The sequence below is a fragment of the Drosophila subobscura genome, chromosome O (assembly GCF_008121235.1).
Source record: "Drosophila subobscura isolate 14011-0131.10 chromosome O, UCBerk_Dsub_1.0, whole genome shotgun sequence".
NCBI classification, from domain to species: domain Eukaryota; kingdom Metazoa; phylum Arthropoda; class Insecta; order Diptera; family Drosophilidae; genus Drosophila; species Drosophila subobscura.
This window is the reverse complement of record NC_048533.1, coordinates 28,166,369-28,279,091: the sequence shown is the minus strand read 5'-3', so window position 1 is coordinate 28,279,091 and position 112,723 is coordinate 28,166,369. Positions and strand designations below refer to the sequence as shown.

Below are 112,723 nucleotides of genomic sequence, written 5' to 3'. Positions count from 1 at the left end.
TAAACATACAAAAATGTAACCGTATAGAAACAATTCTCAAGAATGCTAAACAGCGTTTAATACCCTGTAAATATTTGAATGAATAACTGATCAAATTGTATTAATTAATGAGTGGAAAGTATGTCAAGTTGTGAACAAGGAACAAAAAAAGTAACCATATTCATGTGTGTGTAAATGTGGAGAAGCGGAAGAAATACCAAAAGAAATATAAATAAAAATTCATAAAAATTATACAAAAATTACCCAAAGGACTGCTGTTATTTTTGGGTGTGGGGCAGAACCATCTGCATGCTTTCAGCAAATCTGTTGCTGTAAGTAAGACTCCCACTTCAACAAGCCATCACACTTCACTTCAGACTTCAGAGTTTCCGCATTGTCTGGCGTTTGGTTCTCATTGTGTTGATTGCACTCGACACACACTCACTTGTGGCACACATCCTGGGTACTGAGTACTTCCTTCTCCCCCCGCAGCACTCTTATCTGTCTGGCACAGGAATGGCTTGTCAATTTGTTTGGTAAAAGTAAAAGGATTTGCGGTTGGCGGCTGGCGGTCTGCTTATCGCAGCGCTTTTTAGTACACCCCCTAAAACCAGAGCGGATAAAACTTTTGCCCGTGTTGGCCAATGTAATTTATGGCCAGTGAAAAATCATGAAATTTATCTCATTTTGGGTGCGAAGGTCAAGCGTTTGCTCAACCCAAAAACCACATGACTCAAATGCTCCTAAAACTTGCAAATATAATTCACATTTTGTTGGTGGCTGCCACTGAGCCACGCTGCGAGCATAAAAAACTATGCATCAAACGAGAATGGAAAACGGAATGTATGTTTTACATAAAATTTCAATTAAATGAAATAAAGTTTTGGGTTTGGCGAGATTCGTCCTTGCCAGTAGTAGTAAATGGCAGCCGAGGCAGCCCTGGGGCGGGCTGGAACGTGCGTCCGTCCCGCTTAAATCATTTCGCTGGCAGCTGAAATGAAACTGGCAGCGGCAACAACTTTTGCTAAACATTTGTTACCAGCAGCAGCAGCAGCAGCAGCTACAGCTACAGCACCAACAGCCATCACTTACCAGCTTCGAGCACTAATAAAAGTAATAAAAATCGAGCACGACCAAATCGAAGCGATGCGAAACGAAACGAAACGAGATGAGAGCCAGCGAAAGCCATTTGAAAAATCGAGCTGCTTGGTTGCCTTTCCAAATGGCAAAACATTTTTGTGAAAAACTGCAATGGTACCGGGAAAATATTTCCGAACATATTTGACTCAAATTTTGGCAGGTAAGATATTTTTAGCTACCAAAGAAAGTTTTCATCTTTGCAGCTTTACTTTTTCTTTATTATTTTTCAATTTTTCTAGGCCCTCTCCTGGGTTTTATCATCAATTAAATTATGCTCAAATGCTCTATTCGTGGCTAAAACTTTGATATGACAAGGAAAAGCACTCAAAAGAAAGTTTGGTTCTTCGTCCCTGAAGAGCTGCAATCATTTAAAACTTTAAAATAGAAAATAAAGAAGGGATTTAATAAGTTTAGCAAGAAAAATATAAATAGAATTTATAAATATCTAATAAACGATTTTTATGCGGACTTTAACACACTTCCCTGACACTTCCAAATATATTCTTGGCTATAAGCTTCTCCCTGACACCGCTTTGATCAAAACAATCCACTCTTTGCGTGATTCCACTCCAAACACCCCTCTTGAAATCTCTCCAGCTGCGTGCAGCAGGCAGCCCAGCCCTGGCAGCTCAGAAAATACGAGGAAAAACGCCAAACCTCAGCAATAATAAATAAATATAAAAAATCGAGCGAGTAAGAAGAAAAAACAAAAAGCAAACCAAAAACTGAAATATAAAAAATCACACTAAACATTTTCGTTTAGTTTCCAATGACGATTTGCTGGCCCCCGAAGAGAAACCCCTCCAGCCACACCGCAAACAATGTTGCCGCCTTATCCACTCGTTGGTCCGTGTTCATGCTCGACTTTTGGTGCCTCTTGTGTCCCCAGCCCAACCCAAGCCCCCGCCCCCCCTTGGCTCGAGAAGTGCCACCAAAAAGGATTGCTCTACGCCATAAATTGTTGTATTTTATTGTCCAATTTCTTTTTATTATTTTTCTGCGTTTTCCTCGCCTTTCTTGTTGTTTCTTCTGCCGCGCTGTGCGGCTTATGCTTCATCTAGTGTTTCGGGCGGGCTCATGCCGTTGTGTCCTAGGCAACTGGACCCCTAACTCGGGAGCACCAACTTGGCCGTCATTCTCATTGTCGTTTTGCTTGGGAAATTGTTTTAAAAAAATAAAATATAAGCACACACGCGTTGGAGCACACACACAGACATACATATAGGAGATTTTTGTTGAATTATTAAATGGACACAAAAATGGACACAACAATGGCAGAGTGAGAGAGAGAGAGAGAGAGACTGGCCATGGGAAGAGTTTCTTTTCTTTTCTTTTCTTTTCCGTGCCATTACTTTTGCTTTTGTTTGGCTGGGCTGTCCGTTAAGCAATTAAGAAATTCCTGAAATGTTCAGCATGTCAGTCGCCGGTGCAGAGCAACAACTCAACTCGGCCTGGCCTTGTGGGTGTGCGGCAGGTGAAAATGTCTGTGGGGAGCGCAGCGGAAACAAAGGAAAATCAAAATGAAAATCACACAAATCGAATGGAATTCCAGTGGGTTGATAACAGAGAGAGAGAGAGAGAGCAGAGCAGTGTAAACTGTTTTCATTTTCGGCCTACAATGCGTATGCGTAACGCTGCCAACATTTTAATGAGCGTTTGCATAACAAATGCGGTTCTTTTCCACCCACACGCACTCAGCCACAAGAGCCACAATGCCGCACCAACCAACCAACCAACCAACCACCCACTGCCCGCTCCTGCTCTGTGTCTCTGTGTCTTTCTGTCTCTGAAACTGAGTAACTGTTACATGCAATTATATTTAATGATGATGTTTATTACACAGCAACATCCAGCACACACACACACACACACACACACACACACACCTGCCATGCCATGATTTTTTATACCCCAATCATTGCCAGCCATTCCAAGGCACCAAACCAAGCCCATTCCAGTTGATCAGAATTGATTTTGTATTAAGTAAATTGAATAATTTATAATTCAGTCGTCAGGCAGGGATGGCATTATAAAGTCCTCGCCCGCTCACCCAAATCTCACACTCAATCCTCCCGTGCTGCCAGCTGTGGTTCCCATATGGTTGTGATTGTGTGGAAATTTTCATATTTTACACAATCAATTGGGTATTCTTTGCGTTAAGCCGTGCCTAAGCCACGCAGCTGTCCCTGGCCCACTGCCCCGCCGCCGCGCTGACCGCTGAACGAGCACCGTATGAGGCTTTTTGTTCAGCTTGATTTTATCCCGCTGCTCTGCTCGCTCAGGGTCAGCGCGTACGTACACTGCGGCAATTTATTTGAAACCAAAAGAATTAATCAAGAAATAGCGCAAAGAATTCAGGGCAAAAGTATGCAAAATTCGTGCTTATTTTAGCTACAAATAAACACACAAAAATCCACAATGAGAGGTGGAAATTAAGCAGCAAAAAAATCAACAAATTGAGAGGTAAAACTCCACAATTGAGAGCTAAAATCTAAGCCCAAATATCAATGATATTATTTACACTTTTCTTTCACTCAAATTTCTACCCCCTCACAGCTATAAATTGTGCAGAATTTGGAGACTTTTGTAGTCCCTGCTGCCTCTAAGCCAGCATATGATGCTGACAGCCGCAAGGCAATTAATGCTTAGCACCACAAATCCTTTCCCGCAGCAACATAAAACATATCCTCGAAAGTTTTTCAAGACACCCAGTGGCTGGGGGATTGTAAGCGGTTGCCTGAGATGGGTTCTACGCCGGAATGAATCCAATTATGTGCTTAATCACTAAGATGCTCGAGACACACAGGGGGGAGAGAGCGAGCGAGAGGAGCAGCAGCAGCAGCTGAATCAGAAGGAAAAGCGAACTCTCTCTCTCTCTCTCCCTCGTTGACAACGTGGATGATGTGACGACACTGGCGACGTGTTGTCAAAGTGACAAGTGCCCACACCCAAGCCACACACTCACTCACAGCACACACACACTGACACACACACACACACACGAGACTCCGAATCAGTGACAGTCCTCAGGGCGAGCCGCATGTGCGTAGCGCAACGTAACGTGGAGCGGCGGCTCATTCCTTCCAGGCACTTGCCTCAACATGTGGCATGGCTTAAGGCGCACGGCCGGACGGGCCCTGAGCCTTTAAGCATTAAATACTTTAACACACAAGCGCTGTTAAAATTTATTCATGGTCGTTTTTAATGCAGTCGCAAGGAGAGAGGAGAGATGAGTGCGGGGGCAGACCAAGCCCCGGCCCAGAGCGACCCGCAGCAGGACGAGGACTTGACATGCAAATGTCTGAGTGTTTGTGTTTGTCGGTTGATGGTTGAACCTCTCTCTCCCACTCACTCACTCACTCACTCACTCACTCACTCTCTGATGAATCTTTTTCCCCTTCTGTTATTTTTTTTGCCTCTTGCCTCTTGCTCTCTGGCATTATTGTTGCTGCTGCTGCCGTCTGTTAAGCATGCTTTTGAAAAGCTATTGAATATGTTACCCAGCCCTTGAAACGTCCCCACATGGATGCCAACCCACAGCCCATGCCCCTGCCCCTGCCCCTGCCCCTGCTCTCATGCTCTTATGCTCTCTCTTCGCCCATGCCTCATATAATGGCGATTTTTTACACTCATTTGGCAGATGCCACTGACGAAAGGGTATAAGAACTAAGGCAAAGGGTTTGTGCTTTGCAATGAGCAGGAAAACTAAGACAATTTTTAGCTGGGAAACCCTTAGAGGTGGTGTTTAATGGGATAAATAAAATAGTAAAAATTATAATAATTAAAATAATAAAAACAAAAAAGAACACCGGAGCAATAAAGTAAATTTATATCTTTAGCTAATAGCTAAAAAAAAAAATTAAATGAAAAATTGAAAAATAAAAATAAAATAATTCTAATAATAATTTTTTTTTTGTTTTTTCAATCGCTGCAACGAAATTGGTTGGTCGCAGACGATGAGTCCGCATTGACCAGGAAACTACAGAAATGATCCTGTGAGGAAATTGAAAAAAAAAAAAACAATATTTAATAAAAAAGTAATAATAATTAATAAAATGAATAACATTTACATTAAATATCCCACTTAATTCCCAGTGTATTTCCCCTGTCGACATTTTCTTCCAAACGTAAAAAATAAATCCCGTTCCCCTGCCATTTTTTTTGTAGCGTTCCACTGCGGCCCGCTGTGCCATTTCACATGAATTTCATATTGTCCTGAGGGTCCAGGCCCCACCCGATTGGAGCCGCTGTGATCCAATCACCGGTTAAATGGCGAGTAAACTGGTTGAGTGAGGCACTGGGTCTGGGACAGCGACTGGGACCCAATTGGGTCCATGGGCCGCTTTCATTAGTAGTGCCAACAGCGGGAATCAATGCCACCCCAACCCCAACCCCACCCCTCGTGTCGTATCGTATCAATCGACACTCTGCTGAAAGCGGCAATTTAACACTTTTTCCCAGCGCCACGCCTGCGAGCTGATAAGGCGGGGAGGGACGGAGGCAGCACGTTCAGGCAAATATTTGAACATTTAATTTTAATTTTCAACTTTTGCCACACACACAAACACACACACACGAGCACATTTATGGAGGGGAGCTGTGGGCCCCGAGGCCCGACACATGCGCAAATTATTTGTCACTCTTGTGCCTGGGGGGCCATGGCCTTCTGATGCCTCTCCAGCTCCGGCTGCTCCTCCAGCTCTGAGCAATTTCCACTGGCTCTTATTTGATTTGCTTAAAGGTTAAGCGTCTGTGACATTTTGGCCCAGATTTGACAGTACACAACGCTGTTTGCACTCTGCCATTTGACATAATTAAAAGCCGCCCAAAAATATTATTCATAGAGCACAAAATTAGTTGGGCAAATAGAATGGGATTGTCGGGATTTTCATTTCACTTTCAGCACTGCCACTTGAGGCAGCAGAAGCTGCAGATGCAGCCGAAGCTGGGTTGGGTCTTTGGGTCTTTGCGTCTTTGGGGTCTGCCCGACAGCAACCGACAACTTCTTCAGACATCAGTTGCTGCCATTTCCGCATCCGTTTTGCTTTGTTAGTCCGCTTCCTGTTTCGGTTCCTGTTTCAGCTGCTACTTCTGCGCATCTCCTTCGCTCTCTCCCTGCCTAGCCTTTGATTGCATTTGGTTTCTTTGTGTGAGATTTCAGTTTCATTGCACCCATTGCCGTGGTTTCCCATTGTTCCTGGCTCCATCTGCACTTAAAATGTTTATAAAGTTTTTCCTTTGAATACACTGCCAAGGGGCAGCAAAGCGATGAGCAGAAAGAGAACAGCAATAAGTGAAAATAGAAGCTAAAATTGTTACAATAGAAGCTGCAATTATCGTAAAAATAATTGTCTAAAAATGTATAAAAATTCGAATAAATTATTAAATAAGTTTTCAGCTCTTCTTCCACCAATCTTTACACTCCTTGCCTCTGGTTAGTGTATTAAAAAGTTGCCACATGCCTCAGCTTTTCCCCTGACTTGTGTTTTTTACTTTTATTTACTTTATTTGCTTCCTGAGCTGCGCTGCAACTTGCCACTGCAACTGTTTTTTGTTGCCTGGTTGCCTGGTTGCCTGTCGCTTGTCGGTGTGGCGTCTTCAATTCTATTTTCGTTGTGGCAGCATCAAAGTTACTTACAACATTGTTGCCGTCTGCCGTTTGCCGTTTGCCGTTGGTATTTCCATGAGGGGTTTCTCCTTGCCGCCTTTAAGCGATACAAATTTGCAATCTTTCAGCTTTGTCACCATACATTTTTGATAGATGAAAGCAAGACACATTTACATCTACTTTTAAGCTCTTTCCATTTGCAATCCATGAAGCATTTTTGCTGCTCTTCCTGTCCCGAAACTGTGGCCCCACTCTTCCTGTGTGCTTCAAGTATCTGAGTATCTATTGCTATTGGCATTAACATTTTAATGTGGCCACTGCCCTCTCCCCACACTCCCTTCTCTCTTCCTGGGGGTCTCCTTTTGTTCTTTTGCCATTTCATTTGCTTTTACTCTCGCATTTGGCTCGTTTTTCCGTTCATTTTCTCATGCCATTTGCTTTTGGTTTCCTTTTGGCTGCTCTCTTTCTCCTCTTTCTATTTTTTGTGCTCGTATTTTGTTTGTGTACATTCCTTGTTATTTTTTGTTTTGCTGTTTAAATATGCCGCAGTATTTAGCATGACAACGACTTTGACAACGACAACAAACTCAGAGGATGAAGCACAAATGCACGGTCTGCCGATGGCCCTGTCCCTAGCCCTGTCCAGGTTCAACAGTCTCTTCCGACTGCCAATATTTCAGCTGCTTTTCATGTTTGTCGAGGCCACTTTTCAGTGCCCCCCCACCTGCCGCATGCCTCTCCTCCTAATTGCATGTTTCTTGTCTCTTTCTACAACTCGTGTGTCTCCTGTTTGCCCTGCGGCCTTTGCTTGTTTTTTTAAAGGAATTAATTAAAAACTTTGCTGGGACAAAACCAAAAAATTACAATTAAAATAAAAAGCCAACAAACAGCAGCCAAAAGGCACCCAAAAGACAGTGTTTAATGTGGTTTTTGAGAACCCCTAAAAACTTAACTCAAATAATGGACGAAAACTGTAGCCAAATAATGCACAAAAATGGCGAGCAATCAGTGAAGGATAATTAATGGGACAAACACACAGAAAGGAGGGAAAAACACACAAAAAGGAAGCAAATTTTAGCTAGACTTAATTAGGATTGTTATGGCAATAATAGATGGAAATGCCACAGGCCCGAAGCGGAGCAGTTGCTGAATTTTATGCCCGAAATGCCCGAAGAGTGGCCCCAGCTCTACCCCATTTCACACCCCTCCAGAATGCAGCTAATTGCCTAGCTTCACATATTTATAAATTATTTACGCATTGCTCTCAAGCTGCAGCTAATTTCATGGCTTTATTTAAGCCACGGCTGATTTGCTGCCACTCTGCCAGCCAGCCACACACTCGACACTCGTTAGACATTCGAAATTTGTGAGTTTTTCGGGTGCTAACTCGCATCCGTTTAATGACAAATTCCAAACAAACCGCCTCAGCGCTTTGGCAACTAACAAAAACAACAACCCAACGAGCCCCAGACAAAGGACAATCCTCGACAATCCTCTCCTCTCTCACTCTGTGGCTCCCTTTTGGGTTCATTTCACGTGTCTGCGCTCGTGTTTGGGCGGGCCCCGCCGTCGCTGGCAGCGGGTACTCTGATTTTATGCATTTTATTATCTGCCTTAGTCACGTTTCAATTTACGGCCCATTGGCGGTTACAATTTGCAATCACGTTTCGCTCCGGCCCGGCCCGGCCCAAACACAGACACAACGCTTGGACCCACACTCAACAGACGCGCCACCCCAACCGTCGTGGAACTTTCTCCGGGCTGACACCTTTATTAGGGTCTGGCACCAGCCACTCCAACTCCAACACCAACACCAACTGCTGCTCGAAGTCTGCTCCAACTCGGTTCATCATATGGCTAAAGAAGTTGGCCTCGTTTGGTGGCCTCTGCCTCTGCCTCTGCTGCTGCCTCTGCTGCTGCCTCTGCTGCTGCCTCTGCTGCGTCTTGTTTTAGTTTTTGAATTTATTGCCATTTCTTTTTGCTACCTTCACTCCTCCTCCACGCATTCCCCTCTTGCCATTTGCCTTTGTCTTACATTTATAACTTATTTTCCCTGGCAGGTGCAAATGTTCTTGGGCTGCTCCCACCTCCTGCCTCCTGCCTCCTCCTGCTCCCCTCTTTTGCCTGTCCTTCTGCTGGTCTGACCCGCACGTCTGCCCCTGGCCTGCTCATTGTTATGCCTTTTATCTATGACGGTTCATTGTACGAAGAGAGAACCAAAGACCCGACCCGACCCTCCTTCCTATCGGCAGACAAGAGACTCAATTTCATTCCTTTGGCGTTGCCGTGTTGCACCTGTAGCTCTGTGTGTGTGCCTTTGGCTGGGTCACGTGGCGGGGCACCACAAGCAGGAGCCGCTCCGGCTGCAATCGTAAATTGTAACTTTTTATTACATAATTTCTGTCATTACCCTGCGAATGGCCGGCCACCTTTTAAGCCACGTCTTGTGGCCTGGCCCATATACGTAATGACTTCAATACATTTCGACTGTCAACGGACGCCACAGACAGACTGTCAGTCGGTGCTGGCTGCTCCTCCTCCTGCTCCTGCTGCCAGGTCCCTGCTGCGTGCTGTGCATACTCGAGCAACTCCTTTGCCAGCTCCTTTATGAGGCTCCACTTAAAATGTAATTAGTTTAAGTAATGAACACACTTCTGGGGCGCCCCAGCACTTTTTTAGCTAACAATTTTCCAAATCATTAACGCAAAGGAAAGGGTCTCCTGGCCGACACTTGAGTGTGGCAAAATCTCAGCTCTTTCCCAGTCATTTAATCAATATTTTGTCCACTCAATCGTTGGTTCACATTTTTTACTGCATTTACCTTCTTGTGTAACAATTCCTGGCGGCAATCTGAATGAGTTTTCCTGCCCCTTCCCACCCAGCTGCTGTGCATAATTTTCGCATTTACGACAAACTTTTAATGCCACATTTTTATTTTTTTTCTTGCATTTTCTTTACTAATTTCTTGGGCTGCCAACATAAATCAAAGAGCCTTTTGATCAGCAGCAAAAGAGGAAGGGCAGCAGCAGCAGCAGCAGGAAAAGGAAAAGGAGCAGCAGATGGACCCACAGCTGAGTCCGGGGCATCAGCAAAGGAGTCGCAGGACTGCAAGGAGTGTCAGTCATCTGACATCCAATCTGTTCGCCTCTCTAATTAGCGTGGCGCCGTGGCTCTCTCTCCATCCCTTTCGGGCGCTTGTTAGCTTTGTCAGCTGTTCGGCTTCCCGTTTTCTTCTTTTTTTGTTATATTTCTATTTTTGCTTCATTAAACCAATTTCCGTGTCGCGCTGTCAAAACAACAATTGATTTCCGCACCAATCGGCCATCCGGCCAGCTGAGGCCTTTGAGCAGTTTGCCTGGATCCTGGGTCCTGGGTCCTTGGCCCTTCCTTCATGCTCTTTCACTGTGTTTTTTCTCTGCTCAGTTCGTTCTGCAGCTGCTGCTCCTTCTGCTGCTGCTGCTTCCCGCTTCTCTCTTCTCTCTTCTCTCACTTTCATTTCTTTTGCTGCACTTTTTGCGGCTGGCCACTTGCCTGTTTACATTGGCAGCTGCTGACAGTAACGAGTTGTTCTACACACGTCCACGTCCACGTCCACGTCCATGGCCACTTGGACGTTCAACATCCTCATCCAGGGCTCAGGTTCTAGCAGCTCATCGTCGCTTGTCCTTTGTCAGCACATCGCTTGTTTGTCCATCACTCCTTTTGCCCCACAAAATGGCAAACGGCAAACGGCAGTATTCGCACTTGCAAATATTATAACAACAAATTTGTCAGTCTTTTGCCCCTGCTCCAGCCATGTGTTCCATGTAATCGATTCTGTTATCGCTGATGTTTGCAATAATACTTACAGCCAGCCATGTATCCTTGGAATACACCAACCAAGGAGCACTTTCCTTTGCCAACTTTGCAACGAAACTTGAGCTTGAAAGTGCAGCTAAAAGTCGCGCCTGGCTGGCAGGGACTTTCGGATTTTGGTTTGCGTTTAATGCAGCAGAAATTTATTTGCATTCTGCTCTTGGCTGCCATTTTTCTCACAAGGCACGATGCAATATGATTGAGCAGCCGAGCAGCAGCAGCAGCAGCACCACACGTGCTGTCTGACTGTTCGGCTTTCTGGCTGTCTCTCGGCCTGACTATCTCTCTGTCTGCATGTTTGCCCTGCGGAAATGGCGAGGCATTTTGCAAAGAAAAGAGAGAAATGGCAAACGCTCTGCGTGCAATGCAATTTAAATATAAATAAATATATTTCTCCTGCTGCCGCTGCTCGCAAAAGTTAAAGGCGGCACTAGGGCTTGGCCGGCGCAAGCTAAAATAAAATAAAAAGGGGGAACTATCAGCTGCAGCGATATGAGCAGCCGAGGTGCAGGGACACGCATAATTTACAAATGGGAATGAGAGTGCTGCAGCAGCAGCAGCAGCAGCTCCTGCTGATGGTTCCTGCTGCTCCCTTCAATGCTCAAAATTATTGTATGCTTTTGCCGTGCGATTTACTTTTGCCGATTTGCAATGAGATATCATGGCAGGGCAGGGCAGGGCAGGGCAGGGCGTGCCATTCACGTTGCTCACTGCGTATACGTAACGTGCCCCGTTCCACGTGCTCACTGATGCATGGCTGGCAAATACATCTCGCAGCTCACATCTACACTATACAAATGCCGCACTCCTGCCACTCCTGCCATATGCCATTTTTGGCTGCACATTTTCGTGTACCCAGCAGCCCCCGTTCCAGCGCTGGCTCTTATTTGTGCCTCCATCCGAGTAGCGTATACCTTTGCAGGTGCCTTTCCCATTCGTTGGCAACGTTGCGCCGCTGCGTTTGACAGTCATTGAGCCTGGGCTTATGCTTGTTGGCAGGAGCTGCAGGAGCTGCTGCTGCTGCTGCTGCAGAACCAATGTCTGATTTTGGCAGCACACACGGCGCAGCCAGAGCTCTGCATAAATATTTGTGCATTATTTTGACCCTAATAACTTTCAGTAAGCGTAACCCGAAAGCATCATTTAAATACTTAAACCCAAACCAATGCACGTCGCTGGAATTATGCACATTAATGATGATCAGAAGTGCGCAAACAAACATTTGAATTATGGCACCACAGCGTGTCGAGGGGGGGGGCGTGAACTTAATTTTATGAATTCATTTAAATTCATAGCTCAATATTCGCCAACTAATAATAACATAAGCCACATAATTAGGTGAGTGTCCCCACAGAGGACAGCGGCGGAGGTGGAGAGACCCGTGTCCGAGTAGCTGCTTCAACTCTCTGGTGTGTGTGCGGGTGTGTGTGTGTTGCCCCCCCCCAGCAAATATGTAATTTATTTTACTAATTTAGCACGTTCGCACCTCTTCAGCTTGATTGCACACGCAACACATATGCAAAGTGGATGGCAGCAGCAGGAGGACCTTCCCCTGCCAAATCTCACTCAAGGCTGTAACCGTCCGCACATCATCTCACCTCAGACTCACACTCACTGTCCGACCCCTGCGCCTAGCACACGCTGGGGAGCTGCGACATTAATGGACATCGACATAATCAAAAACTAAAGTTTCGGTCCGGGGTCCGGTGCGGGTTCTCTGGGGCACCGAGTGGAGCATCCCCCCGTTTCCCCACATATAAGCTGACGCTTTCAATTCGGCAAGGAGCAGGCCCAAGCTGGCACTTCACTTTGCTTGGACATTCATGAATTCATTCATAAATTATGGGTCCCAGTGCAGTCATAAAACCGAGCGAGGCAACCACCAAATATCAGGCGATTGCATATGGTCAGCATCGGTCCAAGGCTGTCGTTGGAGCTGTGGCTGGAGCCTGTGTGGGTTCAGCTGTGTGTGTGCTGAGTGTGTGCTGTGTGTGTGCTGTGTGTGTGTGTGTGGGTGGCCTGTGGTTTTGCCTGTGATGCAATCACCCTGCCCTGTCAGTTGATACCTTTGATGGTTACTTTCTGCCTGCCTAACATTCACATAAATAACTCAATCCGTAATCAGAAATTAATGATAAGCCCCTTTCCTTTTTGTGGCAAACATTTGCAGCATCCCATGCACATTTGCAGCAAAAATGTCAGCTGCACGTTCCCTTGCTTTGTGTCGTTCGCTGTCGGTTGCAGTGCACCAGCTACCATGACAAACGAATTGGTTAACAAACAGACAAATCGCTGCCTAACGCTGGCACCGGGTTGGGGTGCTCTGATATTGTCAGCGGCAGAGGGTGAGAGCAGCAGGCAGCCGTGGATCAATATTGCAGCAACTACATATTGCATATTGGCACAGGAAGGGAGAGAGAGCGGGGGAGAGCGATGCATAGTTAGAGTGAGAGGTGAGTGGTTTTGCTGCCTAATAAGCATCTAAGCAGACAGAGTGACCGAAAAACAAAACTGCAAAACAGCAAAACAGAGCGAGGAGCAGGAGCAGCAGCAGGAGGAGGCACATGCACAATTTTGTGCCTCGTGTTTGTTGGTTTTACCTATGAGCTAGTACAGGTGTGTGTGTGTGCGTGTGTGACTGAAAAAAACAAACAGAAAACATTTGAAGCACCGGGCAGTGAATGCATTTTGATTGCAGGCACACTGGCACGAAAATGAGCGAAATTTGAACTCAATTTTGAGGTGAAGCCTAAAAAAACTCCCCATGGAAAATGTGTTTAAATTAGCAACAAAAATTGTGGTCAACATATTTGAACTAATTTTCATAAATATTTTGCTGCACAAATGCGAAACCTTTTTCCCATTAAAATATTTCCTTGCTTCCACTTTGGTTTGCCTCTGCTGCTCCTCGTCTCTGGTTGCTGTTACTCCGGCCTGACTCTGTCCCTGCTGCTCCCTGTCTGTGTTGTTGTTTTAGGCCTCAGGACAAAGCATTGCATAAATTTGACTCGCTGCAACAAATATGCAAAAAGAGTTCAGTTTAGTGCTCAGTTCTCTGTCTCAGTTGAGTTTTAGCTCTCAGTTCAGTTGCGTTCAGCTTGGGTTGTGTTGTGGGGTTTGGGGTTTTACTTGTTGTTCAATTTGCCGTGCAACAGGGGGCGGGGGCGGGAGCGGGTAGGTAAACTGCAGAAAATCTTTTGCTGTTATGTGGGCAAAAATTCTGTACTGGCACTGCTGCCAATTACAGCGACACGCTGTCTGTTTGCCTGTCAACAGAATGTCGAAGGGAGAGTCCAGTCCAACCCAGAAGCCACTGTCCACAGTCCACAGTCCATAGTCCACTTCCCGTTTGCTGCCACCACCTCCCATTTGGCAGTTGCTCATTTATTGTCATTTCTAATTTATTTTACTTGACATTCATTGTCCATTTAGGATTTATATGCAACAAATACTCGTAATATCTACTACGTCGGTCAATAGACCGCTCCTCGTCGGCTTCCTTGTTGTTGCTGCTGCTGTCTGGTTGTGGTTTATTGGCTAAATGCTGTAAAATTGATAAAGTTGACTTTCAACATAATCAAATGTAATAAATATTGTAGCTGCTGTGCTTGAGTGCAATCAGAACAGCATGGCGTCACCATCTACGGGTAACCATCTCCACTCCCTCTCTCTCGCTCTCTTGTAAACGAATTTATTTGATTTCATTTCATTTGGCCCAATTTGTGGCGCCCCTTCGCTCTGGCAGTCTCTTGTCTTTCAATTCCTACGTGCGAAACGCATTCCAAATCGAATGTGTGGCGTCTGAGCCTCTCACCTTTTCACCTACCCCTCCCCCTCCCCCTCCCCGCTCACCACACAAAATGTGGTCTATAAATAAAGTCTATATCCACTTGTCTGGCTTCGGTTTTGATTGTAATTCTGATTAAGTTAACCTACACGAAAGTCAATGAACTTGGGTGAGGGAAATGTCAAGGCAAAAGCTGAAAAGTAATTATTTTTGCTGCACTTTTGGAGTGTCTAAAAATTTGAGCCTGGCCATAAAATAAAATATTTAAAAATAGATCAAATGTTGATGAATGTTTGAGGTGTCTAAAATTGTAAGTTTGGAATGGGATAAAATATTTGAAAATATATAAAATATTGCTGAACTTTTAGAATGCCTAAAAATGTAAGCCTTTAAAATAATAAAATATGTAAAAGTAAATTACATTTTGGGTGAAACTTTTAGTGCATTAAAATTTAAGCCGGGCATAAAATAAAATATTACAAAATGTATAGAATTTTGCTAAGAATTTAAAGTGGGTACAAATTTAATTTTAAAATAAAAAAATATATATTTTAAAATAAAAAAAAAATATTTAAAAATAAAAAAAAAATACTTTAAAATATATTAATTGAATGTTTATTTGTTGTTTAATTTCATTTAAATTTTTCAAATTTAAAAAGTAATTATTTTTGCATAAAATTTCAAGTTTTGTGTGAATTTTGAAGTGCCTAAAAATGTAAGTTAAAATCTCTTTATATATTTAAAAATTGTTTACGCTTTTTAGATGCCTCAAAATGTAGTCCAAAAACAAACTAAAATATTTTATAATAAAATTAATTGAATGTGGATTTGTTGTTTAATTTAATTTAAATTTTTCAAATTTTAAAAGTAATTATTTTTGCATAAAATTGCAAGTTTTGTGTGAATTTTGAAGTGCCTAAAAATGTAAGCGAAAATCTCTTTATATATTTAAAAATTGTTTACGCTTTTTAGATGCCTCAAAATGTAGTCCAAAAACAAACTAAAATATTTTATAATAAAATTAATTGAATGTGGATTTGTTGTCTGCAAATAGGCGAAATTTATTTTCACTGTTGCCAATTGAAAGCTATTAAAATTGAACCCCTAATTGAAATAATTCTGCAAAAATACTTGTATAAATGCTGCAAATAATAAATATGTGCATAAATCATAACAAGTTGAAGCCTTGAGAAAAATTCAATCAATTTCCAACCCGTAACAGTTTTGGATATTTTTCCGGCATTTGTTTTTTGGGTGGAGAGATTTTTCCGGCATTTGTTTTTGTGGTAGAGAGAGGGAGACACAGAGAGACATTGCCATAGTTTTTGCGGGGGCAAAAGCAAGGAAATTGGTAAATGTGTGTGGCAAGTGCCTCTCATGCCACATAACCATCACAACACAAATGTGTCTTTGCTTTTTCCTGGTGACTCTACTGACAATGTTGATTGTTCCTGTCTCCGTCTCCGTCTCCGCCTCTCTCTCTCTCTCTCTGTGTGTGTCTGTCTTATGTTTGCTTGATTTGCAGCACTCGTATCACGGAAAATATCAAATTTCAATAAATCAAATTCAATTTGGACACACAGACACACAGCCAAACATCCTGTGATAGTAATATGTCTTTGTTTCAGTCGCTGCTAAAATATTTGCTCACTCACTCTCGCTCTCACTTCCAGCTCCAGTCCTCCCCCCGCCGCCATAACTTGGGGCGCACACTATTTGCCCTCCTTATTTGTCTGCCTTTACCATGTGTGTGTGTGTGTGTTTTCCCATTTGTAATTGTATTTGTGTATTTGATTGTCATCACACACTCGCACACACACTCGGGCACGTGGCCAGCAGGCGGGCGGCTTTCTTCTCTCTCGGTTGACATCGAAGCTCGCTTTGGCCGCTCAAGGGCATAATTTATTTGTGGCTGAATTTTATTGTTTATTTTGTTTGATATCATACGAGGGTACGAGCTGCCTGTCTGTCTTCTACCCCATTCACTCTGTCTTTGCCCTCTTTGATTGTGTGTTACATGAAGCAAGTGCGCGAACAGCTTGCCAAATTATGTATGAGACCAAAAATATAATGATTTGGCTCCCTCTCTCTCTCTTTGCGTATTATGACAATTGTTATAATTATTATTATGAGCGGAAGCTGTTCCGTGAAGCGTTTTATGCTGCATTTAAGCAACGATTTTTTGGGGATTTTACGCTGTAACTTTCAGCATTTTCTTCACCTAAATTTCTGTTTGCTTTTTGCCCGTTTTGTGTTTCGGTTTCCTGGAACTCTCCCCCTGCCATTTGTTGCCCGTTTTCCATATCTAATTATAACGATAAGTTTGTCGGCAGTCTTTGCATCTGCAATGTGGCTTCTCATTGCCATTTTCCGCTCGGATTTGGTGCCCCACAACCGTCCCCTCCCTCACATATGCATGTGCTGCACGTGGGCGCTGCCATGGCCGTTGCCCCTGGGGCAAAACGGAAATTATGGGGTATAAAAAAAGCAGTTGGCTTGGAGAACTCACTCCCTCTCTCGCTGTGTGTTTGCGTTGACGTCAACGTTTGATGAATTCAATTTATTTTCGTCGGCATAGTTCTGCTCACAGATTCCCTCTCTCACTCGCATATATTTTCTTTCCATTTGATGCAGGCAAAAAGAAATTAGCCAAGCGGCTGCTCTAGGGCTTAGAGACGCACGGACGCCCAGCCCACACATGCAGCAAACGGAAAGCGTACAAATTAAATGTAGCATACTTTTATGGGCCAGCAGAAACCACCACAACGCAGCTTGCTGCTCAGTTTTTTATGCTTTAAAGCGGCGTTTTAATGGGGAAAAAACTATCAAAAAATAAGCAAAAATCCCAATCAATAGTGTGAGGCAACAACTGAAGATTCTGGCATAAATTTAAGCCATCACAAATGATTCATTATGGCACCCATTTCCGATTGTGTGGGTTGGGATTTCGTTTTTTGTGTTTAAAATAAATTTCATTTTACCCCCGACGACAAACAACATTCATTTCGCTTCCATACTTTTTTGCTGCTGCGATTTTATCATATTTATTTCCTGTGCTTATTTATGTAGCCACAGCTACAGCCACGCAGCTGGCAAATCAAATCCACTCAGGCATGGATACTTCCTGCTGCCTTTCTCTACTCAAACTAAATACATTTCCGATGCGCCATATTTATGAATGCCGAAGCGAGGCAATGAAGTGTGTGGAAAGGCAGCGCCTGGATTTGTGTGGGGGACGGACCTACTGTCTTGTAGTCCCTTTTCCTTATGCAATGAATGTCGCTGAAATGGCATTCGCTGTCGCTGTCGTTGTCGTTGTCACTTGATGCATAATTTTTCAAGCTGCCTCTATCGCTCTCTTTTTTGTCTTGTCTCTCTCCCTCCTGTCACCGTGCTGCTGTTGCACATTTATAACAGCGGGTCCGGGCTCTCTGCAGGTTAAAATGATTGCATTTAGACGCTACGGCGGCAGGGAGGACACAACAGCTACCTGGCAACACTCTGCTCCGTGACTATTTTAGTTGAATTAATGACGCTCTATTTGCCGTGCAAGTGCCGGCAGCCCCATCCCCATCCCCAGCCACAGCCACAGCAGCTGGAGGCTGTGATAAGTGCTGCCAGCATGACAAACGGGCAGCGCAGCACATAGAGAAAAGAGCTGCTGCCATATGGCACTGGAGCAGACACACCACTTGCTGCTCGCTCTATCGCTCTAATCACACGCTGCTGTGGCCATGTAGTTCTCCATCAATCTAATTATAAGCGTGTGCAACTATTTGACCAACAGATAGCCCAAGATAAATATTCACACACTCATTATGGCGGCCCCTTCCAGTGGGGATGGTTATCATGGAATTTACGACACCCAAAACGAACGTTGCTGGCTTTGCATCAACGCACGATTATCGGTTTTAATTATGAGCACTGAACCATGTACATGGCAGCCACCAGACAAGGGAGCGGAGAGAGCTGCAGATTGGCTCTGCGCATCGGCAAATAACCAACAATTTATTGAACATCCAGCCACAATCATTTGTGGTTAATGAATGCAACGCAAAAAAGAAGGAAAATGCAAATAAAAGAATACCAAAAATGTGGCTGATAAAAATAGGGCAAAAATTACAAAAATGTGCAGCCAAAATAAACTGTTCAACAATCAATCTCTAGTTGAAGTTCAGAATAAATTGCCAATTGTTGCAATTATTCTTTAAATAATAGAGACACCGAAACATGACCCACTTTGTATGTGTATATCCCAGCCATTAATAAATCCCACTGGAATGCCAACACGGACCCAAAGACAAAAATCGCCGAGCAGCTCGAGTAGCAAAATATTATAATGAATAATGCACTTGTGCCGGCTTGACCCACATTCAATTCCCCAGTTGACGCCCCGCCCCAGCCAAGGCAAGGCAAGACCATTCATTAAACATTTAAGGAATCAACTTAAACTTGAGTCAATTCGGGTCGAAATAAAATGAGAATTTCCTTTTGCAAAAATGCCTCACATGTGGCAAATGGAAATACGGATTTTAGTTTGGGGCCAGGGAAAATGGATTTCTGCATGGGGCAAGGACAGGGCGGGGCAGGGGCAGGGGCAGGGCAGGATCTCTGCTCACTTACGTATGTATCTACACTCTCCATCTCTGCCTCTTCATCTCCATCTTTATGCGTATGCAAATAAATACGAGCACGCTGCGAGAGTCATCGAAAATGCACAAGCTCGGAAGCACCCCGTTGCCCCCTCACACACACTCCACTCCGCTGGTGCCACAGCTCGTCCTCCTGCTGCTCATCTCTGCATAAAATTGCGCAACAAATTTTATTATTGAAATTGAAAATCAAAGAAACTTTTCTGATGGAAAAGAAATCAAATAAAATGCCAAAAAAGAGAAAAAAAATCACTCCTTCCTGTAACTAAAAAGCGTCTAAGAGGCGATAACTTTTGCTACATATTCGGATCATTTGTAGGCTGATCCCCACACTGTGCGAAGACAAAACCAAGTGACTGCTCGTTTGGGCAACTTTTTTGCCCAAAACATTGACAGGGCCCCCGGACCGAGTAAAATAATTTTGAATTTTCGTAATTCCGTAAAGGGTTTCGAAAGGGAAGCAGCATTCTGGCCATGGCATCTCAATTTGTATGTATGAGAAGTACGAGAAGGCAACGAGAGTCTGCCACTCTCTGCCTTTTCATGCTTAGAGAGAGAATTTCAATTATTTTATTAGCCACATGAGCGAGCCAAGGCTTGGGGTTTCTTTTGAGCTAAAAAAGGGATAACTTTCGGCAGAGTCTCAGGCATTCGCAGGCCCAGGTGAGAGCGGAGCGTGTGTGGAGTGTGGTGTGTGGTGTGTGGCAGGCATTGTGGCCCGAAGGCGATTATTATGAAATATGTTGCATACTTGCAGAAGGTACGAGCAGAAGCCGAAGCCGAAGCCGTAGCCGTAGCCGTAGCCGCTGCTGGAGTGTGTCCTTTGCATAAATCTTTCATGTTCTATATGAAAGCATATTTACTAATAACCCAATATCCCTTTTTGCCGGGGTGCGGGCAACCCCAAAAAAGGACACACAAAAGATGCCACAAGCGGGGGGGACGGGGGGGTAACGTCTATCGACGCTAGTTTTCGCATTTAGTTGAGTGCTTTGTTCTGGCCACCAAATTGGGACACTTTCGGCCTTGCCTGTGCATATTTTTAATTAAAGCACAAAAGGCCACAAAAAACACAGCAAGGAAAAAAAGAAAACAATGGAATGGAATGGCTGGGCTGGGCTGGGTTCTGGGGCCAGGGAAAATCCCTTTTATGCCGGCCCCAAATAAATGAAATATTTATTAACAACCATCCAACATTCTTGGCATTACGGCGAGCGTAAGTGAAAAGCCGAAAGAAAAATAAAAGCCAAACACACAAGCCATAAATGAATTCAATTACATTAAGTTTTTCGCTGGCTCTCACTCTCTTTTGTGTGTGTGGATGCGGAGAGGGGAGCACTGGACAGGGGGACAGGGGGCACGGCTGGTGGCTGCTGGACAGCTCGCTGCTGAACTCTGAGCTCGCGGCGCACACTAAAAGGGGTTCGCTGTACATCGAAATCGCTCGCGTATATAATGCTTTATTCAATTCCCCACACACACACCCACACCCACACCCGCACACCCACCTTGCTCGCTCTCTCTCCCTTTTGTAGCCATAAAAAACGCGCCAAAAATGAAAAGGAATGGCGAATCCAGAATCCGAAATAAAGCGCAAAATAAACAAGAGACGGAAAAATTCAACGTACGCGGAGTAACCGCAGCAATTTAAACAATGTCCAATGCAGTTCCAAGTGTTTTTATTCGCTTGCCCCCGCTCCGCACCACTCCCCCGCTCACCCCTGCATAGTAAAAGAAAATTGTGGAGCCCTAAAGGCCAACATCAAATAGTGATGAACGGTGCACCCTCCATCCAAACGGAGTCTCAACCGTGGCCTTTACGGGTCAGACAGCGTTGCGACGTGCCACACAATAGCAAATTGATTGCCGGACATGTTAAGCAGCTGCGAAAATCATGAAACTTACGCAAAATAGCAGAAAGGAACAGAGAACAGAGCAAGTCCAAGCAGAGAGCAAAGTAAATTGAGTTTGCTGGCAGCGCAAAACTTTTTCATTATTGATTAACACACCAACAAAAAAAGAAGAAAATGGGAAGACGTTGGACATTTGCTTTTTGATTTTTTTTGTATATTTAATGGAGATTGGTTAGTTTTACTTGCCAGTTGCACTTTCACTTTGACGTGGCAGTAATTTCACTTTTTCTTTGCCTTGCTTGAGATTTTTAAATATTTAAAAAATATATTAAATTACTGTGTTCTATTTGACTTTAATTTGGGTTAAAAGAGTGCAAGAAATATAAAATTTAAATTGATTAATGAATTTTAATGTTTGATAAATATTTTGTGCAGTTTTCTATGGTTTAAAATCGAATCTTTTTGATTATTTAATATTCGGAGACCTCAAACCAAATCCAATTGACAGAGCAACATTTCGGGAAACTCTTCGATATTATGATCATCATTTTTGCAGTGGATTCATGAGTGTTTTTCATACATTTTTTTATGATTTAAACCAGAATTCAAATTAAAATTTGCTTGTGGTTAAACTCATTTAATTTCATTAAAAATGGTTTGAGATTTCTAAGCTCAATCTCAATATCTAAGCTCAAGCTCAGTGGATTTTTATACACATGAAAACGGATGATCAATTCCCGGGAAATCTTTGGTTCATTTCTATACCAAGGCACACATAAAAACCCATCAAAATTGTACTTCCAATTAATTGAGCAATATTTCCAAATATCAAAAACGTATTCATCACTTTCTGCTAATAATTTGCACCTTTAAAACTTTAGGAATTTTGTTAACAATACAATTTACACCGCACACACTTTCTCCTCTCCCACATCTAGCCATAAGACCCACCTATCAATTTCCATTTAACTAAAACTTTGATTCCGCAGGGAAAGTTAGTTGCAATAACTTTGAATAGCTCCCCCCCAGAACACGCCCCTTTGTGTAAATCCGATTATAGCAGGGCAACACTTTTCGCAACTTGAAATAGTTGAAGCTTATTGATAACTGGAACTGGGAGCTGAAAGCTGGAAGCTGGAAGCTGGGACCACAAACTTACAAGTCGGCAGCTTAAGACACAGATATCCACTCGTAGTCCACACAGTCTTCCTCCACTCCTCTTCCCTCCTCTACTCCTGGAGCAAACCACAATCGATGCACTGCGGTTGCTGGATAATAAGTTTATTTACATGCGAGGAGGCACCGGAGGTCATTAAAATGTATTTATGCTGGTCGTGGGATGAACTGCCGTGTACACCTTGAGCTGCGGGGATTATCTCTGCCCTGGCTGACCGCCTGACCGCTTAACTGGGACTCGAGTATCGATACGATGGCTGGCCTGCCCGGCTGGCCTTAAATGCCAATATCTCGCATTAAAGGCAACCGCGTACACACAGGATGTCCTTCTAGGATGGCAACTTGTCCTGCGGCTGCTGTGGCTGTGCGACGGCTGGCTGAGGGCGTTAACCGAAAATCGATGGCCGTGCAAATGGAAGGGATGATGTATGCGGTGCCAGCCAGCGTCTGCCAAGTGGAAAAGTTGTGTACTTCGGCAACGATATCGCAGTTGTGGCCGAGCCGGAGAAGAAGAGAAGGAAGCAGGAAGAAGGGAGCAAAAGATACACCGCCAGGACTCCTGTTAGTCCGTAGTTGTAATTGGAATTTGCGGCATGGCCAATGTCCCGACCTGGCCCATTGTTTACCCACTCTCGCTCTCATCCACAATGATTAACTGCACCTGCACGGAGCGCGGAAAGGGTTGAACCGCACGCCCTGCCACCTGCGATTCCGCAGTCCGTAATGCGAGTCGTCAATCAACTCTCTCTCGCTCTCGCTCTCGCTCGCTGTCCAGCCCCGCCGTGCATCCATCCTGCAGCTGAGTGTTGCGTGGGTCAATGCTAATGAACCTTCATTAAACACTCGCCACGAGAGCTCACAGAGCTCACCGCTCCACTCTAAAGGTGAAACTCGCACCGGATGTGGGGGGGCGTCACCGACATGCAACGAGGCAGCCACTTAGGGCAACGTTTAAGCAAAAATCCAAATGAGGTCTAGCATTTTGAGTGGATTCCATGGGGTGAGAATACAATTTTGGGCACTCCCAAAGCGGCATCTTGTCAATTTTTGAGTATTTTTGCAGATTTTTGCTTTGTTTTGGGAACAAAAATGGGCTCCAAAATGCTCAAGGTAGCTGCCAATTTAGAACACTTTTTCCACTGCATTTAGGTCTCAAAAAAAACTCCCAAATGCAGGCTTAATCCATCGAAAAAACCGCCACTTCCGCACTCCATTTCCATCCTTTTCAGACTCCGCTACAGCTCTGCTTTATCTCTGAGCAAAACGTATCTGAAAATTCGTATCCATTTGGTCGCTACTGTCTGTCAATTGAGAACCCATAAGCTCAGCATTTTATGGCACACACACACACACACACGCACACACACAGAGAGAGACGAAGAGCCACTCACACAGCGACGACTTTGACTATAACTGGCATTGGGTTATGGCTGAGGAACGTCATCGCTGGGCTGCAACAATTTGCACTGCAATGCCATTTTTATTAGCCGTCATAAAAAGGATTTACAATCGCAGCTCGAGCTGAGGCAGCTCGAAAGGCTCATAAAAAATGCAGCCAAAGATGCTTCAAGATAGGGAAGTTTACTGGAAGGCAAGGCAACTGCCTCACGTTCCCCATTTCCCCTCTTGATGTGCAGCACAACTAATCGATGAAGTTATGCCAGAGAAGTGCTGAGCAAAGTGAGAGCGGAGCGGAGAGGAGCGACAGCTCCTTTGATCTGTCAGGCATATGGTTTTGCGTTTTGTGTACATTCTTAGACAAGCCTTCGACTTAATTTAACTTGGCAGCGAAGCCACTGAGTGAGCACTTGGCAAGCCGCCCACCTGCCCATTATCTCTGGCCATCTTGTGGGGCCGCCCAACTGCCACTGCCGCTGCCGCTGCCACTTACCTGCCCATCTTTTGGTCTAGGGCGCTGTGGGCGTGGCCGTATCATCGGCATAAAATAAACATGCATAATGGAGCATCTTAAATGCAACTTATTTTGCATAGTTAAGCATTTGAGTGGCATCAGTGGGGTGAGTGGGGAGCGGGGAGCGGGCAGCGGGGAGACTCTGCTGCTACTTCACTAACTTTGATACTTCCACTCGACGAGACTTGTTCCTCCCACAATGGCACACCCACACTCCCCCTGGCTCCATTTGGCCATAGTCTGGGGGCGGTAAACAGGAAACTAAATGAAAATATCTAACGTTGGCAGCGTCAGAGTCGGCGCCGGCGCCGCCACCACAAACCGCACAGTGGCTATGAAAAGTATGGCCCCGCTGTCTGTGTGCCCTGCCTTGCCTTCTTTTTTACAGCCTGATGGCCATGCAGCCAGCCACTTGCCATATTTACACCAATTCCCTTGCCAGTCCAGGCCCAGTCGCAGCCATTTTTGCCTTTGCCTTTGCCTTTGGTTTCTCCTTTCCGCGCTGCCATTTCCCATTTCCACTGTTGTTTTTTTTTCTCTTATTTTGCAGCACACAATAACAACAAAAACAACCAGCAGCAGCTGAAGATCTTTCATGCTTAAGTAAAAAATTTAATGTTCCTTGCGTGCCCTCCGTGATGAGCTAGACAAAAGCCTGACCAAGATTGTCTGCCAGTTGGTTGGCTTCCCAGCAGCCCCGTAAGTACACTGCCGAAGGGAGTTGCAGTGCAAATAAGCAGAAATGAGACTTCCGCATCTCTCTGCTTGGTCTGTTAGCAGAGCATCTGCTAGTCGCTGTTTTATTGTTGCTTTTCCTGTTGCACTTTTCACTTTTTTTCTTGGGTCTTGCAGGCACTTAGCCGGCTGTCTGCGCTGCGTCTTCAAAGGGCATTATATTCAATCATGGGGGTTAATCATTACGTAGACAGAGCACTGCCAGAACGATGGCGAAGCGAGCAGATAGACAGAGCGATGGAGCAGCAACAAGCAGATAGACAGGCTGCTGGACGGACTACCAAGTCTGGCCTGTCTGTTCCCTCTCTGTTCTGTCTGTCTATCTGTCAGTTAGTCCCTCTGTTAGTCAGTTAGTTAGCTCGTCAGTTAGTGAAGATTTTGCAGCATAAAAAATGATGCAGCCAAGAGCTGGAAGGCGCTTCAAGTGGCGTATGATTGAAGGGCTAACCTGAAGGGCACAGAGTGAGTGAGAGAGCGAGGCCTTGCATGGGGCTTAGGTTAACGGCTGCACGGCTAATTATACTGGCCTAATCCCACACACATTTGGGAGACTAAAAAACTCAGCTGGCTAATTATTTTGTTCAGTGAATTCACACACACACACACACACACACACACACACACACACACACACACACACACACACACACACAGCTGTGCCGCTTCCGTAATTAGTGCGACTTCATAAATAAAACACACAAAAATCAGAGGGCCAAGGCGTGGCTCGATTATCATGAAAATTTCTTTGATAGCAAGAGCAACCCACTGAGGCATGAAATTTGGCCACGCCCACAACATAATCAGTGAAGGGATAGAGCAAAAGTTGCGGGAAATAGCCACGAACTACTAGGAATTGGGGCAGACATCATTTAATCGGCAACAGAAGTACATTTTGGGCAAAACTTTAAGCATTTTGCTCTGTCTCCAGCTTAAATCAAAGTCTCCAAAATCATGAGATTTGGTTACAATATAATTAAAGTTCCTCCACCGCTTTGGTTATCTAAGATACTCGCTCTTAGTTGCTTTACCTTTTGGATCTCATTTCTTTCCGTTTAATTAAAGGCTCCAATGACAATGAGTCGGTCGCGGCTCCGCCCACTCAACCCTCAGACAGTGCTGGCGAAATTCACAACTGCCTCAACTTGTGCCAGTTAAAGTTTATATGGAAAAATATTTGCCACTTTTGTGCCCAGCAAAATAAATATGCAAGAGGGTTGCATGGGAAGCAGAAAAAGCAGAACCAAAGATCGGAAATAAAATGTGGAATTTTAAGGGCATATTTTGGTAGCTTAAATTACATTTATAATTGATTAAAAAGCATTAAAAAAATCACCCAAACTCAAAGCTGTTGGCAATAAAATGTTATATAAATATTTAGACAACTTTTTGCAGGGTATCCATCGATCCTTGCACTAAGTTTCATTGCTGCCCGGCTGATATGGTTATGCCAGGCCATTTCTTGCCATAGTTGGTATTTGTTGCTCATATAATTGTTGTTTTTTGTGCCATTTATGTGTGGCTTTCGACCACAAACACACACACAACACAGAGAGTGGAAAGAAAAAAAGAAAATGGAAGTGGATGTGGATGTGTATGTGGCACAAGGACTGATGGAGGATGCGACTGCTGGCTGCGACTGCTGATGATGCCACTGCCGAGCGCCGACTGCCGACTGCCGCTGCATTGCCTGAATGTGTGCGAGAATTTTCTGCTGGCATTTTATTTAAGCGGATTATTTTGGCACATTTGCGCTTAGTTTTTTTCGGCTTTTTTTCGAGCTCTTTTCCACTCACCATTATTTTCTTTTGGCCCGTTGTGTTGTCTTTCCGGTGGCATTGGCATGCCTAATGAAAGCCGAGCAGAGCGCCGAGTCGGAGTGTGTGTACACGTAAATGATGTGAGGTATGAGGCTTATTTGGCACTGTGACAAAAGTTATTTAATTATGATTATGCCCGGCCATAGAGCAGAGTCTCTCCAAATGGCTCGTATGTGCCACTTGCCACTCCAAAGGGGTAGTCAGTCGCTGTGACATCTGTGGCCCCCGGTCCCGACTGCTCATTTGCACTAAAATTTACTTAGTCCAAGCACTAAAGCTCCCACCAAGCACAGGCTCAGCCAATGTAGACATTAAACTGAAACACGCAGTGCCAGCAGGACGTACATGGGTCCGGGCTGTGGCAGCGTCCTTTCTGCTGTTTTGCTCTTTGGCGCTCACACAAGTACCATAATAATTCACAAAATAAACAACAACTAAAGGCAGTGCAAGGCAGATATCAGCAGCATGTTAATGAACCAAAAGCTAGTTCTGACCTCAGGTACAAAAGAGAATCTCAGCTAATCAAGTCCGGCTGTGATGGATGCAATGAGCATTCCATTTTCCACTATTTCCACTCGCACAGCTCGGGCCGTAAGTGTCCATTTCAATTAGACAACATTTCATTTCGTTTGCATTGCACTCCAGTGAGCTCCAGCCAGCCAATTGCCGCACAAATACCTAAGCAACATAAACATATATATTTTCTACATATTAATAACTCAAGACTGGAACGAGAGAGAGGTGGATTGTGTGTGCCTGCGGTGCTTTATTCATTCATTTGATTGTTTGTAGATTCATTTATAATTCAGTTGGACAGTTATTAAGCCCTCGGGCTGAGTTGCCGAATGCTTGGCATGGCCATTGCTGACATATTTTGATGCCACAAGCGGCTGCACGTGTGTGTGTGCCCATCTAATGAAAATTAATGTTTGATTTTCTTGCTCTCCTGCTCATGTGTGCACAATTCTCTTTTGCCATCATAATGGAGGAGCTCAACATTCGATAGCCTTGACAGGACTCAGAGATATTCCGAGCATTGGCATTCCAGCCTGCAGCATTGTCTGCACATTTGATTAATTTTTTTGTTCGTTAAGCCAAGAACTGTTAATTAAGAACATGATGGCCCAGGGTTGGGCTCAGGGATGGGCTCGCAGTGGGTGACATTTGCAAAGTCAAAAGTATTTTTGCACTCGAGCCAAACAATTGTAAATGCACTCGACAAAGTGAGTGTTAAGTGAGTGCTAAGCTCATTCAAGTATTCAATTAATTAGCTGACTGTAGCTCTGCCTCTCCCCCTCTTTAAGCGCCCTCTCTGCTCTCTTTGAGCCTCCACGCTGCCCCTCTCTGCCACTGCCTGTGGCCTGCACGCTCTGCCCAGAATTTTCGCACTTTCTGCGCGCTAAATTCATGGAATAAAAACCCAAAAAAAAATACTCCATATATCCAAGCAGCTCAGGAGATTTCCTCTACATTTGTTTTATTTTTTTGTGCAACTAATTTCTATGACAATCCAGCAGCTGCCGCTTGGTTTTAGTTCAATTATAACAACTTTTGCCCGGTCGCGCAGCCAAGAGGCAAAATGCAAATGGCAAAACGCGTAAACAAATTAAACTCTGACAAGATAGTGGATGGAGAGGGAGGGGAGGAGGAGGAGGGGGATAAGGCAATTGCAGCTCGCTGAACAAATTGCACTTTGACTGTAAAAGGCAAGTTTTAGTGCCTGCCCCGCCCAAACCAGGAGGATGTCGGTTGTCGGTTGTTGGATTACAAGCAGCACAAAAGTGCCCCTCCAATGCATTTGACGGTTTTCCTGGGAGACCAGCTCTCTCCCCCTCTGCGTCTCTCTCTCTTTTGCAGTCCAAAAAGCCAACGAAAATGCTAAACCAACCTGAAGACGAGAGATGGATGAGTGGTAGCCCATTTTATGTATGTGTGCAGCAGCAGCAGCAGCAGCAGCAGCAACGAAAACAACAAAAACCATAACAAAAGTCAAGACAGGAAAATGAAAACACAGCAGGGAAAAGCTGCAGCGGTAGAAATGAATTTTCCACAGTGAGAAGCGAAGCGAAATGCAATGAAACAAGCGAAATTACAAAGTTTTAATTCAAAACATTCGCTGGCAAATACTTAAGCTGCAGGCAAAAGATAGATGGAGCATGGCCAAGGCAAGATGGATAGAGAGGTTGAGAGAGACATTTATATGTAAAGAGAGGCGGAGAGGCAGAGAGAGCGGGAGAGAGAGAGAGAGAGCGAGCGTGAGGCGTGGCGTGGCGCTTTGGCTGCAGTGAGACTCAGCGGCAGCTTCGACTCTCCGCTGCCGTGACTTTCTCACACACACACCTGGCCCCCCCTTAAGTAATTCCTCCCCCCCGTCACAGCCTACAGCCCTGGCAAGGCAGCAGCCCAACTCCGTCCCCCGCCTGGTTACCATTTTGATGCAAAGCTGCTTGTGGGTTGCATTTAATTGCAAATTAAAATTCTGCGCACAAGACTTTGTATGTAAAGGACTGACAGACGCAAAGGACCCCCGACACTGGGCCCAGAACTTGGCCCCTACACAGATCCCGCACCCCGCAACCCGCACCAAGCCTCATCTCCCTTGGGCTTCTTCTGCAGCAAAATAAATAAATGTTGCCGGCTGTTCTTCGGTTTACGTTGGGGAAGGGACTGCCCGCCCGCCTCGCGCCCCCTGCTGCACTTTTGCCGCTTTTGTTTTTCTTTCTGCCGGAGCAGCTCGACACAAAAACTTAACACAACTTTACTCTTAACTCGTTTGCCCCGAATTAAATGTTTCAGCGTTAAAATTTGCCAAAACAAAAAAGAGGATGAAGAAAAAGGCCGAAAAGGAACATGTCAGCTGTGCGCCAGCGACAGCCGCAGGACGTATGTAGCTGGGATGGAGGACGTAGAGGTCCCACTTGCACATGAGAAAATTAAATGGTTTCCGACTTCCGGCAGACAACAACAACAACAACAACAACAACAACAAAAGCGGGAACAGCAGCGGCAGCGGCAGAAACAGCAGCAATAATAACCAGCGGAAGCGAAGCGCCTGCTTTTTTTTTTTCTTTTTTTTTTTCCTGAATATATGCAAGTTTATGCTTTTATGGTGCCGTCGCCAGGCAGCTGACGTTGGTATTTTCCGCACACAGAATTTGGATTTATAGCTGACAGAGCCATGCCCTGTCCATGCGCCCAAAAGTAACACAGAAGAAGCTGTCACCAAGTTATAAATTAGCTGCGGCATAGACAAATGCCTAGAGGAATGTCCTCCCTGACTTGACTGTGGAGTGGATTGTACGCATGTCCTGGGGAGTTCCTGGGTGTTCTTGGTGCAAAAGTTTGCCTTTTGCCTTTCACTCTTAAATAATTCAATTGTATGCGAAGCAGAGTTGACCGGATCTAAATTCGCTTTCAATGGAGTTAAAAGCAGCTGAAATTTGTAAAATGCAAATCTGAGTCTATAAATAATATGAATTTCGAATGGAAAATGAAGTGTTCACTTTCAAATAATGTTATAAAAATGTTTTGCTTAGAATCAGTGCTCGAATTTATAATATAAAACATAAAATATATGGAACATTCGATTTTTATAAAAAGGATCAAAATCCATGCTAAGATGTGTGAGGGAAATAATAATCAAACGAGGAGGAACGTTGTGAGACGCGTCTTAAGCCGCGTCACAACTCTTATACCCGGTACTCAGTACTGCATCTGCACCTTAGCGGTTATTTGTCAAATTTTACATTTTCTCTTCATCTGTCATCTACATCAACAACACTACTCACGCCAACACGCTCCTTTAGCTCGCCACCCTCCCCTAGAGACACACACTGCAGAGTCAGGGCAGAGGACCGGCAGAGTCGTGGCAGAGGATGAGTCAGAGACGTGTCAGGGGAAGAGGCCTCTGCCACTGCGCGAAGCAGAGTGTGAATGAGAGAATGTGTAAAAGCAACAAAAGCTGCTGGACAGGGTGGGTTTAGCCACTGCAACTTAATTTCTTCATTGTGGCCATAATAATGATCCAATCGGATCCCAATTTGGTGATCAGATAGATATGGTCATTCCCTACGGAATGGCGTTTTTAGTTTTCTTTTATCTTTAAAATTGTAGATTTGGGAGGTTTTCGCCCTTTTGCGGGGGCGGAAGAGGGCGTGGCTGATTTTTGAAATACACTTGTAACAGTGTGAGCATACAGAAGTCTGGATGCAAAATTTGGTGGCTCTAGCTTTTATGGTCTCTGAGATCCAGGCGCTCAACAAGACGGACGGACAGACGGACAGACGGACGGACAGACAGACATGGCTCAATCGACTCGGCTATTGATGCTGATCAAGAATATATATACTTTATGGGGTCGGAGACGTTTCCTTCTGTGCGTTACATACAACCGTTATGTGCACAAATACAATATACCCTATTTACTCTTCGAGTACCGGGTATAAAAAGGCTCAGAACATAAAATATCAATCCAAAAAAAATGTAAACTGTTTTAATATAAAAGAAAGATCGATTTGATTGAACTGCAAGTATTTTGTTATCTTTCAAAGGTTGTTTCATTACTTTAAAAAATAGTTTTAAGTTCAATTTATTGAATGAAAGGGTCTAAAAAATACACAACAAATTCTTGCACCTTTCTTAGACTGTACTTAGACAGTCCTCCCAGTATTCTTCACTTTATTTCCATCACGAACTCCCGCTACATGCATCAGCTCTAGGTTTCACTGCACTCCAGCACCGAGTACCTCCAAGAACTCCATTAAAACACCCCCCAAAATCTCAATATGTATCGAGGCAGCGTTGAAAATTTACCTACAAGCCAACAACCATCTTTTGATGGACAAATTGAATTAAATATTTCGTGGCAGGAGTATTGTATGTTTTCCATTAAAATGTTGCGTGCATCTCCAAACTAACTGAAACAGACTGAAGCGAGAAAAAATGTGATGGAAATCAACTCGAACTGCAAGGGACTAGGAGGAGCAGCAGCAGCAGCAGCAGGACGGACCACAGCCGTGAGGCAAACGGGCCACGTTTGCATATTGTGAAAAAACAAAAAACCCAAAAACAGAACCAGCCAAAAATCTAAAAAAAAAGAAGCGTAGGTTGAAACTAGCTTAGAACTGCATTTATGCGCTGACAAACTGACCGAAAGCTGCAGCTGCATGATGGCCAAAAATTGCTGTCACAACACAAAAATGGCTGCCACCGCAGCCCCACCAACAGGCCACCAACTCCCACTCCCCCTATGCCACCTGCGTGGTGGCGGGGTGGCTGCCCCTGCTATGGTGCACAAAAACCGCTTAAGTTTTCACTCAACGAACTGTAAAACTGCATTTGAATGCTGTGCACCCTGCACGAAAGAAAGGGCCACACACAAAAAAATGTCGCGCCTGAACTTGAGTTCTGGCTGGGAATTGTGAATGTGGCAGGAGATTGTGGCATGTATGGGTCGTTCCGCTGCTGCTGCCTGCTGCTGCCTTCAATGTTTATAATAAAAGTGTGCGACTTGTCACACATTTGGGCGGCAGGCAGCCTCGTTTAGATTTGCTCGCCTAGATTATATTTTGATGGAAGCCCACAGCTGCAGCCAGCCAGCCAGCCGCTTGATGATGATTTTAGTGGCTGCCAGATGTTGTTTGCGCCTCCACAAAAAAGGAAGAAATAAACGGAAAAATACCTTCCCCTACGAAAAAAAGAAAGAAGGAAAACATTAAATAGTCTGGCCGCGAATCTGCTGACGGCAGGACACGAACGTTAGTTGCGGCAATAAAAACCGCAAAATCCAAATAAAAATGCTGCCAGTGACGCTGTCACGTCACCGTCACCGTCACCGTCACCGTCAAACCCATTCACGTCGTCGTCGTCAACCCGCCGCAACTCTCAATTTTGAGGGTTTCTACACACCAGTCGAGAGTCGAGAACAACTAAAAAAACAAGAGGAAATCCTAGAGCCAGTCGTCGTCGCACTGCTAGTTAGTTAGTCGAATCGTTGGCCGGGCAAGAAAATTCTAAATCAAAATTCCAGCCAGGCAGCAGCCAGAAGGGTACCCATCCAGGTGGGTTAGTCGGTTGGTTAGTGGGCTGCTGGGTTGGGGTTGGCCAGAGCTGCTGGGCTGCTGCTAGTTTGTGGGTTGGCCAGCCATTCAGTTTGTAGACCGCCGCAGCGCGCGTATAAATAAATATTTACAACTCGTTTGCCGCAGCCAAAGGCAAACCCTGCGACGGCGACGGCGACGGCAATGGAGTGGGAGAAGGAGACGTGGCTTTGGCTGTAGCCCGTTTGCCTGTACCCTGAGCTGCGGCTATGGCTGGTGTTGAAGCGTTCAAGGACCTGCCCACCAGGTAAGCTGCGACTCGCTTGAACACCTTTCGCGGCTGCTGGCTTTGGCTGTTGCTTCGGCTCCTGCTCCTTGCTCCTTGCTGCTGCTGCCCGCGTTAACAATGCAAACTCATTGTCAGTTTTTGTTATCCTCTTTTCTGGTTGTCGCCGAATGAAAATGGTTTTCTTTGGCACTGGCTGCTGAATGAATATTTGGAGACTTGTTTAGCGGCTTAAGAAACAGCTTTCTGGCAAGAGAATTTCGTGCAAGAAATTTACCAATTAAATCGTTAAATTCAAGATAACTTTAATCGGTATAAAATGAGGCTTAAAACGGAAGAAAATAATGCCATAAAAGGTCAGCAAATGAAGCTATAAAATGGCAAAAAATGAATCAAGAAATCATCTGACTGATTCTTCGTATTATTATGATACAAATATCTCAAGCAAGAAGCAGCCAGACGCCAGGCTCCACACTGCCACTTTCATATCTACTTTTGAATCAGATAAAGAAGCAGCCACAAGATAAAAAACACACACACAGACACAGACTGAAGCAGTGTGCAGAATGTGCATGTGGCACAAAAACTTGCCTCATGAATTAAAGATGACTTTGCCACGCGTTTGGGCTGCTGCTGCCGCAGAAGCTGCCAAGCCGTGACAATGGGCGTGGCCGGGCAACAAGGCGACTACTGACAAGGACACTGACTACAATGCGAGGTGTAAGTGCAGAGTGTAGAACGGAGCAGCAGAGCAGCCCCTGTAGCAGCACTTCAAAGGGAAAAAGAGTCGAATGGCAGGGTGACTGGAATCTGGTGCCTGGGGGCATGGTAAGGTGCGGGACCCGAGGAATACCTAGCCATCCGAGCGTGTCCAAGACCAGACCCCGCCACCCACCGGTTTAATGTAAGGAAAAACGCAATCAAAATGCGACACTTTTTCAAACACTTGGGGCGCCAGAAACAATGAAAATTTCATTTCTTCATTTCAACGCATGCTGGATGCTACCTCAGTGGCCCCTCCCCCGAGCTCCTCCCTGCTGTGGGGCAGGGCAGGGCAGGGCAGTCATTCGTCACCAAAGAACAATCCTTAAATAAACTATTTATTGTGCTCTGCGCTTGGCCGGCTCTTGCGCAGCTCCTCTGCTGACTCCCGGGGGCAAGGACACAATGCCAAAGATAACGACGAGGGACTCGGCAAACGCAATTAAATGTTGTGTGTAGCGTATAAATACATGTTCAAGTGGCAGTTTAGGGACCTTACACAGATTGCATCAATATAAAAATAAACAACAACAAAAAGTAGCAAGAGAAAATCAAACAAAATCAATATTCCGCAGGGAGCGACCGACAAGCGAACGAAAAAATCCATTTAAATGGCAAAATGTTTATGCAATTTTTAATTTTTTACACAATTTCCCCGCCACCAATTTTTATCATTTGACATTTTAAATTATTTAACAGACGGCTGCAATAAATATTGCAATATTTGTGTGTATTTTGCGTGTTTGACTGCGTCGTGGCTGGCTGGCTGGCTGGACTTTTTGCTTAGATTTGAAGCGTGGCAGAAGCAGTTTAAATAGTTTATGGCCAGCATTTTGTGCACTTCTATTAGGTGAAATGCATAAATTCCACTTTTCATTGCGCACTTTGGCCGAACAAAAGCAACAAACGGCAGAACAATGGCGCAGGGTGGACAGGGCACAGGCATAAACGAGAAGAATAGCTGGGGAAATGCGAATACATAAGTCTGGGGCCATATGTAAATGTGACAGCCCGCATGTACCGAGACACAGCGCCATGCCCCGCCACAATATTTTCTGCCACGAGTGTGTACAAGTGGGCATGGGGTGGGTGTGGCTCTGGTTCAGGGTGTCTGCAAAATCAGTGCGTGATAAGGGGGAGCTGCATGCTCGAAGCTTGGGGCTGAGTTATAAGGCAAAAGTAGGCGCGCTGCTTTACGAGCCCATAAACAAGATGAGCCGCCGCAGTGGTGGGGCATGGGCATGGCTTGGCCCTGCCCCTGGGAGCCGTGTCATAGATTTTTTTTGGAAATGTTCCCGGTTTGGGTTTCGCCTAAGAAGAAAATGTTGGAAAATAATGGAAAAATGTTTAAGCTCAGCAATTAATAATTATTCATTATTAAAATTAATTATTATAATTAAATAATGCCACTAGAAATATTTTAAAAATTAATTAATACAATTTTTGGAACAATTTCCTGCAGCAAATTATAAGGAAAAGTCTTTAAAATTAATTATAATTTAATAAAAAAGAATAAAAAAAATACAATAAAATAAATTAATAAAAAAATAAACTAAAATACAATTTTTCTGCTTATTATTTTGTTTTTTTCTTTTCTTTTTATCATTTTTCAAAAGTATTTCTTAAAAAATGTCCTTTTTCCTACTTGTTCCAAATAATTCCAAAAACAAATAAAACTCCCTCAAATTTCCCGCTGAATCTGTATGCTGGAACACCCTTTTGCTGTATCGTCTTTCGCACTTGCGTTAAATTTATTAAAGTCACAGCAAAATGAAAGTCAAAGCCGCTGCTGCCTAAGGCCGAGGCTGATGCTGAACTAAAGCTGCAGCTAAAACTGAATTGCATGCATAAGTCAGGGGGGGCTGTTTGGCGCTAATCAAAAACATAAATTCACATAAAAATATCAAGAGCCTGGCACCGGCCAGCCTAACACATAGACGACACGTAAGGACACCTGCATAATGTCCTTGCCGAGGCTAAAGTTGAAGGTTTATGCGCTGCACACACACACACAAAAAAAAAAAAAAAAAAAAAAAAATGGAATGGAAATTGTCTCTGCTGTGGATGCGGCTGCGGCTGCTGCTGCTGTTGGTGTGCCTGCTCCCTGTTGTATCCACTCGTTGGTTGTTCGTTGTTGCGCCGACAGCAACGGCACTTAAGCAGACTGCTCAGAAAATGGGCCTAACCGGCAGGGAGGAGACCGACAGCTAACCGGAGGACCAGAGGAGATGACACCAGACGACAGGGTGGTAGAGCTGTGGATAGTTCTGTCTATGAGGTTGACTGTGTGCACATGTAATAAGCATAACAACACTAAATGGCTACTTATGCATGCAGAGGCAAAGGCACTCGGCCTAGTGACAAAAATTGAGTGCATACGAGGCACAAGCTCCAGTCCAGACCCAAGCGCAAGCCCCAGCCCAAGTGCAGTTCACAAAAGCCAATTTCCCCCAAGCAGAAGACACTACCGAGTATGTGTAATAGTGTCCCGGTTAGGGGCCTCGGCCCAACGGCACTTTATGGCTCATTTCCTAAATGCTCTGCAGCAGCAGTTAGTTCTTGTAGTTCTCATAGCTGTTGCTTTCGAGTGTTGTGTTTCGTTGTGTTCTCAACGAGGCCTACCTAGCAGCACATAAAAAGAGTGCAATAACAACAACAACAACAGTAAGTGAGAGACAAGCGATAGAGCCGGCGTGCTAGAGTTTTGCTGTTGTAAAATCTTTTATGGTCTGTAGTTCGCCGAAGAGAGAGAGAGAGAGGGAGCGTGAAAGCTGCATGAAGCTTTGGGTAAATAACTGTGCAAGGCTGCAGCTCTGGCAGTGCGACAGCGCTGTTAACAGCTAAGGTTAACCGTCCGTTACGGCTCGCCGTTAAGCAGCGTGTGGCTGATCTTCGTTAACAGCGTGCGGCCGCTCTTTGTTAACAGCGTGTGGCTCCTTCAAGTTAGTGTGGCTCTCCGTTAACAGTCTGTAACCGCTCGCAGCTTTAGCTCACTGTTAGCGCTCTCTGACAGCGCACTCACGATCTGCAGTTTGCTTATGGTTTTGGCCTTAGCTCTTATTACATACCCACCCCAACAAGCAAAGCCGCGCAAATTTACAGTAAATTATGAAGCCATATCTACTACGAAGTTTCACTCCTCGTTCACTAATTCAAATGCTTTACTTGCTTTACTTTAGTTCCATTGCCTTTCTGTTTATAAGGGCACACATATGTATAATGACAGTAACTACATATCTCGAAAACAAACCTCGTAATGGTGTCACTTTTCAGTGGGCTTATCTAGCAGCTGTAACTCCATGACATGGCAATTATAAGCGCATCTCTGTCTCGTTTCGCCGCCCCCCTTACGTTCACTCTGTTGTAATCGCCGCAAAAGATCTGCAACAGTTTTTGGCAACATTCCGACTGAATTGACCATGAAACCATGTAACAGAGAAGGAAAAGCCAGGACCAGGAAAGGACTAGGACCGGGGCAGGACCAGTTCCAGGCCATGACCAGTACCAGTCCGTGTCCCGGGTCCGTTTAGTTCGGTCACTGCGTGTGTAATTCCAACCCATTGGCTCTGCGGTCTGACATCTGTGCGATTATACGGTGGGTCTGTTCCAATCTCTCTCGCTCTCTCTTTTCCTCTCTCTCTCTCTCTCTCTTTGGGGTGTCATGCGAGGGCCCATTGTGCAATTGACAGTCAGTCAGACGTTTTGGCAGGGCTAATAGCCAGGGGGCCATGTCGCTGGCAATGGCCAGAAATTGCATTTCGGTCTAAACATTTTGCCATGAATTGGTGTCCTTGTTTTCGGATCGCGGACACACACATTGCGCATTTCAATTTGATTTCGATTTGCAGCGGCTCCTGGCGGCACTCTCCACTCACTCGCTGGCTGAGTGATAGCCCAAAAAGAAGGCGTGCCCGCAGTCGCAATCGCAATGCCTTTGTGGGACATACCCAACGTGCCACAAGGCGGCACTTTGATAGCGCAGTGGGGGGGAGTGGGATGCAAATATTGTATGGCATTCCACTTTGTTTGGTGCCCCATTCGCAGTTATCTCATTTGTGCGCTTAGCTTTTTGAGACACGCTCTCGAGGGCAGCACTTGGGTGTGTATCAGTTGACAGGTGAGGCTGGGGCTGGGGCTGCTGCTGCTGCTGCTCGACCCCAAACACTATCCCATGACATGTGCACGTCTCTTGAAGCTTCGAGGAATGCTGAAATGAATTGCCGCTTTTGTTAAGATTTCTTGCATGCTCCTTTGGCTCTCTGGAGTTCGTGTGTAACAAGTTTCACGTCGTGCATGTTGCCAACAATGTCGCCAGAGTCGTTGCGCGCTCTCCCACTGCCATTTCCGCTGCCGTTTCCTTGCAACGCCTGGAAGCGTTTCCATGGAGGGAGCCATGCAAAAACATTAATGTTGCTACCTTTCAACGTGCCACAGCAAGCTCTCCCTGCAAGCTGCAGAATGCTGTAGATAAATTGTTGCTCACACTCGCAGACATTTGGCATCGACATTTCTTCCCTCTTCTTTTCCACGTTCTGTGTGCATCGTATTAACCCAGATAAGTGGAAGTCGTGGAGCATTCTTGGGAGCTGCATCTAGAATACATAGCGAAGATGGCGGTAATGAAGGACTTGCTGCATGGGCTCGGAGCCCTGCCCCTTAGCCATGTCGCATGCCAATCGAACTGCTGTCAATAGCATTTTATTCGCTCCATTCTACGGGTATTTGCTGCTGCTGCCGCTGCTGCTCCTCCTCTTTCGAGTGCATTTTTAAAATAAATTTTACCCAACGGTGCAATTTTTCGGAGCTAACAAATTTATGTGCTCCATTCCACAATTGATTTTGTTGGCAAATGCAACCGCAAGGTAAAAGAAAAGGCGTCAGAATGCTGGCCGGGCCGGTCCGGGCCGGGCCTGTGGTCCTTTGCGGCACTTCATAAAATATGAAATTAGATTTGCAAGCAGCAGCAAGACTCCGTCCGGTTATCCACTGCTTCCGTGGCAAGTCCTTACAGCAACCAAAAAGAAAAAAAAAATAGCTTAATGTTCGCGCGCGGCGTTGAATGGCGAAGGACAAAGCGGAAGGCAACGCTGGGGCTGTGCTGCTTGATGCGGCGGAATGGTCATGGCGAAAGTCAACCAAGCGACCGACATTGACTTGAATGACTTGACATTCGATCAAAAGTTCGACGGGAAGCACCACGAAAAGCGGCGACTGCCACGACTCAAACGAGCAGCCAAATTACAAGGAATAGGCGAGATGGAATGCTGCAGTCACCCTGCAAATGGATGTGTTTTTTATACCAAAATAAGGCAGTACTTGGGTGGGAGTGAGATTAAGTTGAGGACAGATAAATGGGCAACATGACGGGCACAAATTAAAGTGGATTTTTAAGGTGAATTTAAAGGTAAAATATAAGTTTTTGAAGCTCTAAAAAGCTGAGAAAATCAAGTAAAAATTTGCAAATAAAATATGAAATAAAATAATGTTAAGTAAATATTTATGGGAATTACATCATTCTCTACTCCTTCTTCTATATCTAAAGCTCCTTTAACATCCCTTTATCCTTCCATATTCTTCCTTTAATGGCGTCAAACAATATGCCAACTGCCAAGCACTCGAATGTCGGACCCTCCTCCATTGCTGATTTGTAGCGCATTGCATTTGGTTCAGAGGACAGCAAAAAGGGTTTCGGTGAGGCATGGGGGATGGGGGGGTGAAAGTGAGTTTCAGTGGGGCAAGGGGCAGTGGCAAAAGTGGATTCGGAGTGGAAAATACAAAGCGCAACGCGCGGCTAATGCCGCTTAATAGTTTTTACATTTTTTTTCTACTTTTTTCTCTCTGTTGCCCTGCACCCTGCACCCTGGCTGGCTGGTCTTTGTTCGCTCGCTTGGCCAGCGACGCAGAGACATGCTGACTTAACTGGTTTTTCCCCACAGTCCCTCTCCCCTCACCCAGTCTGAGGTCCGCCCATCGATATGCTCTCGTCAATGCTTTAAGACCGTGCGGACTAGGGGCCAATGTTCAATAGCTGGAAAATGTAAATCCCATTGAGTTGGTCTTCGTTCTTCCTTTCCTTTTTTTTGTACTTTCTTTTGGGGTTTCTGCTGCCCCTCGCCCCTCGTCCTTCCAGCTTAAGCTGCAGCTAATGCAACAAAAGGGCGTGGCATTCAGGGGCCAGGGTCGATCCCCAGTTCGCCCACTTAGCGTTCGATTGTGGGCAAAATGTCTTCATCGGTTTGATTTTCAATTTGATTGCATTTAAGCGACAACCCCAAGGCATAAGCTGCTGTCCTCTGCTCTTTGGTGTTTCTATGTGTGTGTGTGTGTGTGTGTGCTGTTTGTGTGTGTGTGTGTGTCCCATTGTCGTTAAAAATTTATAGACAAAGCCCCCCTGGCTGGCATTGCTATTCTTATGCGATGATTGATGGTACGCTGAATGCAATTTGCACGACGCTTATCACTCGACATTGGCCATGTAGATGTAGATGTAGATGTCACAGCAGAGATCACAGCAAAGGTAGACAGCGATTAAGCAGTGCGACAGACAGACAGACAGACAGCTGAAAGAGACTTGTCCCAGCCAATAAACATAAATTTGCACGACCCAAAAGGGAAGGCCAATAACCAGAAGTCTGCCTGCCACTGCCACAGAGTGTTGACACCTTGGCAAGCCGCACACACAGACACACAGAGAGAGGAACAGGACAGAGGGACATCTCTAGTTTGACAACAATCAATCAATATTTATGTCCCTACAGCAGTTTACTTGCTGGGCTGTCAGAAACTTTTGCCTCGCGTATAGATTATGTAGCTGATGGATACACAGCCCAGGCAGCTGTGATTGTTGCTGCCTGCCTGCCTGCCTGCCACTCTAATGATAATGACAAGGGCAATAATAGTCAGTGCCGGAGCCAGACCCAACTGCTGTGGCGGAACTTTAGCCATTTACACTTTTTGCCAGATTTATGTTTATCCGCTCCACTGCCAGCTAAATCCTTTGATTGATGTCCAAACCAAGTTAATTACGTGACTCAAAAATGGTGAACAGTTTCGCTCAGGCACAGGGAGGAGCTCTGGCAGTGGCGCAATTAATTGATTATTTTTCGAGAGCACTCAACTTGAGTTTGTTATAACAATAGAAATAATAATAACAACAGGCTGAGGTGTCTGTCATCATAATGTTTCTCCCAGCTCTTCCCTTTCTCTCTCCTTCCCTTCGGACAATGGGCTGTGGAATGTCTTTCAGGCGTTGGCAGAGATTACGCATTAAATAAATCATCATGAGGCGGGCAAAGCCTTCGCTCCTGCTCTCCCCTCCGTGGAGGAGGCGTTGCCCAACACTTCCACTTGGGCCTGTGTAGTCTCGTGCCGAGATTTATTGTGAATAAGCATGATTATCGTGGCATCACGTATACGCCATGGCAGGCAGGCAGGCAGCCAGCACTCCAAACTGACAGACATAAAATTCGGTATGCCAGCGCGTCTCGCTCCAGCCAAGATTAATATTTGAAGTCTAATTAGCAGCTACGAAAAAAATACGTAGAAATATGCCAACATCTCTAGCTATGAATATGGGTTAAGGCTTTTTGTGTAGCTGAAGCAGTACTCCAGCCACAAGAGACAACTTGAGGCTTCCTTTTCCGCTTTCATCAGTATCCATCTTCCTTTTTTTTGTCCATCTGCAGAGGTGCATTCATTGTCTTTGATCATTTGCCTCAAGTGTGGCTATGAAAGGACTGCGTACCACTCAGGGTCTCATGTGAGCATTGCCGCATTGCCATAAACCCAATGCCATAACCTCATCTTGACGGAACATGGCTTTGCTTTGCGTTGCTTTGCTTTCTGCCTGAATCCAGGCAGCTCTTCCATCTCTGTCTGTCTGTGTGTCTCTGCTTTCGCTTCGCGTAACCTCAATGTGTTGCAAAACCCATCAGAGACAGCAGCAGCAGCAGCAGCAGCAGGAGCTACGGCAGCGTGTCCTTGGCATCCTGTGTGCTGTGTAGCTCTGTCCCATTTCAACCACTCCCTGGGCATGGATGGCGGCTTTAGTCGCATTACTCTGCCGCTTAAAAGGTTAAAACGTTTCTGACTTTGAGCGGCAGCCAGACACTGCAGACAAAATCGTCTAATGAAAGCAACTTTCTGCCTCATTTTTTTGTGCCCCATTTTTGTGTGTGTGCTTTTTGCGCTCTCTTTTGGGTCTGTGGGTGTGCCATTTCCATTGAGCCAGTTTTGTTTAATTAAGCATAAAAAATAGAATTAAAACCCCAGCACCCAAAGAATTGGAAAGTCAAATATTTCAAATGAAAGTCGGCTGAAGGCTGAAGGTGTGTTTGACATTCTAATGGAATTGGCTTTAAGATTGAAGCTGGCAGTCCTTGCGGAGACTTTACACTCGAGAAAAATGATTATCTGTGCCTTTACCTTTGTTGTAGCTCATCACACGCAAATTACGCACATTATAAGGCTCATCTGGCAACCAAATGACCTAGACAAGACCCCAAACTGGTCGTTAGGCGTGGGGGACCACCGCCACCACCCAAGGACCTAATTCTCCTGACCGCAGTGAACTTTTGTGGACGTGGAAACTCAAATGAACTCCACTCAAACTTGACCCAGTCCGAGCTTGGGTGCCAGCTAGGCGGTGTTACCTGTTGCCAAAGGGGGCGAGGGAGACGGGCTTCCTGCCATGTTCTGGCCTTGCCCCCCCTCGTTGTCGTGTTTCCACTGTGCAAACGACATTCATAATTTTTATTTACTTTACTTTCCTTTCCTTTCCCTTCCCTTCCCTTCGTTCTCTTCATTTTCATTTCGCTTTTCGGTTTTCCCTTTCTCCCTTTTCCTTTTTGCATTTTTATGCCCGCTCGTACCACATTTCGTATACTTAATGAGATTTTTCTTCTCGCAGACATTTTTGCAATTTGGAGACGCAAACGCCGACGCTGGCCAGAGTGTAAAAAAAAAAAAAAATTCAAACCGCAAAAATATTTTTGCAACAGAAAAAGTGAGAGAAAAAAGGGGCGTGGCTTCCGCTTGCAAGTTCAGTCGCCGTCTCGGCTTCGGTTCTCAATTTGAAAGTTTCCTTTCAGTTAAACCCAGCAGCAACAAAAACTAATTACAATCTCAAGTTGTTTTTTCAACACTCAAAGAGGAGGGACGGGACGGGAGGCATGGGAACTTGTAGCAAAATTCTGCGAGCTAAAGGGGTTGGGGTTGGGCTACAAAAATTATATTAAAAAGTGCACCCGAGCAGCGTCTGGGGGCGACTGCACGGCAGTGGGTTAGGGGCGCAAGTTTAATTTTAGTTTTTGCAACTAGTTTTGCCCCGCCCTTCGCGCGCTCTGCTCGTATTTCTTGTGCCCATTGTTGTTGTTGTTTTGTGTCTTTTATTTTTGTACTTTGCACTTTGTGCAAGAATTTATCATTGTTCTTGGCCCACTCGGGGTGCATTTTTGTGCAGCTCTGCTGCTCCTTTTTCGCTCTGCTCCTCTCGCAAATCGCACCGCTGTGATTCTGGCCACTTGGCATCGTCTTCGTCGCTGTCGTCGCAGCTTTGTTACTCCATTTAGCCATTTAAGTGCTGGGGAATAGCAGTGGCAGCGGGGCAGCAGGGCAGCAGGGCAGCTGGGGGGCCAGGGACTGGCTGCAAATGTTTTTTTGGCTAGCTCTAATGACATTCCTCTTGCAATCTAGTCTCCCAGGTAAAATGCACTTGACAACACCTTGACATTCTTCATTAGTGTTTCGCTTCCAAAGGAAATTGTTCAGCCAATTCACAATTGGAGCAAAACAGCAGCAGCAGGAGCAGCAGGGGGCAAGAGCAATCCAAGCAGCAAAACATCCTTCAAAATTTCGCATGCTAATCTCTGTCATCAGGCAGTAAGGGACCTGGCCCCAGTCCAATTGTGTGAGAGAGAGAGAGTTTCCCATGCAAATTTCTGTTGCGTCATTATTCAAAATGTCAATGTCATTTCATTTTTGCCACCCCCCCACAAGCCCACTCTGTCGCTGTCTTCCACTCTGACTCTGACTCTGACTCTGTCTGTGGCTCTTTTTGTGACACTCGCTTTTTTGGCAGCTGAAGTCTCAGCCGACTGCACTGACAGCTGATGACTGTTGGGGCTGCCTATAGAATGGCTTCCACACAATAGTGACAACAGTTCCCGTAATACCCAAAAGGAATACCAAGGCGTTTGTCACGCTTGGCCGCCCCCACGGCTGGCCCCACTGCTGTGACAGTTTTTTGAAGTTGAAAGTTTTTTTTTTATCAGGATTAGCCTTAAATGGTTGCATATTATTTTTGAGTATTGCCTAAATCATAAACCCAATATTGGCTTTGCGCCCGAAACACTTTTGAGACCACTTGGAACTGTGCGGGGCGTGTGCCCCATTTGGCCTGTTATTTGCCGAGCGGACACCGCCGCAATGGCCCTTCATTTATTTAACAAATGACAAGCGCTTTGCAAATCAAACAACAATAACTAATAGACAGTTTTGTTTGCTGGCGCCTCTTTGTTGTTGCTCCGAGTTATTTAGTACAAATGGTTCGCTTATCTTTTGGGCCAGGCCAACGGAACAAAAGGCCTGTGGGGGGGTTGGCTCTCCGTGCCTTTATCTGCACGGCCAGCGGCAGCCACCATAATGCACCATTACAAAAATATCAGCGATACAGTGGAGCATGTGTGGATCTATATAATACTTTGGATGTGTATGTGCATTATAGCTAATAACCGATTTGCGTGCCCAACGCACATAAGCCAGGCCGCAGTTTGCGGGTTGTTTTTGTTGTTACTACGGGGGGAATGGGGGTTCGGGCTTGAGTGGGTGGCACGTAGCAATACACAATATTATCGTCATTTATTAAGTTTTTGTTTTGTTTGGGGAATTTCGATGCATTAGCAGGGCAAACAAGATATGGAATAATAAAGCCTAAAAACTGCAATGAAAATGTGACAAAAAATTGTGAACGAATTAAAGCTGAAGATTTAAGGAGTAAAATAAATGCAGAGAAAATAATAAAAATTGCTGCTAAAAAATATTTAAACTTACAACTTGTTTTCCGGTTTAAATTGAAAGCCAAACGCTTACCTGAAATGAGACAGAAAAGCGAAAAATTAAATCAACTGCCAAAATATACGATCAAAATGTGGAAACTTAGAGCTATAAAAAACGATCAAAAGGCAGAAGCTTTTAGCTTGTTTTAAAACCTCCCCATGGCAGCGCAGCGTCACCAAGCGACTCTCTACCTGCCGCTCTCTCTCTCTCCCGCTGTCACACTAAGCTTAGCGCTCTCTCTCAGCGCGCCGCTCAGTTGATCGTTTCTTGAAGCTTAGCAGAGACAACAACCAACGAATGAGTGGCTCGCTGATGAAGCTGTTCCCATTAATCAAATCAAAGTCCAAACATAATTAATTAAAACTATTATAAAAGATACACATGCTAAAAATAAGAAAATGTGAGAAGATATTTGTGCATTCAAATTTGCATTCAATTACAATATATTGTAATTATTATTTAAAACATTCCTTTACAAGATTAAATATTTCTTTATTAGAAAATATTCTAGAAAGCGTTTAGCACTTCCAATTAATATTTTTATTTATTTTTTGTTGCTTTAGAAGTTATCAAAATGTGCTGCAAAAAACTTCCACCTGTTCCCACTGTGCGCCGGGCCGTTTAGACAACTTTAAAAAGACGTCGGAATGGGCTCTAGCGGCCCGGGACCGCGCGATCTGTCAGCACCGTCTCGATGACTGCGATCAGTTGAACTTACGTCGCCGAGTCGAGCAGCAGCAGCAGCAGCAGCAGCAGCAGCACTAACAGCAGTACGCGGAAACGGTCGAGCGAACGCGATACAATAATCGCAAGAACCTGAGCTGAATATACACGAATATCAGAAGTGTTTTCCACTGTAAATTAGCAACTGAAATTGTGAATGGGACAGCCAGCAGTATTGCTTGTTTGATCTGTCTGTCTTTTTGCATATCTCAATAGCGGTGTGGCAATTTCTGTGCCTTAGTTTGTTCGCTAATTGTGCAAGTAAAAGATACAGCGGCAGCAGCAGCAGACCACGCTTCATATTTCGCATGCGCGACGCTCGTTTTCGTCTAGTTTTGTTTGTGCAACTGTGTGTGTGTGTGTGTGTACCTGTGTGTGTGCGCTCAATCTTTGCTCAATCGCAATCTTTGGGCATTGCCCAAACTGGTTAACTAAAAGCAAACGTGTTCTTTACGCTTTTGTTGACTTTGCACAGCGCACGCAAAGCCAAAAGTTAGTCAGCAACAAAAAAACAACAAACAAATATTACAAAATAAACCAAAGGCAAAAAAAAAACGACAACAATTCCTGTGTTTACCCATCGATACGGTGACCTGTCTGCAGCAACCTTAAGAACACCGGCAAAACAGGTAAATTCAATCCACGCTGCTCCTTATAAATGTAAAGGGTTCAGTGCATGCAGCCACGCTGTTCCACTCGATATTTCAAGGATGCCAACGAAAACCGCAGAAAAAATAATAAAGATAATGCAGGGCAGGGCAGGGCCGGCACCATTCTCCCCGTCAGTCAGCATCAGGTCAGCGGCAGAAGCAGCAACAGCGGCAGAAGCAACAGCAGCGGCAGAAGCAGCAGCAGCGGCAGAAGCATCGTCAACGACCTGCTCCAATTCGATTTATGCAGCCCAAGGTCAGCGGCAGCTCAGCGGCTTTAAAATGCAAACTCGACTCGAACAGAAACTGAAACAGAAACTGAAGACGGAACCTGAAGTTGAAGCTTAAACTGAAAGCTGAATCTCCATATGAGTCTGATGTTGCTTCTTGCTGCCTTTGTTGTCGTTGAATTTGTTGCTGCTGCTGGCTCTGCCACTTTTTTATACCCTGCGAGTGGTTATTATAGCTCCACTGAGAGGATTGGTAACGCAGCAGCTTCGAAGCACATAAATTCCTCAAAAGAATTCGCTTTCAATGAACATTTTTTTAGCTGGGAGACATGAAAAAATATCAGAAATAATGTTCATACATCATAAATTTTTTTGTATATTTCTTTTGCATTTTCCATCAAAGTGTATAAAAACTGCAGCGTGCTTGAAATGATTATTTTATTCTCTTTTTTTCGCACTTTGTTTTTGGGTTTTTTGAACTTTTCTGCTTCGTCTGCTTGGCTTTTTGGTTTACTTTGTTAAAGAGCAGAAAAAACCTAGCATGTGGCAAGCAAGAGGAGCCGAAACCGAAGCATCCGTATCCGTTTAATGTGTGCTGGCGGCCCCAACTGAATTGAGATTGTTGTAGGTTAGTGTCTTCCGTGGCCTTCAGTTGAATTCATAAACCTGCAACCGGTTGCAGTGTGTCTTTTACTGTAGCTGGTAATTATTTAATTTTCTCTGCCTCCAACCGGGTACTTAACCTTTCCAATTCAACCACAAAAGCCGCAACAATGAGAGTAAGTGCCCCCAACAGCAGCAAAAGCAGACCACCACCAACGACTTGGCACAATTAAAACCGCAGAACTCAACCTCAGTCGTTAGTTAACTTTGACCTGCACAGGCAAAAGGCAAAAAGCAAACGCAAAAAGGGTTTCCACGCACACGCAAAGTTCAGACTTAAAGAGGTTAACAGTTGAACGCAAAAATTATGAGCGCACCATAAAGAGCGCACACTTAAAGTCTGACTAATTTGGTTATGGGAAAAAATAATAAAGAAAAAGTATAAAAAATGAATGTGGTCAAGGCGCCGCCGTCGCCTCTTCACGCGTTGGTTCCCGCTTAAGTTAATTATTTCACATGAATTGCAGAAAAACTTATACCCAAAGCATTAAATATTATTGCCTTTGTCATGAATTAATTTTCGCATCGATTTGAGTTCATTGAAGATCATAAAGATGTAGATCAAAGCTCTGCAGAGAACCTGCAAGTCAGAATGAGTAAGATAAATGTGGCATTTGGTCATAACAAGCCAGAGCCAGAGCCAGAGCCAGTTGGTTGTACAATTTTGAGTGGGCGTAAAATAATATTTGAGTGTTCAAATTATACGGTAATATTTATGTGTAAGATGGAGAATACTTTGAGCCGACTAATGCACTTGATATTTGTCATTAGTAACCCCTTCAGGCTATTAACACGTGCGAAAATTAATTCCCACAAATTTCAGCCACTGCATTTTTCCATTGTAACAACTAATTGAGTTTTTTGAGTGTGCATAAAAAACGTAATTTACCAAAAACTCGATCAATGTCAAATTAAATAAAAGTTCTCCAACAAATAGAACATAATTTCGCGGCAAATTTGATAATTGTTTCGACCAAAAATTCTAATTAGTGCCGCCCAAACCCACCGTGGCCCCGTGTTCTGCACCGAACCGACAATTGCATATGCAATAAATTACACTCAACATTTTGGCACTTGTTTGGGTGCTTTTTAAAGTGCAATTAACGCCGAGCTGCTGCACAATTATTTATTTTTATATTGCATTTACATGTATGTAATTTCCATTTGTAGTTGTTGTTTTTTTGCGCTGCTTTGACAACATTTCTGTCTGGTGGTGCCGCATCGCACTCGTAATTTTATTGAGTTTGTCAAGGCGCATCGACATTTTGGCCATTTGTTACATACGCGTACGGCGGATGCCGCCGATAAGTAATGGCAATTGATTTACATGCAAAAAAAAAAATATAATTCCAGCATGCAATATATATTTTTGTGTGTATATAATTATTCAATTAAACGACCGCACACACACACACACACAGAACACGAACCAAAGGTAACCGCCAATAAAAAGAGTCAACCAAATATACAAATAAATATATTTCCCCCATTTTACTGCTCCTTTTTTTTGTATTTCTTGTGCAATTTATTTCATTTTCCGACATGAGACACGGAGTGCCCGTGAATGCAATCAAAGTTAAACTTGATAAAAGTGCACACAGAAAAAAGGGCCGAAAGTGCGTGGGAAATTTAATTTATTTATTGGATTTCAGCCGGCAAAACAATAATTCAATTAAATTATAATTCTTTCTAAAATGTATCACAATCTGAGGAGAAATATTTGCTCAAATTGAATTAGGATTTCCGGCTTGCTTCCGAGCCCTCGTCAATGAAATCAAATCACCACAAGTCAGTCGAGTTTAATTATTGTAAATAGCAAAAATGAATTATGCAAAATACTCCCAACAAAGTTATGAAATACTCGCCAGTCTGTGGGAGCAAAAAAATAGCCCAATGACATTCGACTGCGATGCAAAAAATCAATACGAATATGAACAATTCAGTGGAGAGGCAAATAAATTTTCCAACTCAACGTCTTTGATGTCCATGGGAATATGCAAAGTTGCTCGACTTTATTTGGCCCACTTTCGGGCCAAACTGACAAACACTAAACGTAATAAGCCACTTGTAAGTCGGCAGCAGCGAATGATGTGGATCTATAATGGAGATACTTACTCTCCCCTCCAACTACCGTTGACACATTTACATAATCCGAGCCAAATCTTTGGTAACACGTAATCGAACATAAATTTGCATAACAAATGCCTGGAAAAAAAAGAAACATAATGTGGCAATAATCTAAAAGTGTCTACTGAAAGATTGAACATCAATCAATAAAATATATCTGCAAGTAGACTGCTGCCGAATCCCGCACGACTTTTGCCACTCAAGCGTATGGAAAATTTAATCACAATTTAAATTGAAAATCCCCCGAAAGCCAGAGGTTGCGCTGCTATCATTTTCCATATGTATTTTATCTAAAATTTATTTCGCGCATATATTCCGTATACATTGTACATCAGCAAATAGAACAAACATCAGCCTGCAGGCGCCAAAAAGAAAGAATAACAAAATGTAGGCCCGAGCCCCATGGTCGCAGATTCGGTCGCTTTTGCCTCCGAGTAATTGCCAAATGTTTACGCACATATGTACCCCATAATATTTGCATATAAACAGGCATATGTGGCCGCTTGCAACGCTTTTTTTTAGGGCTCTGTCTCCCCCCATTTGCATTTCATTTCCAAGTTTGTGTTTTTTCTCTTTTTTTAAAGGAAATCCTGGGGGCATTCTGGCAGTGATTTCATTTGACTGAAGCTGAATTCGTTGCTGATGGGGGGTTTTTCTCTTTCGCACTGTGATGACATGATTTTCAAGGGTTTACCCACAAAAAAAGGGAAGACCAGCCCGCTGACATTGAGTCGAGTCTTGTTTTATGAATTGAATTGCTACACTTTAATTAATTTCAGGTGTCTGAAGCATCCTCTTTGTCTGCCGCTTAATTGAAAAACGCTCTCGGAATGAATTTATTTGCACGAGACTGCAGACAGATTATTTCGGGTTAATGACTCCTTCAAGTGACACTCGAAGCAGCCATCCGCCAGGGACCAAGGTCCAACATTCGTTCTCGTCTTACAAACACACAAAAGCAGCTTACTGTCCGTCCGTCTGCTGTCCGTCCGTCCGTCCGTCCGTGCCAGACTTTGGCCTTTCGGTTTCGCTTGGTTTTACCCACCAAAAAGAGACAGGAACAAAAACAAAACCAAGCAAAACGGCAGTCAGTTTGCGATTACTCACCAAGTTGACTAAGCAACTAAGATGAGGAAAACCAAGCCGAGAAGCGCACTGAAGAGCGAGGCTTGAAATTGGATCACAATTTCAGTCAGGGACACTCTAATGGAGGGTGCCATGGAATGAGCTGGAGCTGCGAATGTCAAAATGGAAATATTTGCAATCAAATTTAATTTATTTATTCCTAATGGGGTAAAAAAAAGATGCACAGAGACATGTTTCGATGGGGAAAAGTACTCAGGCTTTTTAGCTAAATATTTGCCTTAATGCAGGCTTAAAAAAAGTTTGTTTTTCGGCGCAAAAATGTGAACATAATCATGGCAATAGAACACTGAACGAGCAACCAAAACCAAGGCAATAAAACACAGAAAATTTAACCAAAGAATTTGGAATTAGAGTACCCAAAAGCCTCACCAATAGAACCCTCTTAGAGTATCAACAGCCTCGACTTCGTTTTCTAACCTTCCCTCTTGCTTTTCTTTATATTTTTTCTCTCTTTTGTGTGTTTCTATTTTGGCCCCAAATGCGACCAACTGTAAAACTCGCATAAAATGCACTGAAAGCGCACTTTTAATTGTTATTGCTATTGTTGCTGCTTTGGCGTTGACTAAATTTAGCTGGAAAATGTAGCGTTAAACCTTGAGCGTTGGAAATCTGTGCATAATTGGTTGGAAAATGTTTGCACATCAAACCCAAACCCAAACCCCAGCCCAAACCGAAACCAAAAGCCCAACTCTAACTGCAAACCAAATACTGAAGTTCGTCCGTGTGTGTGTGTGTGTGTGGTGTGGGTTAATTATTGCTGGACAGTGTCTATAAGCAAATATAAATTAAATGCATTGCACGCTGAAGGGAGAGACTGAAAGGGGAGTCTGAGTTATGATCGGTTGCAGGCATATTAAAATCTCGTTTGACCTGCTTTTTCGTGTGTGTATTGTGCGATGCAACGTTAGCTAAATCATAGACCCAAACAATTGCAGGCGACAGTCAATTGCCGGTACACAAATAAATGCGACAAATATATGGCAGGCAGGCAGCGAGAGCGATGGCACATAAAAATGCAATCAAATAAATTTATATTTATATATATTTTCATTTTTATTGGTCAACAAAATGGCCCTTTTGACTTGTGCATTTGACTCTCTCGCTTCTCGCTTCTCTCTCTCGCATTTTATTTTATTTTATTTCCTTATTTCTGTGCACATATTCCAGTGCGTCCCTTTTGTACTGTGGGCCACTGTGGCTCTTGAAGCGTGAATATTTATTTTAGCCAATTAATTGCCATGTCTCTGCTGGCTTCACTCCCCATTGGAGCACTTGCAGAAGTCTTTAAATCTTCCCTTTTCGCCACTCACGAATATGAAGGAAAATTTTGCCTGTGAGCCTGCCCCAAAAAACGCAATAAAAGCCTCTAAATATTTACATGGCAGAAGAAGCCCAAGAACCCAAGAAAAGAGCAAACAAGCGTGGAGCAAGCAGCGCCGCAATCTCATCCGTCTCATATGCAAATAAAATGCTAAACAGCTGAGGGGCCTTCCCCCTTTTCCACCCCCTCCTTGCGCTCTGCAGTCTCCGCCAAGATTTTCGACTAACTGACAGAAGCACTTCAGACGCGCAGCGCAGAGCCCAGACCCTAGACTTGATCGATTTACCCAAACAAAAAGAAATGTTCAATGTATGCCAAGCAGCCGGTGGGCTGTTTGTTTGTTTGTGTGTGCCTCGAAAGTGATTGTCGGGTGTCACAGAGATTTGTTCTAGGTTCACGCTCATTCCCTCTGCCCCCACTGGTTGCGTGTCACAGCCTGGCTTGGCTGTGTCTTGCGTTTTGTCACGCAAATATCTGTCTGCGTGTGCTCGGAGCTGTATCTGTATCTGTTACTGCATCTACAAACTGTGGGGTTGTTTGTTGTCTACAAGTGAGACCCTCCAAGCATTCCTATGCCCAGGCCACACCCTCTAACAAGCCAACGCCCCAGACGCAATGCACTTTATGTGCCGTTGCGGCGACAGGCTGCTGCTGCTGCTGCTGCTGCTGCTGCTCCTGCCTGTGATTGTCAGCAGCAGCAATGCTACTTCTCATACCAATCATTCCCATCATCATCAGCATCAGCATCAGCATGTGGGCTGCTTCCTCCCTCTGCGCTAATCCTCGTCTTGCTGCAACGACCTCCAGCGACTGCTGCGCTTGTTCCTTCCCATGTTGTTATTGTCAAGTGCAAATGTGCCTGTGAAATATGCATAGACATAAATACTTCACTAGCGTGGCGCTGGGCACAGCCATGGGGGAATATCATCGAATAATAACCAGTTGGAGGAGTCACCTCAAAGGCACAGAAAATGTCTCCTTTTGGTCATAACCCCAGCACTGACCTTAGACAATTTCCACAACATTGTGCACAGCATTTATGTCAGCTCATAAATAGGAATCTCAGTCGCCTTTCCCTTTGAAAATAAAACGCTTGCTGTTTAGAATTTTGTTCGTAATTTGCTGTCTATAAATTACAGACATTTTGTGTCATTTGCATGCAGGCGGAGAACAGCCGGCGGCAGAGAATTTTCATTGTCAAGTGCCGGTCCAAGATGCGGGCAAAAGTGTCTACTCGTTTCGATACTCTCAACGATCTCTGCCAGACAATCAAAGTATGACCTTAGCTTTTATGTCTGTTGATTAACAACCGGTTTTGGTTTTTCGCACTCAAATGTGACTAAGTGCACAGCCAACGCCTCCGCCTTCGTCTCCGCCTCCTCCTGCTCTATGGCTGAGGGGATGCACATTCCTTGCATTGCGCACCCTTGACTCAAGAGGGCTCAGGGTGCAAAGTTTGGTCCGAGCCCGACTGTTGTGTAAGTTGTTTCTGAACACATCGGATGGATAATTACCCACCCGGCGCAGTTGCTAATTCGCTGCGGACCAAAGTGCACCTCCCCGAGTGAAAGTTGAGCGCCAAAAGGTTGCACACAGAAAAGGTAACAATTATTTAATAATATTCACTCAAAGCCAAAGCAATTAAACAGCGTCTAGCTGCCGACTGATTGTCAGATCTAAATGGGTATTTGTGGGGTTTACTGGCGGCCGATTACATTGAACAAAGTTTAAAGTTTGCCATGGCTGACACTTAGTTACTTGTACTAGTAGCAGCTCAGAAATATGTGTTTGCCGTTTGCAAAATTGCATTTTGTGGCAGTGAAAACATTTTTTAATTACATTCAGTGAAGCATTTTCTGGGACTCTGCTGCCACTCTGCTGCAGTTCAGTTGGTTTCGCGTTTCGCTTGCCTGATCAGTTATTTTTCAAAGTGCAGGACTCCCAGCGGCAGCAGCAGCAGTGGCAGTGGCAGTGGCAGTGGCAACCCGTAGCCATTGATTTTGCAACGCATTCAGCATTCAGCATTCAGCGATTTCGTTTTCGCATGTGGCATGCCAATAGCGTTTGCTTATGCAGCTGTAAACTAGAATTTTGAATTCACAAATTTCAATTAACAACGATTCGGAATTGCCGCTGACTCAGTGGCAGTGCAGACAGGAGGCAGCTCCTCCTCTCCTCCCCGGCAAACTAAAACCACTGACAAATACCCCACACATGACTGCTGCTGCAACACAAATTGTGACAGCTTAATTGGCTCCTGTGTGCTCACTCTCACTCTCCCTCTCGCTCTTGCTCTTGCTCCATGCTAGAACCACAGCCTTGAGCCCTGCCGAGGCACTCGATTCACTCAGCAGCTCCATACAATACATTATTATCTGTGGGCACAGACCCTTGCCCAAGCCCCTGCCTATGCCCATGCCTAGGCCTTTCATTATGCATTAGTTTCGACGCTGCGCTCCTGCTCTCGATGGGCCGAGCTGCTAACTAATGACTCGTAATAATTGCGGTTCATGTTCGGTAAGAAAAATAGGCTTCATTAAATACAAATGCGCTTACCAGAGCACAGAAGCTACAGCAGCAAGCACACACCAGCAGAGGTCCAGGTCCAACCCACAGCCACAGGCTTAGCCCTAGTTCCAGCTCTAACCCACAGGCCCAAAATCCCCCCGTTCTGTTCCGATCTATGAGTATCTATGAGTATTGCCTGCTGCCATCTGCCATATCTCTGTATCTCTGTATGCCGGGCTCGGGCTTCGAACATTTTGTGGTTACACCCAGGAAATTGTTTGTTGAATTTCAGAATTATATTTTGCTACAACCCAAGCAGCAGCATCAGTGCCAGCCCCACCAGCCCCAAATTGAAACCAGCAAACAAATATGCACAAAATGTCTGCTCGTGTGTGTGTGTGTTCCGTGTGTGTGTGTGTGTGCTTCTGATTAAGTTGTGTGCGAGGATTTTCAATTTTTGGGCTACATGAAATTTATATGAAAATCAAAATTTAAATGCAAACAATTTGTTCTTAGCCAGAGGCCAAGTCTGCGTCTCGGCCTCAGTCTCTGTCTGTTCCTCTGCCCAAAAAATAAGAATAAAATTAGCCAAACATTGAAAGAAATCCTCCCCCTGACTTGTGTGCCAAATTATTTGCTAACTATTTTGCAAATTGTTTCGCTTGTGTGTGTGTGTGTTGTCCCCCGTGTCCGTGAATTACCCACACATGAGCGCACTTTTCGCCACTGACCAGGCTACACTTTTTTTTTGCTGCCTTTTTTTTTTGTTGCTATACAAATTTATTGAGCGTAAAATTTTGTGGAAATTTGTTATTATATTCCTCGTTTTTTTCCACTCTCTCTCTCTCTCTCTCTTTTGTTGTTGTTAAAAGTGTTTGAGGGCGGCGCATAAAAGCGACAAAGCGGCGGAGTGGAGTGGCGGCGGGAGGGGGCCTTGTGTGCAAAACTGCAAATAAATATAAATATTTATTAGTCTGCAAAAGAGTTGTCGCTGTCGTTGTCGCTGTCGCTGTGTGTATGCAAATGACTTTGGCCAGGCTGCCATTGACCCATTTCGAGAGAGTTTGCCTCGAACTTGGCGCTGAGGCTCGTCATGTGACGGCAATCAAATGATTCACTCAAGCAGATGAATGAAAGTGCGGCCAAAATTATTGCAAGCAAATTGCTGCGGCAACAACACTCGATGGGAAATGATGCGTAAAAAGAACTTTGCAGGAAGAGGCTTTGAAAGACTTTGAAACTGCTAAAAAAAAATGTTTGGGAGTGAAGATCTGTCCTTAAATTGCTTAGCAGCAAAATCATTTTGAATTCATTATTTAAATGCACCAAAATGTATTCTTTCTGGCATAGCCTTAACCTAATTCTCGCACTAAATGTTGCCCTTCATGCTGGCAGCTAGATCCGATCCTAATCCAGCTGTAAACATGCATCATAAATGCCACAAAAGTGTCGAATCGAGTCAGTCGAACGCAAACTTATGCCGCACAATAAAAGCGCCATAAATTCCCCTCCCACCACTTGGGATGTGACTGGCATTTCTGTGTGTGTGTGTGTGGTGTGTGTGGTGTGTGTTTGGGGTTAAACATTCGTTTATTTACCTGCCTAAAAACAAATCCCAAAGCGCTGAGACGTGTGTTTATCTATGGCTAGACAAGTGTCAGGCACCAGATAATCATTTGAGTTTACAACTTTTTTCCTTGTTTGCCGCAAAACTTTTGCGGCCCACAAGTTCCACTCATTGTCGCGCCTGTTTTCTGGGCGTGGCCATTGCTTGTTCCTTTTTTTATTGCGCCGTTTATATTTGTTGGCAGGAAATAGCTTTCGTGTGCTCACATTCGATAGATACAATCGCAGCACGCAACAATTTGCACTTCTTTATGCTTTGGCCCGAACTTGAAACTTTTTCTCGAGGGGGGTTCCTCTCTCTCACCCTCTGCCATCCTGCCCGGCTGTCTTTGTATTTGTATAAACATATTTTACCTTTCATGCATGTGTGCCTCCGGCAATTCCTTGGGCTTATCCTCAGGGGCTGCCTGGCTGGCGGGCTGTGTGTGATTTTATTTATTTCCGAGTGGCTGCCAAGACGGCACCTGTTTCCGACCACCAACGAGAGAGTCTGACACAAGCGACCATAAAGATTGCACAGCAAGCGTATAGAAAAATCTGTGCAGCCGATAGGCACCTCATGGCCCAGAGAGGGGCAGAGAGAGGGAGACACAAGTTTAAAGATTTTTTGGCAAAGGTTTTGGGAGAAGAGTTTTCCCTTTCGGTTCCCAAATTTTGATTACATTTAAAGCTGGAATGGCTGCACCTTTTATTTATTTATTTGTTGTTTGTTCTGCTGCAAAGATCTATCTTCTGCTGGACTTAGTTTTGAGCATTTCTTTGATTAGATTGTTGCGGCTGCTACCGCATAAAGTTTTAATCAGTGGCCAAGATTCATTCCTCTGGGTCAGCGCCGTGCTGTGCATATTAATTGCCTTCAAAATAAGTTAATTAACAACAAAATTGAGTCAACGCTTGACCCAAGGTCGTCGTATAGGGATGCCATAAGTGAGAGAGAGAGAGAGAGAGTCCTTGCCTTTTGTTGCCACTCAATTGCAGTGCTTTTGCCTGACACTAATTCAGTTATAATCTGCCGAGGCACATGGCCAGCTGACAGCCATTGTTGGCTGGCTGGGGAAAGTGCAATGAAGATTGCTCTGCTGGCTGCTTACATCTTCGAACAATAATTCTTAATTGAAATACTGGGGGCAGGACATTAGCAATGACAGCATTTGCCGCTGCCAAGACATAGCTCATGAGCTGCCTGCCACAGAACAGCAGCAGAAGCAAACCGAAACACCAATCCGTGCCCCAAGCCAACCCAACCCAACCCCGTACCAGTAGCAGGACTCGTGCCCCGTGCCAGGGCCATTGTCTGGGGCCTGAACTGAGCAGAAATTAATTACATTGAAGTCATTTATCAAGAAAGTTTACTTCTTGCAGCCCGGAGTCGCTCCAAAAACGAACCAAAAAACTAAACACAACAGCAGCAGCAGCAACACAAACCCAAACCGAAACTGAAACCAAAAACACCAAAACCCAAACCCAAACTCAAACCCGAAACCCATTCTCAATGCCCAAAGAGAACTCTGGAAGCCACATCCCGCCCGTCTCCCGTCGCCCGTCGCCCGTCTCCCGTCAGTTGTTGTTTCCGTTACTTAGTTTGTTGTGTTTTTACATGCTTATTTTTATTTATTTGTTACGGGGAACCGGGCCCATTGTTAGTGCGAAGTAAATCAATAAATCGGGGCTGGATTTTTGTTTCAGTTTCTCCTTTTTCTCCTTTTTTTTTTGTTGCGGCATCCAAAATAATTGCAAAACTTTTGCTTCTATTCCCCCCCTCGAAATTGTTTGCTGCATTTTCGATTAGCAAAATGTCAATTTCAAATGAAAACGAAAATGAAAACGAAAATAAAAAGCAACTACCAAAGCACTTGGCCAAATTGTCGTTAACTGGCAAATGCCACTGAAGCACAGGGGCCAAATGGCAGTTAGTGCAGAGAGGATACTGGACACAGGACCCTTTATGCATGGGGTTATCGATAGCGAGAGAGAGAGAGAGAGAGATAGCATCGTGCGGGGTCTCTGGCGACAAGCGAAGCCATTTTCAAAATTTGATTTCGTTCGAGCCAAAAATTGGCAACAGCCAGCAGGAGGAGGAACAGCAGCAGCAGCAGCAGCAGGACCAACAACAACATCGAGGCGTGGCCCGAAATCTACATGACAGCAATATCCATCACGAGGCTAAAGCTAAAGCTAAAGCTGACCGGTACGGATCGGGTCCTGCCTTGACGATATACAAAAATTGGTTTAATCAACTGTGAAACAACTGCAGCAGCAGCAGCAACAACGACGACACTGGCTAAAATAGCCAGCAACAACGAAGGGGCGACAAAGGTTAAAAGCGGAGCGGGATTGGGGTGGACAAAGGTTAGAAGTGCAGCGGGCATTGGAGGCGATAGACAGACAGGCAGCAATAAACAAGCATTGGGCAAGACAGACAGCTGGAAAATATGCATGGAGTGCAGCAGAAATTTACACACTAAATTGTGTTGGAGAAGCTGCGAAAATCAAGCTTCAAAAATTATATATTTAGGAGACTTTCTCTGCCGCTTTTCTTGCTGAATTTATCAGCTCAATCAATTAGCAGCTCAGCTGCAACTATTTCGAACCCCCGACAACCTCTATGAGGAACTGCAAGTACCCCTTAAATAAACTATAAAATGTAGAGCTGCACACATGCCACGCTAGTTGCCATCACCATCGATATGCACATTCCTTGTCAATGCACAACAGCAACGCCAAATACAATGACTAACAATGACACAGCCAGCGTCAGCGACAGCGCCAAAGCCAGTGCCAGTGCCAGAGCCAGAGCCAGCGCATTGTGTGCCAATTTGAGATTCTTTTATTTCAATTTTGCGCCATGTCCAAACCCCATATACAATACTAATATCGATTTATGCACTATGATATTTTTTGCAGACTGCCACTACGACATGGATGCAGCAGCCGATGGTGTGCCGCCAGCGGCGCCAACAGCAGCAGCGACAACGGCCAACAGTGATCTGGATTTGGCGGCCCGTCGCCGGCTCTTCATGTCTCAGCCCTCGACACTGGCGACGCGACGCCAGCAGGCGGTGTGTGTGAGGCGTGCCCATAAAATGTACGGCAGCACCAAGAATCCCAATGTCGTGCTGGATGGCCTGAACATGACAGTGCCCAAGGGCTCCATGTGAGTACACAAATTCATACAAATTAGAGAGAAAAGCATTCCAACGTTAAGTGTGTGTTTAGGAGTTTTGGAAGTATTTTTTGAAACAGAAAGTTCCTCAATTAAAAATCAATTTATTTTCCCAATTTTCAACCCATTTGATAATAATATAAAAAAAATGTCAACAAATTTAAAAATACTGAAATTTATGTCAGTTTTCTTGTGGAGTTTTCTGTCTTCGAATAACCATTTTAACTTCTTTATTCCAAACCTTTGCTGACAAATTAAAAAGCAATTTATTTTCACTTTATCAAAAATATTTGAATATTATTAAAAATGAATGAAAAATATTTGTATAATATTTGAATTATATTAAAAAGGTTATAAATTATGAAAATTTAGTTTCGGAGTTTCAGTCTTCGAATTTCCCTCTTTATTTCTATGTTCGAAATTGTATAAAAGATCTACCCCATCTACCAATCAAATATATTTTTGAAATATGCAAATGAATACGCTACGAATTAGTGGAAAAAGCTAGATATAAACCACACAATATTCAGAAATTAAAAAGAATTGATCAAAAATATTAGTAAACTTAAAAATCGGATTTAAAAAACGCATTTTCCGATTGTCTGTTGTTGAATTTCCATATTAATTTTTAATTTTTATCCACTCTTGGATATGCCCCAACTACAAATCAAATTCCATTTGTCTCCATAATAATGACTTGGCTCCGAATTGGAGATAACAACAAGACACATAAATATGCACAAATATCCAGAAATAATAGAAAAAATACCATTTCAGGCACAACTCATCTACATTTAGCAGAAAATAGTTTGTCAAAATTGTTAATAAATTCTCAGTTCATAGCCAAAACTCGTAGCACCAAATAATCCAGTGCCAAAACATTTTTGTTCTCTTATTTTCCACCAGTGAAAATACTTCCTAAGCTTCGACTAAAATTGTTTCCATATCCGCAGAGCTTCCATAATGAACCAAAAAAAAATTATAGTTAGCCTTGGCATATGAGTTGAGTTGTGGAATATGCAGGAGTAGCTGCTGTGATATGCACACATTTCGTCTAATTAGAGATGAGTTGCACTTTCTACGCATAAGCGCATTAGAGTCAAAATGTTAAATGATTCAAAACTAACGTGGGCTAGGCAGCAGCACGCATACCATGAGGAGCGCAACACAAATCCAAAATCGAATATGCAAATGTGGTCGATGGGCTGGGGCTGGGGCTGGGCTGGCAGGTTGTTTGGTTGTGGCTTCGGCTTGGGGTCAGTGGAGGCTGCTCTCAACGAAATGCAAATGCATTTTCCAAAGATGAATCAAGTCTCTGCTGCTGCTGCTGTTGTTATTGTTATTGTTGCTATGGCTGCTATTGTTTTGTTTGCTGTGTGAATGGCCGCCAAAATGTTAGTGACCGCAATTAGCACTCAACATTTACGAGCATTGTGCCGATCGTGGCGGCGGCAAATGAGGCAGCAAAAGACGTTGGAGCGTCAGACGTTAACTGGGTCAATGTCAGCGGCGCTTGAAAAACTGCCAAATTAACAGCAGCAGTCCGAACAAACGAACATCTCGCAGCATCCATTGAGAGCCGCAAAACCAGTTTATAGCCAAGACATAAACCACTTGCGTGATCGTTGGAGTTGCCAGATCGTTCGCTGTGCAGTGGGGCAACCGGAACAGTGTGACCCTGATGCAAAGTACGATTTAGCAAGTGCTTGGGCCTGCTGCTATGTGGGTGTTTGTTTTGGTCATTTACCGAGATATTTCACACCGACACGACGACACCCCAGCCAGCCGGCTGCCTGCCTGCCTGCTTGACGGACTGACTGTCACACTTGAAATCTGTGAAAAAGCAACAACAAACACACACAAAAATGAAGCAAGAAAAAACTGTCAGCAAACGCGTTAGTGTGAACAAGAAGATTTAGCACGAAATATGTCGCCCAGAGACGGAACTCCAGGCCAACAGCACCAGCACCAGCACCAGTCCGACGGAGTGTCAGCTCCAACTCACTTGCCCAGTCCCCCCGTCCCCCCTGTGCTGTCAGCAGTGTCCCAGAACCAAAGCCAAAAAGAGAGTCCAACCAAAGCCAAGCATAGAGTCCACCCAGAGTTCTCCTCAGCCAAACAAACACCAAAAAAAAGAAATAATAAAAAAAGTACCCGAGAAGATTTGTGTTTTTGTTGTCGCCCTGAAACTTTGAGCCGCTTTTGGTAGGCGCGACACGTACCCCTGTCCACTGTCCACTGTCCCCTCTCCACTGTCCGTTGTCTGCTGACTGACATTTGTTTTGTTGAATTTTCTTTGTGTGTGTGGGAGCAGCTCCTGCTCGATGTTTCTGGTAGTGAGCCGCTGGGCATCACTGGCTGATGTCTGTCTGCGCTGTGATAAATAATTGTGTGTTTTTCTTTGCTTTATTTACAATGAATTATAGTTGTATTTTTTGGTAGATATATTCAAACATGTATGAATGTATAGGCTCTGGCCTGTGCCCAAACAAGACAAGTGTGGAAGACAACAATGAACACTTGAAGTGATGTGTTTTGTGGTCTGCCGCTGAGAGTGTTTGTGTTGGCATATAAATCACGCCATTTGATGCATAAATAAAGCGCTGAAATTACGCGGTTGCTGGTCTCTCTGCAGCCAGCACAGAATTTATGACCCTCAGCGTGTGAGTGCGTTTGATTTGCGTGGATTGAAAACTCATGCGTGGCGTTCCGGGTTCGATTTCAATTGAATTTTGCGCCAAAAATATGTTTTGTGCACATGGCAGGCAAATAAAAAATGAAAGAAATACACGAAGGCAGTGGAAAATTGTGCTCCTAGTAGCTGCCTCGATTTTTTTGCTTCTAGTTTAAGCCTCGAGTTTTCTTCACTTACTTTAAGCCTCGATTTTTAAGCTCTAAGTTGAGGTCTCTCCTAGTTTAAGCCTCGGAAATTCTGCTCTTAATTTAGTGCCTCGAATTTTCTGCTCCTAGTTTAAGCCTCGAAATGTTCTTCTTTTATTTCCTGCCTCAAATCTGCCCATCCACCTTGACTTCTACCTTTATTGCCTGGCACTTTTCTACTCAATTTCAACACTTAACTTCCCTCATTTAATTGCATTTTAAGAGCGTCTAATTAGTGCTCAACCAATGGGTCTAGAGTTGGCTGTGGCTTTCCCTCGATTATCGAATTTTCAATTGAATTGAACTTGGGTCTAATCACTGAGCTGCGTAATCATTTGCTGATGATTTCGTAATCCGCAAGGCCCACACCTGCCACTGCTTCGCTCCTGCTTCGCCACACACTCAATTACTCAGACGCAAAATTGTTGCCTTTAATGTGGAATTTTGTAGGGTAAATTGATCAACTTAATTGTCCATGGCTTGTGCGTGTGTCATTAACTATTTTATTTGCAGTGACCCCGACAACCACATTTCTGTTTTCAAACTTCTTTGGGGCCCTAAATCTTGGCCCTGGCTCCACTTGTTGCTCTTGACCGCAAAGTGTAGGCTGTGCGGCTCGTGTCTCTGGCTACAAATGATTGCCAAAATCTGTCTGTCTGTCTGTCTGTCTTGTGGTCTGCTCTATTATTATTTGATGTGTAGATGAACTAAATTGAAAAGTTGTTGCAACCAAATGAAAAGCACTCAAAGGGAGTTAACCCTTTGATGAGCGTTGAGCGTTTCGGGTAAGCTATTGAAAAATTGTGTGTGGAAATGCTCAGAGGAGGGGCAATCGTCGTGGCTGGTAGAGTGGCTTGCAGTTGACAGAACTAATCAAAAGAGCTGCCTAATTCTTTCTGGTTTATATCCCTGCAGTTTAATTGAAATATTCCCCAATGCATAATCACTTTTGATGGCCATTCATCAACTCTAAGACTCCAAATGCAATTCCTAAAGCAACTATGACACTTTCTGGCCATGAACTCATATATTTTTGGCAACTCTTTAGCTTTGCGACACGGCCTAAGTAATGTTGGAAAATGTTTTGGGTTCCTGTTTGTCTTACAGGAGTAGACCCACCTCCAGGTGAGAGATATTGCTCCCGGCCAGGGGGCAGTGCCAAACAAAACGCAATGACTGCCCATTGCCACCATTATTTTGACATACGACAGAGAGTCAGAGTCCAGGGGGAGAGAGAGACAGGGGGCAGGGTACAAGGAGCAGCAGCCCGGCAGTAGTCCGACTGGAACAATGGAAAACACGGCAAATCTAGAGCCTGATGTTAGGGCGGGGTTTCGGTTTCAGGTTCGCTCTTGCCCCTGGTCCTCGGGCCTTACAATGCGGCGGCAAAACACAGGGGAGAAGCAGAGGCTCTGGCTGGCTGGCTGGCTGGCTGGGGGGGGAAACATGGCCAACATGGCCAACATGAAGAAACATAATGGCTGCTTACAATTTGTGAACGAGCATAATGCGAACATTACATCCGCGCCATTGTTCTCGGCCAGCAGAGGCAGCGCCAGCAAACTGAGGAGAAGAGTTGGGCGGAAGGGCCTGGACTGTGGGTAGGCCCGAATGGAGCGGAGCTCGGGCTCGGGCTCAAATTAAATTAAAGCTGTTTAGTTGTAATTGGTCGTTGAGAGGGGTCCTCGGGCCGAGACAGGGCTTTGTGCTGTGCTGTGCTGTGCTGTGGCATGGTGCGCCTTTCCTGTCGACTGGAAGTGACCCTTTTTTCTGGGTCCTTGATGGTGTCGACTTTTGGTGGGGCTCTTCTCTCCCTCTCCCTCTCCCTCTGTGTGTGGGCTGCTGCCTGCCGCCTTTGTTCCCGTTTTGCACTTTATTGCACCTAACATGAAAATGGCAAATTAATGGACCAAGAGTAACGCTAAATTGAGTTCAGACAGGGCCACACACACCGCACACACACAGCACACACATTCCGCCTCACACGCAATAAATGTTGGCTGAGATTTTTAATCTTTTGCGAGTCACTTTAATTGATTGTAAATTGTTATTGAATTATTCAAGCCAAAGTCAGGGCCGGGGACAGAGCCAGGGCCAGGGCCAGAGGTTGAGCCTAAGTGTTGACCATTTTGTGGAGCACTTTAATATGGTTATAATTATTTTGTGGCTACATTACGTATACGTATCATGGCAAGGCCTGCCATTAATTGTCTTTCACTCTCGCTCTCACACTCTTTCTCCCTCCCTCCCTTAGTCTTTATTTCTCTCTCTCTCCCGCTTCACATATCAATTACAGCCCTTGACTGCCTCTCTGCGTAATGAATACTCACACTCAAAGTCAAGTCAAGCAGCGCGCAGTGAATCGAGTGAGTGAATGGCTGAGTCAGGCTCTGAAAGAACTGCACAAATTATGGGCTATTAACCACACACACAAATGAGGAGCGGGTGGCTGGATTGAGGATGCATATGACGGGCACAATTAACAATGGCAGAGACACAGGACTCGTAGGGAAGCAAAAACACTGAGCGGAAAACACTGCTCTATGGAAAGTTGTGGAAGTTTTTGCTTGCTTGATTGCTAGAGATATTTTGTTGCAGTGTTTATTATTATTACAAGCCAGGCAACCAATTAGTAGCCCATCAGTGCTGCTGTCTGTAGCTGTGTTTGCATCTCAATCTCCATCTGTATTTACATCTCTGCCTGCATCTGTAGCTGCATCTTTATCCTCATTGCTGGCTTTATTAATTACACACACTCAACAGCTAGCAAAAACTTGAAACTGCACTCGAAATGGCCCGCAGCGGGGTAGCCTTGGCAATTGCCTTCGTTGTGCCAGTACGTATTTATTTGAGGTCAATATCAAACGCATTAGCCACTAATTACGCCTCGATTTATGCACAAGCCAAGCCACATTTAATGCATGCACTCGGAGCACTCGAACTCGGACTCGGACTCGTCTAAAGTATTGTGCCCCCCCTGGACATTAACCCGCCAATCAATTGAGTTTGAGTGCCAGTATTTAGGTGTAGATATATTTCTGATGACGCCGGGGACACGCCCCTGCCAGAATGAAACTTTATTTGCGCAAGAAACTGTCCGGGCTGGCGGGTAGGAAAAGTAATCAGTGTCATTTGTATATCTGTGGAAATGACTGAAATTATTCCAGTGTGGACGCATTGCTGTTGTGATTTGTTGAGAGCTCCCTGCCAGCGCGGCATTAGTAAATTATTATTGAATGCCTTTCAATGGCAAGAGTTTGCCCCGTCGATGGCTGCCGCCCCCCGGACTTCCATTTGTTCTCCGATTTGCGTGTGTGCCTGCGATTTATCCAACACAAACACAAAGGCAAACCCCAACACACACACGCCCCTGGGGCACACACTGAATATTCGATACTTGCGCCTGGCCTTAGTTGAAGTTCAAGTGGCCGAAGTCAAATCGTTTAGCCCCGCTCCTACCTCATGGCCCTCATATCAGTCTTTGGTTGTGACTTTGTCGCAGGCAAAATTAATATAATAAATGGAAGGCAGACACAAACTGAGAGATTGAAACCCTTTGCTTAAGCCTGACCGACAGCAAACCAATTACAGCTGCGCATTAATGCTGCAAAAATATTCAAAAGGCAAACAGAGAGCGGCAGCGACTAAGGATTAAACGCCCAAACCACAACGATAGACAGGCGGCCCGGCCCTTCCGTATTAAAAAGCGGAAATTAAAATCTTTACGGCAAATGATTAACCAATAAGGAAAGGCACACCAAAAAATATAGAGAAGAGAAGGAAATGGCGAGCCGCTGAACTGTTTTTTGGCATATAATTGCCAAAAGTGGCTGAAGGCCGCGCAAGCCTCTCCGACTGCTGCCCATTGGCATTGCTGCCCTTGCCCAAACCCAACGGAAGTTCAACAGCCGCTGCAATGGCCAGCTTATTAGTCAAATTAGGCAACCAGAGACCAAGGGCAGGGCGGAGCTAAACAGGAACCAAGGGACAGCAGCAGGGACCAAGTACAGCGCGGAGAACCATCTCCGTTTGCTGTGGCTGTAGACGAAGATGCCCGCCACGTCGAGAGTTTGTTTGCCCATTTAGACGAGGCCAATTGAGGCGTCAAGTGAGTGACGAGCGGAGGCGCAGCTAGCAGACGGTGGGAACCCAACGAGGCTGTAATGAAAATCGATTAAAAATGGCAGCCAGTGCTGTCCTCTAGCCCCGCTCTAGAGCCAGCAGTAATGGCAAATTAATTGTAAAGTATGCGTCCATTTTGCTTTGGTTTTTGCCTTCGCTTTGGCTGGCCTAAGGACACTGGCAGTGGGGCTGGCTCCTTCCTCTGGGGCTCCTTCTTGGGCTCTTTTGAAGGATTGAAAGCGGCGTAAAACAATAATTAATTGATTGCAAGAAGGCGGCAGAAGTGCTGGTCGCCGGAAGGCAAACAACGATGTTGGACTTCATTTGGCAGCGCCCACACCCGCACCGGCACCCTCGCTCCCCCACTCTGCCCCCCCGTTAAGTGGCATAGAAAATTAGTGCTGGCCAAGAGGTAAAATGTTAATTTTGCGCATACACTTGCTGGGAGAGAGAGTTTGGGGACTACAGCTAGAGGTTTGGAATTTAATTCGTGAACAATTTTGAGACAAAAGGAGAGGCTGAAACTCACTGGGAATCGAGTGGCAAATCCAAGAACTTTCCTTGCCTTTTGTGGCTAAGAAACAAAGGCATTCAATGCCTCGAAGTGTGTGTTTCAAAGTTACTAAATTTGAGTGGAGGAGCAGCAGCAGCAGCAGCAGCGGGAGGAATCCAATTCAAAGGCTTTTCGTTTCGCTTTCAAGTGAATTTGATACTCTCCGCGAATGGATGCCAGTGTGTGTGTGTGTGTGTGAAATAATAAGCCAGTTACAGTCATTTTATTCCCCCATTCAAGCTGCAAAAGGATATCTCCTTGGCGGCTGTAGCCCCATTTTCGTTTGCGCTGCGGAAATTCAATTTGCATGGCAGCCCAGTGACAAGTGCAGGCGGGATAACGAAGGGAGACGGGAGTTTAAGGTTGATTCGAATTGAAATTCAAGCAGCAATTATCCACAAATGAAACGACTTTTGTGCGAATGCGGATGCGGGTCCTGCTCCTGCTCCTGCTCGAACATTTGAGTGTTGGCCGCAATTAGGCGACTGCGACGGAGACGATTTCCATTTGCTTAAGCCACGGCTGCGGCAATGTTTAAATAATTGCACGAATCTGCGCTCAGTTCAGTGTTTTTTCTTTGGTTTTCTGTTTGCCCATTTGCTGTCTGTCAGTTTTGGTCTGTGATTTTACGCTTCATTTGCTTAAGCTGCACTTTCCTCATGCACTTGAAATTTTACTCGCAATTTTACAATGCAAAAATGTCAGCAGAGCAGCTGCTGGCAGGCTGCCAATGCATCAGTCGGTTGGTGAGTCACTCAGTCACTCAATCACTCAATCACTCACTCTTTCAGTCAGTCAATTAGTCTGTCAGTCAGCCGGTGGAGTCGTCTCTCATTTCAGTTGAAAATTAACAATTACGCACCGCAAATGGAGGCAGGGGGTTATAAAAATAAACTATGCCGCAGGCATCACAGCGGAAACGGAAGTGCGCATTAAAATTGTGCACGGCTTGCATGTGCATGTGCATGTGTGTGTGTGTGTGTGTGTGTGTGTCCGCAATTAGCAGCTCACATGTGTGCATCCTTTATGTGTGAGTAATTAAAACGGAGTGTGCGCATTTAATAAGTTCAGCATTGCCTTACCCAAGCGGAGACCCGACCCACAGGTGAAGCTTACCCCAACCCCCACCCTGCACCCCTTCCCATATCCATTGCACAATAAAATCCGTCAAAGCCTGCGCCCTGCATCCGCTGCAGCAACATAGTTTTCCCTTCCCCATAAAGTCACACAAATAATGCATAAATCACCTTGTGCCATATTTTATGCGCTGCATTGGGCATGGAATTTGTTGTGGAAAAAAGGAAATAAATGCACAGAAAATGCCTCCGAATTGTGGCGACATTTAGTGATTGAAATGCCTCAACATTTGCAGGGGCAAACACTCAGTCGTTGCAGACCTGCCACTCATTTAACTAGCTGCCGCAGCTTCTTATGAACCGCCTTCCTGTATGCCACATACTGGGGGCCCGCTGCCGTCGCATAGCTGCGGGCAGTCCTTTCGTTGACCTTTCTGCTGCTGCCACACTTCCGCTAGAAATATCGCATAAATGGCAGTTGCAGCCATAAATGGCAGAATAAGCGAATAAGCAATTTAATTACGTTCGCCAGCACCTTTTATTTATATGCTGCAGCGCCTCAGGCAAGCCCCTAACCCCTAACCCCTCTCCTCGCCACCCTCTTTCTCTTTATTGCAGCGCAAATTACGTTCAAGTAGGGAACAATTTCCATTAAAACAAAATTATGTGCATCAAAACTGAATTTGCATTAATTTGAGTATTTATTTTATATACACAAAAAAGGTGCAATAGACGTGCATTACGTATACGCCTTGCTGTGCAATTTGTTCTATCGCAAAATGGCTGCCATGGCAAATCGCTAAATTGTTAATTACACGTACACGTAACTACACACATGTAGTTGTATATTTACGTGCCCAAAAAATTGCATGGGAATTTTCCCAATTCATTTCGAATCGCGGCGCACGCACGCAAACCAAAAATTGCAATGCGATAAATTTAAATAAATAGGTGGGAGCACGGGTGGGAGCTAAGGGGCACAAATGGGGGCAGGCGTAGAGGTAATAGTAGGGGTATACAACCCCCATGAAGGACGCAGCACAACCAACCGTTTAGCCCATCAATGGAGGGACAGCAACAGTGCCACAAACAGCATCACAAAACTGTAATTGACCGATGCAGCTCCCAGCTCTATCTGTATCTGTATCTGTGGGTGGGTGCCGCCTGCGTGTTCTCTGCAATTTGTTCTCTCAGCTGATTTTGTGTTGATTCACTGCCGCCGCTGCTGCTGCATTGTCGTGATTTCGTCGAGCCCTGCAAACAAATGGCCTGTTAACAACAAATGTCTGTGTCGCTCTGTGATTTTACGTAACGTTAAATAACATTTTAACATTTTGCCCAAATCAAAATGTCTAAATATTTGTACAGCACCGAAAGCCTGACGGCAGAGTACAATGGAAAAACAAACGCTAAATTATAATTAAGTGGGCAACACATTCCAAATAAAATCAGATTAAATAAGAGTCCGACTAGCGCGTGATATGCAGACAATAAAGTGTGACGGCAAGTGCGCATAATTAGATAATAAATTGAGTCCACAAAAATATGGAAAAAAAATGGCAGATTTAAAGGGCTGCGCCGTGATGAAAAAAATGCAGCAATTAATGTGCAGAGTTTTTAAAGGGATTAAACATATAAATTATAATATGGAGCGGCAAGAAAACAACTTGGCATCCGGTTGAGCACTGTCCACACGTGCCACACAGCGCCCGCTCAGCGTTCTTGATTTGTTTGCTCTCCTTTTTTAGTGCTGACTTTTCAATGTGTTTGTGTACTCGTGTCTCGTTTATTTCCTCCTAATTTATATGGATGGATGAGAAGTTGAGCGCTGAGAATTAATGCCTGTCCTTGAATTTTTCATAAACTGCCAATTCAACGAAAAGTTTTGCAAGCAAACAAACACCAGCAAACAGCACACGAGATAGAGACACACAGAGAGCCACACACAGAGCGGCTCCTCAATGGACAGCGCAAAAGTTCGTGGAGTAAAAGTTCAGTTTGTGGGCTTGGAAATTCCTTTTAAAAAGCGTCTTAATCAGCAGTAAATTCACAACTAATCAGTGGCCCCATTGTTTAGCTGTCGCTGTGTCTGCTTCCATTTCTATCTCCTTTACCGCTCCCTCCCCGATTGGCAGTGCCAACTCACATATTTGTAACCCAGCGCCGCTCGAACAAAAGCATCGATTCTGGACCAACTTATTGCAACATAATTACAAGTTGCAAGTGCTGCGATGCATAGTAAGTGAGGGTAGAGCGGGTGCACCGCCTCGCATGAGTGACGGCGACAGGTCATTGGTTGCTTTCTGTGGCATAATGCAATTACAGATTTGTTTTCGAATTACTTACTTCTAAATTGCATATTCTTTTGGGGTAATTGAGTTTGCAAATATTTGCAAATTTTACTTCTCCTCCTGGCACATCCTTCTGCTCATCTCTGAACTGCACTCGAGGGCGCGCTCTGTCTCTGTCCGGGCTGCAGCGCATTGAACTTACTTTTAATTATGCTGCAAGACAGCAGACTCCCAGCCACACGGACACGGTCAGCAGCAGACGGACACGACACGGCACGGACACGGCACGGACACGGACACGGACAGCAGCAGCAGCAGACGCCCAGCCACACGAACACGAACATTGTTTGCGCTTCGCCTCGGCTCTTGGCTTAATAAATTGCAATTGTTTGCAAAGCTAAACTTTGTTTCTGTGTGGGGCACTCAGGACACTCAGGGGGTGCCTCCGTCCATGGCCCACTTTTGTTTGTTCTCCGGCTGTGGTTGTGAATTTTGTAATTGGTTTGCTCTGCATTTGACAAAAAAAAAACCGAGCACAAAAAAGAGAAGAAATGGGAATCAAGCGCAAGAAAGTTTAGCATTATGGCCGGACGGTCAAACAAAAGTTTTTTCGGATTTTTCTTTATATTTTTTCTATATTTTTTGTCGGTCTGCATGTGCGGTTAACGAAGCAAATAGAGCAAAGGCAGCAGCGCAAAAATTGTTTTAAAAGCTGTCCAGCAGTCAAATATTTAACCAAAATAGCCAGCCAGACAGCGCACAGTCGCCACCCCATAAAAACCGCCTCCAGTCTCCACCCCAAAAAAGAGTTTACTTCGTTTGATTTCTGCCATTTAATAAGCAATTGTTGGGGCCACAGCAAAAGTTGATTAACATGCAGGCAAACGAAAAGCAAACGAAAGAGAAACTAAATATTGGAATACAAAAACATGAGTGGAGCAGGGGGAGCAGGGGGAGCAGGGGGAGCAGGGGGTATAAATTGTTTAGATTACAGGCAGCAAGGGAAATGCTCTGGGACACTGATATGCAACAGACACGCTGCCAGACAAACAAACAGAGAGACAGAGAGAGAGGCAGGCAGGCAGACCAAAAACAAAACCAAAAACTGACTGAACTGAACTGGACTGGACTGAACACGAATGCAGCCACAAGGGTGAAAGGAAAGGTCTTCTTCAAGCAGCAGCCACAGAAAGCGAAGCCAACGAGGAGCGGGAAGAGGAGGTTGCAATCTCAACTCTGCCGTAAAAGATCAGCAGCGGCAGGACAACATGTTATTGTTTGCATTTGTTTTTCCATGGCACAAGCCCTGGCCAGGACTCGAGTTAACTTGGCCAGCAAAAATATTTGGTTGAAAGCATACCAAAAAAAAAAAAAAGAGACAAGAGACAAGAGAGAAGAGAGAAGAAAGAAGGCAACCGCAAAGTGATAGGCAAAAGGTTGGCAACAAATAATAACCAAACATTTCTCTGCTGCTTCTCGCATTCCTGTTGGACGGCACATGAAATTGTTTAAATTATTTACACAAGCTGCAAAATTAAAATGGACAGCTCGGGGAGAGGGTGGAGGGGGTGGCAACAACAGCATCCAGTCATTGTTATGACTGTTGCAACTGCTTGGGTCAAGTGCTGGCACGTACATGGGGAGCTGTGGCACTGGCGGCTGGCAGTCGAGTGTAAGTGGACCAGTCCAGTAGTCACTCCAAAAACTCCATAGTTCATAACTTTTCATTCTGTTTCTCCCACTCTGTGTGTCTGTGTGTGTGGCTGCTGTGTCTTTGGGACTTATCTTTGGTCCCAGGCAAATTTTAATTATTAGCATACATTCCCATAGACCCCGAGAGCCGTCTGAGTTTTATGAGTTTGATTGTTCTCTGCTGTGCTTTGGCCTCTGCCGATGCTTTACCCTCTGCTCTGCTTTACCCTGTCCAGCTCTGCCCGCTGCTCTGCTTTGCACTGCTTCTGCTCTGCCGCTGCTCGGCTTTGCACTGCTTCTGCTCTGCCTCTGCTCTGTCAACTGCTCTCCTTTGCACTGCTTTGCCTTGCCTACTGCTCTGTCCACTGCTCTGCCGCTGCCTCTGCTCTCCGCTCTCCTTTGCACTGCTTTGCTCTGCCCGCTTCTCTGCTCTGTCATGCACTGCTTTGTCTCTGCCTCTGCTTCTGGCTCTGCTCTGCCACTGCCCTGCTTCTGCCCAACTCTGCACTGCTTCCCACTCACATTGTGTATGCGCATTGCGTACGTCTGTATCTAATTGAAAAAAATCAAGCATACGCCATGTTGTGCCATTGTTTTTGACGAAACACAGAAAGAGTAAGAGAGAGAGAGAGAGAGAGAGAGAGAGAGAGAGAGAGAGAGAGAGAGAGCAAGGTTGGCCATAACACACAGCCGGCTCACAAGTGCACAAAAATGACTACTCCTAGAGGCAAATAATGAAATGAAATGTTGACAGAGTCTCCGAGTCTCTGAGCCTCCGAGTCCTGTTTGTTATTGGCATCTGCTGCCGCACGAAATGACTGAATTTAAGAGCAGCCTATCACAGTCACAGGCCGCAATTAATCGATGACAATTCAATTAGCTTCGAGCCCCATAACACACACAAAGGATTCATTCAAGATCTGCAGATCCACACACACAGAGCAGCAGAAACTTTACTTTCGAGAGCATCCTTGGAATGGCAGAGCTGAGCAGTTTGGTGTGGGAATTGAATGGCCATAAGAAAAAGTTTACCGTTTAATTGGACAGGCAAATAGGCAGGCGGCTGCAGGCTACAGGCTACAGGCTACGGTAGATTGCAGCATGAGGCGGCGGCAACGACTCGTTGAGTGTCTAAATGTCAGTAAGTTTTACCCTCCCCCAACCCCACCCCCCCAGCTGCTTTCGGCCAAACAATGAGCTAAATTTTCCATGGAAAAACTACTAAGTAAGCTTGTTAATTAAATACGCATTACCGCCCCTGTAATTGCCTGTGACGCGCTGCTGCTTAGCAACAACAACTAGAACCGCCCCGCCCCGCCCCGCCACGCCACGCCACTCCACTTCACTCCATCGGTGGCATGGGGTAAGGGCTGAGAGGTGGTACACACACAAAACTAATTGTTGAAGTCAAGTGCAAAGTTTTGTGCAAAGAGTCCGAGAGTGCAGGGTCCGCCGCGTCGATATATCATGGCAGAAAATAAGCAAACATTAAATTTAATTACCGAATGACACCTCCGACCAAAGGGACAGTCAGCGACACAGGCGAGCCACAGCATGGTGGAAAAATGTTAATTTTAAAATCAAATATGAACTTAATGATCCGCCGCCTGTTACTGCAAATGACAATTAATTAGCGCATATTTCACTGCAGTTTTGCAGTTTTACAATCCGCATGTCAGAAGCCATTTGACTCACACAAATCATCAATCACGGTGCCCCGCCACCACCCCCTGTCACGGCATGCATCAAGCGCTGAGTAAATGCAGCAGGAAAAAAAGGTTAATGGGTTTAAAAATCAACCTCAACTCGGGTCGTCAGCGTCAACGTCTGCAACGTTGCTTATTGTTTGAATTGTTTTTTTTCGCTGGCAAAAAAAAAGGAGAGGAAGGTAGCTAAAATATGCGCAGGTATTACCCTACTGTGTTGGGTAATTTGTGGCTTGGAATGTTTTGTGGTCCCTTTCCTAACACGACACACGGCCATTTAACGCTTTACGGCATTTTGGTTTATGCAAAATGCAATCGCATGCAAATGCAGCCGCTAAATGCGAGGACATATCCAACAGGAAAAGTGGCATAAAACCGGGGAAAGGAATACTCAAGGATGTCGCAGTGATGGAGACAAGTTGGCTGTCGTATTTTTTTTTTTTTTTTTTTTTGATGGAAAATTAAATTTATGGCTAATTATGTTCAATCTGCCAGCTGCATATTTACCAACAATTAAATTGAATTGTCGCCTGGCTGAAATTTCTTTTGTGCATTAATTTTTATATTTATAATATTTTTCTTCCACTTAAACACATTTATTTATTCGTTGCTAGCATATTTTTAAAAGCTGAAAAATATGCCTATAAATAATATTTGCCATTTATTTTGAACATATTCTTAATAAAGTTTTTTGTGAGAAATTTTAATTTAGTTTTTCCGTGACATTTTATATGTTTTAAGTTCCTTTTTTTGTTTGACATTTTATAAGCTTCTATTTAGTTTTTTGTGTGAAATTTAATACGTTTAATTAAAGCAAAAAATATTTAAATGCCGCGCACACAGCTCCGGGTCTGAAAACGCTTTATAAAAGCCAACAAATTATCGGCTTTTAGTTGTGTAGTTTTATCACTGCTGCTTCAGCTTTGGAGCAGAGTTTAATCATATCTGGCCCCATTGTTCCGACACACACCCACAGCCCAGCCCTTCCTGTGTCCAACTCTCGTGTGTCCTTAAGCTGGCCAGCGCAGAGCTGTGCTTTTATTTACCCCTTTGGCTTTTTGCTTTGGCTTAAACAAGTGTGGCCCCACACACACACACACACACAAATACACACAAACACTGAGTGCAGTCACTTCGACCTGCATGTTATTCATGACTAAACACACACACACACACGCACACACGGTTACACAGATATACTCTCAGCCGCAGCAACCTTAACCGACCTCTAACCGCGACTCCGCTGCCACCGCCTGGAGAGGCAGCCTCCCCCGCCATCACCCCCACCACCTCAACTGCCAGACCAACAATTTTCTAAACCCGCGCGCTGCGCACGTAATAAAAAATACGGCAGCTTGGGGGCAGGTTGTTGTCGGTGCAGCAGCAGCACTGAGAGAAAAATTCTACACAAATAAACTAAATAAAATAATAATAAATAACACAATTTCAGCAATAAATGTCAAAAATTCTGCTACGTTTCCTCATTAATTGGAATAAATTTCTTTCAGTGTGTGCTGGCAGCTTGCTAGTGGGGAATGAGCAGGCTGACTGGCGCGCTAAGCTGTGCTAAACATTCCCTAAATATATTTTGCAACAGCTCCTCCACACACACACACACACACACACACACACACACACACATGAGAAACACATGAGATAAGCGGCGCACATACCGCACCAACCTGAACCTGAACTAGGGGCTGGCTGGCCACCCCCCTGGCTGCAGCGCAATGAAACTTTTTGCGCCTGAATATTTTTGCAAAACTATTCACAGTTGATTTTTCACCTGATGCTTTTCATCCTTGTACCTCCGTGGCCCAGCCTCAGCCACAGCCCCAGTCTCTGTCTCTGTCGCTGTCTGTGTGCGTTTGAGAGCTCGTGCCTGCCTTTGTGCAGCTGCTGCCTGCGAGTCCAGTGGGTTTTGCGAGTGCTTAAAATATTTGTCCCGCCCCCAGACTCCCCATCGTGCACCTGACTTTGGCCTAGCAGCCAACCTCTTTATAGGTCGCCCCAAAAACTTAAATGAAGGCTCCACACAGCGCGCGCGTACAAGTGCTGCCAGTGCCACATTCAGCTGTATTTTGCATGTGGCACCAGAACGGAGAGTTTTACAAATTAAAGCGCATTTTTTTCCCCATTCAAAATAAGTTTCTATGAACAGCAAAGCGATGCATATTTATAGTCTGTACAAATTAAATCCCAAATAAATAATTTTCAACTTGATGCTCTTTTTTTTGTTCTCTAATATTTTTTAGATGTTTATTTACCCCGCGCCATGTGCATTACCCGCTCGTATATACATTTTTGAACCACTTTAAATATTTTCTCTATAATATTTTCCCCTTTTTTGGCATTGCAGCTATGGCCTTTTGGGTGCCTCTGGCTGTGGCAAGACAACGCTGCTCAGCTGCATCGTTGGACGTCGTCGCTTAAATTCGGGTGAGATTTGGGTGCTTGGCGGACGGCCGGGTTCGCGTGGTTCCGGTGTGCCCGGACCTCGAATTGGCTATATGCCACAGGTGAGTTTCGCAGTCTCGCTGCCTGCCTGAATATTTCATGCTCTTTTTATTGCCTCATGCCCCCACCCGTCCATTCGACTAAATTAAATAAACGCAATAAAATGGTGCAAGCACAAAAGAAAACATATACCAACGGCAAAAGTTTTAAATGCCTCACAAACACACAGAGAGAGACGGAGAGAGAGAGAGAGAGAGGGAGAGAGAGAGAGAGAGAGGGAGAGAGAGAGAGAGAGAGGGAGAGAGAGCACAAAACTTTTAATTTTCACAATCCATAAGAATACTTCAACTCTGACCCAAAACTCTGAGTGTGCTGTGTCCCACCTCCTCCTGCTGCCCCTCCCGTGGGGAGCCATAAACCAGCAGCGCTGCAAAGTAGGCAACAGTTTTTCACGTCGCTTGTGCACACCCAGCACAGGGGCATGCCGCTTGTGTGTGGTGCCTTCTGCAGGTGCAAAACTATAACATCCGCTTACCCATTTGCCTTTTATTTGCAGGAGATAGCGCTTTATGGAGAGTTCACAATGCGTGAGACCTTAATCTACTTTGGCATTATCTCGGCCATGCCACGCAGCGACATCGAGGATCGCACCGAATTCCTGCTCAAATTGCTCAATTTGCCAAATGGCTCGAAATTTGTCAAGAATTTGAGCGGCGGACAGCAGCGACGCGTGAGCTTGGCCGTGTCGCTGCTCCACGAACCGGAGCTGCTCATTCTGGATGAGCCCACGGTGGGCGTGGATCCGGTGCTGCGCCAGAGGTGAGTCATGGCTGAAGACATTCCCCCTGCCCCCGCTGACAGCTGATTAACTCTTTCCGCTTGTCGTTCTCGTTTCTGTGCAGCATTTGGGATCATTTGGTGGACATTACACGAAACGGTCACACAACTGTGATAATCACCACGCATTACATTGACGAGTGTGCCCAGGCGCATATGGTAAGTGGGGAGTGCGACAAATGCGACACCAAAGGGCGGCCAAGTGTCAATGCCCACGCATTGTTTGCACATTTGATTTATGATCCGCTCTCGCATCTATTTGGACTATGCGGCGTATGAGCAATATTATGTGTGCCGCTGTAGCTGCCACTTCTCTCTTGCCAGAGGTGAAAGTTCAGCGCTTATCAGCTCAAGTGGAGCACCTGTCAACATGCGGCGCTAAGTGCTTCCGCCCATGCCCGGCCCGGCCCGGCCCGGCCCGGCCCAGCCCCGTGGCAAATTTGTATCCTGCGCGTTGCAACAAATCTGTGTCCTGTACGAACAACAACAAAAAAAAAAGAGAATATTACAGACAGCTGACCCATGGCCGGGGGCACAGATTTACGAGGCATTTCCGAGCGAGACACATTGCAAAAATTTTACTTCAGATTTATTTATGTCGCACACAAGAGAGCGGCGCAGGTTGGATGTGGGGGCTGTGGGGGCTGTGGCGGACTGGCGTGTAGGCAAATATAACTGCGTTAGTCATTTAATGCGTGCAGCAAACAATGAACTTGGGCGGCTACAAGGAAATACACAGAAAAATACACGAATAAATCGTGACAAAGCCCATCACAATGGACAAGCTGGCTTTAGGCAGATATAAATCCACACAGAGCATGGGCATGGGCATGGGCATGGGCATGGGCTTGGGCATATACATAAAACAAACAAAGTCCTTACACGCTCAAGTGAAGTGTGAGTGGGTTTGAGCAACGAATATATCAATGACAACACTTTGAAAAAGATTGATGCTGCACAACGCACACCCCAAAAAAGGGGGCGGAGCAAAAGGGGGCAGAAAGTGTGAGCTGGACAGACCTCCACACCTTCAACGTTTAAAGCGATTGATTGATTTTGCTCGCCTCAGAAATTATTCACTAAACACATTTGTTTAGGTAAAACTCAGCCATGATCTAGGGTTGAAAAATGCTTCTCTCTCTTTAAATTCTTTAACTTTGTGTGCGCCTTAAGCGACTTTTATGCGCACATAATTCATGTGAAATCCTTAAACAATAAGCTTAGAACTCTAACCCCACTTGACCCTGCCCCAGAGGACATTCAAAGAGTTGCTGTGCGACTGGCTCATCCCTCATTCGAGGCACACAAACAACGTAGGATACAGCCCCGCCAAAAGTCATTGCGGTAAAGAGTTATGGCCAATAAACGCAATCACTGCCAGGGCATAGAAAAACCTGGCGCTTTGTTTGAGACACTGGGGACACTCGGGCAACACTCGCAGCCCATAAAACAATAAGCCTGGAGACCGCTCAGTTAATCTATTCGCAAACCGCGTTGAAATGTGAATTTAATACGAATTTTTGGTTGAAATTTATGGCCCACATGCGCGCACCCCTAGGGACATCTCTCTCTCTGTCTCTCTGTCTCTGTTGTAACTTTTGGTGACAGTGTTTAATTGCTCATATTGAACACGTGTTGGCTTCCGTTTCGCTTCTCCCAGCCAGGATTGGTGCACGCCTCAGTAGCCTCTGCCGTCTGCCTCTCGGAGTATTATAGCCGGCAGCAAATTGCTTTTTCAGCTTTGTCACAGTCCCTTTTTTTCTGCTCAAGCTTCCTGGGAGCATCTGACCAACTGGAGTTCGAACAACAACTGCAATTTCACGTTCACGTTTCCCCCAAGTGCTCCGTCCAAGGTAGTTATGTGCACATCTTTTTCGACAATTCTGCACGTCACGAGGACTTCACTTGAGCTTCTGCTTTGGTTTTCTTTCTGCTTTTCTTGTGGTTTTTTTTGTCCCTGTTTTTGTGCTGTTTTTTTGCGTTGAGTCAACAGAATTGCGTGTCCAGCACGGGGGATTTCTACTACCAATAGATGCTAAACCATCCACTCGAATGGCCGAGAGCGGTGCGGACACACTCGTACTCGTGCTCGTAAATTTTAACAGCGGAGTCCTGATTGAGCAACGCACTTCAATTGGCACCTCTACACGGCACTTGATCTATTCCCCCACCCCCTGCCATTAAATATTATTATGGCCTGCTGGCAATTTATAAGCTGAAAATTCATGTGGCAACAAAAATTATGCGCAGCACAAAACATCAACAAAAAATTGATGTTAGTTTTTTTCGTGCAGCTTCGGATGCTGCAACTGCCACTCCATGTCGATGATGATGATGCACTCAAAAAACAAAAAAGCAAAAGAGAAGAATCTTTTCCCCTTGGAAAAAGCATTAAACATGCTCGTAAAATGCATTTACGACTCGTTGTCTGAGTATCCGTGTGTGTGCGTGTGTGTCTGTGTGTGTGTTTGCTGCACTTTCCCAGAGCGCTGGCTGCCATTTTCCTGCGTGTTTTTATGTGCTTAAATTTTTGGTTATTGTTATTTGTTCTGTATATTGTGCAGCGATTAAGATTTTAAGTTTTCACTTTAATTGAAATATATTTATAGGCATTAAAAAACCGCACAACACACACACACACACACACACAGTCCAGAGCAGGAGTTATCTCTGTCTATTAAATTTGAATCTGTTACAAAAAGTCATTAAAGAGGAGTTCGAGTAGCTGCCGCTGCAGAGGCTAAAATCGAATTTAGTTTTGTTCTTTTTTAATGGAAACATTTCCATATTATTTCCATATTATATTCTCCGCTTTTGTTTCTGTCTCTAAAAGCATTCGCTGGCTTAAATTCGCGCAGGCACATCAAAGGCTGCCATTCATCCCATTATGACACAGCATCAACGCCCTGCAATGGTATCGTCATTAGCCGGAGACTGACTACCCCCTCCCCCCAAAAACAACCGCCTGAAGGTCCTCCTCCACACATGCTCCACGCGGGGTCATCCAACCCTCAGCAGCACACAACACAATGGCTTCTACACGTCGTCGTTGTCCTTGTCCTCCCTCCAACAAAGTGCAGCGCTTCACTTTTTTTTTGTATGACAGACATTGCTCCCCCAAATTTAATGTCAGCTCTGCCTTTGCCTTGGCTCCTGGGAAATTGTTGGCTCAAACACACAAAAAAAAGGGAAAGAAAACCCAAAAAGAGACAGAAGCTAAAATACAAAAACAAAGACAAGGACAGGCAGCAGCGACAGTGGCGAGCGGCAGTCGAAGCTAAGAATGCACTTACAGAATTAATGCAAAATTTCTGCTCTAATTTTGCTCTATTTTGACAGCAATTTTCACTCTTTTTAATCTTTAGTTAATAATTATATTTATTAAATTGCCTTGCAAACACATTGTAATGTTGGGCATGTCCTTTGGCAGTGTATATAGAGAGCAATCGCGTATACGCCACATGGCCACCACACACTGAAGACAGAGCGTGGGGACAGTACAGTGTGTGGGCATGGCACTGGAGCACTTGGAGCACTGTCTGTGACTGTGCATGCAGCACTTTCAGCTCTAATAAATGAAATCAGGGAGCGTAACATTATGTGATGGATATATTGTTACGGATACGAGTGGACCAGGGACAGCCACTGCCACTGCCACTGCGACAGCATTTACTCTCGTCCCGGCTGCCTGCTGCCTTCTGCCTCTCCGGCTGCTTCTGCCTTTTGCCTTGCGCCTTTTAATAGTTTATATTGTTTCCAGTTTGCATTTCCTCCAACGCTCCACTTTTTCTGTCGCGTAATTTTCCGCATGTTGCCTTTGAATATCCAAAAAAAAGAGGAGTGTAAGAAAGGGGCAGCCAAAATGCAAATGGACAGTTGAAATAATTGCTAAAGCTGATGAATGACAGACAAGATCATGGGGCCAGTGGATTTTGCTGTTTGATTAAACATTCAGCCACCATTCCGTGGCATTTCCTGGTGTATCCTGCTGATGGCTTTGCTGGCCCAACCACTTTGATTGGCATTTTAATGCGAAGTTACACGTGGCATGTTATTATGCATTAAGCCAGCTCCCTGCTTGCTGTATAAAAAATAATATTAAAATATTAACAATTCACATAGCGCAAACGAGCGAATGGGGAACCTCCTTTTATGCGCACGGCAATAAAGTTTTCAGTCTGTCGCACCTAAAAGGCAAAATGGAATAGTTGAGGAGTTGCCTGCAGATTTTAGTTGGTTTTTAGCTGTTAAAGTTGAGTCTAGGCAATGTCTTAGTAGAGGAATTTGCCAATTAGGGCAAAGGCTAGCCGTGTGGCTGTAAAATAGAAACATAAAGGGAGAACCTTTTGCCACGGAAAGTGAGAAATTTTTACAACAAAAATTCCCCCACCATTCCCAGCTACCATTTCCCAGCTAATATTCCGCATATAATAAGCGCAACCTTGATTATAAATCAACTTTAAATATATATATTCTGCCCGCATAAATTCCCAACTCCACTTAGAGCTGAGAGTACGTAACCCCAGTACCGGGGCCATAAATATCGTGTGCATTTTTCAATTCTAACATTTCCGCTGCGTGTGTGCAAAATAGGGAAAATTATTTATGGCATGCAAAAAAAAAAACTGCGCCACAGCCATAATCATGCCCCACGAGTCTCATACGTCTGCGAGCTACAATTGCCTTCAGGAAGTTTCTAATTTGGTTTGCAGCCAATGCAATTCAATTAAGACGTTAATTGGCTCTACGAGAAGTCAAAAAGACACAGAGAGAGAGAGAGAGAGAGTGAGAGCGGGGAGCCAAACACAACAGCCAGCGGTGATGGAGGAAATGGGCGATTTCCTGGACGAAGAAATCACAAAACGAAAGCCAAATCAAGCAGCAAAACTTTTGCAACTGGCTGTGTGGCTTTATTTAGCATAGAAAATTCGATGTGCAGTGGGGGAGGATGAGGATAGATATTTCGGTGCCCACTCATGTGCATGCCTAATGAAGCCACCCAGTGAGCGTTTGGAATTGATGGGCACAAGCCAAGACCCAGCCAGTTGACGCTGAAGATACAAGTTTTGTAGCAGGCGGCAAAGTTTGGCCAGCAACTTGGCACAGGGCACAGGGCACAGCACACAGCACACAGAGCATGGCCCTGTGTGTGTCTCGGTGTCTGGCTGGCCATGTGCGGACACAGAAATCAATTAAGTTAATTTCCGCACGTTGCAAGGACAAGGCACTACAAGGATTACACCGAACTTCGAGTCAATAAAACTTTTCAACGACGCTGGGCAACTCTGGGCCCCAGAGTTGTGCATAATTTTGGCATTGGCCAACAACTTGACAAAAGATTGGGCGAGGCAGTGACTCGAAACGACTCTCCATCAAAGTCAAAAAAGTTTAATTGCCTCAGCGACACTCTCTTCGGTTGGATCACGCACCAAATCAATTTGTTTTCTCTCTCTCGCTCCACAGATTGGCTTGCTGCGCGGCGGCAAGATGCTGGCGGAGGAGTCCCCGAACTATCTGCGGCAGCAATACAACGCCGACTCACTGGAGGCGGTCTTTCTGAAGCTCTCCGTCATGCAGAACATGGGCAAGCGGCGGCGCTCGTCCATTGCCCAGGAGATAGTCGAACAGGTGACGGTGCCAGCCATCTCCAATCCCGCGCTGGACATGTCCGACGAGCAGCATGCGGCGGAGATTTCCGGCGAGTTTGGCGACAACATTTCCATGTCCTCGGCTGCCAGGGATCCCATTACGACCACCGCGCCCGTGGCACCACCCCTGCCGCCAGCCCAGGAGATACCCACATCCTTTTGGTACAATCTTCATGTGATGCAGTCGCATCATTTGCACGCGCTCATTTGGAAGAACTTTCTCTGGATGATGCGCAATGTGGGGTGAGTTGGGGGTCCAATTTCTGCCTATTTTCAACTAACTTTTGATACACTTTGTCCGTCCTCAGTGTAATGCTGTTCATTGTGGGTCTGCCTGTGGTGCAGATTTTGCTGTTTTGCTATGCCATCGGGCATGATCCGACTGGCCTCAAAGTGGCCGTGGCCAATCATGAAATGTCCGAGGAAATGATTATGCAACAATTCTGCCCAGTGCAGGCCGGATGCAATCAGACAATGTTGAGCTGCCGCTATCTCGATATGCTGGTTAAGAACAAGAGCATGGTTGTGGTGAGTATATGTTAAGCCTTGCCAGGAGCAGGGAGCGGTACCTGTGCCTGTGCCTGTGTCCCCCCCTTGGGCGCAATATCAACTGTCATTGGCTTTTGCGTTTGTGCATTTGTGCAGTGCGAACTTTGCAATAACTCCCTCCACCCATGTAGCTGATGCTGCCCTGCTGGCCGGCCATTCCTGTAATTTATTTCAATTTGTGAGGACAGCCGGAGCGCTCCTGCCCCCGGGCCCTTGTGGCTGCCTGCCTGCTCTTCAATCTGCTGCACACATCATCTCCTCCCCTCCCTTACCATTCCGCACACCTAAATCAACTGCTTCAAGGCCTGTCCAAAGTATCGGCTTGGCATTGTCTTGGCTACTGTTGCTCCTGGCCACCTCCTGCTCCTGCCACAAATTGTGGGCTGCTGCTGCTGCTGCTGCTGCCCTTGGTGTTTGGGCGCACACAAATTACAGCTGCTTATCTTTGGCAACAGCAACAGCAACAAAGAGCCCCAGTCGCTTCGAGATCATCAATAAATTTACTGTCCAGCACTGACCCCAGTTCCAGTTCCAGTTCCAGCTACGGCTTTGGGGCTCTGCTCGAGCGCTGCCTGCTGCCTGCCGCTGCTGGCAATTTATTGCAAATTACTCCTCAAAAACAAAGTCCTCTCTTTTGCTGCCTAATTTGAGTTTCAGGGGCTCTTGTTGTTGTTGTCCGCTGCTTATAATTTCATGCATTTTACATTAGGAAAAACAGCATAAAAACTCGAACAAGTGGAGCCTTTTTCTCGATTAGTTTTACTGAGGAAAACACAAACACAAGACACGACAATTTGCTAACCAAAAATGTAGAGTTCTGCTCTGGAAATTTCATGCAAAAATTCAAGTTTTACGCTGCAAAATGTCTTGCAAAATTCTAAGATTTTCGCTGCAAATTTCATGCAAAATTAAAACTTTTCCAAAAGGTTTTCGTGCGGTTATTTCTTTGGCAAAAAAATATTATTTTATTCAACGTCCAAGCTGGAAATTGGCATCGACAATCAATTGTCCTGCCACGGCAAAGACAATCAAATTGAGACAACATTTGGGTGCCGTATCAATATATTTCCAATAAAAGCAAACGAAAAGGAAAAGACCGTGACCTGCCCTCAACTTTTCCTCAATTTTCAAATAACAATATGATAAATGAAAGCGGAAATGCAACAACAACAACCTAAGGCAATGCCTCAACTGGCAATTTGTGAAGAAAAGTTTTGTCTACCTTTTGGAAATTGAAAAGCAAGTCCATCCATCCCCCAGCCCCCTATCATACTTAATTTGTATAAATTCCCAGTCGAAAGATAAAAATAAGAGCACAAAAAAAAGAGAAATAAAACGCGGCCGCGTATCTTTAGGCCGCATCAAAGAGCCGTCCCTGGCCCCACAGTCTGGTCAGCCCCAAAAACCAAAAGCGAAGAGGGAGCGAGCGGGCAGGCAGCAAAGTTAATTTTGGTCAATGAACAGCGTATCAACGTGCCATCAGCACATGGCCAGAACCCTGAGCCATCTCACCTTGCCGATCTGCCAAGCAGCTGGAGGCGGAGGCAAAAAGAAAAATTTGAATTTTCTTGTTGCCTTTTGGCTGGTGCTTTTCCAATAACAGTTTTTCCGCCCTGTGCCAAAACGCGTCCCGGGGCATATTGGTGTTGGATGAAGGCAAATTTCTGGGCATCTTAACAGGGTACTTCGTGGTCCATACTTTTATCACTTTTGACTTCATTTCTGATGACAGCGATACCAAAAAAGGCACCAAAAGCGCATCAATTTTTGGGACTTCCCCTCCCAGATACTCCACGCTTTTCGCTACCCCAATTGTGTCTGTCTGTCTCTCCTTTTGCCTTGTGGTTGCCCGTTTTCCTTTGCCCTTTCCCACCATCTTTCTGTAGATCAAACGCACTTTCGGTTACCCTCGTCTTAACGACACAAAAATTGCCCTTTTGTGTGGGAATCCCAGCGCTTGGGGCTGCCTGTAATAATTTTACCCAAAAAACCTCCCAAAAAGGGGGCGAAAACTCTGCTGCCGCTGTAATTTATGCGAAAATTGAAAAACATATTGTGGTCAGCCGTCGCTGACTCGACTCTTGTCGCTGGCTTCCAATTAAAAGTTCATTAGGCATGACAACGCTGCTCATTAGGCCACGGGGGGCGTGGCCAAGAACATTCACAGCCCAAACTGCACTTTGTGCTGCTTGTACACGTTTTTTTTTGCATAGAGAAAAGTCCCTGGCTGGCTCTTCTGATGGCACTTGATTAGCGACAAGCTTTAACTTACGCAGAATGGAGTTTTGCAGGGGGATTTTTCCTCGTTCCTTCCAGCCACTTGTGGGCAAAGATTTTATGAGGCAACTTGGCGCAACAAGAAAATTGCCAAGGTGGGGCAACTTTTTGCTCCCTTTGCTTTGCTCCTCTTTCGAGCTCATTTGCGTTGCTGCTGCTGCTGCTGCTTCAGCTGACCAAAGTTGACTTCATTTGCGCATAGTTTGTGGCTCAAGTTTGTCATAAACAATGTTCAAGTTGAGCTGCAAAGCAGGAGCATAAAAGTTGCTCAAGTTCTTTTGCGGTTTGATTGTCTGACGAGGAAGAAAAAGGGCTCTAAGGCTATTTAATAACATAATTTATGCCACAACAAGCTGCAGAACTTGAAGGTGTGCTCTCCACACACGTTCCAGCATGGCCATTAAATCTAATGAGTGGCAATTAAAGGCACACAGTTGTACCCTGGGCACAGATCCGTTTGCGGAATGTCTTCATTTGTCTTGGCATTAATGCGGCAATTGCGTAGATTTCATGCCCGTTTCTATGCCTCTTCCCAGCCCTAACCCTCTCCCTCTCCCTTTTTTGTGCTTTAAATAACTGCATATCGAAGCCGCAAAATTGCTTCAGCTTAGCCCAAATACACATGCCAATACACGCTTCAGCCTAAACCCAAACCCAGACCCAAACCCAACCCAAAACGCACATTTTGTGGCAGGAAAATCTCGCGCTAGTCTGCGGCCTACACACCCAAGTGGCAGGCCAAAACTTTTGGGCGCAAAACTTTTCGCACTGACTCTCCCGGCAACTTAATCAATGTGTGAAGCACTTACAGAAACTAGCTTAAGAATGGGCGCAGGAGCGGCTGGAGGCTTACACTTCATTATTTATTTTTTGTTGCTTCTTCCTGTGCGTAGAAATGGAATTGTTAAAGATAACATGGAACACATTGTTGACAACAGCTACAGGAAAGGGGGAGGGGAGGATGTTTTCGCGCTGCTGCCGCTGCTTGTCCTTTTGTTTCTTGATTTGTTTGCCTCGCTGAATTTATCGCTTTTGGCGCAAAGTACGCACATTAATTACGGGGAGTTACTTTTATTGTTGCCTACAAGCGCCACACACCCCTCCAACATGCAACAAACAATGCGACAGGAAATGAAGCACAGAGACACAGAGACACAGACACGCGGCACACGACACACAATGAGGCACAAAGAGAGAGAGCGCTGGCACAAAGCTTCCAAGAAAGGAAGTGCTCTTGGGCAGGCTCTGGCTGCCTGGCAGGCATCGCGGCCTGAATCCCACGACATGCGTTGCTCAATAATTCAGCGGCTCCTCCCCACCCCCACTCCCACTCCCACTCCCCTGTGCCACGCCCTGTTCCTCTTTTAATTGCGCAACAACCAGCCAGTCATTCCGGGCATCTGTCTGCCAGGTGCAATGACTTTTTAAGCTAATTGAATGAGCATTTGATTGACTGTTGCCATTTACCAACCCATCCCGCCCTTCCAGAAATATGTGGACGATGATGAAACCGCCTATGAGGAGGTGAAACGTGGCCGTGCCTGGGCCGCTTTGGTCATCCAACCCAACTATACCACAGCGCTGATGGAACGTGTCGAGGATGGCCGCTATGCAGCGGATGCCACCATTGAGGCCTCCGATTTGGGCGTGCGCATGGATTGGTCCAGTGAGTAGCAGCTCTCTCCCTTCCAATTTCATTATCTCCAATACTTATCTCTCTCCCTCCCCCCGCAGATCAACAAATTTCGACGCTGCTCTATCGCGATCTGCAGTACACTTTCTTCAACTTTGTGGAGAGCATGCTGACCGACTGCGAGGTGAATCCCAAGCTGGGCACCGTGCCCGTCTCCATCGAGCAGCCCATCTATGGCTATCGCAATCCCAACTTTACGGACTTTGCCGCTCCAGGCGTCATTCTAACCATCATCTTCTTCCTCTCCGTGGCCATTACATCCGGCGCCATGCTAATCGAGCGCAATGAGGGCATGCTGGAGCGTTGCCTGGTGGCGGGCATTACGGGTCCCGAGATTCTGCTCTCCCAGGTCGTCACACAGTTCACGGTGATGCTGAGCCAAACGATCTTTGTGCTGATTGTCAGCTTTTACTTCTTTGAGCTGACTCTGGTGGGTGACATTTGGCTGGTGGTGGCGCTGTGCATTCTCAACGGCTTGTGCGGCATGAGCTTCGGCTTTGTCATCTCCTGCGCCGTGGACACGGAGCGCACAGCGACGTATGTGGCCATGGGCTCCTTTCTGCCCATTGTGATGCTGTGCGGCATCATTTGGCCCATCGAGGGCATGTTCCCGTTGCTGCAGTTTGCCACCGCCTTCCTGCCGCTGACCAAGCCCACGGAATCGATGCGCTCCATTCTGCAGCGCGGCTGGGGCATTGACAATCCCACCGTGTACAACGGCTTCATTTCGATATCGTCCTGGGTGCTGGTCTTCCTTGTGCTCACCATACTGTTGCTCAAGTTCAAGAAGGGTTAACCGAGAGAGAGCGCGCTCTGTGTGCTCCACTTCTTATGATTTTACTAGGTTCTAAGGGTACACTTATGTATGTCGGCATGTCTCTGGCTGTAGCCTTAGTCACTTGTACAATTTTTGTAATGTTTAAATCTAGGGATAGGTTCCGGAATTCAACTACGCATTGGAAAATTGTTGTGCCTTGTAGCTGTAAGTTCTCATCATCATTCCTTCCATTTGAAAAACATTATTTTATGCGCATTTATGCATTAAGCAAACGAAAAACTTTGAATAAAAATTGAAAGCTAGAGATTGGAGTCTCCCAAAGTTGACTTTACTTTGATTTGCTTTCCTTTTCCTCCGTAATTGTGATTTGTTCACCTTGGTCTAAGCTTTTTTGGGTTTTGCTTTGATTGCAAAACTTGTGAAAATTCCCAGAGAGCCACAGACGGCAGTCTCCTGCTCCTTCATGGTGCTGCCGCCTGTGTGGTCCTTTCAATCAGTCATTGGTTTTGCCAATATTTATTTACCAAGTATCTGCAATCAAAGACCAGAACCAGAAAGAAGCACAGAGGAGAGTTCCCCCAAGTTCGCTCTGGTTTTTGTGGCGGCCTTGGGGGTGTGGCTCGTTTTCGACACATTTCACATTTTGTGGCAAAATCAATTAAACCGGAAATGCATGTACGAGACCATTGAGTGGAGTGCCACAGGGAGAGCAGGAGCAGGGCAGCAGCCAGGCAGCCGCTTAACACGAAAATGCAACCTAACAAGCGAACAAAGTGCCTGGCGAGGCAAGCAGGAGTTTCCACAAAAAAGGAGAGTAAAAAAGAGAGTCGGAGCCATGTGCTTTTAGGTGTTACATATGCATATGTAGGTCAGGGCACGGCATGGGGCGTGGCTGGCTGGAAACAACAGTAACTTGATCCACACACATGTCGTCAGTGACTGCCCGTGACTCTGTCTGTCGGATTGCATCGATGGCAAAAGTTCAATTCAGTTCAGTCCCAGTCCCTCTGGCGGTGGTGCCATTTTGGAGTGCTGGCTGCTGCGCGTCCGAGACGTGTGTATTTACAATTAGATATCCGTCAGCAATCTATAACATTTCCAAGTGCCAAAAGGACAAGCAGCAGCAAGCAGCAGGGTGCCGCATTTGCCATTAATTTTTACACATTCCGCTTTGGGTTTTGTGCGGGGAGCAGCAGCAGCAGCAGCAGCAGCAGCAGCAGTCAGGGAGTCGCATTGCTGGAGTCTTCTTCCAGTCATTGATTACTCGAGTGTAGCTGACGGCGCCACTCGAGCACACAAATTGGAAAATTTTGCAGCATCCAAGCGGCAGCAAAAATCTCATTTTCATTTACACAGAGTCCCCACCCAGCCCATCCCATCCGACTTGCTTCTATCTCTTTGCACATAATTGAAAGTTCAAAGTTTTTGGCCGTCTGTCCTGCCGCTGAATTAATTTTTCAACTTCATAATTTCACGTGCTCCGCGAAGCTTTAATAACAGCAAACCCCAGACCCAACCCAACCCAACCCAAGCCAAGCCATTGTGCTTCCATTTCCATTCCCATTTCACATCTCTTGTCGGCAGCTGTCTTCAATGGCTGCCTGCTCCTTCCTTTGTTTGTGGCTTCAGCAGAGGCTCGAGCTGCTGCTGCTGCTGCTGCTGCTGCTCCTTCCTTGTGCCTCTTGCCAATGGTGTGTTAATTAATTGCTCAATTAATTTAATGCTCAGCGTCTGCTCCCAAAAAGTCAATTGTCTGTTGTTCTTCAATGGGCCTGCACTTTACACAAAGTGTCAACGCAACAGAAGGAAACCTTTAGCAGAATTTAATGGCAATATTTGCTGCTTAGTCTTGGGCCCAGGTCAACCTGTCATGTCTGAGTGATGTTTTTGTGCCTTAATAATAAGCAGGTGGAGTGGTTAGCCTGTGCCATTATTAATGCTGGATAATTAACATTTTGCCTGGCGATCCATCAGGATCTTCAAGCAAGTCTTCAATTATTCAATATTCCCCCAATTAAAACTGAATTACTCAAGGCACATTTGATGCTGCCTGCTGCAAGCTGCCTGCTGCATGCCTCATCGCTCATACATGCGCACTTTATTATTTTAATGAGTGGCATTAATTATTTGCGGTGCAGCAGCCAGCAGCAGCAAACAATATTTGCGAGGCGAAAACCCTTCCTTCTCGCATTTCGCTTGATCCGTTTTGCTTTTGTCTGTGCAAATTGTGTAATGAAAATGTCAATCAATTTTCCCATGATTTGCCATTAAAGTGTGTGTGGATGTCTCTGTGTCTGTGTGTGTGTGTGTGTGTGTGGACCCAATCTACACCTTGTGTCACACACATGTCGCTGGCTGTGTCCCACTCAATGCCAATTGCAAATTGAGTTCATCTGCTGGCGGCGGCAAATATTGACATGACAGGACACACATTTTTATTTTATTTTATTTGCATATTTTTTTGCTCCTTTTCACACGCCCACCGCCCCCCTTTAGCCCCAGCCCCTCAGCTCACATTCTGCTGTATTTTTCCTCTTATTTTTTTGGTTCCATTCTACTTGGGGGCACAACCTCCCCTTAACATTTGCTGCTCGGCATTCTCCTGTCTCTCCTTTGGCTGGCGTGTCCTTTTCTCACTTTATCTGCCAGGATTCGCTCCCCCCGTGTGTGTGTGGGGGTCTTTGTGTAGGTGACAAAAATGACATATTAATTTCCAAAGGGGAAACGAAATAATATAAATGGAGTTGTCGCTTCAAGCTTAAGCGTGTAAGCTTCACGTATCTGCCAGCCCCATGCCCCTGAGTCTCTTCCCCACTTGCCGCACATTCGCATGCAAATTGCTTTGGCAAAAATCTAAATAAATATGATGAGGGAAATCAACACTGCGGCATCGCCCGGTAATTGTTTGACTATTACATTACGCATAAAGAGAAGAAAAGAAAAGAAAAGAAAATATATTCCATGACGGATATTTGGGATATTTTCAGCGAATTTAATGAAGTCGTCCAGCAGCGGCAGCATCAATCATCCTTCGACGAGAGACACACACAGCTAAAGCCAAGGATATGAGCGTCTGTCCGTCCGTCTGTCCGTCCGTCTGTCCGTCCGTCTGTCCGTCCGTCAGTCTTCCAGTCAGCCAAGCGTAGCATCTTCGAGCGAGTCTGTCAGAGTTTGTGTGTGTGTGCGGCTTGTCCATACCTCAATTGAAAAGCACTTTGCCAAAGGATAATAACGATAAATTTTTTATTGTAATGTGTTTTGCAGTGTTTACATGCCGGCTGTGCCTGATGCCAGGCAGCGAGGGCAGCAACAGGAGTTTTGTCGGCCCCAGAAGAGCAGAATTCCTGCTACTACTCCACCAACCCACGTCACAGCCATGGCAACTGCCAAAACAGCGTGTATTGCCATTATTTTCCACAGCAGCCTCTAGCTCTATCTCCCTCTCTCTATCTCCCTCTCTCTCTCTCTCTCTCTGGTCCTCCTACATCTTTGTCCCAAGCTGCTGCTCCTACTCCTACTCTCTCTCCTCCTCCCTTCTATGAGCACAATTTGCAGTCGCCTTTCATGCTGTTGCGCGCGCTTACGGGCAACACTTAATCGGCTTCCGGGGATATTTGGGATTTAGGGCGGAAACCTATTTGTGTCAAGACGCAGCGAACAGCGAGTGTTCTGCTTCAGAGGGAAACTCTGCATTTCCTCGCCTCAGTACTTTATCCCCCGCTTTTCATTTTAGCCATTTTCCTCTTTGCCAGCATATTTAGTCTTTTGTTTTTGCGACAATTTGCTGCCTGTCCGCCTGCCTGCCTGCCTTTTTTTATACTTTACTTAGCCTGATACTTAAAATTTAAAACAAAAGAGGAGTACCCCGCTCCGTACCCCTCCCACAACTCAAGATGAACTACTTAGTTTTTTGTTGCTTAGACTTTTCTCTGTCCCGCGGCAAACATTACAACAATGAAGCCAATTCCGTCAACAGCCTGCGGCGGCCTGCCCATACATAAATATATTTCTCTTTATGCTCTCTGCTGTTGCACTGCTGCCCGACGGAATCTCTATTCGTTTCCCCGTGCTGCTGGGCAGAGTACGTGCTAATGGCTTAAGAGAAAATGACACCAAACTCGAGCATAAACATGGCCAAAAGTCAGCCAAGAGGAATCGCTGCCTTTCTCATAAATATAAGTATGCTTAGAGCTCTCTGTTAGCAAGGGTATTTTGGCTGTGCAAAACTATTTGGCAAGGCAGCAGCGTAAGCATTTCAGGGAGTAGAAGGTGGCACCCACAGATTCCTTAGTGTCTCTCAATCGAATCCTTTACACAGCTGGAACTCTGCTTTGCCACCTGCCAAAGTGTATCAACAACTTCGACCTTTAAGCTGCACATTTTCTTTGCTGTTTTTGTTTCTGTGTGTGTGGCTTTTGGTGTTGGCTGTGCCACGCCCCATACTAATAACGGCCGCCGGCTGCTGCGCGGGGGCCATCGAAAAATGCTGACTATCTCAGGCAAGGATGCAGCGACTGAGCAGTGGTGTGCAGGAGGAGGCTTTAGCCTGGCTAAGCAGCTGACTTGACTGCTCCTCATCCGTCGTCTGGCATATGTGTGGCTTGGGGTTTTATGTGTGTCTCTGTGTCTACCAATTCCCTGCTAATGGCTCTTTTGTGAGCATTTTCACACAGCGTGGCTGGCTCAATGGAATGCCACAGGCAGTCCGACTGCTCGTCCGCTCATTTTCAGTTATTTTCCGTTCAAATATTTATGATTTTCCAAATGCCAAAGTTCACGTCCACGGAACAACTCTCTTTGTGTGTTTTTATACACAGCCTAGCCGAAGGTTGCTTTGCAAGGAGGAATTGGCAATAAATAAGCAAAATTATTGGCTAAATCAAGTGAAAAATAAATTATAAATATTGAATTATTTAAAGCATAAATTAGGAAATATTTAATGAGAGCATCCACACACCACACTTGATTAATTGTTTTGGGTTTTTCTTTCTACAAAATTAGTTGTTCCTTTTGTCATTCTTTGCCGTCAGCATTTTGAAGTGTAAGCATTTTAAAGTGTATTAACCGCAAAAATGTCGCCTTTAATATTGCTTAAAGCATCGTAGTCCAAGTCTCTAGCCCCTCTAGTCTAGAGACTAATCATCGTTTTACTTAGAAGTGTAAAAAAACAACGTACAGTGGAAACGTTATCCCTTTTAGCTTGTTAAATTAATAGGCTATTAAATATATTCTAACTGAAGCGAATAAAGCGACAAGTACCAAGTCCTATTACAATTTCAAATAAATCGTTGGCAACCCTGTTTGGCTTTTTTTATTAAATAATTTTTGTTATCGATTTCAGCCCTATTTTTGACAGCTACAAAACATTTTCTAGTCGACGTAGTAGGCTTTAATTCGTCATTGAACTGACCAGACAACAGTTCGTTTATTTTGCATTCAATTAAATTCGAGACATCCACAAAAGCAGTCAAATAAACAAATACGGGAAAAATTGTTAGTGAACAATAAAAAAAAATTAACAGGTGATTTTTGTTTAAAAAAAAAACGAAAAAGCAACCTTTCAGTCTCGTGTTTCTTCTATTAACTCGAGCAGTTTGCTCTCGGTTTACGTATAGGCAAAAAAAAAAAAATTAATTTATAAAAAATAAAAGCCGGAAAAAATTGTTAAAAAAAAGGTGAGTTTTTTTTTTTTGGAAAAGCGAAAAGCAAACTTTTTTCTAGTGTCACAGCAACTCGGTTTTATTTTGTATCAATTCAAAATTGTTTCCTGTTTGCAGTTGCTTTAAAAAAATTAACACAAAAACGAAGGTAAAAATAAATTTCGAATTAATGCAGCGACTGAAAGGTCTGTTGGCGCAGAAGAAACTTTTCTCAAATCTCATGGCACAGGAGGCAGCTATCAGCCAAATGCCGGAGCGACTCAATGCGCTGTTCGGGATCCTCAACAACCCAACTACCAGTGGAAAATTGTTAGCCGAAACGCCAAGCCATTTGCTGCCCATGGCTACAGCTGCGTGGAGACTCAGCCGAACCCTACGCCGGTCCACAGTGCCGGCGTTCAAATTGCATTGACCAAAAAGTAATCAAAGGCCGGCATATATATTTGTGAAACTGCACGCCCAAGCGTTCCTTCAGTGTGGACACAATGAGGAAGGTTTTCCACCAGCACGCATTTCCATTTGAATTCAAACGGTGGCACTGCAGACCCCTCAAGCTGACATCGGAAGTGTGGAGCGCATCCTTGGATATCTTTCGACTGGACTGCCTTCATGGCCCAGGAACAGAGAGTATCAACGCAGCAAATCGCGCCCTATATTTTCAAGCGTCTGGACACTCAACTGAAGGCAATCCAGTATCCACCGATGATACATAAGCAGGATGTTCCCCCGATTACCGATGTGATCTTGGCTGTTCTGCAGTTCCATCGTGTGCATGCAAATGACGATGCGCACTGGAGGAAACCTTTCTCGCTGTGTGCACTCTGATGGAACTTCTGGACGTTTAGTTTGATAAATATCAGTCGGACCAACACTCAAGGACACACAACTATAAACAACACTAAAAAGAATGAGAGTAGATGTCAACTTTGGAGTGATTTTTTATAATTTTTAATGTATTTTCTTTGACATTTAATTCTCAGCTACCCCAAGCGCACATCAAATTCTTTTGACTTTTGCCGCGTGATATTGGTGCTCGTGTCACCACTGTTAAAAATCAATAAATGACACGTGCCTGGATCGAATCACGCATCTGCCATGTGGCCGTGCCTGGGGCTCCTGGGTCCTGGAGCTGCCGCAGCTTTATTAGCCCAAGCCCAAAGGCAACAGCAGCAACAACAATAAAAGCGAATAAAAATTAAATATAAAAACGCATTGTGGCCGCTTTTAAGTGCGTATTCAACATATTGGTATAATCAAATGTGCATTGAACATTATTCAATCGATGCAACGGAATGTAATAATTTATGCGATAACAGAGACATCAATTGCAGTCATGCGAGAAGGGGCGGGCGACAAGTGACCGATGGTCATGGTATTTTATGCCTTATGCTGATGTGTGTGACTCGAAATAAACCACAATGAAGGATATACAGCAGCCTCAGGCAGCCAAAAATTGCATGCACACGGGCACATGTGTCACAGTACTTTGATCCATGGGCATATACCCCAAACGAATACCCTAACTTAGAGTGCACAGAGCTTATCAGAGCTGCTACGAACGTACAGTAGCAATGCATTTTTAATGTTTTTAATGCCATTTTTAAATGGAATTTAATTGCCACCGCTTGTCGGACAGAGGAAGACGAGGCTGACGATGATGATGGGCCGCTCGCTGGCTGGCTTATCGATGCACATGATGCGCATGCAAAGCACTTTTTAAATTATCAACACAATTTTATTAATGAAAAAAATGCTGGACGTACAGCTTGTAAAGGACATGAAGGACGTGCCAACGAGGACGGCCACTTACAAAACATTTGATTATTAAAATGTAATCAAAAAATTAACTTAATTAACGGTGCAGAAATGCATTGAACAATTTTTGTGATTGAAAAACCCCCGCGCTCTCAACAACAAATAATATCGGGCAAACGGTAAACTGATAATAAAAATCAAATATAACGTATACGCCGTGTGCGGCGGCTGTGGCATGACAATGAAGCAGCCAGAAGGAGCAGCAGCAGAGAGAAGATCTGCCACGGACATGGCCTGTAACGGGTGTAAGTGTGTGTTGGTGTGTGTGTGTTGTCTCATGCATAAAAATTACATATTAAAAGATATTAGTGTGAAAATTGATATAAAAATCAATGAAGCAGGCAGGCAGGCAGGCAGGCAGCATCGACAGGCGGACAGCATCGACAGGCGGACAGTGCGACGAGCTGCTGCTGACAGCTCGAAGCGGCGACAAGTTTAAAGGGTGCGCCAGTGTTGTAAAGCGACGTGGCATGGCTTGGCCGTGTGTATTGTAAGTGTTGACATAATCATTAAATTTTATTATCGTTTCATAGTTCTGTTGTTGCTCCGTCCCCCCCAACATCTTTCCACATACTTTGCACTTTAGTTTTCATGTTACAGCCCCGCCTGCCACCACCCTCTTATAAATTAGTTGCCCAACACACACAGACTCCCACACACACACACACACACATGACATTAAAGTGGCTTTGATGCCGGGACATGTCTTGAGGCGCTTCCTGCTGGGCAATAAAACGTATTTTTACGATTGCCCCTCCCATTTCGAGTGGCACACTTTGCATGCACAATGGTCCGACTCGCAGGCGGCTCCACTCAGGCCCATAAAGGGAGTCGTATCAGCGACAAATAGTGCCACTAAATGGCCACGGATTATAATGATACACAAGGTTGGCCATGGAACTGTGTCTTGGCCATTAAAAGTATGCCTAGCTCGTAGCCCTGAACTAGGCACAGTCACAGCCAAAAAGTCATCAGCTATAAATGTTAGATTTAACGAGGTCTGAGGACTGTGCGACTGTGCGACTGATACACGACGTGCCCCAAGGCTCGTGGGTATTGAAATAATTTTTGGTCTGGCGCACATCAATGTCAATTGATTGCAACCCTTTTCAGGCCAGTGCTGGGTAGGTACTGAGGGACGAGGGCAGTGCTGGACAGTGGCAGTAACTGTGCACTAAGTGCTCTGTGTGTGTGTGTGTGTGTGTTGCCATTGGCCGTGCCATTTGAGCGCAAGTGGAGCATGAGTCCAGTCTGATTTCTCTTTCTGATTTTCTTCTTTGCTTTCGCTGCCATGCGCCACGGGATGCTTAAATAATTGAGCAGTTAATCGCACCAAATTGCTCGAATAGAATTCCCACAGCCACCTCCACTCGTGACTGTGCCCATGCCACGTGCATCATTATGTGGCAGCCCATTGATTGTATGCTCATTGAATTATGCAAATGTTGTATGACCTTACAGCAAATTGTCAATGCAGATGCCGTTGCCACATTTATTCTGCTGCTCCCCGACTGAGTGTGAGTAAAATTACCCAAAGTGAAAGTGAATTGATTGCTCGTATTCAGCACAAAATTGTGGCAGAAATTACGTGAGTAAGTTTCTTGGGGGGTCAGCACAAACAGAAACTTGACTTGAATTTAGTTGGAAAGACTTTTGCCCCGACCAGCATAAATCTTTGATTGAGTTGAGCAGCTCCAAGCTGACTCCATCAACAGTTGATCTCTGCCAAAATCTCTGTTGCAGCTGCAGGTTGCAGCGAGTGTGTGTGTGGCATAAGCATATTCGCAGCTGCCATCGCCCGCCCACCTGTCCTCGTGCTCGTTTACGCACTCTACCCAAAGCCAATCACGTTTTATGTAACAAATCCAGGAGCCCCAGGACTAGCTCCACGCACACGGAGAGCATTCCGGCAACCCCACCAATTCAATTGAAGCCAAAAATCCAACGCGTATTTGTTTTTCAATGATGCCTGATTATTGAAAATCTAAATTCCAAACGCTGACGATGGCCCATCATTGACGATGATGATGATGATGATGATGATGTCGACGAGGACGAGGACTAGAATGCAGCTGTGCATGTGATCCGGATCCTGTCCCCGAGTGTTCATGGTTCATGGTTCATGTTCATGGTTTTCCCTCGCTTTGCTTTTTGTTTTTTGTTTTGTTCTGTTTGTTTTTGGTCATAAAGCTGAGCTGAGCTCAGCGTTAAATGTGCCGGGGATTTGCTGGAGAAAAGCTACGCAGCTTGATTGGAAAATGGCTGCAGGTGATTGCTTGCCATTTTCATTTATGTGTGTGCAAAGCGCAGCATATTTTGTATTTGTTTGACATGGCTGGGGCTGCGGTAGTTGCCATAACTAAAATGTACACAAATGTATTTAGATTTAATTGAAAAGCCAAAGCCTGGCAAGCGCCACAAAGAGAGTCTTGGTTATGGCATTTGGCTTACAATTTTCCAACCAATTCAAATATAATTTAAGGCAAGAATCTCTTGCAAACTATAATAAATGTCAAGACAAAATATAAGTGGAGGAAATGGAAAATTGTGAAAGGCAGGCAGGCAGGCAGGCAGCTTCTTAATGTTGTCATCGCTCGTTGCTGCTGCTGCTGCTGCTGCTCCCTGCTCCGCCCCCTACTTATATGGCTTGGCCATGATGAACTGCACGAGACAATGTTGGAATTTTTATTAACCATCAAAAAATCCGCGCTTACTGTGGCTCTGGCTGTGCATCCCGGGATGCCTAGAGCCAAGGATGCTTGCGTGCTTGGCGTGTGGCACGCACATAGCCCAGAGATTATCTCATGCAACGCACACACACACACACGCGCAGCATGCACCCGCATAGGAAACACAAAAACCCAAAGCAGTTGCCAAACCCTAACCCGAGACGCTGAGACGGGGCCTAGAGATCCTCTCTCTCCCTTTCTCTCTTTTTCTGTAGCAATCAGCGTGCCTTGCAAGTCATCATAATGGCAGCAGAGCGGCAGCCCAGCGATGAGCGTGGTGGTGGGTCGTGGTCGGGTTGCAAGGCACTTGTGGTCTTAATATAAAAATCACTTTGTGTGTTGTGTTTGCCGCTGCACGCTGCTTTGCATTTCTAAGCAGGCAGGCGAGGCAGGCGGGCAGCCAACAATGTTGTTGTGGAAACCCTTTTGTTTTCCTCCGCAACGGCTGTCGGAAGTACAGTGAAGCTGGAGCAATACCCAAGCAACTTGCACCAGCATATGTTCAAAGCTCGCTTGCTGCACTTTAAGTGCTGGCGCCTTTTCAGCACCGAAAGACAGACAGACAGATAGACAGACAGACAGATATGGGGAGCTGAAGAGATAGCTGACTACTTGGCCACTGACAATGCCAAAGGTCAACGAGGCGTATGAGTAATGTCATAAACAGCTGCCGCAATCGCAATCACAGCAGCAGCCTGGGCTCGAAGAGGAGCAGAGCAGCAGCTGAAAGCCGAGAGACATTTTAAGCTCTCAGTGCAGTCAAGCGAGAATGTCGCCAAGCCACACAATACATTCATGATGCTCTATCTCTCTCTTTATCCCCTTTTTTGCCCTCTCTCTGTCGCTCGAGCACTCTTTCTTGCCATCCCTTTTCAACGTCTTGCCATTGCGCTTTTTCTTTGCCATTTGTTTTCAGCTGCCTGCCAGCCAGCCAGCCTGCCTGCCTGCGTTGATGGCTTAAACGGATAAAAGTTAAGTAGCTTTGAAGTTGGCCAGATTAGCGCGCATATCGCGTACGCCCGAAATGGAACAAAAAGCAGGCAAAAAAGAGTAATGAAAGGCACAAGAGAAGGCGGCACGAACCTTAAGCACTTGATGGAATACCCTTTCAAGGCGAATTTCTCCTTCCAATTATTATTTCAGTTTCTCAAACTAAAAACCGAAAAGAAAGTATTATTTTCTGTGTTTTTATTAGCCCAAAAATATAACAGAGAAAATTCTAAACAATACACAAGTGAGGCCAAACTTTTCAGCAACTAAAAGCTGGCATTTCCTGAGCTAGTCAGCCCGCCTGTTCCACAGTTAGTTAGTCATGCAGTCAGTCAGTCAGTCATTCAGTCACTCAGTCAGTCGATGCCTTTGTTTGCCTGCTTTTCGTTTGCTTTTTGCACAGCAAAAAATTGTCAAATATTTTGTTGTACAATTTTCATGAGCTTGACAAAGTTGTTCATAAGCTGGCGGCGGCCACCGGACTCGACAATGAACAATGCCGAACGCTGAGCTCTCCGGCAGAAGGCTGTAAAAACTAACTGAATTTTTAATTATTCGATATTTCCACTCAATGAAAAGGATGAAATTGGTTGGGGTTAAAGCAAACTATCATAAAATATTTCCAAAGGCATTCAATTATTTATGAAAAGCCAAAACGGAAGCCGGGAAGCCGTAGGAAACTCGGAGAAAATTCATGGAAACGCTGGAAGAACTTTACTGGCGACAGTCGGCGATTAGCTGAGTCTGAGATACATTTTTGTGGCTGAGATACATTTTTGGCTTATGTTTGGCCAAATTAAACAATTAAAATAGCTTTAAAGTGCAAAAACAAGGCATTAATAATACGAATTTATGAGGAGATTTTTGAGCAGTAAAATCTATTTGATTAGCAAAGAAAATATTCGAAAATATCTAAAGAAATTTGTAACGTTGCAGAATACTTTATAATAAATATAAATAATCCCTAAACTAGCTCCCACAAGTAACTTATTTATTGCTTTTTGCGTTTGCCTTTTCGCAACATTTCAAAGCCGGTGTTAATCCCTTTTAAAGGCCAGACCCAAGTCCAACATGAATATCTGCCACTTGCCATTTGTGATCTGTGTTCCGGTGCCTGCCCAAGCCCCACAATCATCATTAAATCCAATGGCTGATGTGATGCCAGGAAACCCCTTTTGTGGCCTCCAGCTGGGGTGTGAAGCTGCCATTGTTGTCGCTGGCTGATTGTTCAACGATGATTTGGCACAAATTAATAACAATTTATTTATGTGCGCAATTAGTCGAGCCACATAAATGGCAACAAACCAAATGGAGCTCTCTGACTCTGGCTCTGTGGCTATTGGTAGTGCATATAGCATAAAGATTGGTTAAACAAATATACATAATTTGCATATTTATGCCGTTTGCAATGGAAGCACAAAATCCGCAACAATTGCAGCCCATTGTTGCACATTTTTTGTTGTTTGTCGCATTGTTTTATGGCATTTCAATGAACAAACAACAACTAACGCTATCACGGCTTCTGTGACTCCATTTAATGCGATATTTTGATACATGTTATTATATTTATTTGGCTTTGTTGGTGTGCTGCTGCTGCTATTTCTGATTTCCTGGCTGCCTGTCAATTGATAAACGCTTTAAATAATATTATTTAATGCTCAAATTATGATTTAAATTATAATGAAATTAAATAGAAATTACAGAAGTGAAATTTGAATTTAAAGTCATCAAAATGAGAACTAGGAATCGAGTGGGTTAGACATTCCAGCGTAAATTTATTCCCGGAACTGGCGCCACACACACAACCCCATTGCCTGTTCCCTTCTAACCTCATCCTTCAATGTCGAGTGTCAGTCATGCTGTGCGGCATATCCTTCCTACACCACCAACCCACCTTCCCCTTGTCGTGCCCAAATTAGCAGCTAAATGCTACAATTCATTAAGGCGCCACCAATGCCGGGTAAGCCCTAATGAAGTTGGCCTACAAACACGAATGGCCCTGCGACTGCGACTATTTGTTTCAGTTATTTTTCCACGTGTCGATGTGGCAGTGTTCCACTGCTCCTGCTCCTGCTCGTTTGTACGTTTTTGGCAGTTTTGTAATTGGACTGAAAAATGCTCGAACACCTGCTGGGACACATCTCGGAAGGTGAGAGAGTGTGTGAGGGTATGGGGTGTGCGTTATGCCATTAAAAATGTTGAAATCGCACGAGAGACGGCTAGTAAATATTTTACATTTGCATTTTGACGCTAGTTTTTTTATGTAGTTGCCCAAATAAATTTGCATATTTTTTTGTTACTTCCCTCTCTCTCTCTCTCTCTCTCTGTTTTTGTGTGATTTCATATTTTATTTTCGTGTTTTTTATTATGTGCGCTTAATGAAGTCAGCAAGTCGCATAAAATAAAATAGTGTTTCGTACAGGAAACGAGACCTGGGCCTCGTCCTGTTCCTGTACCTGTGCCTGCAACCCCTTGTATTCCGGCCAGCTAAATATTTGCCACAAATTATGTTCTTAATTAAGTGACTCTGTGTTTTGGGGAGTCAGAAACGTGTAAAGGAGGCCGCCAGGAGGATAATGCCAAAAGGAAGCTACGTGGCAAACGCATGACAACCGCACAAAGCGCGCACGAAACGGAAATAAAAACTACAGCAGCACAGAGGGAGCCCCTGAAGTGAATGCACAGTGGCAGTGGCTGGCTGGCTGGTTGTTTGGTTGGTTGGTTGGTTGGTTGGTTGCTTGTCTTTGCCTGCAGCAGACCCCGTAGGGTGTCGGTGGAACTACTTTGGACAGCAGCCTGCCAGCAATTTGGTCAAAGGATTTTTCCGCGTGTGTGTGTGTGTGTGCCATGCACAGGTATGATGGCAGCCACTCTCATTATAAGTTATTATTTTAGCGGGGGGAAAAAAGGAAAATCAGTAACAGTCTACAGGATATAATAATTAATTGCAGTTACAACTTTTACTGCAAGATAAAATATTTTTGATGATTTTACAAGCGCTTAAAAACGTTTGTTAAAATTTAAATAAAAGCAATAAATGTTTCCCAGGAGAATTCAATTTGTTCTTCTACTTTTTCACGATAGAAATGAGGATAAAATCTGCCATGGAACACAAATTTAGCGAATCACTGCTAAAAAATGTGTAAATAAATCTTAAAATATTATTAAAAACTCTTTTTTAATTCTGGTTAATTTTTGTCCTTCATTTTGCTGGGTATCCCTACGTTTATCTCACTTAAAAACCCCACTCAAAGCTTCTTATGAAAAGGCTTTCGGCTGATGTGAAATTGGCAGCATTCTGGTGGTACGTGATCCTGGTGCTCTGGCCCGATTGGGGCACGGCACACCTGGAGGCAACGCTGCGAAGGTAACCTCCAATTAAGCTCATCAGTTTAATGTGCTCTCTGTCGCCGGGTTGGCATTAATATGTGTCAGCCTGGCCCGTTGCCGTTGCTTTTGCTTTTGCTTTTGCTCTTACCATTGCCCTGCCCGAAGTCGAATGGGTCAGTGCAGCCAGCCACGTAATAAGCGTGTCGACGCCCTGCTGGACGTGCCTGTGGAATTGTTCGGGGAGGCGGGGCCCCGACAAAATGACTTAAATTTCCGTCGGATTTGGACTGGGGAGTCGGACTTGGACCTGGACCCCGAGTACTATTGACACGTTTTGCTGTAAACTTGGCATTTCTCATAAGCCAGCGCACACAGGGAACAAGCATAATCCGCATATATCCTCTCGCACACATTTGCTTATGACTCATGAAAATACAAACACAAACACACATGCACACACACACACAGTCGGAGGAGCAGAAGACAGGAAGAGATACTGAAGAGCGCAGAGAGCAGAGAAGAGCATCGACAGTATTCAGTGCCTGCATCTGGATTACGGTTCGGAAGTGTAATGCAGCAAATGTCTCCCTCTCTCCCACACCCCTTTCCTTTCCCTGTGCCCTGTGTCTGTTTATTTGTTGCCATTTTTAGTTGCCTTAAAGTTGCAGCTTAATGGCAATTCTCCGCTTGGCCACCGCTCGTCAGGCAGACCCGCTCCCCTCCTTTCTGTAGCACTTGACTCTCGACTGTTTGCCGTTTGTCGTTGGTCGTTGGTCGGTCTGGCGGTCAGTTGGCCAATGTTTCAATATATACATATACGAGCAAGCTCCTGGGCACGTCACGCCTGTTGCCTTTGACAGTTGTCCGGACTAATACTGGGACCCCACTCATCTCCATGTCTAGCTCTATACTGTGTCTGTGGGGGTTACTTAAAGTGCACAACAAGTAACAACAGAATGAAAAAAGCACTTAAAACATTTTTGATTGGCTTCCAGCACTCCTGCTGCCATTGAGCATTTTCCCAAAATTCTAGATTTTCAGGTGCAACATTGCATCTTTGGTTTTGGTTTTTGAAATGGAAAATGAGAGTAGTTGGCCACACAATCGGTTTTCGGTTTCACTTCAATCTCTCAGTTAAGTGAATGGTAAATGGTTTTGGTAAATTAATTTTCAACAACAGAACTCCTTGCTGCTAAAAGGATTACAAGGCTTTCAGATTTGCCGCTTGCTTGGATACTCTTTGCCCTGCAATCGATAAATAAATATTTCATTGAACTTATTTCTTTCTTCGATCCGCTAGCGACACTCCTTGAAGTCCATTATCTAATGGGCCACAATTGAAAAATGGCGCAGAAACGTGCCGCAAAGCATTTATGGCTAAAGACTTCTGATTCCGTTTTGGGCGCAAACGTGGCAAGGGTTTCCCTTTGCCAGGTGGCTGCGGCACGTTATCGCTCGGGGTCTTTGGTCTGTGGCGGGGCGTTGCGGGGCGGTGGGTTTTGTGTGTGCTAAAAATAAATATGCCATTGTTCCAGATACAAAGCAGATAGTCCCGCCGAGCGTCAAAGCTAACCAAAGGGATCTGTGGGCCGTGTGGCAGTGGCGGGGCAGTGCCCTCGAGCGAGGATGAGAAAAGGACAGGGGCAGGGGATTGGGACGGGGCCTGCTTAAAGCCGCGTAATTTGTTTGCTTGGGGCTCTCCTATTTGGGGGTCGCTTCGGTCAACACACTGCGACGACTGCCATGGGGGCGCGGACTAAAATTCTCTTTGAATGTAGTTTACACACAGATGCACCCACACACAGCAGAAGTACAATACATACATATATACAAGCCGGCTCTTTAACCTAATTAAACCGACAAAAGGCCCGCGAGTCCTTCAAACAGCGGCCCTGCAGCTGTTCCGTATCCTTCGTAATTTACTAAAAATTGGTTTATAATTTTGTGAAATATTTTTGCGCCCGCTGCATAAATTTTGGAGAGTAGAAATTTAAATTTGTATCGCCACCATGCGTAGCGGCGGAATGAGAATTGATAACAGTCGGAAAGCAAAATTCTCTTACCTTTTGGGCAATAATATTCTGCCATTACGTTTCTTTCATCATCTTCCTCAAACATGAGTAGTCGGCGATTATGTGGTTACGTCGGACGGATAAACGGTTATGTTAACGCGCGAAGAGTTACGAAAGAACGATTTACGAAACGAATACGAAAACGCACGAGATTATTTCCATGAGAGCACATATTTTGTGTATATTAAAATAAGGTGGGATGCAACAGCATATAAGCTCGTGAGAAAACACCAACGAGAGAGAGCCAGATCACCCAGACCACCTCGACATGCGTCGACATGCGATCGCTCTTTGCTTATTGATTTTCTCCTCTTCTTCACATTGGGTATTGGAGTGGGAAAGGGACACAGCTTCGGTATTATTTTCACATGAACCAACAAAAAAAAAAAAAAAAACGAAAGCAAAAAAAATAGTTCTGAATTCATAATGCACTTTTATCACTTCTTTTTAACTTATTTCTTTGCTACGGCTTCGCCTCCATTCTTTATTTCGCCTTCGCCGATCTGCCTTTTGGATGCCAATTTGCCGACGGCTGCCAACTCTCTGGATCAGGGAGTTGTTGTTGCAATAAACACACAATTTTTGTAGCTTCTTTAATCACTGAACACTACACTGCACTACAATTTTAACACTTCACTTTCACTTGTTGACTTATTTCGCCTTCGCCGCTCTGCTTTTTGGTTGCCAAACGAGAGAGCGTCGACACGCTGCTTTCGCCCTTTTCTTATTGCTTTTCTCCTTCTTCATTTCGCCGCTCTGCTTTATGGGTGGCAATTTGCCGACGGCAGCCAACTCTCTGGATCAGGAAGTTGTTGTTGCACTAAAACACACTTTTTTGACCTTTAATCACTACACACACTTCACTGCACAACACTTTTAATACTTCACTTTCACTTTTTGCCTTATTTCGCCTTCGCCGCTCTGCTTTTTGGGTGCCAAACGAGAGAGCGTCGACACGCTGCTCTTGCTCTTTTCTGATCGCTTTTCGCCTTCGCCGCGCTGCTTTTTGGGTGCCAAACGAGAGAGCGTCGACACGCTGCTTTCGCCCTTTTCTTATTGCTTTTCTCCTTCTTCATTTCGCCGCTCTGCTTTTTGGGTGCCAATTTGCCGACGGCAGCCAACTCTGTGGATCCGGAAGTTGTTGTTGCATTAAAACACAATTTTTTGACCTTCTTTAATCACTGCACACTACACTGCACAACACTTTTAACACTTCACTTTCACTTTTTGCCTTATTTCACCATCGCCGCTCTGCCTTTTGGGTGCCAAACGAGAGAGCGTCGACACGCTGCTCTCGCTCTTTTCGTATTGCTTTTCTCCTTTTTTCACATTGGGTATTTTCGTGGGTCAACACAACCACACATACACACACACATTGCCAGAGATCACGTGATAGAATAAAAAAGATGCACAATGTACATCAAATTCTTATTACACTTTTAACACATCACTTTCACTCTTTCCTTATATCTCCTTATATCTGCCTTTTGTATGCCAATTTGCCAACGCCTTCCGCCTTTGTGGATCAGGAATTTTTTTTGCCATTTTTGAACCTTTTTATTTTTATCACTTCACTACTACACTGCACTGCACTGCGCGACAATTTTCCCGTTGAATTTTCATCCAATTCCCGATTTTCGCGACCCGAAACGCGGAGCTCACTTAAAACCGCATGCTTGGCTCGACCGAAAAATTGTAAGTGTGAGAGCGGCGCAGCTTTGCATGCGTAGGTGGCTTCGTTTCTAGAACATTCTATGCTCTCTTTCTATGCTCGCTCTCATTCTTCTTGCTCTCCTTCTCCTTCTCTAAGCCATTGAACGTTGTGCGTTATGAATACATGCTAATGCAACGGTGTATTGTAGGAAGGGGAAATAAGTTGTGAATTTTGGTTGGCTTGCGGTGGGAGAGGGGCGTAGAAGCAAGGCGAAGCATAAGAAGAGCAAGGAATGTGATAGAGGGCAGCATGTTCGAGAAACTAAGCCGAATACGCATACAAATCTGCGTCGCTCTTATGATTTGTGTGTTTGAAGAGTTAATGCAACGGTGAATGCCAAGAAGGGGAACGTGCAGAGCGTCTAGTTTCGCATGTTGTTTAAGAGGGAAGTTGGGATGAGGATGCAGCGCAACAGACAAAGAAGTGAGAAGACGTGAGAATAAGAAGAAGTTTGAGCATACATGTGTTCATATGTATGTATGTACATATGTATGTACATATGTACATACTTACATTGCTGTTTGGTCTGGGAACATATTTTACTGCGCTGCTTTAATCTAGCTGGCTCTTTTAACATAATTTAACCAACAAAGGGCCCCACTGATACCTTCAAACAGACCTTCCTGCGCTGCAGCTGTTCCGTATACTTCGTAATTTACTAAAAATTGGTTTATAATTTTGTGAAATATTTCCGCGACGGCTGCATAAATTTTGGACAGTAGAAATTTAAATTTTTCGCCACCATGCGTAACGCCGGAATGAGAATTTATGCCATTCTATTCAGAAAAACAAAAAAAGAAAATGTTGCGCCATCTCTGCGGCAACTTTGTGTGGCAGCTACTTTGGATGCCGCGCACTCCCTCTCTGCGTCTGTTTGTGTTTTCGTGTGCGCCCCCCACGCCCGTCCTAGACCCTAATTGTTATCTATGTAATGCGCTGGTTTTCATCTTTTGAAGCACAAAAAATTGTTTCCAGCTTGCAGCGAAAACATTTGCTTTTGCAATTTATTAGAATTTTAAATATGTTTCGTTGGCTTGCCGAAAATGCTGATGAAAATTTAATGAATTTAATGCGCACTCAAAGGAATAGCCCAGGAAAATGAGGATTTCCTCGGTATAAGCTCAGGGTACGGGAAAGGGCTGTGAGTTCAAAACTCATGCGGCAGGCAAAAGCAATTATTTAATTTGGCCATAAGCAGCGACGAGAGTTCTATTTCAAGAACTCCACAAAAATAATGCAAATGCAGCGCGCAGGAGAGAGAACAGAAAGAGAGTAGAAATAACACGCAATTATATTACGGTTTATGTTGCCAAGGAAGAAAGAGATGGAAGAATTCTATAAATAAACTTAAAAGAGGAATCGCTCTTAAGGCTACCCCACAGATTTATTCAAGTTTAATTTATTTTACTTTCTTTCTTGCTAGTGGAGGCGAATTTTTAGTCTTTGTGTTCTTTGGGCATTTATCAAGTGTGCCACTTATTTAATAGCCTCCTGGTGGCCTTTTCTTGTGATTTAACAACAAGACTGGACCCCCACCACTTGGTGTCCTTTCCGATTGAATAAGCGCAGTTAAACGATTTGATGCACTTAATTCCCGCCCCATTCTCCGCTCTTAATTCCCAATTCCCTTTTGCCGTCACGCGCTAACAACCTCAAATAACCTCATGCCTCATGGGGCCCCCAGCCACCCAGTCCGGTGCGGGCAGACGACCATTTATGGCATCTCAACAATTTCAAGTAGTTGGCAACGACTACCCCGTGGCACACCCCCTCGGAGGCAGGCAAGAATTTTTGTTTATGTTGTAAACACATTCCAAGCGACGACTACAAGGCAAAGCTTTAAAGCCCAACAACAATAGAAGGCGAAGATGGTAAATCCAACAACAACACGGGGGAAGCAGGAAAGGGAAAATTGTCCTTTTGTCAATCGCCGCGGCACCACACGCCGCCGCAATTTTTGCACTCTCTTTCACTCACGCTCTTTCTCTCTCTTCGCTGTCTTTGTAGATCTTCGCAGCGTGTCTTCTCTTTGCCCCTCCAAAGTCTGTTAACTGTGTGTTAAAAAATTTCATTTTTGTGTGTGTATTTTTTTGGGTGTTTCCTACGGATGACGAAGACCAAAGTGTGTTTACGCTGCTAGGGAACATCTGTGTTTTATAATCGAGGCCTAAGCCCAGGCAGAGAAACGTTGAATCCCAGCCAACAAAAAAAAAACAACACTGAGCGGACCTTCGGGAGCTGAGCTTGAAACTAGTCTCAAAGGTAAAGAGAGGGAGAGTAGATGGGCAAAGAGAGGTCGAGTAGGCAAAGAGTGGGAGAGTAGACAGGCAAAGAGATGGAGTGTGCTGGCAATGAGAAGGAGAGGGCGCAACGTAGGCAAAAAGGTAAAGAGAGTGAGAGCGAACGAGCAGAGGAGACAACAACAAAGCAAAGGCGAAAGTGCGAGGGGAGAAAAAAAAAGTAAATTAGTGTTTTGGCACTTTCGGCAAACAAAGCGAGTCGCTCGGCCACTCGGACATCGCCAGACCTTCGCTGCAGCCCTCCCGCACCTACAGCTACACCTTCGCAGCAGCCCTGCTACCTCCCCCTCCCTGACCCAGCTTCTCCCCTCTCGACAGCTAGTTGCCTGCTGGCTGGCCATCCCTGTGCTGGACCCTGAGTTATCGTTCTGTTCTGTCTCCCCTCCAGCTGTGCAGTTAGTTAGTTTCTGTGTCCTTCAGTTTCAGTCACAGTTCCAGTTCCACTTCCAGTTGTTGTTGTTGTTGCTGTTTCAGTTCCATTTGTGATTGTTGCTGTTGCTATGTTTCTATTGCGCTGTTTCTGTTTCCCTTTCGGTTTTCCTCTGTTTACTTTCACCTTGTACACTTTGTTTTCTGCTCGTCGGCGAATGCCCTTTGTTGTTATTTGCCTTTTGGCGCCTTTATTATAACGTTGCACCTTTGCAACAACAACAAAAAGTGCAAAAGGCAAATGGCAAATGGCAATAAAGGTCGCTAACCAAATGACACGTGGCCATTAAAAAGAGCGAGCGCCGCCGCACCCCGCCCATACCCCAAGGAACAATCCACAAAAGAGAGTCAACGACTCTCTTGCCGTCTAATGGAAGAGTTATGAATTTATAACTAATACGCATTAGCAGCGGAGGCCGAAAGTTGCAGAGAAGTTCCTCCCGGGAACCTGTACATAAATTAATTAGCCAGATAAAGAAAAGCGTTGCGGCTGGAACTCCCTCTGACTTTGCTTCATGCTTCTGCCTCATAGCTTCTGGCAGACAAAAGGCTAAAATTAATTTCAAATTAGGCTGGCGCTGAAACCGAAAACCAAAGACCTAAAAAACAGCAGCAAAAGCTGCTCCCCCCAAAAGCCGTAACCGACACCGAAAACTGCTAGCTGAAGATGGCACAGAGCGAGATAGCAATTAACATGAAAGGTCCTTGGACTGTGCCGCTTTCAGCCTCAAATTAACGATAAGCCAGAACGCACCCTCGGGGGGCGTTGTTCGCCTTGAAGCAGCTGCTCAAATTATGGATAATTCCGGTGTTCTGATTACCCGATAAGATGCCCCACAAAATTGAGCGTAAGCTGGCCACAGAGCCAGATAACATTTGGCCTACGAGTTGGCAACATAATTATTTGGCGGAGAGGAGTGCAGGATCCCTCCATTTAAATTGTTTTTAATTAAATATGCAGCCTCAGCATTTGTCCTTCATTGTCGTTTGCTGGTCATTGGCAGACAGGCAGACAGCAGTCAAACCGCTTGACAAATGCCTTTTTAATCCATTTTGCACAACAATTACATGTAGCTGTCAGTTCTGTATATGCTGCTGCAAAAAATAAACTAACGGCCCCAAAACTATGCATAAACATAAATCCATGCATGACAAATCTGTGTGTTCCCGGCACAAGTGTCAGAGCCAGCCTCCTGCTGCTGCTGTCCCATCTGTCTGAGTGATAAGCAAATGGCACACATTTAAGTTTTTCCCTTTTGCAGCCAGCCTCCCATATTTTGTGTCTATATAAATAGCGTTCGGTGCTTCGCTGACTGCATGACAGACTGTTAAAATGTCAAAATGACACATTTGCCTAGCGTGTCATTAATATGCGACAGTTTTTTACCCCCTCCCATCGCCATGTCCTGCATGTGTGTGTGTGTGTGAGCTTTCTGTGGCATTTTAATTTTCGCAAGGCATCGGGCAACAGCCGCGACGCGGCGCACATTGACTGCTAACCGACTGACACAGAAAAAAGCAAAATGCGAAAAGCGAGACCCGAGACCCGAAGAGAATATTTCCTAGCCGAAGCTCGCTCACTCTCTCTGTCATATTTCCCTGTATTTTTGCACTCAGCTAACGTTTCACTCACACACACTCGAGTGTGGGGGTGGCGTCGCTCTGGCATAATTAGTAGCTGAGGGGTGGGGCGAAAACTTCATCAACAAAAGCAAATGCAATTTCAAGACTGCGGACTACGAACGCGGCAGCGTTGCCGTGGCCCTGCCTTTGGTGTGAATTCATTTCCCATCCTGCAGCTCCCGCCTGTGAACATTCTCCACTCCCCCCAGCTGAATTGACAGTTTCGGTTTGTTGACTGTGCGCAAACCTTATTACGTTAGCATAAGTACATATTTTCAAATTGCAATTGCAATTCACATGAAATTAGAAATGATGTCAAGACTTTTGTCTCCATTAGGGCCGGGCTAACTTTTTAACACTTCTCCTGCTCCCCCTGCTGCTGCTGCTGCCACCGTATGAACATTTCTTCTGCCATTTGTTTTCTTGTGCCCAAAAATTCAATTTGGCAAATGACAGGCATCAGGCACTTTCATTTGTTGCTGTCAAAAATGATTAAAACAAAAGTCTTTCTAGACTTTTGCGCATGAAGAATGGCCAGCACAAAGCGCAAAAATAATAATGCAAAAGGTATGCTGGAACTTAATATTGTTTTCTGTGGCACATAAGCAATAATTAAAACTGGCATTTGCTTGTTAAAATTTAATTAGTTGCTCTCGAAGCAAAGATTTGTCTTCCAAGCTTGGTTTTTGTTTGCTCAAATATTTTTGTGTATTTTTTAAGCTTTGTTGTGGCTTCTTTGGTTCACTGAAAGCTAAAATAAATGCAAACAAAAATGCTACAAAAGATCCCTGCAGCAGCTCCATCAATTCCCAAATTTTCCTCAACACAAAAACCATTTCATTGGAATTCCCATAATAAACTTAAGCGAGCCGCAAATGTACATTTTCCTATGCCAAAAGAAAGGCAAACACTTTTTTTTCTGGCTTACCCGGGAACTCACTCGCAGCAGACACATTTTCATTTCCTACAGGCCATAATTCATAACTAAATTGTGAAAAAAAAACGAAGTACCAGCAGCAGCAGCGGTAAAAGGTTTCTCGGCTTGTAAAAAAAAAACACCCGACTGCCAACAATTTTGGCGTATTTTCGTAGCGCTAATAATTCATTTTTTGGCGCAATTTGCTTAGCGCCCCTCGAGCCGCTGCTCTTTGATCTGCTGCCGGGCAAGAGGATTACCCAGGCGGCATTCTCCAGATACCTTTTCACACGTTCCAATGAGTTCATGAAATTTTTAAACAAAACACGAAAACAAAAGCCGTGCAAGAACGGCAAGAGAAGTTTCGTTGTGTAAGCGCGTAAGTAACATAAAGCTTAAGTACGAGTATAATGCATTGGCATAAGTGTGCGTGCCAGGGTCACACACTTAAGAGCACACACACAAAGAGAGGGAGAGAGAGTGAGAGAAAAGGTAAGAGAGCGCGCGGCACAAATTGCTTTTCAGGCCTTGCCCTTAGTTTGTGTTTTGCATTTGGCATTTTTGTTTTTGTTTTGTTTGGTTTTGTGTGCTGTAACAATGCCCCGTCATTATTATGATTATTTTTCAAAATAACACACACACACAGAGGGATCACAGGTGCTGTCACGGCTGCTGCTGTTATCCCCGCACTATTCAACAATTTAAATCCATTTTGCTTCACCTTGCCCCGGCTCATCATTCAAGACAGTCAGAAAGAGAGAGAGGGAGAGCGAAAGGGAGCGAGGATGGAGTGTATGCACGCTGGATATGTCGCCTTTAATGGCTCGCAGAGGAAGTCACGCGTACTTTGTTTATAACCCAAAAACCTGCTCTAATGTTGGTGGCACTCCGGCTGCCCCCTGCTGCCTGTCACCTGAGCAGACTTCTCGTGTGTCCCTAAATCACGAACGAATGTACAACGTGACAGCGTCTCTACCTAGAGTCTATTGGGCATAATTAGTTTCAAATATTTGCGCAGAGGAAATTTAATTTTTCCTTACGCACTGTCGGTAATTTTCATTTCCACAAAGTAAATGGAAGCTGACATTACAGGTGGGGGAGCACAAGAGTGAGGAAGGGGAGAGCAGGAGCAGGAGTTGCCAGGCGAGAGTGTAGCTGAAGCTGGAGCGTAGCTGTAGAACGAGCATCTGGGGGATTGCCATCCTAATGAGCACTCGGTTGTTGCTGAAATTTTCAATTATCTCAAAGATTTCGCTGACATTTAGATGCTATCGATGGGCACGTGACCTCGACAGGTATACCAGATCGCGAGAAACGAGGAATCTTGATGAAATTTCAAACGGCAGTCAACTCCCGTTAGCTTCAACGCTGGCCGCTGGCAACTCTTCGCTGCTCTTCGCGGCTCTTCGCTCTCTTCAGCAGTTCTTCGCTCTCCTCTCTGTCGGCAGCGCTGCCCTCTGCCGCTAGCCGTTCATCTCCAGCAGCAGCAGCGCGCTCTCTCTTTCTAGCGCTCATCACTGGCAGCTGCTCTGCTCCCCACTCTTCCTCTTTCAGTCTCTCTAGCACTCTTCTTTCACTCTCTCATCCTCTTCCTGGTTTACTGCCGTCTGGCTGTAGCTAAGCATTAGGAAAATTGTAAAACAAGTTTGGGTTTGGGTTTGGGTTAAGCTAGCAAAATGTTCATAGCCAAAACTTGCGCATACCAACGCACACACACACACACACGAGGACTCCAAGGACAACATTGAGAAGAGTCAGCATAACATACAGGAGA

The 112,723-nt window shown here is 44.9% G+C and overlaps 1 protein-coding gene across 3 annotated transcripts; it reads left to right on the top strand.

Annotated features, from left to right (window-relative positions):
- Positions 1-45,375: 45,375 nt before the first annotated feature.
- On the top strand, positions 45,376-111,412 carry LOC117897276 (ABC transporter G family member 20). Of its 3 annotated transcripts, XM_034806006.1 has the most exons (11): positions 45,376-46,007; positions 58,554-58,803; positions 75,492-75,651; positions 76,146-76,408; positions 76,492-76,585; positions 81,890-82,317; positions 82,383-82,602; positions 86,389-86,566; positions 86,635-87,385; positions 106,797-106,807; positions 111,402-111,412. In XM_034806006.1, the coding sequence occupies exons 2-10, from the start codon at positions 58,568-58,570 to the stop codon at positions 106,798-106,800; spliced, it is 2,334 nt and encodes a 777-aa protein (XP_034661897.1). In that variant the 5' UTR covers positions 45,376-46,007; positions 58,554-58,567; the 3' UTR covers positions 106,801-106,807; positions 111,402-111,412. The 3 variants fall into 3 exon arrangements, with proteins under 3 accessions (XP_034661897.1, XP_034661896.1, XP_034661898.1); XM_034806005.1 differs by lacking the exons at positions 106,797-106,807; positions 111,402-111,412 and having other exon boundaries at positions 86,635-87,697; XM_034806007.1 differs by lacking the exons at positions 45,376-46,007; positions 106,797-106,807; positions 111,402-111,412 and adding an exon at positions 53,102-53,116 and having other exon boundaries at positions 86,635-87,697.
- The last annotated feature ends 1,311 nt before the right edge of the window (positions 111,413-112,723 follow it).

Excerpts from the sequence above, each read along its gene's own strand:
- LOC117897276 (XM_034806006.1), top strand. The coding sequence starts at position 58,568 with ATGGATGCAGCAGCCGATGGTGTGCCGCCAGCGGCGCCAACAGCAGCA. Across the intron at positions 76,586-81,889 it reads AGTGTGCCCAGGCGCATATG|ATTGGCTTGCTGCGCGGCGG; the intron begins GTAAGTGGGGAG and ends CTCGCTCCACAG. Across the intron at positions 82,603-86,388 it reads AGAACAAGAGCATGGTTGTG|AAATATGTGGACGATGATGA; the intron begins GTGAGTATATGT and ends CCGCCCTTCCAG.